Below are 144,179 nucleotides of genomic sequence, written 5' to 3'. Positions count from 1 at the left end.
TGACCATTTTTGTGTAATAAAAATAATTCAGTGTTTAACATTGTATTGGAATTGCATTCTCAATTACATAGTTCCTTGTGCCTTTCAAAAAAAAATAAATAAATCCCAAATCAAAACAACTAATATTGGACAAATCAGACGTTGGCTTAATGTGTAAGTATAATAAGTATATGGATAATAAACTGGATTGTAAACATGCTGAAATGTGTAAGGAAGTTCCTATCATTGCCATTTATACTAAATTTGTTTTTTAATGTTCTGTTTTTTCTTAGGAATCTGGTTCATCACTCATACTCAACAGAGCACTGTTTGCTGAATATTGTATGTGCACGTGCAGGTGGGTACAACTTTTAAATATTATAATGTATTTTAAATGTTCCTTCAAAAGTTTTACTAACTCCATGACCAAATGAAGAGGAGAGAGATTTTTGTATGTTTTGCAATGTTACTGCAATGAAACAATCTGCTTAATTAAATTCTGGCCATCTCTTGTGATGTTGGATGGCCTGGAGAGAGGAGGGGCCATCCTGTAACATTTCATTCAGACAGCTGTATATTTGGCTCTAGAGCCAGGAAAAAACAAACAAACAAACAAAAAAGTACAGATGTGGAACAAAGCTAACAGGAGGAAGAAGACAATCAGGTTGTCAAAGCTGAGTCCTTGATGTGTTGGCCAGTTTGTCCACAGACACTGGAGAGGAAAACGTGAAACATTTTATTGAAGAATTGGTGCAAAGAGTTCTCTGCAGGAAGCCCTCTGTGGTCTTCCTAATGGCTGTAGCCAGAGAGCTACTAGTTATGAACTACCTTCCTTATGCATGCAGACTATATGGAAAGCAGACAATTTTAGGAAATAACTTTCAGTTGCTGAACTATGATGTAGTTGCTGTGTATGTCCAATTTCTCCTCTTCCTCCAACCCTTGCCCAACCCCTCCAGATCTCTCTCAAAGAGGCTGTTTCTGTTTTACAATAGCTCTGAAAACATTGCATTTATTTCTGTGATTGGACAAAGGTAAAAATGAAGACAACTTGATAGGTATACCTTTTATTTTCTCTCATGCTCCTGTCGTGCTTTGAATATTACATTTTTGCTTAGACCACATTACTCTGCAAATTCTATATCTCTGTTATGCTTTTATTTGTTTTTAACTCAACCTATGAGTCCAGCCTAGCTGTTTTGCTTCTTTCCTTTATCAAGCATAGATTTTCTACTGTAGCTTTTTTGGCTTTAGATCAAACCTATAAAAATTCATTTTGGTACAAATAGAACATAGGTGGTTTCACTGCAAAATGAAAGCATAGATTAATTTGCTCTATAGGTAGCGTAGACAGAAACACTCATCGTATTAAAGTTTCATGACAATTCTCATTGTAAGATTGCATTTTCTGCTGCTTATAACTTCATAAAACTCTGATTTTTGGGATTTATTTCCTTTGTTGGATGTCTGCCTTAGTCTGAGATTTCATTAAAAGTACAGCCAAAATGTTTTAGACATTTCCAGGGAGCTGGAAAGATACGCTGAATTGTTTGTTTAAATAATTATTGAAGTATTGTAATGGAAATGCTCTGGTGGATTTCTTCTCCTGAGATATTACTTCAAATTTTGGATGTGTCAGGGTGGTACTTTTTATGCTGTCTTGGGAAACACTTCAAATTTACCCGACTTGTAAGTTTCTGAAGTCACATTTTGCATGTGCTCAGTACTTCCTAAAGACTGCCAGACCAAAAAGTCTGGGGAAAAAAAAAAAAGGAGAAAAGAAAAAAAAAAAAAAAAAGAAGGAAAAAGAACTATGCTTTTCGTAATTCCTTGTGCTGACCAGAGTACACAGATCTCAAAAGCCAAATCCTGTGGAAACTGAGCATGCCTCTGCCCAAGCATATGTGGGTTTTATAAGGGCTTTGCTTGTGACTGCTTCCAGCTTATGTTAGCTATGTTATAAATGTATTATTATATACTGAATTCAGGCAAACTCAGATAATTAGAGAAGGTGGATTCTTGTGAAACTTTGTTCTGTCACTGCGAATATTCATTATGATTCAGCCTTAATGATGCGACTGCATGCTCCTTTTTGCACAGGAACCAAGCCCCCAAGGAGCAAACAAGATGAATGTTGATCGTTAGTCAGCCATTTGTTATTTAATTTTATCCTCCTTTATTAATGTGTCTTCTTATTATCTTATTCATTACAGACTTTTCAAATCCTACTGTGAAAAACAAAATGACTCATTTACTGGTGACATTCATGTCTATAATAACCAAGTTCTTCACCCCCCATTAATTGGTTTATGACATGTAACCACTGAATGGTCAGAAGGTAGAATTATGTTCATACTGCAATGGGAGAGCAGAGATTTGGCAACAGGCAAACCACTGTCATTGGTATACTCGAATACAGTTTCTTTTGACTTCAGTTGCTGCTATTAGGGTACAGCATTTCAGTGGTTTGTGTCCTAGGTCTTCAATTTCAATATTTAGGACATGTCTATGTGAAATACAAAAATGTGTTTCATGTTTTAGGAAAACAGAAAATCATTTTCCTGCTGTTATAGTTTGATTCTTTAATCAAAATAGCTAGCTGAGAATAAAGCAGTGCAAACCTAGCCCTAGAAGAGAAAGAAGAATGAACATAACTAAGGTGAAGTTTAGTTTGAAGACATGCTTGGAACTCTACAGAAAAAGTCAAGGATATTTGGCAAGACAGAAATAAGAGCAAGACATGAGCTTTTGCAGCATACCTATACCTTACTATTTCCCCTTCTGGCAAAATGAGGTGGGGATTTGTAAAAGCATGATAGGCAGTCTGGATTACTTCTCAGATCATAACCACCAAATGCCATTAGATGAGGAGCAATTTCAATGAAATTAATAGCAGTGACTGTGTAAGCATGGACTACATAACATAAACATAAATATTTGCACAAAAGATGGCTGAAGTAAGGTTGTTTTGACCACTGCCATTCTCGCATTTCCTGGTTGTTTTGCTATAGCTGAAGATAATTGTCTGCATGTGATGGCAAGAGGAAAAACCTCAAGTATAATTTTCATTCTCCCTACTGTTTTCACAGAATTATAGGGGTTGGAAGGGACCTCAAAAGATCATTGTGTCCAACCCCCCTGCCAAAGCAGGTACCCTAGAGCAGGTTGCCCAGGTAGGTGTCCAGAGTTGAACTTAACTTTTTTTTATTATTATTATTTTATTATTTTTTTAATTATTTTATTTTATTTTATTTTATTTTATTTTATTTTATTTTATTTTATTTTATTTTATTTTATTTTATTTTCTAATACAGCGTTGATGAAGATAGGATATAAAAAAAAAAAAAAAAAAAAAGCAAAGAATAATAATAAAGGTTCGCATCCACTGAATAAAGTGCTGAAAACAAATCTAAGCAAATTCTAGGTGTATTTGGAAGAAATGGAAAAACCTATTGACTCTAAGTTGAAGTTTTCCCTGGGAATGAAATAGGATGGAATTTGTGATTATGTGGTAAGTGTGGATTCAGAGTGGTCTTCCAGATTTCACAGACACATTTCACATTTGACCTAAGATTAAGCAAATTAAACTTTTTTTTTTTTTCCTTTGCCACATGACACTTAAAAAACAAACAATAAAACATTGTAATTGTTATTTGTTTGGATTTTGTAAAATAAATAAATAAATAAATCTGTTCATTTTATCTTGGATTTATTAAATGGTAGGTAATTGTCAAGATATCTTGTGACCATCAGGTTACTTCATAACTGAGGTTGTACTAAGCCTAAATTTGGGGGGTTTGAAACACTTTCCTATGCTCGGTTTCCCAACACACTCTCATTCATGGTACTCAAAAGGGTAGCAGGGTATAACTCCAGTGAATGGCATGGTCTGGTCTGGGCCATGGTAAGTTGGGTAAATCTGTTAGTAACGCTGGTATAATCAGACAAACTGTGAGTGCACTGGGGCATTCCAGAATAATTACTCAGTCCCCACTGAGTTTGAAATCTCTCCACAGATATTTGCTAACACTGATGAAATTCTAGGTTTTTATTTTTTTCTTTTCATACTTCAGTGGGATTTTAGCATAGTCCATTCCAAAAGATGCCAAAGCCCAGTTTCTACTTGAGTTGATAGGTTAACAAGTGATTAATACTCCTATGTGCTTTCTTTGTAGAGTGTACAACCTGAAACTTATTATTTTTTAAAGTGTCCGTTATGATTGCACACAGTCTTCAGCCAGTTTGCAAGTGTGCTGTGCTAAAGCACCAATATTCAGTGTCTGCTACAAAGAATCATGAAATTCTTAAAGTATGTTCTAAGGCCCTTTAAAAAAGCAGTACTTTTCATATTGATTCAAAGAGAGATTGCCTGAATTATATGACCTAAAATGACTTGCAATGGCCATTAAAAAACAGATTAGTTCAATGCACTCTATTTTTCTTTCAAGATTTTAAAGTGGTAGTAAGAGCACTTGTGGAGTCTGTGGTAATCAAAAACTGTTTTAAGTTTAGGGGGTTCATATCTGCTATTCCAAGTTATATTCATCTCTCATGTATATATTGCTATGTAACATGAGCAGAACATTTCACCCTTGACTTTTTCTTTAAAAAGAAAAGTCAAAGGTGAAAAGAGTGTCTTCAAACAAAGTCTTTTCTATCTCTATCTCTTTAAAAATATTTATTTATTTATTTTAAGCAGCATATGAAATCCTATAGAGTTTTGCAGGGTGTTCTAACATTTAACTTTAACTTTTAAGAGATAATGAGAAGAAGTCTTCTGAGAGAAGTCTCCTGCTTAACTCAAGCTATGGAACATTGAGCTACTGCTGTAAAAATCAAAGAACCGAAGAAATCAAAACAGTCAGGTAAATGTTATCTTAGACTGACAAAGGTTGAATTGCAATACGTTGGTGTTTTTATCCACATTTTGTATGATTAAATTATTTGGCTGTTGTAAATCAGATAACTGCAATGGATCTGCAGTGACTCAAACCAGCTGTTTGATGATTTCCATAAATTATTCCTGGCCTTCCCAGCACTGCTTTTTAGTTCCATGAATCAAAACCCAACCAGTGAGTTTTGGCTGTTCTGGAAGATGGCATCATAAACTGTTGTCTTAACTTAAAAGCACTTTCCTTTCCAGCTTTCCTGATAACGAAATATTTGGGGTTTTGTAGTTGAAACTCAGAATTATAAGGAACATCGTGAAAAATATGTTCAAGTTCACACTGTTTAAGTAATGATTTGTGATCACAAATCACTGGATTTCTTACACTAAATGCTTTTCAGTTTGCCTCTAAAATGCCAGAACAACATGCCTCTTGTGGAGGGCAACACATCATTTACAAACTGCACAATATATTCAAGATAGTCTTTATTGAATATACCATTCTTTACATCCAGCTTGTTAGTCATTAAACATGAGAGAGAGAATGATTTCTCTGGGATGATTTTTATAATCTTCTCTACACTGGTAAACACTCACTTTAACAAATAGTTTTGTTCTTGGATTCATTAGGATTGATATTTTAAAGGATACATTTAATAAAGCGTTTTCAAAACTGAGCCATTTGGATTGCACTGTGTGTGACTCTTATCTTCCTTTTAAAGAACATTGCAGGCTTTTACTGATTTGCCGGAAAACCACTGTTCAAAAACCTAATCCATGTAATAAGTAAACAAGGAAACGTTAAGAAAACAGAATATGTTTGTAGAGCTGCCAAGTTATTTTAAGCTTTGGAAATGATCTCATAATATGGAAAATAAAAAGGAATGTAAATTACTTAGTAAAAGGTGGGAAAATGACAGAAGTTGAACTGTTGTAATTTTTCTTCCTGATATAATTCTCAATCCTTTTGATGAATGATTCAAAGGAAATTGTTGTACTTATCATTTAAAACCATGATCAATCATTAATTTTCTGATTTTTTTTTTTTTTTTGAGATGATGATAGCGGTTTTATCATTCCAGTGTATCAATGTCTGATAATGGATAATACAAGTAGAACAATATAAGAAATAAACCATTAGACATATTTTTTTATGTTTTTCAAGTACATCTTCTCTCCCCAATATCAAAGCATGAGATCAGCTTTAACTGCAATCCCTTGCTTACCATCCAGTATTATGTTCCAGCCAAAGCCCATTTTTTTTTGCCTTCCAGCATGTAAAGGCATTTTTATCAGCTACCCAGACAGTTAGATTACTCAGATGAGTTGTCTTCTCCCTGTATCTATGGTAGCTAATTGAACAGTAAATAAACACATACATTAATATATGGCATCCCTTGGTAACAGACCTCCAGGTCCTGTCGCTGGTCTTTGTATCCATTCTTCAAGTTTTGTATTTATTTTTTATTTATTAGATCACTTCTCTACTAAGATTATAGATTATAAATTTTGTTACCAGAAGGAATTGTATCTGATCTTGGGACTTTATTGTTTAACTAAAGCATGAGAACAGTCAGGCAAATCCATGAAAAGGTTATCTTTTACCTCTCTTGGTGGTATGTTAGACAATTCTGAATTTCCAAAAGCATAGTCATCCATCTGATTCCTGGAAAAAAAAAATCTTGTGTTGTTAAATTTTCTTTTTTTTTTTTTTCCTTGTGCTAATTTGAGCAAACAAAAAATGCATTTGACAAAGAGAAATCCATCCCAAAGTTAAACTGTAAAGTTTGAGAAGTACATTACTTACATAACAATTCTGCTTTTAAAGCAGATAGTCAAATAATAGTTTATAAATCATGTTTTTTTGTTTTGTTTTGTTTTGTTTTGTTTTTCCCCACAGCATTCATGATTCCTCCTGTTCTTTACAGCAGGTTTAGTATTTGACATCAAGCGCATTTCTTAATGAATTCTGATGAATGATCTGGAAGTTGCCAGATGATGGGGGATCAATATCAGATGCACTGAACAAAAGAGAAAAGCAACTTGGGTTTGCTGCTTTCTGAAGTACAGATACTAGCAAAATGTTTCAGATTTTTTTTTTTGAAAAACATAAAACGACACCACATAAAGTGATATTTTCCTCTTTAAGTAGAATAGCAAATAAAAATTCACTGCAACTTTTGTTCAGTTACATGTGTGTATTGGGAAAAGTTTACCTACAGCACTTGACATTTCAAAATCTGGACTTTAATTGCTAAAAGTACATCGAGTCAGCTCTGCTACCTTATTCTCTAAAAATGGGTTGATAGTTATAGTTTTATATGGCACATAAAGCTCTTTTTTTTTTTTTTTTTTTTTTTTTTTTACATTGGATAACTTGGTTTCCTACAATGATGCTAAGAACATGCGAATGTTCAGTAGCTCTGTCTACAGAGAGGTTGCCACAAGGGGCATAATTTTGAAAGAGATGCTCAGAATTACATGCACAGTTATCTGTCATTCTTAGGCAGAAATGTTGCATTCTTATCTAGAATATGATCATTTTTTGCTAGCTTTGGAATCATGCTAATACAACAGAGTTGATGTAAAGGCACAGATTGTGTCTTTTCACAATGTACCAGTTGATGAGATATTTTAAAGATACTTTCCTGAACATTTCAAAAACAAACTATTTGTGCGCTGACATTGTATACCAAAGAAGCTATTTTGGTGTGATTCATATCCTGATGATTATAAACACTCTGATAATTTCTGCCCCAAATGATAGATGTTTCTGACTAATTTGTAAGAAATAGATCGTATATGTTCTTAAATATCCTTATATTAGCATGTTCCATCTTGAAATTCAATAACTGAATGTTTACCATTCTGAGATCAGTCCTGCATGGCTCTCTAGTTAAAGTAACTCACTATCATACAGTGCTTTTTGTCCTGATCTGTTGGTTTCATAGGCTTTGAGCAGCAGCGGCTACACCCCCATAGACAGATTACTCTATTTACCGTAGCCACTATAAGTCAATTTGTGCAGAATATTGCTAATAAGACCATTTACTATGCCTGTCAGTCAGACAGTATCCCTCTTACAGTATCTCTCAGACAGTATCCCTCTTACTTCTGTCTTCCTAACCTCTCAATTGATAGTTTTTTCAATATATTTGGCTAAAACACCTTCAGACTTTTCTCCTAAGGCATGCTATTGACTAATTACTATAAACTTGAATGCAGTGAGAAAAATTAGTTACCTTACTAATAAGTTACCTTCCTTTATTTATTTATTTTTTTTTCTGATAAAACTGTAAACAATCCAGAGTAAAGGCAGTGTCTTTCTCCAGATTCCTACAGCATGTAGTCCTGCTGTAGTATTCAAAACTCCATGAAGTTTTGAAATATTACACAGAATACAAATAAATAGTGATAGTTAATAATAAGTTACTGATTTTAGCACTGAATATCACTATTAAGTTGGATTTAATTAGAGTTTTATGTGAGAGTTCATTCTTAGTGGAAAAAGAAACAAAAAAAAAAATCACAATAATAAAAAGTACATCATCTCTTACTGCAGCCAAATATTTGTAAACTGAAGTTGCTGAGAGCCTAAGTGGTAACAGTCATCTTGCAAACAGATGGGACAGTCCTGTGCTTGTGAACTTTTGCCCTGGGAAACAAGAGATAAAGGAAACAAGGGAGGAAAAATAAGGAGAAATGCTCATTAATTATTACTTATTAGGCAGTATTACCTTGCAATAATGGTTTCATTCAGGTATCATAAATCTCTAAAAAGAGATTTATCTAGAGATAAATCTCTAGAAATAGTCTCAGAGTAATTCAGATACACTAGCAGGTAGTTTCCATTTTGAAAAATTGTCACTGGGTGTTTGTGTAGCCATGTGTGGCTTTTCCTTAGCCACAGTAACTGGAGTCAGAGTGTTGCTTTAAGCTATTGATGCTATCACAGATTAAATTATGTTTGTAAACAGAAAATTACACTCTGCACTTTTGCAGTCTGCTATATTTTGATCTTCTTGTTAGATTTCTTGCTTTGAAATCTAAATGTATAGTGTTTGTGAAAATGTCCAATGTTGCCTAAAATTTAGGTGAGAAAATGCATATCTGAGAATGACCATTTTGCTGTTCAATGATGGTAAGTGCTCTTCTACTTGAAAGAATGAACTTACTGGCAGCATAGTTTTATGTCTGATTCTCTTGAACTCCCTATACAGCTCAGATTTCATTATTGAAGGTCTTTTATTTATTTATTTTTTTATATATATATATATATATATTTTTTACATCTGGTTTCATAATTGGCAATGCCACACTGTTTCATACAAAGTGAAATTGTTACCTGTTTTGAGTCTGGTTAGGTGGGAAATATTTTCTGAAGAGATTTGTACACAAAATCTATCAGTGCTTTTAATCATTACCTCATGCTTTCTGCTTTCTGAAAAAAGGCTTATTATTTTGCAGCATCCTAATACACTAATCATCTCACTCTTAGATTCCACTGACACTATTCTTCCAACCATTACAGATTGTCCACATGCTACCACCATAACACTGAGACACAACCAGTACAGGTCAGCTGGGATTAACCTGAAATTACTGCCAATATAGGATGTTCCTATAGCCAATGCCTCCTGCTTCCAGTTCCAGACTGGTCAGGTTCAATACACAGCCCAAGATGAATTTGAAAACACAGCCTTTTGCTGGTTTAAGGTAGTCATCAAAAGTAAGTGCTATTCTAGAGTAAGGCTTAACAAATTTGATTTTGGATACTGGTGCCTCTTTAGCAATTCGGTTGCCAGTACCAAACTCAGTGCCCATGTTTGACTTCATGCACAGTTTGTTATCAGTTCCACTATACCAAATAGCATGAATATATATATACATATATATTAAAGTAGTTTTCTACCTAAAACTTTTGATGCTAGTGAACCAGCTCTTTCATGGAGTAGGATTTTATTACATTAGGGAAACACTTGTTGCTTACAAGGGTGTGCAGATATAAGTGTGTGTATATGTGTGTGTGTGTGTGTGTATATAGATATATGAAACTGTTGCTGATTGACTGGTTGGTTGTTTTTCTGACCCATTTGCCTGGGTCTTAGCTAGCTGAGGACTTTGGTGACCATTGATCACTGTGCTTGATGCTGGGGACAGGCTCATATAAGATTTATATCTTCAGTAATATAGCGATGCCTTTATACAGTTGCCATTTCAAACATTGTAGAATGCAGCAATGAAATATTCTGAGTAGCAATATGATGTGTTATCTCTAATACGCGTCGCCTTGGAAATCTATCACTGTTGCAGCCCCTCTGTGGAGCATTCCACTTGTATGAATATTGTCTCATTACAAAATCTGGTAGCTTGTTCGTCAAAGGTAAGTTTAAATATCTTTAAACTTACTAAAGTGTTGCCTGGCTCTGACTTTGTGCCACAGTATGGCACACGGCCACAGACTGGGGTATGCATAGAAATGCCATTATGACTTTCTTCAGCGGGAACTGCTGCTTCCTGAAGAGGACAGAGAGGACTGAGATGATGTTACATTCGATAAAGAACATTTGCAAATCTTATTATTTCCACTTGAGGAGTCTATCATCTCTTTAAATACAGAAGTATTTAATCTAATTTAATGGTGTTCCCGTAAAGGACTGATAATTTCTAAGCATGAGATCAATTATCAATCCTCTTTGTGTTACTATGCACTCTAAGGATGTAATTGAAGAATATGCAGAAACAGAATGTTTTGTAGTCAGCAGAATCTTTGAGAAGTTTTTCAAGTTTATAACTTTTCTAAATTCAATGAACTTCTTTTTTAAAATGCAACCAACTGTTCTGAATTAAGGTCAAAACGTTGAAAAAGTAGTTACTATAAAAGTGAAAAGAAGAAAGCTACTTCTTCTGTCTTGGGTTTTTGTGGAAGCCAAAGCATGACTACAAAGGTTCATTGACATGATGGCAGAACATGAAAGTAGTTTATTGAAGATGGGAAATACTTCCAGTAAAACATCAGGAATAACTTTAATAGGACTTCCAAAAAGCCTTTGGAGATGCTTAGAGTTTGCATGTTCTCTTTGATTTCACATATATTAAAAAGTCCTGCATATGTGTTCACCAATAAATGGCCTCATAATCTGCACATATCATCATTTGGCCAGCTTTTTAAAGTCTGTGGGACTAGTCTTATGCTTATTCCATTGTGAATTCCACATTAAGGTTTTTGTGGGGATTTTTTTTGGCTTAGTGTTTTCTTGCCTTTTTTTTTTTTTTTTCTTTTTTTTTTTTTCCCTGAACTAGTTCCCCTTTTACAGCAGTGTTACTTCCTGCTGCTGATGTCACTTTCAGAAATTTTTAGTGTGTTTACACTGTGTATGTATAGATACCTGTATTTTAACCATTATTTCATGAAAGTACAATCTATACACTGCAAAATCTGGGCAAGACCTCACTTTGGGGAGGAAAAATCAAACAAAAAAAAATGTTGAGAATTAATCTATTGAAGTTTCAACAGTTGCTGTAAATGTTTTATCTCCTTTAATTTAGAAATCAGAATGGTACAATAAATTCATTGTGACTTTAGTTGGCTTCTATGTATTGTTCAGGTGTAAAGTAGTAACACAGAGTTTGCAGCAGTATTATTCTGCAGCAGTATATACAGTTTGCAGCAGTATATACAGCACCAACTGTGACCAGCCAAGAAGACTGGGTTATTTAAGCTCTCTCCTTTATTTATTTAAGAAAATTTGTTTGGCTGCTTATCAGGAAGTGACTTGAGGAAGGAAGCACCACTAATTTATTTATCAAACACTGCATTTTCCAACTCTTCAAACAAAATGCATATGAATTTATTGTAAGAAAAAAATATTTGTAGCATGTCTTCAGTAACTCATTTTGTTACATGCAGCATGATTCATCCCCAGGAGGGGTATCTGTCATGGGGATTGGCAGGGGGAAGAATGAAAAATTCTAAGTGCATCTAAAATATATCATTCCATGGTAGGCAGTGATACTATTTCCAGCCTCAGTAGCTCGGACATCTGTTTGGAGGAAATTCCTCCAGCCCCTGAACCTCGTAGCCTTTGTGTCTGATCCTCTTGGGATATGGAATCAGAAAATATCTAGCTTGGGGACAGCAGCCCCCGGGGCTGTCGCTTTTTGTCAGGCATCAAATTTAGATCACAGAAATTGAAATGTTAGAGATTGCTGTTTATACATTTTAAGGAACTGAAATAGTGATAACATTGGAGAATATTCAGAACGATTCTTGGTGACTGTTAAGAGTTCACACACTGCTGCTTGTCAGTAAGAAAGAAAACAGCTGTACAGGAGCAAATTCACAAAAATATATGACAAGCAGGAGAAGACCCTTTCCTCAAAGCTAGATTTTCTCTGAAGAAAGTTTCTGATGTCCATGGGTAAATTTATTTGTCTGTTTATTTATTTGCCAGTTTTCGCATTGTTTTGTTCACACGTAAATGCACAAAAATAATTATCCATAGTGGATTGAAGACAAACACTGCATCAAATTTATCTGTATTTTCATTTCAGTACAGCAATCATCTTCAGCCCACTTTCAGTATTACCATGCATGGCTTCAACACACAACAACCCGAACGCTGTGAATAATGCAATAAATAAGTTATTTGCAACTTCATCAGTATATGATGAACTCCTCATAATTTTAATAATTTAAAGTACAGGGCCCTTTTTTTTTTTTTTTTTTTTTTTTTGACTAGGAGTCTCTAGTTGCTCCAACATGCTTTTTGTGAATGTGCCAGTGAGATTTGTACTATTTTTTTTATACTCATTCTGCAAGTAACATGAAGACAGTGATAAGCAGAGCCTAGCACTCCTGTGTCCATAGTTGGGTATTTATCATTTTTGGTAGAAATACAGAGAAACAATAGTGCGTACTTTGTTGTAGGAGAGAACAAAAACATCTAAAGGGCTTTGTTGTGTGAATAGACTCAAAATATTTGAATAAATACAGGAGAAAGGGAAAAATTTTCACTTCAAAAAATATAATATGAAAGAGCTAATGTTAGATATTTTTTCAATAGTTGCTACTTTTCTGTTCCAATTTAAAAAAAACGGGCAAAATACAAACTTGTGGACCTTTGGACTCTATTGCAGCAGGCTGCAGCTTAAGTTCTTTTCATCATTTCAGATGCGTTGCAGAACACAAGGCAAATGTAGTATTGCAGAGATTTGGTTAGAAATCTAAAAGAGGGAACTGGAGATCTTCAGTTATAAGTGGTTATAATGATATCGGGAAAGAGGCGAATGTGCAAAACAAGCATCCTGCCTGCCTCAGTTGAGTGTATAGATTGCTTTGGAAGGTGGCCTGTTTGGAGACATGTTTGCCTAATCTAGCTGCATGAATCAGCAGTCTCCCACTGCTGCATTGCATTGGGCTGACAGCTGGACAGAAGTCTTAGTGACTTGTCTGAGTAGTTATGTTACTGGGTAACACAGTGTAAACTTGAGCTGTCTGGAGACTTTTCCAAGAAGAATACTGGCACAGTCCTGCTATAAGCAAAACCGGAGTTCTGCATCTTGTGCATCACAGACAACAATAAATCTTAGTGCTATTGTACTTAGATTTAAAAATATATATATTTTTTAATCGAATTGGGCTGGGCTGGAGGAAAAACAACTCTATTTCTATTTTAATAATTATCATGGCAAATTCTTTTCCTTTCCAAGAGTAAGTGATTTAAGTACAAAACCATGATTACCATATTGAATGTAAACCTGAAATGGTTTAAGGAGTTGAGAGCTCTGGCACTGGACTGAGCCCAAAACATTTGTCTGCTTTGAGTAACATCAGAAAACAAATACACAGGTGTCTGATTTTGCAATAAAATATGAGTGTTATATTCAAGATTTTTTGACAAAATATCAAACTTGCTCAAGGTGAGAAACTTCAAAATGTTATAAAAGCTGTTAGCACAATTTGTTGTTCTCTCTATAAAGGTGTTATAAGGGTATTATATATCTTATCTGTTCTTTGTTTTTGGGTACCATGTGAATTGGGGGAAGCGTTTGTTTAAAGATGGTTAAGTGGAATGTATCTTCCTTAATACCAGAAATGAGATACATTTAAATAGCTTGTTTAATTGCAAGTCTGTGTACTACATCATGCTTAAATTCATGAGAAAAATTGAAGTACACATTAATTGTTTTTTAAGCTGAAATGGGACAGGACAGGATAGAAGAGGTTAAGCAGCTTTGTACAGCTCTTCCTTGTATCCAGTGTGTAAATGGAACAGTATAGTATGGAAACACTGGCAATATGGTTTCTCCTCTGATAAGCCAGTGGTCTGGGAGGATGGTCATCTATGTCAGGGCACTGGGACTGAAGCTAATGCTATTAATATAAACTACCAAGGCATAATTCCTTAGAGTTCATTAGTTTGTTCAACACTGCTGTTACAGAGTCTTTGTGAGGATTAAATAATTAAATAAGGGAGTTTGAAGGAAAATAAATCTATCTAGAGCCTTTGAAAGATGACTTTAAAACCTGAAGAAAACAGCTGGTAGGAAAGTAGCAATTTGCATTTAGAACAGATTTCAGTGGTAGATAGGACTGTGTTATTTATAAGATAGACCTATACTGCAATCAGGATTTTAAAATGAGGGATATGCACCAGCAATCAAAGCATGTGTAATGAGTATAGTTTTTATCTACCGAGTTTGAAATGAAGTTACACACTAACTAAAGGAAAATATCAGATAAAAATAAACCCAAGATATGCTGCCTAAGGAGGCAAAATGCGAGTAAGAAGGGAATACAGGAAGTTTTAGCATTTCAGAATTTTACTTTTCAAGTTTCGTATTTCTGATTTGCGATTTTTTTTTTATGATAGTCTCTTAAAATCTATGACCTTCTCTCCCAGTAAAATATATATATATATTAGTAAATAACTTCAACTTGTTCTAAAAGGAAACAATTTTTTCCTTTGGTGTTTCTTCAATATTTGGAAACTGTCATTCTGCCAAAAAAAAAAAAAAAAAAAAAGATATATTTCTCAGAAGGAGTGTAGTTACCGTATTTCTTCTGCAATGATAGAAATGAAGTTTAATCTGTAATATTTGTATTATTGCTATTCTATTCAGAGCCTTATCTCTTTCATATACTTATAAACCACCTCTGATGTGGACCCCAGCAGCAAAATTAACACAGGAGCAATTTTACATCTCGTTCCATATGATTCCATATGAAGGACAATGATTTCCAGCAAAGAGATAAAGTCTGGCATATTTCTGTCAGATTTCTCTTTATATGATAAATTCATTTCATTTGGATTTGGACAAAGTATAATAGGCTGAAGGCTTGCACAAGGAAAGCAGTGTTGAAAAATTTCAACAGATTTGATTGCTTTTTGCTGGTTGAAAGCTTTTTTATTAACCCATTTGGTTTGGTTGCTATTATAAAAAATCACATTGAAGGTGTATGAACTAAATTGAGGAAAAAAAATGTTTTTTTTTTTTTTTTTTTTTTTTTTCCCCTCTGTCTTCAGGTAGGCTGCCTCTTGAGTTGAGATTCTGTCAGATATGGTGAAGCATATTGAGTTCAGAACTGTAGTGTGGGAATAAAGCCAAAATTACTGGGGAATTGGCCTGAGAATATAGCCTGCTTTAATGCTCTTGCAAACATTTTTGCTTCTGTGTATTTGTGAAATACAAGTATACCCCGCTGCAGGCTTCTAGTGACACTGTTCTTGAAGGCTTAAATATGTCTGTAACAATTTTTCATTGTCTTTCACCAAACCTAGATATTTTCACTTTTTTTTTTTTTTTTTTTTGCCTAAAAAAAAACACACACACAAACTAAAACAAAAACCTTAGTCAGTACAGTATGTTTTTATTATCATGACTATTTGCTGAATGTTGGGCCGTATCAGATATAGAGTCTTGTGGCAATTGTACAGGAACAGTAACTTTATAGTACAAAATTATTAAACAAAGTTTCTTCAAGAACTTAATATAGAGAATGCTGGTTGATAGATCCAAAAATATGCCCTGGAGTCTTGGAGAGCCTTATGTTTTTCTTCCCCATTAGCTACTGATGGAACAACTGTACTTGGAAATTTACCAGAGTAGACATTCCAGAAAAAAAAAAAAAAAAAAAAAAAAAAAAGTTAAAATATTTTGTTCCAACATGAATAAAGCAAATTGAGCATAAAAGCACAGAACCCTCTTTTATTCTGGAGGGATAGTGTCCACAAGGGGAGTTATGGAACAATTATCTGTATTAACTACTCTGGTAAACTTCAGTGGCTTTTTGTATTAGAAACCTTTTTAACAATGCATATGATGTTGAAAAGAACATCTTGTTTCTTCAAACAGAGCCAAGATAGACTCAAAGGAGGCAAGGAAACTAACTAAATGTTTAAACAAAAAGGATTAATGTATGTTAGACCCTGTTCAAACTCACAAGAGAGGCTGAAATCTCAAGGAGCTCTTCTCTTGCAGGTGTCTCTGTTTACAGGACAGAATATGAGAATAATCCAGCACCAGACAGTGTGGATTGAAGAGGATACCTGAACCAGTTTACTGTCAAGAAGGCTGTGTCATCACAGACCTCCACTGAACCAGCAGGTAAGAATAGGTCTCGACATAATTATGTAGCTCTGAGCATTTAGGTCCCGCCTGTGGCTTTTTGGCACTCTGGCAGGACAGGTGCAGCTTGCAGTAGGTTTGAAGCTCACATTTTCTTGGGACCAAAGACTTCAGAGGCAGTTAAACTAATCTGAAGATGAATTGACTTTGAATCTCAAAGCAAAGCTGAATAATTTTAATGACACATAGTTGGAGTAATTCCCTAACACATGGCTACACTAAGTATTTGCAGATGATGAAGAAAATTTGCAAAGAGAAAATGAAAAGTTCAAAGCAAGTGGGGAGAAGCAAGATCTTTTCTGCTGAATTGTGCTTTCTGTCATCACCAAAATGACAATGTTGCACTTGCTATCCATTTGTTACTGAGAAGGGTCTCAAGTTCTCAATTTTTAAACCTCTATTAGTACTGAAAGGCGGTGCTACACATCAGAAATAGTCTGTTCTTTTTCTGTAGTCAAAAGAACATACTGGATCATATTTCATGTATCATTAGCATATCCCTTGGGCTGCAGTGTTGGACAGCTAAAATATGAAGATGATGATACAAGATTATGGTATCTGCCAGGATCATCCTTTAAATTTAAACATCATTTTTATGTGATGAAGTGTAATCTTGCACCTGTAATGACCAACCAGCAGGGCATTATGTCTTTTGTTCAAAGTCGCATTGTGTCCAGAAAAGGAGATTCACTATCCTGAAGGTGACTGTAATGACACAGAAGTGGAAAAAAAGCTCTAATTTTAGCAACAATGAAAACCATTATTGATAGATATCCCTCTTTTCTTTTCAGTTGCACCCTGAAACCAGATGTACATATTGTAATTATAAAAATATCAGCTCTCGGTTCATTGCGGATGTGGAAACGTAATGCAGTAGGCCTGGAAAAGGTAAGAATTTGTATGTTAGCTTATGTTTTTGTTAGGTTATGTTTTTAATTTGATTGTTCATTGTTTATTTGAATGTACTTCAGAGCATATTCCTTCCTTATTTTGGTAACTCACATTCTCCAGTGAATATCTGTTATTTTCAACTTTATGACTTCCTAAGTGTATCTCTCTGAATACATAGCTTGTCATCAGTATGCACTGACCAGACAGTTAGCTGTCATACCCTCGATTAGAGAAGAGCACGCTCCTATTGTCGGTAGACCTCTTTAATCTAGCAAGTTCATTGTTTTACTGTTTGTAAAAGTGATAACAATAAACTTTCAGAGGCATCTCGAAATAAGTGCTCTGAAATAAATGTACAGTACTTCAAAGATGAAAATACAGGGAAATTACAATGAACACAGGTGCTACAAGGTCAGCTGGTCAAAAATACTCTAGTGCATTTGCTATGGTCTGGTTAAAAGCTTATGAGTGGAACAAGTCAAAAAGGTGTTCAATGGGTAGACCACATAGATGCTGTTGATTTGTGAATGTGACGACAGACAATACTAATTCGAGGATTAGGTGAAAGCAAGCAGGGAAAACCTGGTTTTCATTTTGATTTTATTTTATGATGCACATCCATATTCATTTAGTTCAAACCCACACTACTTCTGTCGAGTTTACTTACAGTTCAAAGTGAAACATTGTTAGACTAGCCATTCTCATTATACTCATAAATTATTGGTCTCAGCTGCAACCAAAGAGGGTACTATTAAAAAAAAAAAAAGTCTTTGCAAGCTTTGAAAAGATCATGCTTACTTTTAGACAGTCAGGTAGGTCTAGATGTGCTACTTAAAATGATTTATTTAAGTCTATGGGAGCTTTATTACGTAGTCCAGAAACAGGACATAATATTTAAACGTTATAGTAAATTACTTCAGCAGTAAATACTGCTTGAACAGAAATAGGAATGATTTCTTTATCTTGGCATCTATTATAGGGAACTGAACTGGATGGCTTAGAATTTCATCATGTAGATCTGTTGTAGTTAAAGCCAGATAATATTATGTTGTGAATAAAAGAAGGGCCAGGTGGAATTCAAGGAAGGAAAAGGGAAAAGTGTGTGTAAAGTTGCCACCCTATCCTTTTTCTTAAACATATGTGCAATGTTTACTAATGGAAGAAATTTCAGCCTGACTTTTAACATTTCCTCTTATAAGCATGTGTGGGCCTGGAAAGGAAATGGCGCATGTGTGCAAGTAGAGGGATATGCAATTATTCTTCATTCTTTGACATCTTCATGTCTTTGACAATTATAGAAGTGAGTGGTATTGGAGTTCTTAAATCACTGACATGCCACACATGCTTTTTGGTTTGTTTTGTTGTTAGTCTGGTTTTTATGCCATGCAGGTATGCAGTGTAACATTGCTCCATCGGCTTTGCATGCTCATATTGTCTTTGTGTATTTGGAGTACTGCCACTGGCTCTCTGTGTTCATACCATCCATGTATGTTTAGTAATTTCATGCTTCTGCGGGATTAGAAATATGACAAATTCTTAGACTTGTCTGGCTTTCAACTTGCAGCTGCCTCTGCTTGTAGAATCTGATGGGGATTCCTTCTCCCTTTAGTTGTTTCAACAGCGTTAAAAAGGCATAAACTGGGAATGATTGAGGAGAAGGCCAGAGATTCCACAGCACAATAAGGAGCGCACAGCCAGAAAACCAGCTCAGTGCATTCTTCCCTGCAGGAAGGCACAATGCCAGTTACTCCCCAGTGCCAGAACAACTTTACTGAGGAAATGGGTGTGAGTAAGATAGGCTAGCTGAGGCTAAGCTAGCTTCGTTCTTATGCCAAGTGTATCTCAACAAAAACAGAAAGTCTGTGAGTGCTCATGACTTGCCTACTGCTTGCCCCCTGTGGTCCCTGTACAGCTGCCATGGATGGGAAAAAGAAGCAGGGCAGGAACAATAATAGGTCCAGTTTCCAAGGCTTTTGAGACAGCTGTTAGAAGGAAAGAATCTTGCAAGGATGTGGATACCCACTGGTGGTGGTGTTTGGTGAAAACTAAGAAATGAGGGGAGGAAGAATGAAAAAATGACGTCAATGACAGTGAAGTGGGGAGGTCAGAGAAAGGTGGTGGGAAAGACAGTAAGGGATAGAACACAAAAAGTTTTGTTAGATCTTCAAATATTTTTTTTTTCATTGCAATTAGCTGTTCTTATTTCCATGCAAATGTTAAATGACTTGTTATTTTTTTTCTTTTTAATTATATAATGAAATAACATGCATTGTATACAGTGCTATTATTGTCTGCAAAAAACCCCACATTTCTAAAATTCTGGTACTATCATGTTTCTATTTTTGCTTTCAATATTTTTCTTATTTCTGTGAAAGCTTCCTGATTCAACTTTGTTCGTTAAGAATTTCTTGTATTTCATGTACAAGTCATTCTAATCAGCTTTTTAATTACAGTTAGAGCAGGTTATTTACAGAACCCCTTACTTCTATAAACAAGTCCCTGGAGGGAAAAATAAGAGGGAAAAAAAAAAAAAAAAAAAAGGGCGATTAGCTTTAAATAAAAATGAAAAAAAAAAAAAAAAAGCTATACCTCACAGAAAACAGAGTTGAACTGGAAAGGACTATCTGGGTCAGAGGCCAAACCTTGAAATGATCTGAAATTGAATTAGTTACACCACAGCTATTTGATTATTATTATCATTAGTAATAATAAAAATAATGAAGGAATTTATGTTCTAACTTTCTGAATTCTTGTAGTCAGTCTATTGCTTCATCTAGATCATGTTTATCACAGTTATGTTAAACTGAGATTATTTTTCCAATAGAGCTGTGAATATGAAAAATAGGGCAGTATCACTGTATCTTTTAAAAATTCCAGAATATTAATATATATTTTTTGGTAATTTTTCAAGTCATCTGTGATTGCTTTTTGTGAATTTTGTTCTTGTCTCAGATTCTGAAGTATCCACGGTGATGATCTACCCACAGAATATTGAAAGAGGTCCTTGAACAAGGAAACCTTTTTAAGTGGCATCATCTGACCAAAAATGCCCTGGAAGGAGCCTGTATCTGAAGACAGTTCTTGGCTTCCATTAGGAATCACAAGATGTGAGTCCCTTGTGAATAGTAGAAACAAATTGGACTATGGACAGTGTTCTGTGGAATATATGACCACAAAGCCTTCCGGGAAGCCTAGCCAAGTGCACTTTTGAGCTCTGTTAAATGCATATATTTGGCTCATATTCAAAGTTAACTAAATGAAATATGATTATTTGTGTTCCTAGCTTTTCACTGACATTTAAAGAATTAAGTCCGTTGGCATTTGGGGGTATTAAAATAGGCACAAAATAGATAATGCTACCTTTTTTTCCTTGAAGTCCAGTATAGCCAACAATGCTTTTAGTATCATATGCATCATAGTGGTTAAAAAGCATTTGACAGGTATTTCTGTTCGCTCTAATCTACTTTTTGTAACATTGAAAGACTGTTGCTCACTAATAATTCAATATTTTGTTTTCTTATATATTTATATGTGAAGCTATTGCATTTACAATGGACTGCTACAACACAAAGGAATAGTCTGTGACTATTCTTTGAAAGGAAGAGAGCTGATACCCACTGGTTTTACTGCACCGTGTCAAAGACATCACCAATTTAGCAGTGATCCATAGCCAATGCACCGAAGACCTTCAGAATAACTTCCTCTACTACAGTCACATGCATCAGATTTAATTTGCAAATATCAAGGTAAGGAGCTAAGCAAATATGTATTTCTATTACAGTTTATTTTCTACCTTAATAATTTGTGCAGTTGATATTTCCTTATATATATATATATTTGCTGTATATCTTCAGGTTTCACTCCTAAATCCTGCCCTGAATGTCGGCCATAGGCCTACTGAGAACTTCAAACCATTTCTCTACATACTAAACATGTTCTTTTAGGACACAGGGAAAGACAGACTATAAAGAGGAAAGAGACACTAGGCAGCAGGCAGCTTGGTCAACTCTACCTTCAGCAGAGGTAAAAAGAAAAAACTGCACTTACCCCTAATGCTAAATTTAACCAGACAATGGTTAAATCATTGTTCATAAAACATACCTTAGATGTTTGGATTTTTCTGTATTTATATTGTTAAATTTGGCTAATATATTAAGCTTTATGTAGAGCTTAGGGACATGGTTCAGTGGTAGTCTTGGCAGTGCTAGGTTAAAGGTTGGACTAGATGATCTTAGAGGTCTTTTCCAACCTAAATGATTCTATGATTCCATGTGAGTTAGCACTAATCAAAAGGTATTTTTTCCCTTTGTAATAGTTTACATTTAGAAAGTTGTGAGTTTGATGGGAAAAAAACCACTTTGGAATTATCAGTAGAAAGTGGAGTTGCAAATATCTTTACAATTTAGCGTGCACATTGTTATTTTGGAAATTGATAATTATATATTAATATATTAAATTATTAATACATTTATATTAAAATGGTTTAATATAAAAATAATCATATATGTTATTTGTCTCAAATGAAGCATGAACTTCATGTGTATCAATTTAAACTCTTCATTTAGTCAGTCTGTTTCATTAAAAATATACATCTGTGGGATGGTAGATAATCATTCTAATTATAACCAGGAGGCTGTCAGCTCTGAACTTCTAGACAGGCTCTTGTTACTGTGCAGAGCCCAGCTCCTGAAAAGAGAATGGTAGCAGTGTATAAGTATGAAGTGACAGAGGAAAAAACTTTAGCTTTTTTTCATGGATTATTATTTATAGGAGTAGAGTATGTATAACTAGAACTCTTGCTTAGGCTTTTTCATGAAACTGGAAAAAGGTAAAACAAAATTTTTTCCTTTTTTTTTTTTGTTTGTTGTGTGTCTAGACTGGTGTTTGCTTATGTGTTAAATGTATTTTGTGTGTTACTGCTACTGCAATATAAGTAATTACCCTGCTGTTCCTGAAGTGCATAACTTTCTATAGTTATTGCTGCTGGCATAGTATAATAGCTCAAATTGTAGCACTGTATAATCTGCATTGTGGCCTTTAGCAGCCAGATGCCTGCAGCCTGTGTCACTACATCCACCTGCTTTCCCACCATCCACCACTTGCTTATTCTAGGTTCTAGAATGGATTTGGACATGAAGTATTCAAAGTGTTGCACTAAGCAAAACATTTTGTAATAGAGTTTTGCATTTTGAACGTTGTAGCTGCAGTATTAAGGAGAAGCACCAATTGATAGAGATCACTAAGCCATACCCTTAGCTGGAACAAATAGATACAGAAGAGTATTAGTGAATCTGTAATAATATCTACTGGTGGACATTCAGTCCTCATCAAAAGCGTTCTACGTAATAACCTAGAATTACAGGTTCCTGCTCAAGTGTCAGGAATGGGAACTAGGAGATTGGACATGATTACCACATTGTAAAATATTGGTATCATGCACACAATAGTATTAAGACCCAGAATTAAGAGCCTTGTGTGTATAAATACACCTTGGCTTAATTGGGCAATTTTTTTACCTCAAGTTATGGCTTTTGCTCAGGTTTCCTTTTATAAAGGTGTTGAAATGAGATTTCAGAGCCAAGTTGTTTTAAAGCTGCAGGAAAACAAAAAACAATTCCTTCCTTTTCCTTAGCCCACTACCGCGCATCCTTTTTGGACAACCAACTGCAGTAAGTCTTCTGTCTCACTTGAAGCAAATAGGTGCACAGCTTTTTCTTTTTAGATTTTTTTTTTGTTTGCTTTTATATATACTGCTTTTTCTCTTACCGAGAAATAAACAGAGTGAGGTTAAACAATTGAGTGAGTCCAATACAGCCTTACCTACTTGATGTTCCACAGTGTTTAGACTTTTTTTTTTTTTTTAGCAGTAAGTCACCATTCAGCTCTAAATATGTTTACCGTTCTATTCTTTCTTTGACACTTAAAAACACCAGCCCATATATCCCTAGTCCGTTAAAATAATAATTATAATAGTCGTTTTTACTACTGTTTTAGCACTTCTTCGCTCTCACACTTTGCCCCCCCCCCCAAAAAAAAAAAAAAAAAAAAAAAGTGGAAAAAAAATATTTTTTTTCCTAGAACTGAGTAACCCAATGTGTTGCTATTTATGATAATAACACAGAAAGCTGGCTGAAAATGCCGAGCTGTTGCTGGTCTTGAACATCTTATGAAGGTGTGTAAGTACATATATATATATTCACAGGAGACAGCAGAATATAGCAGACAGGACCTTCGTAGCACATCGGAGGCTTCCAAATATTTGAGATCTTCCATCATTCGGTGTCCTAAGTACAATGTTAATCCATCAATTGGACACAACCTAAGACCTAAAATGGGCACTGGTTAAACCACTTAGCTAAGCCATCTTTCAGCTTTTCTATGTGTACAACAAAAGACTGAATTTTAACCACTATTTGTAAACAGTTTGGAGAGCTTTTCTAGCTGTTCTAGCAAACAAGATCAACAAAACAAGCAAAAAAAACAGAAACGCGTGCACACAAAAAAATTCTAAATGCTGGTATATTTAGTGGCACTTAAGAGTATATAATCTGTATATGTTCTCTCTCTATAGCACTTAATTGCAATTAGAGCATATAATATATATATAAGCTGTTTCTGCAATTTATAATTCTATCAGAATAATTGAAGTAGCTAAAACTGAAACAATGATCACAGCTCAACAGAAATGAAATTTAATTCATTTAATTTTTCATTTAATTCATTTAATTTTTCAACGATCCTGGGAATTTGGAGAGGTCCCGGTAGACTGGAAGCTGGCAAATGTTGTGCCAATTTTCAAGAAGGGTCAGAAAGAAGACCCTAGCAATTACAGGCCTGTCAGTCTCACGTCAGTGCCTGGTAAAATCATGGAGAAGTTGGTTCTCGGACTTATTGAGGCGCACCTGGGGGACAGAGCAGTCATTGGTCCCAGCCAGCATGGGTTTGTGAAGGGTAGGTCCTGCCTAACTAACCTGATTTCCTTTTATGATAAGATCACCCGTATGGTGGACCAAGGGAAACCAGCTGATGTGATTTTTTTGGACTTCAGCAAGGCTTTTGACACGGTTTCCCATAGGATCCTACTGGACAAAATGTCCACCATACAGCTAAATAAAAACATCATACGATGGGTGAGCAATTGGCTAACGGGCAGGGCCCAAAGGGTTATGGTAAATGGGGCTGCGTCAGGCTGGCGGGCGGTCACCAGTGGGGTCCCTCAAGGCTCCATTTTAGGGCCGGTACTTTTCAATATTTTTATAAACGATCTGGATGTAGGAATAGAGGGTATTTTGAGCAAGTTTGCTGATGACACCAAACTTGGAGGAGTTGTGGACTCAAATGAGGGCGTAAAGGCCTTACAGAGGGATCTGGACAGGTTGGAGAGCTGGGCGATCACCAACCGCATGAAGTTCAATAAGAGCAAGTGCCGGGTCCTGCACCTGGGACGGGGAAACCCTGGCTGCATGTACAGACTGGGCGATGAGACGCTGGAGAGCAGCCTGGAAGAGAGGGATCTGGGGGTCGTGGTAGACAGCAAGTTGAATATGAGCCAGCAGTGTGCCCTGGCAGCCAGGAGGGCCAACCGTGTCCTGGGGTGCATCAAGCATGGCATCGCTAGTAGGTCAAGGGAGGTGATTGTCCCGCTCTACTCTGCGCTGGTGCGGCCTCACCTCGAGTACTGTGTGCAGTTCTGGGCACCACAGTATAAAAAGGACATGAAACTGTTGGAAAGTGTCCAGAGGAGGGCTACGAAGATGGTGAAAGGCCTGGAGGGGAAGACGTACGAGGAACGGCTGAGGTCACTGGGCCTGTTCAGCCTGGAGAAGAGGAGACTGAGGGGAGACCTCATCACAGTCTACAACTTCCTCGTAAGGGGGTGTCGAGAGGCAGGAGACCTTTTCTCCATTAACACTAGTGACAGGACCCGCGGGAACGGGGTTAAGCTGAGGCAGGGGAAATTTAGGCTGGACGTCAGGAGGGGGTTCTTCACAGAGAGGGTGGTTGCACACTGGAACAGGCTCCCCAGGGAAGTGGTCACTGCACCGAGCCTGGCTGAATTTAAGAAGAGATTGGACTGTGCACTTAGTCACATGGTCTGAACTTTTGGGTAGACCTGTGCGGTGTCAAGAGTTGGACTTGATGATCCTTAAGGGTCCCTTCCAACTCAGGATATTCTATGATTCTATTCTATGATTCTATGATTAATTATCAAGTCAGGTAAGATTTCTAACCTTATTCCAGTTGCATTATATTACCTTCCACTTAAAAGCAAGTTAAGGGTGAGGGGGTCATTGTAACTCTTGCAGCAAAGGCCTTAATTAATCACCTATAAATTAACAAGTGTTCTTTTCTCAGTTTCTTTTTCTGCCATCTTAGCTTTTAATCTTCTAGTGTCACAAGGAAACTTTAAATAGTCATCATTAAGTGCCCAATGGTAAATAATATCTCTGAAATGAGGATGTTCAGGCTAAGGGTAATGACATTGAACTCCTTTTCCTGGCAATAGCCAAGAACCAAAATGCTTATTACCCCATATAAGACTTAAAAATTCTAGGTGAGGATTTCTTATATACCTTTTAACAGAAGTCTGCTGAAGGAGAGATGTTTCCTGGCATTTGAGCTCTAAGCCATACCTTCAGTTCACCTAGACACAAAGCTTAGGAGAAGCATTGAGAAACAAAAAAAAATGATAGAAACAGTTTGTGTTACTCTAAAGTTATTGCACAGATTTTTTTTTAAGAGCCACGGTAGAAACTCACTCAAGTAGGTATATAAATATGTACATTTTTGAAGCAGTATGTTTCACTTTAGGACCAGGTAAGTTGTCTGGCTCTAAATTTAACAGAATTTACTCAAGGAGATGCTTAAAGAACACCCACCTTCCCAGTTTCTGATGAGTGAGTTAACCAGGATTACTGTAGATTTCACTTGAAAATAGATGGCTAAATTTCACATCTTGTCACCGTAGGTAGAAGCATGGTTAACTTTTATAAAACTCAGACCTGCAGCAGTGTGTACAGAGACAGTTGGCCCAGTGTCACTGCAGTTATTTTACTTCCTCACTAGAGCTTCTATGCCCACAGTTCAGAGGCTTGTGCCTATGCTGAGGTACAACTTCAGTATATTCAAAAACCACAATGCTACAGATTTAAAACATGTATGTGCTTAATACTATTGTGCAGATTCCATCAAGCATATCTGAAGGAAATCAAGCAAACAAAAAACTAACCACAACCAGAAAATCTCACTCATTCTTTCTGTGACTGTGCTTCTTACTTGTCTTGCTCGAACGAAACAGGTTCTGCACAGCTAAGTGATTTGGAGCCGTTGTGGTTGGGGTCTGGTTGAGAGCCAAGTTGAGAGAAACTCAATCTAGGATGATGGAATGAAAAAGATGCATTTATTTTAGCCTCTGCTGTGCTGCCAGCTTATGATGGAACAGAACAGTTGGTTTCTTAACTAATTATCAATAACTTAGTAATGAAAGGCAGATTCAAAAGACAAATAAATAGGAATAAGAAGCAATTTAGTTAAAAATAAATAAATAAATGCAGTCATTTTGTAGCCATCTGTGCAAGCTTCCTCCAGAATTGCAACACTTTTCTATGCATTAAAAACTTAAATATTAAATAAACACTTAGATACTAAATAATTATTAATAACTCTGTAATGACTTTTTCCCCCTGGTTAATAACACACAGTTAAGACATTTGTGAAATCATAGGTTGGATCAGCTTTGTTATTGCCAAATTACAATACAAGAGATCTGAATAAATGTAGTAATATTTTATTGATCACAAACATAATACTTTCTGTAATTAAAATGCATGACTCATATGAACAAAGTGAAAATAAAGCACAACCAAAAAATAACTTCACATTTTTTTCCATTTCATTCTTAGTGTAAGCAATAAATACAACGCTATAGCTTCTATTAATCTTATTTACACAGTACAATACTTGAATGTTGCCTGGTTTCCAGCCCAAATGTTTCATGACATAAAAAATAGTATGTGTTGCAGCATTTCTATGGCCAAATACTCTAGTAGATCATCACAATGTGAAAAAATACAAAGCATAGTTGATAACATTAAAAAACAAAACAAAAAACTGAGGAGACTTTGCACTGGAACTTCAATCTGTGCATTTTACTAACTGAAGGCAGTAGCATTAAAAATAGGCTTTCCAGTCATACAAAACTAAGATGCTAGAATTACAGATACCTGATATAATATAAGCATTTCTGTAGCCCCCTTCAGACTGACACAATAAATCCTCACTAAATAGCAACAACAAAAAAAGAGCAAATAATAATAGATGAATGCATGTTCAATGGAATCTCACAGCCCCTCCAAACTGGAGATTGCTTTCATCCCAGAGAATACAGATAGTGACTACAATATTCCACAACATAGAAAATAAGCCATAAGAAATACCAGTATAAGGATTTGATTTTAATTTATAGTGATAAAAGACCAAAAAAAGAAAAAAAAAAAAAAAAAAAAAACAACAGACCCTGCTCTTGGCTGTCTAGGAACTGAAAAAGGTCAGATAAAAATCACCTATTTAGTCTTCCTATTTTCCAGTGCAAAACAGGACATAGGTTAGTTTAATCTCACGAGGAGCAGGGACTGTAGCTCTCCCTCCACAGACATGAACATTTTCTTGCATGTCCAGTTGAATGTATTTCTTTTGAAAAAGCATTCTTAGAAGTATGCTATGATCGTACGCAGAAGCAGGACCATTTCTGTGCAAAAAACAAACTCCTCCTCCTGCAAATTACCATTACAAGTTTCTCTGACAGGGGACAGGCAGCTATGAGCATCTAATACTTTGTATAAAATGACACAACTTCTTAGGCTATTAAATTTGAAGTGCCTAGCTGAGAGATAAAGTGAGTTATAAATCTAATACCATATCACATTCTCAGCTGTTACTTGTTTTAATTATAACAACCCACCAGGTATCATTGAAACAATTGTCTGATAATATGCCATAAAGGGTTCTGAAGCACTTTTAAATGGACAGGTATCTGTGTGGGCTTTGATTCTCAGCTGGTACCCATTGACTCTGAACGTGGAATTCATGACAGATTTGTACCAGTTGATGATCTGGTCCTCCCCGAGCTATACCAAAGACACTATATGAGACAAGGGATTTTCTGCACCACTAGTACTTTCAGAACATTGCACAGATTTTTAAGTAACACTACATAGATCAGCAAGCAGAGTAGTAATCTCTAATCACGTTATAACAGATGCCATCACTGTATTCTTATAAGAGATTGTGACATCTGATTGTGACATTTCATGCTGCTCTTTAGTATAGCATCCAACTGATTTTCACTACGAAACAGCCTTCCAGAAGAGAAATCTTGATTTTAACAGCTTAGCAAAAATTCTATGTTATGAAACTACAATATTAACAAAATGCTTTCTAAATTCAAACCCGAGACGTAACTGTAAAAAAAAAACAAAAAAAAAAACAAAACAAAAAAACAACAAAACAAAACAAAACAAAACAAAAACAAAACACAAAACAAAACAAAACACAAAACACTAGGGAAAGGTGCAAGTGGCATGAATTTACTGCATCCTCCTAGTGTTCTCCTTCTAAATATAAAACATTGAAAGCCTTATGAAGTCACAAACCAATAAACACTGTGACAGCAAATTAATTAAATGCTAATGAAGGTTACAGAAAGGCTACTGACAAAAACATTTAAATGTTAAAATCAAGTTCTTCATATACAAACCTAAGTACGTAAAACTAAAGTGGTCTCAGAAAGAACCGTCTTTAAGTTTGTTGACTTGCTTACCAGATGTGCGTCAGCATTACAATAATCTATCAACTCCAGTATCCACTTTTCCTCTTCTTCCCCTACTTTTTGAAGTAGGCTTATCTGCAAAATAAACTATTAAAACCTTTTTCTACTTCTGAGCTTTTTAGTAAGACTTTTATAAATTCACCTTTTACCATCCTCTCATTCTTTAGCAATTTTGTCATTTCTCTAAAGAAAAATGTTATTTCTTTAAAGCATAAAGATTTTCAAAAACGTAGATTGCTATAGACACATTTTCTCAAGACCTTCCCATCAACCTCCGCAGTTTTCAATGAGGCCTTTATCTACCAGTAGAACCAAAAGAAACAACTTTTAAATCCTGTTCAAGCACTCCCAAAATAATATTCTCAATCCATAATGTTTTTGAAGCTTTGTAAGAATACGCTTATATTGGATTTTTCCAAATAATGAAATATATATGTTAATAACATTAATTTGCTTGATTAATCTGAATTCTGCTACGCTGGCTTTAAAGGTAGTATACCATTTGCACTGCATTCAGTCCTTCATACTTTTCTGAGACAAAACAAGCCACACGATTAATTAAAAATGTTGCCCCCAAAACAAAGGAATAAATTGTTAAGCATATGGCCATGGAAATACCCGAAAGTAAAACAAAAGAAACAACATGACAACAACAAAATCAGTATGTGATCTCTTTCCAGCTGAGTAAATTGCTTAAGCACTCAGCGAAGTTCCATCAGCCTGCATTAGTGTCAGGATGGTATAGGTACAGGTATTCAGGTTACTACTTTTCTTTCTGGCAGTAAGGCCTCATTGATCTGTTCTGCAGTAAAGCTGCTAAGAAACTTTGTCAAACTTGAAGAGGAGGAGACACTTCTGTGTATGTGAAAGCACTTCAAATAAAATGCTTCAAAGCTAGCTGTAAATCATTACATTGCAATACAGAAGTAAGTAGAATCTAAAACTTGCACTGGCATGTCTAATGCTTCATTTAAAATAGTGTCAAAATCAAATCTAACTGGCTCAGCATCAATATCTTTGAGTCTGTTATCTTAGGCTACCCTTTTTTTTTTTTTTTTGGACAGTCAAACGCTAGACACAAAATTAAACTGGACAATCTACTGTAATTATTGCACCTATGTTAACCATTTTCCTTTTTTCAGTTTTAGGTTGAATTAAGACAGTACAGTATGTTATTTACACCCTAAGTTTCTATAGGCAAATGAAGTGGTTTCAGTACAACACAGTCTTTATACAAACTTCCAAGAAAGTAAGAAATCCTTCATTGATTCCCTTTATACAAAAAATTGCCAACTCTGTCTACACAGTAGAAACTAAAGAGGCAAAGTTTGTATCCTTACATAAATGCACATACAGATAGATAGATGTATGGATGTCCATACTATATAGATACAATGAAACACAAACATATGTATATATACATGTGAAAAATGTGTTGGTTTTGTTTGCAGGAGAAAAACATATCCCAAGTTAGGAAAAATCTTCTGGCCATGAAGTCATTAAATCAAACTTCAAGTTCACGAACTACGAGGGTGAACACTTCTGGCATCAGCCAAGTCTTTGGCAATCAACCATACAGCTTCTCAGTTTTTAAAACAACACTCTCCATGTCATGATAGCTCTTCCCATTTAAATGTTCACTGGTGCAGTCATGATTGTAGCCATAGCCTTGAACATCACTGATTGATGAAACAGTGTAGGAAGCAGTGCGCATAGCATCTGAGTGGCTGAAGCTGTGCTCAAATTGGATTTTGTACTGGTTCCAGTGTCTTCTCAAAACAGCTTGGACCTGTGATAGAAAACAAAAACAAAAGCACATAAAACACTTGGAAAGATACCATTAGGCTTCATTCTTTGATGAGTGAGTGTCATAATAAATGTCTCGGTAACTTAGGTAGTAAGGCTTAATACTCCTGGAAATTGGGGTACCTACAAGTGATAGGTCACACGAGATGTTCTGAAAGAATTTAAATTTCAATAGGCATAATTCTTTGTGCTTTTCACATCAAATTTGCCAGCTTATAGGAGGAGCAGCTGCAACAAAATTTTCTGCTTTGTCCTCTCTGGTCTAAAGTCTAATGTCAACAGATGAGATTTACAGGTAAAAAGGTCATTTCTATTCATTCTTACATTCAACAGGACACATCCTTAGCAACTCTAAATTCTTATATGATCGTCTTATACCATCTGCTATGGTTCTTCCACAAAAAACAAACAAACAAACAAAAAAAAAAAACGTTGTTGTTTTCTTACCACAATTTAATGAAATGACTAGAAAGACAATTTCCTGAACTCTGTATTTCTACCAGAGTTAAAAATAACACTGGTAAATAGCTAAAGGCCCCAGTTTGTCACTGAAAGGATGTTATGTTTATCATGGGCTTCCTCTCCTATAACATGGTTAAACACCTGCACATATTTGATTGATGAAGTGTTACATTAATGAAATTCACATGGAATTATTTTTTCAGGGAAGATGCCAAGTAAAGAACGCTAAGAATGCCAGTAACTATTGTTTTCTCAAAAGGTGTTTGTTGTTTTTAAAGAACCATCTCTTCAAAAATTGCTCAGAGATCCAGACTATTTTATTTCCTCTTCACACAAACTATTTGCCCAATAACCAGTGACTCTGGGAATCCCTTCTGCATCAACTAGCAAAGTACTGACTTTCTAGATGCCCACATTTATCCAGCAATGCACCCCAAATCACTGGTCTCATTCAAAGTCATAATCTTCCCTCACATCAATCAATCGGTGCATATCAGTAAATTTCCATTTGGTCTTTTTTGCATGGTAAATTACCTCAGTAAGACCAGTACAGAAAAGACCCTGGTCTTTCTTTTATTGCAGAAAGATGCTGGCTCTACTGGTTGGCCTTTTGGCCAGTGCCCAAGATAGCCTGCAAGCCATCACTTGAACAGAGTTTGGCTCCTGATATTTGCTATAGAAAACATCAAAAGGTATAGTAGCAGTTGGGAAAAGCTACAATTTAGTTTAAAAAGAAATGATTGCTTTTGGCATTTTTAACTGCTAATAACCCCGCTGGAACACCGTTTTCCCATTGTCACTCAAAGTGTCGATTCCAGTATCAGCATTCACCTTCACACCACAGCCTTGCTGCAGAACAGCATGTAAGTGTTAACACTGATGCCTCTCATTTTGTACAGGATATAATGAGGTGTTGCTATGATAGATGCTGATAGAGCAGCACCTTGTACACAACAGCAAAGCTACGGTATCAGGCTAAGTTAACGCATTGCTATGACAGCAACAGATTATAATGGCAACAAAATATATGCCATATGTCTTCAGGCTCACATGCCAGAAGCAGTATTATTTAATAGACCAAGGAAACCTTGTTTTTGCGCAGACAGTTTTTCCTAAGTACAGTGCCATTCTCCCCATGGATTTCCTTACTAATTGTTGGTTATGAAGTAATAGATCCCCTCTAGAACAAGGGTAATGGAGAAAAAAAAAAAAGAAAATAACCCCAAACAGGTCAGTATTGGTCACTGAAGCAACGCAACCAGAAGTAAGACTGGTTTAACCAGCATAAATTTCCCCTATATAAAGCAAGTGGACACATACACGTTTAACTGACAAAGACAAGGCCTAGAGTATAAACATTTGGTTCAAGTGTCTGAATCCACCGTTTAACATTATCCTGCCCACATTGTTCAAGCTGTGGAGGAGCTCATCTTTTACACTGATCAGCCAATGGTGAGTGTAGGATACTGAATTAGTGGAATGACTAGAGTTTGCTTTTGCAGAAGAGAACAATGTAAAAAATACCTTATGAGTTTGTAGCAGTGGAAAATTAACATATGAAGCAAATCTTTTTTACTAAACATACTGTACTTTAAAATTTAGGTTTCAACTTGTTTGAGGAGTAAAATAGCCTTAAAAGATCCAAGAGGATTAAAATGCAGAGCTGAGCAGTGGACAATATTGTTTCATAGAAACTCTAGAGATGGAGTATTTTTTCCCTATTTTGCATTGGAGCAGAAAAACTTCTGACTGATTTTTTCTAATTTTTTTTTAGAAGGAATTTGGAAGTATAGAATTTAGAAGGGAAAGAGTGTGTAAAATATTTGGGCTGAATGTGGGAAATTGGTAAAATCACATCCAGAATATCTAGTGATTTGTTCTGCTTTGATTCAAATATATAAGCTGGGACTTGAACCTGGATCAACTTTACCATAAAACCAGATCAAAAACACTGGCCCAGGTCCTATAAACTTTGAAAAAAAAAATATCTCTCTTTCTTCATCTTTTCTGCTTCCTTTGCAAAACAAATAAAATAAAATATAATATATAAGGACACTCATACGTTTATTGGAAAAAAAATAAAATCAGAAAACCACATGCAAATTTCATTGCAATTCAGTCAGCTTCAATTTGAAGAGGAAGAGTGGGAAGCATGACCTACTTGAATCAATTCTTTTATGAGCCAAATACTTAACCCGTAAGTAAATATTACTGTCCATTATATAAGCACACAACATCTGAGAAAAGAAACTAAGGGTTCAATCCTATGACAACATCTGGTTACTCCCACACATCTGCTCACAGCCATAGACTGCAACTTCACTAAATGTAGAACAAATGAACAAACAGATGTGTAGGGATAAGTGGAAGATTGTAATCATTCCTCTGCCAGAAGTGTTGGAAAAGTAAAAGTTTTTTTTTTTTTTTTTTTTTTTTTTGTGGGATGTTTTTGTTCATTTATTTTTGTTTCCTTTTGTGAGCAAGAGCTACATTAATGAGCAATTTTATCCATTTAGCCTTTCTACCACTTTTATCTCTGACAGTAAGGCCCTGTGCACTTGAGAGTATAAGGCTTGGGTGCTAGGACCTTGATCTGTTCAAGCTAACAGCAAAGCTTGTTAGCTACAAGAAGTATCAGTCCCATAAACTAATGAAATGTGATGCAGTTCTCTGACATAAGAACAAAGAAGTCTGGTTTTGGAATTGGCTGATGATGGTTCTTCAAAATTGCACTTCTTATTCAACAAAAAATTTTGATCCAAGCACAACGACATATTAAATTCTGATTTTGGAACTATATTTTTCAGCTATGCTATATCCTTAATTACTGAAACAAAAACAAAATATATAAAAATACAAAAGTATACGTATATAAAAATAAAAAAACGGTTACTCTACCTCTCCATTAAAAAAGCAGAAAATTGTAGCCACCAGTAGACCCTGTAAAATAAAAAGATTCTGTTTTATTTCACATGCACATACTTTTTTTTTTTTCCAGTTTCAGATAATTAGATGTTCCTGATAAAGTTCCAATATAGATAGCAAAGAAAGTGTAGTACGAATCTAAAATCTGTGAATCATTTTTAAAACTACCTTATTAAAAAGTAGTGGGCCTCCTGACTACCATGGTACATTTCTTTCTTTTAAAGAAAAGAAAATTCAGTGTATTGAGAAAGTTGAAGTAATTTATAGAAATATTGCATAAAGGTCTTTAAAAAATAAAATAACAGGATCATTGCTCTTTTATTTGCTTCACATGCCAACACCTTCCTAGCTCAAGTGGGCAAAAACTATTTAATATTTCCTACCTGGTAATGCATAAGGATGTGCATCACGTAGTCATAGACTTCCTCAGCGATCCGGCCTTCTGGTCGCCATGGAAACAGCACAAATTCAATGCCAAGCAGGGGGACTAGAATCAGGGTAGCTCTCACTGCTTTCATGTACAGGTTGGATTCTGCCTTGTGGGTGTCTTTCAGCTTCGTTATGAGAACGCGGACAATATTCAACAGGAAGAAGAGATTCACCTGTTGGAAAAGAAAATGACACTGAAGAGACTCTGCAAATAATCCCCCCACTATTTTGTGATACTGAAAACCAGACAACTCAAAAAGAACATACAGTGCATAGAGAGCATTCTGATTATATAGTAAGAACAAGTTAAAATTTGCTGAAAACATCTTAAGAGGATGAGATTGGGCTCTGATGTATAATGCCAAATTCCATTCCTCTAAAGTATTAAGCAAATATCCATCCAGATAGCTGTTGATCTTCCACTGTTAACAGACCCTATACCTTTCTCTTTGCTGTTACAATAACAGTAAGAAGTTGAAAGATGCTTGTAACAGATTTAAATTTAAAAAACAGAATGGCAGTAGCTGTTTTATAAAAACAACGCATAGAAATCAACTGCTGGCCATGATTTCTGCACAAGCAGCACCCTATGGAAGACCACAGGTCCAAGCCAATGTCTCTAGAGGTGTGATCTCTAGTATGTACGATATTTTTTATATTGCTTTCAGCTATTTTAATGCCCGTGTAGGAGATTTATTTATTTATTTATTTTATTTATTTATTTAGTAAAAAAATATTTATTTATTTAAATTTATTTATTTTTTAAAAGAGTTTCTGGGAGAAGGTAAGCACTGCACGTGGATATCACTACAGCATCTGTAATGGTCATAGTCTGACTGAAACTAGCCCATAAAAAATCAATGACTTTATAGTAATAATGTATCATATATGCAACTATAGCACAGGTTTCTACAATCGAGGTCCTGCAAAAATCTGACCCTCAGTGGTTTAAAATCTATTATTCTTTGCCTATTTAGATTGCAGTAACTAGTTAGATTTGTTTTACAACCTTGATTATGAAGACTAAAAAAGCTTCATCATTGCTGTGATTTTATTTAAAAAATCATTAACTTACAGTTCCTCTCATTTATTTTTACAGTTCAAAACAGAAACCTAAACCAAAAAGCAAAAGTACTACACTCTCTTATCATTTCCGTGTAAAATAACCCCCCACACACACACTACAGCCTAATGATGTGAATAACCAGAGCAACAGCAACGGTAGGGATGATTACACTGTTTTCCACTATCATGAAATAATGGCAACCCCTTAGAGAAGCTAGAGCTAGAAGAGCCCTTAAAAGCACAGCCAGCCCAAGCACCTTGCCCAGGGGCACAAGAGGCCAGGCAATGCTGTACAGGGAACCCACTATGGAAGGCAGAGAGCTAGAGTCTGGGCCTTTTCTCTCTTCTTCCAGATAACTGTCTTTCACTGTCAACAATTATCTAGAGAGAAAAGGAGAGGCAGAGTAGGGAAGAAGCCAGCAAAAAGACAGACGAGTCCCTTCTAAAATAACTAGGAGTTCATTGTCTAGGAAGAGGCCTCTGTCTCTCCATAGGACAAGTGAGAACAGGGAAGCCATTTCAGACCATGTGTGTCACCATGTCCTCCATAACCCTGGCAGAGTTCTTGGCATGTCAATTAAGGTTTTCACAATAAACAGCTGTGTATTGTTACGGCAACATGGCCCTTGACAGATATGTTATGTTATTTATATTCTACTTACTTGCTATTTAAATCATTTTAACAGGAAATTGTTTTACATAGGAAGCTACTGCACGAATTTCTTCTGGAAGCTTCCAACTACCTTTTGGCTTTGTATAAGCAACCAAGGTCTCCTGGTTCTCTGTCAAGGGATTTATTTAGATTTTATGCAGCCCATGATCCTCATCCAACTTCCTATAGCACACACAGACAATAAGTCCTTCCTCCATTTCTAAATTTAGTCCTTCTCACTTAAATTATTAACTCAGCAACTCTCTCTCTCAATTTTCACCCTTGTATGTTGGTAGCATGGTCAATTCCTATAATCCTGTCCTTGAATGTTGAGTGAAGATGAACGTTGCAGCAGCTATGAGTAAAACACCACCTGGTAAATTTACAAAATGATGAAATGCACAGAAATTTTTTCATTGGTCCACTTACTCACCGAAGCCAAAAAGCACAAAAATAAACATAGCCAGTGTTTGCAAGAAGATATTTGGACAAGCAGAAAAGATGAATGAGGCAAAGCAGAGGACAGACTTGAGAAGAGAAGCATAAGTATTAGAGTAAGTATGTAGCACTAATTTTTGATGAGTAGGTACTCATCAAAATCTGTGATGACTTTTGTGACTTCTGTCACAAAAACAGTGAGATCAGGATGAACCAAATTCTTACTGAAGTGATGAAAATGGGTCTTGATTTTAGCAAGGTAGCGAGTAGATTTTTACATTTAAGCAAACATAGGCCTGTGCAACTACTTGTGTATATATTATCATCAAATTGACTGTGATGGTTGTTTGTAAAGTCCCAAAGAAGTACTGGTGTGCCAGCTGCAGACAAACACACAGAATAATACTGGCAGCTTCATAGTGACTGGGAAATTGAACCAGGCAAAGGAACAAAAATGGAAACAAAGGCAGAGAAGGCAATCCTAGATGAAATGTTAGAACCTTCACTAGGAACTTAGCTGAATTTAGGTTTTGCCTTCAGAGCTGTGAATTTAGCTGAGCTTATAAGTCAATATGTTCTGCCACACTCAATCTACTCTTTCAGTAACACCAATGCAAACTAGAACACTAGTGCACTGGCATATCTGAAGCCTACACTGAAAACTGCCTCCACTTGGATCAACACTTGACTAGTGTAATAACCAACATCACCCTCTACTGTTTCATTCTTACACTGTTTCTTTAGTTGTGGTTGCTTAGGCAAACATTAGCAATTAAAAGCGTTAACTGAAGACAACTCCAATCAAAATGCAACTTGGGTCTGCTCCTGTTTGCAGTTTCTTTGGCAGGGATCTGGCCACAGTTATGCAAAAGCAAGGACCAGCAGAGTTGTTGCTAACATCGTGCAATGTAGTATTTTCAGTGATGTACAAAAGTTACAGGCCTAATACCCAATGGTTTCTGCCAATTCCTCCTGGCATCTCCTTGACAATCTTCTTCGTGCTCTTTGAGATCTTGCTTCTGCAAATAGAAACAGTGTCTTTTCCCTTGTTATCTAATTTGCAGTTTAATAGTGTTACTTAAATTTCTACTAAAGCAGGTCATGCTTCGTAAAGTGTGAAAATTGTATCTGGCAAGCAAGCTGCTTAAGCAAATGAGGGTTCTGTTCACCAAGTCTGAACACATGCATTTCATCTTCTGTCTTTATCCCTGGCTTGTTTTTTCTGAATTGACATATTAATTTTTGTGATCAAAAAGGAAAGGAATTCCTTTAAGGTATTTTCATTTCACACACATCACAGTCAAGACGTATAGTTGAGTCTAACCTTCATTACTCCTTCATGGTTTTTACATAAATTTACTGATTGTATTGAGGTGAGAAAAATGTAAGAGAAACACTTTCAGTCAGCTCACAAGAAATATAGGAATATCAAAGGCATACATATTTGTAAATTGCAAAGAGAATGGACACAGATTCTATCAAAACCAAGCAAGTATAGAAGATTATTATGCCTCCAATAAAATCAGAAGACATTCTTAGTGTTGCCTTGAGCGGAAAGAAGACTTAACAGTTTGGAAGTCATTCCATGGATTTGAAATCAGTGGGAGTCTTGCCACTATTTTTAGTGTGATTTTGTGGAGGCCACTGCTGGGAAGAAGAAAATGATCTTATATCCTAAAATGAGGCCACTTCATGAACAATGCTATAGTTCTCATAATACATTTTTTTTTTTCTGTTATTGTTTAAGCAAGCTCTGACTAAGATAAATTATATCTCAGCTTTAAAGAGCTTTACTTAAGTGATATATCCGTGGAGACACTTGGACAAAGGAAGTAATGTCCCACAAGGCAGTGGAGAACAGCATGTATTTGCTGAGTAAAACATGGTGCTACTGAAGTGAGCAAAAAGTCCTTTCACTTTCTGTGCAAACAAGATTTCATCTTTTGTGCAAATTAGAGAGAAGAAAAATAGAAAGGATTTATAATTGGTTTCAAGTTTATACTAGTTAACCTGTCTTTATAATAACATATGGCTGACCTGACTAACAGGACAAGGGATTATCAGTAGTTAGTAACACACCAAGGATCTCAGCCCGCTTCTGGCTTCTCATGTAGAGGACCTCATGTGTGTCATAGTATCAACACCATCCTCAAAATATATGTTCACCAGCTAATTTCACTGTAAATGAAACTGCAGGTTAAAAGAACTGCAGGATTTATAAAATGGTCTTCAGAAAGAATTCTGTATGTGCAGAATGCCCTCTACAAGTATTTATTAACAGTTTTAACAGAAAAGGAAGTTCACACAGACTGGAAACCAAATTGTTTCCTTAATCTTTTCTTTCTTACTGAATTTTCTTACATAAACTGAAAAGCATAAAGAGAGCCAGTAGACATGAATATAATACCTTTGCCAGATCTGCTTGAAGTTTCTGTTAAGATAAGTATGTCCATATTAGTGTTTTCTTTTATAATGCACCTATGTAGAAATAAACTATTGACTGTATTTCATAGGTTACATTCAGTCCTATAGTGACTGAAGTACAATATTTACTTATATACAAGTGGAGTCTTCAGTTACTTATTTAGAATGTACTGTCTTCAGTGTCAAAGATCTGTGTAATAGCTCCTTAATAAGGTCAAGATTTCCATATCTTTTGTGTCCAAGATACCTGCTGCGTTGAGTCCTGAGAATGAGTCATTGTTAGCTTTAGGCTATTACCAATTTATAAGACCACCAAGAACAATTTAAAAAAAAAAATAAAGCAAGAAAACCAAATTATCTTAAAAATGCCTACCAATAGAGCAGCACAAATAGGGCCATGGATGATGTACAGCAGATGAGTATCAGAGCTGATCCAACAGCTAGAGAAAACAAACAGGGAAAGTAAAAACATTTGGTATTTTGTTACTTGTTCTATTCCTTTTTCTTTTCCTTAAAGAAACTGTAACTGCTTTGCAAAGCTGTTTGAGATACTACTTACTTGTCATTATAATACAAAGTTCTAGCAACAGCATGTATGCAGGCAGGGATCAGTGGAAAACCTGTGAAGAGAAAACAGTATTTTCTTCATATGTAAACCTACATAATAAGTAACTAGCTAAGCAAACATGCATCTCTTGCAGCAATCTTCTATATTTTCATCTCATCCAAATTATATACAATCACAGAGTAAATAAAGTAACATCAATTCAGTCTCTGCTTTCCCAGATTTCTTCCAGAGGAGTGTATAAAACCTTATTCCCACTGTTTTATCGGGAAATCCATACCATTGTACAGATAGAAAAGGCAAATCAAATTATAACTATTCAGAATGTAACAATCAATCTTTATTAACACATTTTTTTTCAGACTGCAGTCCACAGTAATGCTAAATACTAAGTAATACTAAAAATATCAGTATATTTTTATATATAACCAGCTTTGTCTGTTGTGGGACAGCTGACAATACTGGTACCATGTCATGTTACAGATGAATGTGCCTATGCAATGAAGTGCGAGTTCTCACTTGCAATTTGTGAATATGCTGTTGTGCATTACCTGAAATCACCACATCTGGCTTGTTAGTTTTAATACTGACATTACTTGAGATCTTTAGCTACTGCTATTCTGTATTTGCTTAGTGAACAATACAGGTCAAATGGAACTGCTGGAAAAATAAATCCTTGGTGATCTCTAACTCAGTTTTGACCCTCCACCCTAGACGTGGCCAGACTTCTCTGAAAACAAACATTCGTTCCTGAATAAACATCTTCAAGATGAGGAACAATGAATAATTACTTCTTAATGTCTTTTTTATAATAGGAGACTATTTTCTCTACACAAAGGAGGAGTCGTTTCCTGACTCCAGTAATGCATAATCTCTCTTTCAGCAAAGATAGAGGTACATACAACTTCCTACGTTAATATTTCTATGCCTGTTAAAACACCACAGACAAAGAAGAGGGGTGTGTCATCATTATTCAAAGCTGCCAGTGCAGAGAAGCAACAGGACAGCTGTTCAAATTCTCATGAAAGGAGTAAAAGATAACATTGGCCTGACAATACAGAATGTGAAATTGCATACCCCAGCCAAGAAGGTAATACCACATCAAGTGCTGTTTCTCAGCAAAAACAGCCACCACAATAAGAGTATGCAGGTAAACGCCTTCACACAGCATCCAGAAGTAGTTGCACCCCATTAGGTACAGGTAGATGAACTGTGACACTTTGCAGCTAATCTGCAGAAAAAGCAGAGTACAACATAATTCATAAATTGCAGCAATCTCACAGATTTAATTTGCAAAATGGAGAAAGTACTGCTTGAGTCAAATATTCATATTTAGTTTCACTATTTTCACTTTTCACTTTTTTCACTATGCTTACATCTTTTTTTTTATTTTTATGGAATTAAATTTCCATACTTCATGGTGACCAAGTTAGTAACTGTGTCTGTATTCTTATTAAAGCTGACATGAGAACTCTGAGTTTCTCCAGCATAATGGCAGAGAGCAGTAATGATATTTCTCTTTATTGTAAATATTGGCATAACTGACCATTCCAATCAAATGGGGGTCTTTAAATTATTGAATGGTAACTACATGAGAAAATGGACTTTGTTGAAGCTAATTCCCCTTTGGTTATACCAGTCATGCCATAGCAAATGATTTACATGTTGAAAACACTTCAAAAGATCCCAATTTCAACCTAGTCATAACTGAACTTAGGGCCATGGGACAACTCATACGGTAGGTTCTAATAACAAGCTTTCTTGTTGGCATATATCTGTATTCAAAATATCCTCAGATATTCTTCAATTGAAATGGTTGTAGCTTATTGTGAAGAATAAAATGTGAGGTTGTTAAAAAGAAGTTATAACTTGCTCTTTTAGACACAGCATGCCTTCTTTTTTTCTTCTGACATTGCTCCGTTTGAGTGATTGATCTCGTTATGGCACTTAGCTTAAACCAAACACAATATTGCTTTACCACGTTCTACTACCTAATTCACTTACTGATGATTATTAGCAGCTATCTCAGGCATATTATCCAGAATTTTTATGAGCTTTTGAAAGGTTAAAGAGAATTTATCTTTTTACTTGATTCCAACAGCTTCTGGATTTTTGCCCTAACTTTCACAGAATTTAAATTTATCTTCCAGGTCCAAATAAAAATAAAGCCATAGTTAGGGATTTGTTTGTTTATGTATTTGATTTTCAGGCTCTTCCGTTGCTATAACTCCTAGCCTTTTGGGACAGGCTACTGATTCACGCTTAACCCAGTATTATCAGGAAATGAGAGAGAGACAAATCAGACCCTAAGGGTTGGATTTTTTAGTCTTCTTTAGTGTCAGTTTGATCTCCCTTCACAGAAAAATTAATTCTCATTACAACTCAAGATGGCAAAGCAAAAGCCACATGAAAGTAGCTGACTGCCAAAATACATTCTAGAGCCTTTTTTTTTTTTTTTTTTTTAAACTGCCCTTTCTTGGTGAATTCAACTGTCATAACCTCTCTTACATCATCTAGAATAGGCTGCTTCCTTGTCGTTGTTTCAGCGCAGACGTGATCTGTACAAATTCAGAAGAGCAGTTCAGTATGCTCTGTCTCTGAAGCTGTTTTATTATTTCGAAACCTCAAATGTGAAATGCCCAAATCACTGTTAGCCATCTGTTGAAATACGTAACATGGTTACACCGTTACTGAACATTTTAACCTTGCTATGTACATCATTTCATCAACTATTCATGCCTCATTTATCCCTTCTGCATTGCTGAAGTTTTTCACATACAAATCAACAAGGCTGCCAAATATACTTTCACTTACTGGATTAGTTGCAACTAACTCCTGATTGTTGGCAATTGCAGTCAGTGAAATTATTGTTACAACAGAGTTGCAAACAAAAGAGAAAAATAGATTTTTATGCAGGGTAATCCTTTGGCAACTCAAGCTCCTAGAAAAGAGAAACAAGAACAAATGAATACACGAGGGGACAGCTATGCGTAATTGGGGACAACTCTGAAATTTTGAAATACTAGAGCTCTTTATTTATTATGCAGTCTTACATCAACCCTTTCTTCAACTCCAGTCCGAATTTAATAGAATAATGTGAAAGGTAACATCTCCCCTTAATCTCCACTTATTTGACCACAGCAGGAAAGTCAGTACATTCAGTTCCAATACATTCACAACTAAAGACCTGCTTTGTAGTGGTTATCTAAAAAGGATTTTGATATGGATAATGTATAACACATTTTGTATGATTTATACATTTGTTTTTGTTAGTACCTGATTATTTCCCAATTAACCATCATACCTGAGCCTGAGGAAGCTGTTCTACCCTACGTTTTCATTTATCCAGAGCTGTCAAGATTTTTGGAGGACAGTTCTATTCTACTCACATTCTCACATTATCTCCCCTAATCCTATAGCTACAGAAATACCCAGTAAGTAAATAGTGAATAACTGATCTGAACTTGTATATAACCAAGTTATAAACAGAATATTAACAGTTAAAAATGCCATATATAAATGCATTTATGTTCATTTTCAACATTTCATTTGAACATTGCAATAAAATTAAATGTAAAAATATACTTTCAAATTTATTTTTTATTTAAAAAAAAAAAACATTCAATAATATTAAACTATAGCTAACAATGACCATACTCATAGCAAATTTCTGCTTATGTGCCATTCTATCAGGTCTAGCTTACTGCTACTGCAAGAGACAGAGTGCTGCTCATGCAAGTTTTTCGAAAAAAAAAAAAAAAAAAAAAACACAAACACAAAAACAACAATTTTACAGACACAAAAGATAGAAAGCCTACATAGAAATAAAAACAATTCAGATCATTAAGATATTAAAGCACAAAATTCCCGAAATAACATCCAAATAAATTCCAAATAACATCCATTTTTACTATAGAAGCAGATGATTGTTTTTTTTTTTTAAAATGGGTAAAAATGACTGTTTAGGTTTAGAATAGGGGCTGCACAGCACATAAGAGTAAACTGACTTATAATCATACAGCATGCCAAAGGCAGCAGATGGGTACAGAGCCCATATTGCAGCATTCGCGTTCCTTGGAGAAACCTACCCAACTGGCAGAGAGAGGTGACTAAAGGCTGGGGAACAGTGGAGATGCCTGTTGGTTATTTCCAAGAAAGAACCCAGTTACCCAAGCCTGTGCTGTATAACTGCATCTCCCTCCCTCCATGTTTTAGGCAGCAATATGATGTACAACTAATTCGCAAAACGGAACAGCTCAGCTGGGGGGTAATGTCTATCACTTTCACATGCAACTGCTTTTCACTTGTAGAAATATCAGAAATACATGGACAGGGTCAGCAAGGGACAAGACTGAATTGTCACACGGGGCGGGGGGGAGTGGAAATCAAGTTCTAAGTTTTCTAGCTTTTTCAAACAACATGCCTGAAATAAAGACAAAGTATAGACATTAGTGATTTATCTTAAATTTGGGGGGCCAGCAGGACAGGAAGGAGAAGAACTTTATATTTTGAGAGAGAAATACAGAAATGGAATAGTCACAAAAGCTAGAGGAGCATGTTGAGATCTGTTGAGAACACAATGGATGAAACATGAAAACAAATGACCCCACTAACAAAAGAGATAGTCAAAAAAAAAGACAGTCTATAGAGATTACACTCCTTGGTTGCATTCTTTGCAACTATCACAAGAAGCGTGCATGAAGCATCCCAGAGATACATGGAGGAAGCAAATAGGTTCAGATATACACAGCGTAATACCAGGAATCAGGCAGAAGAGGTTCTGCAAATCACACCATGGAGCCCTGAGGCTAAATACACTGAATTCAGGGGAAGGAAACCACTCCAGGAACCAGTGGTGCCACACAGAACACAGATCAACCCTACATAAACTCCTGGTTGCCAAGCTTTACTTGACTGAGGAAAACATGAAAAAGCGTCCAAAATACAGAACACAGCTATGGATATAAGTTAAGTGATAAAGTGTATCTCACAAGGCTTTTTTTTTTTTTTTTTTTTTTTTTTTTTATCCTTTTAATGCCCAAAAATAAAATAAAGCATTGATTATTAACATATGCATAGTGTTTATATTCTTTGAGTATGCATCCATATCTTCTTCCTATATGGCTCATATAGAAAGAAAGTAAGCAACACAAGATTCCAGCTAACAGCTCTGTGTAAACAAGTCCTGAAGAACCCTGGAAGTCTGTCTGCTTATTGTTAAGATTCAACACAGAGGCAAGGAAAAGCACGTACAGCTAATGGGGCCATCTCTCAGGGTCATCCAGCAGCTGTTCCTGTTGAATATTCAAACACACCCATCCACACCCACCTCCACCCATGCATAAAAGGATTGAAAGGATCACCGGACAAGAAACAAGAAAGCAAGACTGCTGACATTTAAAAACGAAGACTGCTTTTGGTAATAAAAGAATTTCTTCCTAAGTCTCCCCACCCTCCCTTTTCTGTTACCCTTCCTATAGACCTTCTGTTTTTCTTAGTGACATAATGCTCTTTAATCATTTAATTCTCCTAATTATGATCTAAGACCATTCAAAAAGACTTATTGCTGGATTAAACCCTGTGCAGAAAAATAAAAATAGACCTCCTGCTAAATTATATATTTCCTCTTTTCATTCGACTCCTGTATGTCTTGGGCACTGTGGAAAAAATCATTTCTCCAGTACTTCCAGAAAAGAAAAAAAAGGTAACGTTTTCAAAAACACCTAGATGTGTTTGGAGTCTTTTTTTTAAAAAAAAAAAAAAAAAGATACTAAAATGCAGCAAGATTCAACCAGTGAGACCCATATATTCACATGAGAAGAATTAGCCTTTCAGCTGAAATTAACTTCAAGTTACTTAGGAACCCCGTATCTACCAATCTATCATCCAGCTGTTTGCCCAGTCTATATTTACTGTTGCTAACCCCTGTGAGTGCTGTCCTGTGAGTTGACATGATGCTTGATTAACAGTTTGTCCTTTATTTTGTTTTTGTTGTTTTTTGTTTGTGTGTGTATCTTTGAAATTATAGCTTCCCTTTCTCTGAATGCACTGTTCTATTCTGTTTTCTGTTGCCTACTTTTCTTTATGAAAACAACCTTAGAATTATTTTAAGAAAAACTTCCTATAAGACACGTGTGATTTACAGTACATAACAGAATAGGAATGCAGAGCCACTGCAAAAAGTTACTTTTATCCGTCATAGATGAATTATCAGATAGGAAGATCAGAGTTCCAAGCTTACAGCTTGTTTTTAAATCAAGAACTCCAACCCACTTGGAGAACACAAGTCACAGACTGGCAAAGTATTTCTAACGAGGTAGTTTTCTGAAGAAAAAATTTCAATTGAAAAATAAAATGCACTAAAATCTGAAAAAAAATAAAGTCAAAATCTAAATAGTTTATACTTAAATAACTGAAGATACTTGGAAAAAAAAAAGAAAAAAAAAGTCAGTTTTCCTATGGAGAAATATCCCATCTTTCTGATCAACCCTAGAGATATTCTGATGGTCAGCAAGTCAGCAAATGTCATCTGGAAATTATCGATCTGCTAACAGGATAAATTATCTGGAAACGTGGCAAGCTCATAAGCACCCACACACAATAGCAAAAGAGAAATAAAGGAGAAAAAGAAGTCCACCTGTTAAAGCTACGAATAATTACACAACATTCAGCTGATACATAATACATCCTGGTATTAATCTAGATCCTTAAATATCCTTCTGGTACTAAAAATACTTTAGAAGAACTGCATATCCCAAGAGAACAGCTTGTAGAGAACTTTCTTTAGCTTCCTTTAAATTTTTCAATTTCTTTTTATATCTGAACATAACCACAGTCTAGAATTGTGGTTTGTGGATCTGGATTAATTCCATGTGGTTCTCTGAGGATAGAGGATCCTTCTACCAGAGGGAGAAAAAAGTCCCTGGAGGATATGACAAACATAGCATCGTTCTAATGGTAGCAAAGCAAACCACCTTCTTTTGCAGTAAGTGCCACAAGTGGAGATGAAATTGGCTTGGTTTTCATATTAGAGTACAGAAAAATTGTTCTTTACTGTCTCTGAGCTCTTAAAATCATATTCAATATCTTTTTATTTTCTCCTTAGAAGTCTATGTCAAAGCATTTTTTCTACCATGGGAGATTTTATTTTTTATTTTTATCTTGAACTTTGTCTTGTGAGGTTTACAGTAATAGCATTGCACTTTTTTTTTTTTTTTTTTTTTTTTTTTTTTTTTAAATGCAAAATCAACCTTATAAAGACTTGGGGCCATTTCATGTTTTGATTTTGTGGAGGGAAAGTGAACTTGGAAATAGTTGGGAACAAGTCAGAAAAAGCTGAGGAGTAATCTTGAATACTGTATTTCAAAGAGAAGCTACTAAGTTGAAACACTGTTAGGAATTCATTTCAAATTTAGGCAAATAATGCATATCTAAATTGGAAACGTGATAGCCAGCCAGGTGTGACTAACAACGATGATATTTAGCAGACATTTGCGACCCCTATCAAATCAAATCAAAGTCCAGAGCATGAGAAAAGCAAAATCTGACCCATCCCCACCATTACTGGTATACATGCTACTCATGTTTACATATTAGGAACAATTATGGGTGGGGTGAGATGGTAGCGGTAAGAAACACGTAAGTCTGTAGAGCAGATCTTTCTTTTCCAATGAAAATCGATGCAGATTGAACTACTGTGAGTTAACAAGGAAAGCCTGCACTGTGCAGTGCAGCATTTGGCAGAGCTAACAACTCATCTCTGACAGCACTGCACTTTGCCTCAGCTCTGCTCGTGTGGCAACACGGGTTTCAGTGATCCTGGTTTCAGCTTTCTACTAAGCCTCATCAACTTCTAAGAAAAAAAAAAAGTTTCATAGGAAAGAGCTCGCAAAATGTGAAGTACTAAGCAGACGTAATTTTAAAAGATCCCTGCAGTATGCTGCACTTCGTCATGACATTGGTAATACACGGCTCAAACTTTCTTGCCAGAAGATACTATATTAACTTGTAGTCAGTGGATAAGGCATACCATCACAGTTGTAACGTGGTGAATAATAAAAAGGGGGGTTATTTTTATTGTTCCCATTCCTAATGTTGCTCTTAGCTTTGTTTTCTTTACAATTTATCATATTTTGTGGCTACCTACTTTGGAATAGTACTTTATCCATCATATATCACCAGTATTTTGCTTTCCATTTTCTGTTTACTTTGGTCCATGCTTGACATACCCACACCTTCAGTTATTATTAAAAACAAACAAGCAAGCAAGCAAACAGCCCTCCTTCCCCTGCACTTTTAATAATTTTTATGTTTTCTAGTGCCAATTCCCTATTTCTCATTTTCAACATATGCTACACTTTTTAATTTGAAGACTTGGAATTTTAGGTATCTGAGAAAAGAAACCTAAATTTTTATTATATCATCATGTTCAATGCCAATCCAATATACTGATTTTTTTCACCTTCTTGTTCTGTCTAATATTCTGGGATATCTAGTGTTCTAAAAGTATTGAAACTATGATGCAATGACTAATTTTACTTATTTTACAAAGTTTACAAATTTTACAAAGAATTTTACTTATACTTACTTAAAATAAAAGAATATGCCAAGAGAAATCAGAAGTGATGCAATTGAGAGACCATGTCCTATAATGGCCAAATAATACAAGTTCAGAGCCGTCTGCAATACAAGAACAAAATCAAACACTTGTGATGCATATACAACTATTATTAATAAGCACAAGCACATCTCTTCTACTTACAAAATTATTATAACAGGATGAAGATAATAAAAACATTACTGATAATGATGAATCAAATCCAGAATCCTGCAAATCAACATCTTACTAAAATCTCTTTCTGTAGGGCACGTAACAGATTGAATGAAGTTGCTATGACTTAGCAGTTCAAATGTTAGTTTTTTTTAAACTATGTACAAACTATGCTTCTTCTGAGTATTTATATTAATCTGGTTATTTATGTTACTGTGCTGGGTGCTCTCCTGTCTGAGGCTTGACTCATCTATTTATGCATCTCTTAAGCAAAACATGTTAGTGTGCTTTACATATTAATTTATTTATTTTTTGCTCATAAATTTTTCTCCCATCATTTGAAAAAATACTTCCTTCCAAGAAAGCTGTGATTGTGATATTGGAACACTACTTTTCATTTCAAGAATGAAAAAAATTTACAACTCAAAAATAGTAAAGACTAAATGCTATTATTCAATAAATCTACCATCAAATTCCAGTATTATGAAAAGCTAGGTACATAGCAAAAATAAAAACGAAGAACTGGTGAAGTAAATATTTGTCATATATGCATGTTAACATCAATTCTTTCTCTAGTAACAAAACTATTTTCAGTTATGGAATCTGTTTCTCAAAATCACTTAGTTGGCATTAAATACAATATAACCATTTTGCACACAAGAAAATGAAGATCTTTGGATTTAACCTTTTCCTATCACAACAAAGTATAATTATATCTACAATCTATTAGGAAGAATCCTTGGGCTCATATACTCCGTAGTCTGTGTCTCCAATTTAAGCTCTGAATGGTTGCAGCCTGCTACATACATATGGACTTTTCAAATCACATAAGGAGATTCAAAGTAAAGCTTTAAGAAATGTTATTAGATGAGACAAGGGTACCTATTTGTAGAATAGTTAGAATTGTAGAATAGCTAGAATTTTTTAAGTTATTATATTTTTTAAAAATATATAAAAAGGGAGTTAAAGTAATGCAGTAGTTTAAGTGAAATTTTCATAAGAAATCTGGAATTGAGAAAACAAGTGCTACCCTGGAACAGTAAAGACTGTCTATGTATGTATTTCTATGGAAGGTCCATATGACATCCCACATGACAACCTCATTCAGTGACCAATTTAAGACAAAGTAGCATGTTTAAGATTTTGAACATTTCTGCACAATTTAGAACTGGCCCTAAACAGTGGTACGCTAGGGACTACAGAGGGACTGTAGTGGTATGCTAGGGACTACCATGACAATAAGAATTGAGCAATGGACAAGAGCCATGTTTATTGTGCATTATCTAACCTGCCTTGAAAGAAGGCCACAAAGAAGCTCCTCACATTATTCATACAGGAAGACCTGGAGTGATCTAATCCTCTCTGAATAAAATTCTCTCAATTTCTAGTCAAGTATTACCAAGAAACAATGAGTTGATAAATCTCTACTAGTAAAATTAAACTGCCATGGACATACTCAATTGATTTGAGAAAAAGCAATGCAGAAGTGCTTTAGCATCACCTTTTCTCAATGTTTTTTTCTTGGTAAATAACCTTAAACACTCTGACAGCAATGATGCAAGCAGTTAGGATCCCTATTAGTATCAAGAATACTGCCATCTAGTCTATCTACTGTTAATGTGCTTTTTTCCCCATGAGGCCTAAATTCACTCACAGTCTATCCTTACATGTTATATTTCTATTTTGGGGGCATTTATGGTGTCATTTTACTGCTTCTTCCCATGCCTGAATGTGTTTTATAAACATTATGAATACTACTAGTGGACACAGAGGCTTTTTGCGGGGGTGGGGGATAGGAATATGCAATTGTATCTATTGTACCCTCACATATCACAAACTGTCTCAGCAGTTGGAGCTTTACCACATTTTTTTCCCTAAGTTTGCCAATGGATGGACATCCAAGCTAAAGTCTATGGAAGTGCCATCTATATAGATACCCACACAAATTAGAGTGCACACAGTCTACCTTTGATACATAGAAAAAACAAAAACAACAAACAACTCACAAAGCATGTTTTTTCCATTTGTGTGGGCAGCTTAGTAATTCAAAAACTGAAAAAAAGAAATTGCTCTTGTGAGCCAGGACACAAGACATTCACAGGGAAAGGGCCACAGGGGAAAAAAAACCCTAGCTAACACTTCTTATCACTTACTAACCTTTGGCCTCCAAAAATCCTGTGGTCAATCCACTCAACTAAAGCTTGCCTACACTTTTGTAAAACAGAAAATATTAGCTCTGCTTTTCATATTACATTGGAAAACAAAACAAAATTAAAAAATAAAAATAAAAAATCCCAGTTCTTAATGCTGCCTGGAAGATGTAGTAAGCCCAAATAAAGCTGTGGACCTGCTGAAAATCTGTCACTATGAGTTAATTGGATAAACCCATGCACTTAGCAGGATAGCAGGGTCTTCAAGAGAAGTGCAAATGTCCTGCAGTTCTGCTGAGCTTGCACTCTACTTCAAAATTACAGAGCAAAATGTAACGGATGTTCTTTTAAGGAGTACATTTTGCTTACCAGTAGGTGAATATGGATGGCATAGACAAGTACTAGTACTAGTTCACATTTAAAATACCCACAAACAAAAATGATAACATATTAATCAAGTAGTTAAAATCAGCTGTGAAAGACTTTTTTTTTTTTTTTTTTTTTGAGTCTGCTGTTAACAATACATCCTTCTTATTCTGCACGTTTTATCTTTTTGCATTTTGATGTTACATTAACTCTGCTGCCTAATTTTTGAGATGTTAAATTGTTCAGACCAATTTCTTAACTGGTGACACGCATTTGTTCATTTCCTACCTTCACTTTTTCATGCGTATAGATATTACACTGGGTGTAGTTTGTCCACGTCCTGTTGCTTTCTGGGTGTCTAAACCAGTTCCCACTTGGATCACAGATCTTCGTCACTTTTTCTACAGCCAAAGTAGTTGGAAAGAAAAACAAAAAAAGAAAAACAAGACGAAAACACAACAGTCAGCACTGAAGCTCTACTTCCTGATGCCTAGTATTTCACGAAAAAAAGATTGGCAAACAAATGACAGCTTTATTAATATGACTAGAGAGACACTGCTTGTTACTATGAATTCTGAGAAACTAGAGGCCATTGCTTTTGCTTGGCAAGGGCAACTGATGATCTGTTCTTCTTAAGAAAATAAATAGATTTTCCTCTTCCCATCCAGTTAAGTATCAAAATATATGAAACCGTTGCAGAACTACCAGATGAAGTGACAGGAATGGCTTCTTTAATATCCAAGACATAAACTGATGTCTGACATCCTACCACTGTAAATTAGGATTGGACAGGCAGGAAAATATTAATAGAGAAACTGCTCAAGAACCAGACTGGAAAATTTCCGGGACCATATGATGATTTCTACCTAATCAAATGAAGAAAGGCATCAAAAGACCTTGGGAAATACTAAATGCAGTAGAAGCAGACATCTATGACATTTTCCACATGCTCACAAATGCGAAGTTAAGCTAACAGAAATAGGAAAAGATTCATTTGGAGAAACTCTTATTGACTTCAACAGCTAAACTGAGGTAAAATAAGTAATGTTTCTGCTTATTTCTCAGAGGGAAAATCTCATCTCTATGAAGAAAGAACTGTCATCTAAATTCTATTTGTATTTCCTCATCTACAGAATCCTACTAAGGCACATTTCAAAACAAAACAAAAACAACAAAACCACTAACTTGCCAATATTGTATGTGATAAAGGGAAAGTTAAAATAATGGATTTGGAGTTAGTTAAATTCTAGTACATTTGTGACTTGAGTGGAGCAAAGAGTAGGCTTTTTATTAAGCAACGTGTTGATGCAGAAGCCCATGCATGCTTACCTGATGGATTGAAATCCTGAAAGTAGTCAGGACAACGTTGTACTGACACAGTACCTGCAGCAACATCACTCCAGCACAACCAGCCATCCCATGTCCTGTTACAGTAAGGACCTACAAACAAGTGGACACCTGATAATAAACTCACAAACCTCCTTTCACAAGTAAGGTATCTTTTGAAAGATGATTCTTTCAAAAGTAAGATATAGCACTGCATATGTTAAGTTTCTCACTTGCAGCAATGAGTTTTCTTCATAAAGAAAAAAAGCAAACATAACATTTAGCGACAGTTAATTATAACTTCATGTAATAGAAACAGCTTCTTACATGTATATTTCTTTGAACATGTTTTAGAATATGTCATCATTTACCTTTAAACAGTCTACATCTACAGTTTACAAACCTCATCAGATTTAGAGCATGGTAGGGTAACATTCTTTGGGAAAAGCAAAATACATCAACTCAGACTGAATAATGCACATGAACAAAGAGCCTTCAATTTGCAAAGACCATTTTAGTGAATGTATTTACACTTTGGATGTACACCAAGCCTCTCTAATATGTGTTTACTAGTTCATCGAAAACACACCGGTATCCTAGAAGCCATCAGAAAGCCCACATGGGAGGCAGCCACAGTTCCTTGTCCTCAGGTAGAGCTGAGCCTGCAGATACTTCTCTAACTGCTCCGGGACAGGGATGTCACAGAGTCCTTGTTCCGGAGCCTGTTTCAATGCCTCACTGAACTAACACAGATTTTTAATATCTATATGTAGGCACACAGAATGACTGACCTACAGATTTGAAAATATTTTTGTATCTTCCTTCAGTTTCCTATTCAACACGTAATAACATCTTCTCCCTGCTCCCTAAACTATCTCAAAGGATGCGTATTTCAAACATCACATAGTTCCTCTTTGTATCTAGAGATTTTCCCATTTGTCCAGATCCTTTTAAACTCGTGGTTCCCTGGGCTGGACATAAACTTACACTGTCATACTCATATCCATTTCTGACCTCCAGACATTGCTTTTCTCCAAAGAAACATTTCAGAAGAGAATAATACTCCGTGTAATTATCTCTTTTTTTTCCCCTAAACCATTCAATGCTTTCAGAAGTTATGAAGTTGGAAATAATTTCCATTTTTTAATCTGGATATCTGTTTAAATTACCATTTTCTAATGTCATCAGAAATAAAAGCTTTGTGTTATTTACGATATAGTGGATGTAATTCAATGAGCATTACATTAACTGTAATACACAGTATTACTCTGAGTTCCAAAATGATGTTTCTAAAATATGGTATGAACAGAACCTGAAAAAATTGTTATCAATGTAAGCAATGACTAATATAACAAAAGGATCCTGGATTACTTCAGTTATATCTATCGACCACCTCCCTCTGGAAAATCTTATGAGAAAATAAACTCTACCTTCTTTCCTATGAATGGGATCTTGCATAATTTTCTGGTAGCATTCATACTGTGCTGTCATAATTTTATTCCGTGTAACACTCAGTTGAGCGTAGTCCTCTGTTATATTCTGATGCCCCTCAGCTGGTATGGCAGTGGCAAAAAACTAGGAAGAATAAGACTTATTTTTAGCAAGTCACTTTTAAATGTATTTTTAATGAATTTGGATCTACTACTCACATAAAAACTGATAAAAGTTTCTTTAACTTCATTCACTTTAAATACTATATTTCAAATATTATTTTACTGAAGGAAAGTGATCTTAAATCTTACTACTGACGATCTGATTTTGTAGTTTTCTGGCTGATATAGGCATATCAACAATTACCATAAACTTCTCTGCTAGCAAAAGATATGCTGGCTTCAACAGAGGTAATTAGTTTGTTAGCATAGGAAATAAATGGAGGATATAAGGCAGTAAAGATTCTGCTTTGTGGAAACTATATTTGAACTTGTTAGCTTTCAGAAAATAGCAATTTCTCTGGTGTTCTGTACATACTTGGATTACACACAAACTGGAATTCGTTAAAGAAAATATAAAAAAAAGATAAAACTCACCATAGTAACCAAGAGGAAGAACAGCAAAAATGTGATCCAGTTTTTTGTCATTTTTGTATCTGGTGCAGTGTATTTTATGTTGCAATCAAATGAACTCAAACTGCAATGTAAAAAACAGGAAAAAAATGGTAAACCACAAAAGCCAAAACTGATAAAAGACTTGATATTTTCTTTCTGCAATAGAACAAATCAATGGAAGTCCACTGAATTTTTAGTCTCACACGGTGCCATGTGATGCTATACATGGAGATGTATAATATGACGAGAAGAAAATGCCACCAATTCACCAGTAGCAAATTCCAGCAGCCAGATTTTTGCTGCACCAACACCTCCATCTCTCACAGGAAAGGCAGGAAGGGCCACCCACTGCTTCAGCTAACACCACTTCTCTGGAAGATTTGCCCCAGTTGGGAAACTGGTACCCACTCTGACAAATACGTGGCAAGTAACAACTTTCAAAGCTCAAGATCTGAGTTGGCTCCTTGACATCTCTGCTTTGGGCAACTAGACCATGCTGCAGTTCAGTGTACTCTAAAGTAGACTTAGATTTCTACACACACACAATTATTTCCTATTCTCTTCATACCAGCTGATTTTTAATTTTGCTATTTCTGGAAGAACAGATCTAATAAGTAGCTACTTTAACTGAAAGTCACAACCTTGTAAGGATAAAAAAGGCAACATAAGAGATAGTTGCAAGCTATAAAATAGTTTCTGTATATACAGTAGTTGTCAAATATATAGATAACAGAATGATTCAAAAAAGCTGTAATTATCTGACAGTACAGACTATTCTAGAATTTGATCCTTAAAGTGTACAATGCAACTAAGGCAAAAAATATACAAAATGATTTCTTAAGCACCTTGATCACCTGTTTTGCAATAGAATAAATCATAGAAGGACAGAATTCTGAGTAATAGGACGAACAGCATTTTGTAGGCTATACACTCTACACAATATGAGAGCACTGTTGTTTATTGTAAAACTTGATGACAATACAAGAAGCCTGTTGTAAAATCAATTACTGTTTTACCTGTTTAACTCAGAGTAATCTTTCTCTATTTTTACCACTGGCATGCAATCCTCTAACAGTGATTGCTGGAAATTGCTCAGGTAATTCAGCAAGACGCTGAAATTCAAATATGCTGTTTGGAAGGTTCTTAAAACACTAAAAGACAGACCAACTGATGTACATGAAATATATTCACAATGCACTCTATAGTATAATAGTTCTTCAGAAAATCCATATTTGATGAGAACTGCAGTGAATTGATTATTGCAAAAATCACTGTCTGACACATACAGAATGGCAACTTTATAGTGTTTATTACTGAAGACATTGTTAATAAAAACAATCTAAATATCCATGTGCAATGACTAAGGATTGACTGAATACAAAACATAAATGAAGACATTGTAATTAGTAAAGAGACAATATGATTTCAATTCTGCATGACAACAGAGGGCAGGGGTGCATACATTCAAATTTGTTACAATCCCTTAGTCTATTTTAGTTGTGCCTAATTATGTCCCCCTAATTCTAGTGGGGAAAGAAAGAAAAATAGCACTGGCCTTCTAAGGAAATCAGAATTATCTGCTTGTATATAAAGTAATGGAATAATCCTCTCTCTGTCTCTCCAATGTATGCCAAAACACATCTGTATAGGGTTAAAAGCCATACATGATGTGAACAGAACAAGGAAAGAGAGGAATCAAGTAGAACATAGCATCCTTAATTTAATATTAGTTTTTCTACTTGCATACAAAGAAGTTAGAAATAATTTTCTCCACAATAGTTCCAATAATCCTTCTGCTAAAAGGAATGTTGGATGGCAAATTTAGAATAAATGTTGGCAAATATTGCCCTCACTTAACCTTGCTTATTTTTATTTATCTAAAAGATATAATGTCACAGAAGCAATGGCAGAATTCATCTGCTTCGCTTCACAGCCCATGATCATTTCAATGTCACAGTATCAGAAGTCATCCTGTAGCCTGGTTCCTTTAAGGGTCTGAATCTTTTCTTATCTAGTGGTTTTGTAGACATTTCCTATCAAGTATTCCAGTATCCAGCATTAAATTATTAATTTTTCCCAGGAGGTAAAAGATTAAGTCAAGTCTATAATTCACTCAGTGCTTTCCACTCAGTCCACACAGTTACTAACTGCAAAGCCAAAAACTTATACATAGACAAAAAAATCCTCTTCCCGAACATCACTACTTTTGGATTTAATTACAGAATGCAGGGTGAAGGTCATTCAGATGCCTATTTGGACTTCAGCAAACCATTTATTGCATCATCAGATGAATTCATTCACTCAAAATCTATTCCAGTTGGTTTGGACAAGAATTTGTACAGGAAGATAAAACATTTTCTCAGGAATGGCCAGCAGTATGCTCAGTTCATTGACTGAGGTAGCAAGCCAGCACTCCTGAGAAAGTAAGGCTGCTTTTATTAATTGCCTGTTCAGATGAGCTGAAAACCAAACAATTCTTGGAGTGTTCTCTGCCTCTCCCAGCTGGGAAGTAGGAGATGCACAAGGCAAGGAAATTAACAGTAAATGAGAGACATCGTCAGATTTCTTTACAAAATAATGCTCCCCCAGTTGTTGCTCTGTTATTAAACATCTTTGACAACTCTACTGCAGGGATAAAAGGACATCTTTATTGGACCGAGATTAATTTGAGTGTAATGAAAGTTAACTTGAGGGAAAAGATGGTAGAGGCTTATTCAGAATCACCCAGTGCCACTCAGACAGTGGGGATCTGAACAAAAGCCATCAGGATTGTGATTTATATGATAGGTGTTGAAAGAAACTGTAAGCCAGTGGGGACACACTAGGACAGTTGTGCCTTATTGATTTTCCCAGTAAAGCACAATGTCAGTGGGAAGAGAATGGTGAATCTCAATAGCAAATCAGATCTTCAAAATCTCATTTTTGTTTTTAGTGTGTTCTGTACTGAACACCAAGACAGCTGAAAACAACGAAAAACAACCAACCAAAGACAAAAACAAAACCACAACTCAGTAACCTTGAACTGCCTGCTTTTTGTCTTGATTGCATTCTCCATTGCCCAAATTAATGATACTCCACAGGCCCATGCAATGTTTCTCACTGATAGCACTGACATCTACTGAAGAAGAATTAATTCAAAAGGAACTGCAAGCTGAACTTAGCCAAAAAAAGTCACTGGTGTAGCTTTAACAGATGTTCACATTTCTCTTCCCCTGCTTTCTGTACAGAGCCATCCATCCTGCCTCATCAGCTGTTTCTACTTTTAACCTTTTCCCATCCTCCCAAGAATAAATGTCGCCCTTGCTGAGCTCCAGACACTTCCCATTTCAATGACAAACCAAAAGGGTAAACAAAAAATAAAAATAAAAAGTGGAAAAATACTGTTTTGAACTTCAATCATTTGACCACACTTAATGCATCAAGAAAAACCTCATGCTTCTACCTAAGGCAGTTACTCTTAAACTTGACTTGAAGTCCGAGTGCAGTTGCGTATGGGTGGCATGGGAGGGAGAGCCTACTTATACTTACATCATTGCAGGTAACTCCATTCTTATGCACAAACGTATTTCACTAATCAGCTGGTCATCTTTGATTCACCCAAGGAAAGAAAACATTTTCAATATAAATCACATTAGCTCTAGCAATGTTACAATCTTGCAACACTGAAGTTGAACGTGCATATATAGATGTATATCCTTCCTCTCTGGCTTAAAGCAGGGATCAGAATGGCTGTTTTCTTAACAAAAAAAATCTCTTCCTGTTATTCTAGCACTCCCTGATTTTGTCTGGTTGGACTCCCTCTCAGATACAGGCTATTTTGATACAGGCTATTTTGTTATTTCTGATTCTTTTCAGAGAGGGGCATGTGATTCAAAGCATTTCAAACCCCGGGCAAGGTTTGGTTGTTTCAGTCCAAGGTACAGGCAAAAAAAAACAAGTTGCAAAATGCCCAACCCTTTCCAAACATCCTTGATTTGAATTGCTGCCTTGCACTGTTACAAAAATCCAGTGGTCTCCAATGGAACTAAAGAGTCATTTGCACCTCCATTCACATAAACCTTGAGAGAAAAACTGCCCGTTAAGGGACAGATTCTCTTTCAAGAATAAGGGCTTCTGCTCACCAAATTCATTTATTCCTGGAAGTGGACTAAACAGGCAGGGCAATTTGGAAATCTCCCTAACCAGGTAAAATGCTCTTCTGATTTCTGAGGGAACATCTTCTGCCAAGATTTGGACCAAACTGCTCTGATGGTATCATAAAACATCTCACAGCTGTATGTGGGAATTTCTCTATCCTCCTAATAATTATGGGGTTAATAAGGCTCAAGACTAATATTTACAGAACAAGTCTACCAAACTCTGGGTAACACGGTTTCATGACATTATAATTCCCTGCTCACCATCACTTTGAACTAAGACCCAGTATCAGCACTTGCAGACTCCTAAAACCAGTGAGACAGGAGACAAAAAGAGTGTGATCTTCCCTGACATGACTTTACAGTACAGAAGCATTAGTTCTTCACAGCTTCCAAGAAACCTCACTACACAAAAACATATAAAAAAAAAAAATTCTCCTCATACAATTTTCAGCTCCTCAGGAGTACTAGAATAGATTGCTGTGTGTACCACTGACTGGTAGCAAGCAGCAGCATGAAGACAGACCAGTGCAAAGAGCTTGCCTGAGAAATGCAAAAGGATAAACTGAGATCTCCTCCTGCACTGCAGAAGAAATATGCTTACGGTTCTCTTGAAGACCTCCACAAGTGAACCAGTAATTAAGAAAAGATGTGCAATATTCATATCAACACTGTGAAAAATACTATAGGAAATAAACCAAAAGTACCACACGCCCAGTTTCTTTCAATATTTCATTCTCCAAACCCACAGCACCGCTCACATGCAAGGAGATATTACATAAAATGCCATATCTGTTGTGCTGCACACAAACTTTCCTTCCTCCTTCTACCTTCTTTTCTAGTAGCTTTGCCCATGGAGCAGCTGTGACACAACAGTATTTACTCTCTTCTTGGGGATTATATGTTAAAATAAATGGAGAAGAAAGAGGGGAACCTCATTTTTATTGTTTTATTATCTTAGACCAACCTCATCATGCATTAAGTGGTAGTTTAGCTCAGTATGAGAAAATACTGGCTGCTTATTTCCTAGGCCACGTTATGTGTGTTTCAAGATCTCCTGGTTACTGCAAGTAGAAAATTAGGTCTAGTTCCTAAAGATGTTTCACATCATTTATTCTATTAGCATGCAGATTGTTTGTTCATTTGTTTTTCCATCACTCTAGTAGCTTGCCAGAGGCCTTGCAGAGATTGCAGAACCATCTGTAGATAAGATTACACGGATTAAATTACTTCTGTGTACTTTTTCCCATTAATAGTTTTTGGCTACCATTCAGCTAAGTTTTGTCTCCTACATCCAACAGACACTACTAGCAGTTATTGACAACACTCTTGGCCATTTCTAATAATACCTAAAGTCATACGAAACAATCATAAAGGGATGGTGGTAGTTTTTTTGTGTGGTGGAAAGACATGACTCACTATTTTGTAACACTTTTACTTCTCTGTTCAGTTCAGAGGTGACATTATAAATTATCTGGAGAAGAAACACAAGCTACAGAGGTGCAGTTAAGAAGCCAACCCAACCCAACCAGCAACCACCACGAAAAAAAGAAAAAAAAAATCCACCTCAACAAAACCCTCAGTTATTCTGGGTTTGGAGGAGAAATCCTCCACAGGGTTCTTCCCCTGGAATATTCAGCAATTTCTGCTTTTGGGCGATATTACTCCTGGCTACATAGCAGAGAAATACAAAGACATTTCCTCCTTGCTCTTACATTGACAGGTCTTCTCTTGGCCTCTGTACTTTCAATGCCTTTTCTCTAAATTACAAAGGCTCTACCTTCCCCTTTCAAATATGTTGAACTTTCTGTTGACTTAAGAACATACATAGCCAGCAGTAGGAAATGCTGCAATTGCATGTGGAAGACAGACAACAACTCAGCTGAGGATTAGCACAGCTACAATTTAGCAGTATCATTTACAAGATATTTAATTGTGTCAAATAAATGCACATATGAATGTTAGAAATACCAAAGCAAAGTAATATTATCTAAGATAAGCAAGAGACACAGAACTCCACAGTTCCAAAATCATTTCACAAAGTTTTCTTGGTTCCAATATTTTCTGCCAATAGTACTGATTATTTTATTTTCTAAATAAAAAGCTCTACCAGAGTTCAACAGCAATAAATGTTTAACAACAGACTGACATTGAAGTTCTACAGCTTATTCTCTGGGATCCAGCTCTGATTTCCAACATTTTATAGTTACTAGTGCCTTCAGATTTTTCTGTGAGTGCTATTTGTCTATCACTCTGTTGAAGAACTTGTGCTTACTTTACAAGCTTAACCCTTTTCACTCCATAGTCCGAACTCAAAATATGCTTTGATTTCTAAAGTCCTTCAACACAGCTATGTATGCTACTAGGCATAATTCACATTTTGTTCAATGTTCTCCATCCATGATGTTTAAATCCTTTAGCATTCATACAAGTGTGAAGAAACTTAGAAAGAAGGTTGCTCTGTTGAATAAAGTTATCTGTAAAATGCTAGAGTGGTCAGTATCAAATGCTGTAAAACAGATTATTGGAAATGAGGATGAAAAGAGAATAATGACAGATTTAATTCCAAGAGCTGATTGATTAGGATGATTAGTGGTGGTACATTTCCCCCCCCCTAAAGTAATTTGCTGGTATATTATTTTAAAAACTTCATTTAAAATATATTCAGCAAGCTTTAAGATTTCTCTTTCTCCAAAGCAATTGCTGTGTTGTGACAAGGATGTTCCAATTAATGTGTTAGTTTTAATAGAAGGGGATTGCTTGTGACGTTTTCTCTTCTCTGTGGACCTAATGATATTGAAGAGTTGGAGAGCTCCCACAGTCTTTTTATTAGGTATATTTGAATGACTCATTACCCTTTTGCCACTATCCAATCTGTATTTTCTCCTGTGTTCAACAACAAAAAATAAAAACCTAATTGAAACTGGAGAAAGATATTCACAGACACATGCAGCAAAACCTCATTTGTTACACCCCAAAATTCACAGGGACATGTTACTAATGTGGCCCCAAACCCAGCCAATTACACAGTATAGCCAACATCATGAGGATGTCACTGGAGTTACTGAATCTTCCTGCCCAGGCCCAAATTTTATGAAAATCAAAGAATGTCATAGGATAACTCAAACTGGAAGGGACCCACAGGGATCACTGAGTCCTGTCGCTGCACTCCAGCTGCATCTTCAAATAGAGAAGCTGTGAAGTTTTCAGCAGAGCCCTCCATTAAGAATTTTGTTCCAAAGGCTCCCTTTCTCTTCCTGTCTCCCTCTACAGCTCCTTCTGGCATGAATATGGCAAGGATTTGGACCAGGGAACACCAACACTCATACAGCTGCTACAGCGAGGCCAAGTTTCCATAGTTATTTCAGAGTGCGGGCACAGTCCTTAGCCCTTTTTTCTGTGACCATCAGAACTGTGAACCTTAACCATGTGTGTCAAACAAAAATGTTTCCCACCTCACTTTCCTCTCAGCTCGTGCCTGCCGACATGATAACAAAAGAGTAACCCACAAAATATCCCACGTGATTCATCAGCAGTGCAAGTGGGAAGGGCATACAATGGGAATTTTATCCTGGAGCACCCGCTCTGAAGCAGAGGGTCTCTCTGCTTGCTTCCTTTCTTCCTTTCCTCTCTGATCTCTCACATTCTGCTCCCTCTTTCCTCCATCTACTAACTGGGAAAGCAGTGGGATTTATTTCCAAGAAGGAACTTTTCATAAGAACATAGCTACGAGATGAAATTATGTAGATGAAAAATGTTATATTGGCCTCTCTGTTCCTAATTTTTTTCCACCTCCAAACAAAATCAGTGAATTAAAACAATGGCAGCATAAATTCATGACTTCATCTAATAGACCTTGAAACATTTGTATAAAAAACCCTTGCTCAGATGTTTGAAGTTCTTTTTTTTTCCAGACACTGCTTATTCGAGAGTGCAGAGCGAACTGCTGCTCTGTGCATGTCTTGCAGTCACTATTTTTATTTGAATGACTCTGCTCAATGCTGCTTACCAAGTAATGACCCGAAAGGGAACCAAAGGTTTCTTTGTGAAAATGATTACAGCATGAAGTCATTTTCTCAACTGGCCCCCTTTAGAAAGTTTTCTCTGTGTGCATGTGTGTATGTTACTTCTTCATTAAAACACGCTAATTTTACAGGAACAATATTTCTACAGTTCAAATAATTTTCTTAAGGTCAGAACAAGGCAATGGGAATGGGAGAATGGGTTAACCAAAGTGCATCATGACTTCTGTTTGTCCCAAGCCTACTGCTCAGGCTTTTTCTCACTGGCCCCAACCCAATTTGGCTATTAATTATGTTCATGTGAAACTCACAGGTTTTAAATCAGAGTTCTTCCTAGATTCACATTTAGAAATGTGAACGTTTACATATAATTATACACAAAAACACTCTCATTCAGTTCTAAATATACTTTGATAATGTTTTCCAATATGATTTTTTATGAAATTACTCATTTTTAGGTGGACTGTGCCACTTCAACAACTCAGAGCAGGATGGAGAAGTAGCAGGTGGCCAGGAAAGGGAACTGCTTATGCCAGCATAAACACAGTGCTGCTGCAACCACTGCATCAGGACCGGTGTCCTAACTTTGGGTTCACCTCTGGTCAGTCACTCGAACAGAAGTGACAAAGCAAACAGAGGTAAACTCTCAACAGAAATGGCTGAAGCACTATAGTCTTTCGATTTTGTGTTGAATTTCTTTTTTATTTTCTCTCTCTTTTTTTTTTTTTTTGTAAATAAAAACAGACAAAAAAAGCATAATATGAAGAACTAAAATATTCCCAAAGTATTCATCTTTTCACCAGTAATAATTCGTCTCACTGGAAATGAAATTTCAGATGGAAGTTCATACCAAATACTGGCATTTTCTCTCACAGGCTATTTCTGATGCATTTACTACACCAAAAAAAGTTCAGGCAAATTTATAGCAATTTTAGAAAAATTCAGCTTGGCATACATATTCAAAACAAAATAAACGACCAGCTACTTCAAAGCCTTTACCAGGTCAACTTAAGTCACCACAGTTCAGAACATTTCCTCTTAAATTTAAAATTTCACATGCCAGAAGTCAGAAGTGCAAGATCTGGTGTATTTCAGCCTTTGAATATTAGACATTACAAGTTATATTATGTTAAATTATCAAAACTATTAATCTGTCCTGTAACAAAAGCCAAGAACAAGCAGCAGCCAAAAACAACCTTTTGAATTCTAGTGGTCTGAAGCCTGTCTCCTTTCCTTTTTAATTACCTAGCTATTTCCTATCTTTATTATGTATTTTTTTTTCATCTGTTGTATTCCTCAAATGGCATTTGATCAACAACTAAATTGGACTCATACAGAGCGTGTAAGCCAGAAAGAAGATTGCAAGACTCAAAAACATTAAAAAACAGAAGTAGTTAATCCCAATAATATGGAAAGAAAATACCTTCCACATATTTTTTAGACCTGTATAGCACTGAATAATGATTCCTAGCTGCATATTCATATAAGCAGGGTCTTGAGACCTGCACTGACTTTAGTCTTGACTTCTAAAAACAAGGCCTATACTCTACATGGAGACGAGTCAAGGCTTGCAAATGACAGAAAAGAATGGAGGCGCATACTCAAAGGACAGATTAAGAACACAGCAGCGTCAAAGTTTTTAACTTTACATTTATAACCACAGCTTTTTTTTTTTTTTTCCCCCCTCTCTCTCCACATTCTCCTCACAGGCCAGCTGCAGAAATCACCTTAACATAGCCATAAAGCAGAAGGAGCAAAAAAGTTTTTTTTAAACCCCCTACACACAATTCCTTCAAGTTAAGGCATGTACCATGATATTGCTATAGCCAATCATAATTTACAGGCAATTTTCTGCCAATCTGAGTTACCATTAGTGTTGACAAAGAGAAGAAAACATCACCCACAAGTGATTCTAAATAGGAATTCCCTTCATCTTCATCCACACCCAAGGGAATATTCACATAAGCACAACTCTGACATGGATTCAAGCTTCTCAGAGTAAAGAAACACTCGTTTTGCTAGAGTTACTGTCAGTTTAGAATTGAATTACAGGATCATAGTAATTAACTAATCACCTTAACAACATGAGAACTGAGATTCTTTAAACTGCTACCAAGTGACTACACTAACTTCTCTTATGGTATTTACCCAATGTATTCTCCATTCCAATTTGAAAGCACACATAGAGAACATAGAACAACTGGCAGCAGTGTAAATTCGAGTCTCAAAAGTTTTCAATCCCCCACATAGCAGTGATGACCATCTGGACAGTTAGAGTCAAATTCAATCAACCAGAACATATTTACATGCTTATCTTTATCAATTCTTTGACACTGTGCACTTAGTTTTACATGAGTAATTTCTCTTTTTCATGAGGCCAGTGTATCAGTCTGAATATGGACAGTAGAAATTATCTTTACCACTGACTGAAATATTTTTTGTGTCTTTTCTGAAATACCATTTAGATTTCTTCCACCTGAAAGGTTATACAGCACTGCTTACCTGAAAGAACTAAGACACTATCCCTTTATGAATTTTCATATTTGTCCATCACTTTTCTTATACAAAGCCCTAGTTCTTCCTTTGAAATACCAGAGATTAACAACTGCTGGAATCTGAAAAAATAACTGGATGGGCCTGAGTCTAACTGGCCTTAAATTTCAGTTGACATCCTATTATGTTTTCATGCTGTTAACAGAAAGGTGATGCTGTGCCACTGGAAAATGCTACTTGCCGAGATTATGCTGCTGGGAAAGATGTTAAAAGTTGGAAATAGCAAAAGCAGTTGGCGTGTCATCTAACAATTTAGCTGGCATGCAGTCTGTAAGCCACATGCATATTTGATGGTCAAGCGCTGCACTAATTCACCTCCTCTGACTAAGAACTGCAGGGAAGGATGACCATTAACAGGAGTCCAATATCAGTTCCATGGGCATAAAGCTTTGCATATTTTTTTTTCTTTCCTGCACATTCCATCTGTTTCAGATAGCTGGATAGTAATGCTGCAGCAGCATGAAATGTATCACTGCACATTATCACATAAAATCCTCTGCTCTTTGTGAAGCACAGATTTTACAGACAGTGCCAGCTGCAATCTGTAGGAAGCAGTCTGAATGTTTCCATGAATTCAGTTAAAGATCATATGCTCAGGGTGTGGCCGTGGGAAAGACTAGTGTATCTTACACACAGTCCCTACAGTCCAATTAGTGTTCCTTTAATTACAAACAGACTTTTCCATATCCTTTTGCACTATTCCACCCTGACTTACCTGAACATGAACCAAAAAAAAATCCAAAAACCTAAGATCACTGAAATATTACATAAATTGGACACAATATCACAGTCTTGATAAATTTGAGTCTCACTCACACAAGGTATTTCTAGAGAATGAAACATTACGTTCCAATAAAACCTTACAAACACTATAGCTATTCATGCACAGCAAATTCTGGTCATAAATTATACATAACTGTTATTTATACGCCATTTACACACTTAAGCACATTGTCTCCCCTTCAAATGTAAAAATAATAATAATATAAAGGCAGAAACGCGTCATGGAAATTTCAATTAAAGCCTGTCAAAACTGCAAGCAACTGAAAATCTCCATTGCGAGCATGGAAAATATTAGGTGGCTTTAATATAGGTGTGCATATTTTCTGCAAACTCACATCCTGCATTTATTTTCCTGAAGAAGAAAAAAAAAATCTACAGAATTCTGATACTGATTTCACTGTCCCCCATTAAAAAATAATAATAATCCTGGTGCAAATAAAATGCGTGGAATTCTATGGGAAGCATCTATTAAAATTAAGACACATTCAATTGAGTAATTCTACAGGCCAGTTCTTGCCATTGCTCTGCCAGTGTCTCAGCTGCAATTGCAGGAGTAGATTTGCATTCAGTAGAGTAGGAGTAGTTGCATTCAGTAGATTTACTAACTGGCTTCATTAGCAAAGCTTGGACTTCAGACTTTAAGGCATTACTTAATATTTCCCAGACCGAGGTACCAGAAGTCATTATGAAAAAACAATCCTTGCTTACATTTTTCCATTCCTTCCCACACCTTTCAACATAATAAGCCTTAAAAGGCTTGTCCATTTCATGCACTTGCATTTTATGCAGAGGATCTGAACTTGCACCCCACAACTCATCCCTCTCAAAGCTGTATATATGTCTTTCCCTGTTCCAAAGGGCGTGCAAAACTTCTAATTCCTTTTACTGAGAAATTTTGCTCACAGCTGCTTGCTTGGCAGGGATTTGGTTGGGGGGAGGAGGGGGGAGAGGGGGAGACAATTTTCCAAGCAGTGGGGAACAACAGTACAAAACTTTCAACATCAATGGCCTTGACATTGCTGGAGCCAACGGAAACGACATCACCCAACTGATTCCATGCAAGGGAACCACTCAGAAACAAACAAACAAAAAGGCTCCTGCATTTTTTCCATTGGGGTAGCTTATACCAAGCTTCCTTTGGTGAAATGCAGATTTGTCCTGCATTGGCTTCCCCTTGCTGTTGATAGAGCAGGATATTTGCTGAAACCCAGCAGGTAATGAATATGATATTATGAATTAACCAGCAAAGAAAAAACACTGTTCTCTTCTGAAGCTCTAAGAGCAGCTATATTTTTCTTCCAAGGAAGACATCAGGTGCTTTATTGACGACACAGATGATTGGGCCAAACACAGACACAACTTTTTGTACTAATTCTTAACTAGATGCAAGTATTATTGGCCAGTGTATTCCTGAAGAGGTATATATTTTGCTGATACTGCAAGTATTTTTAGAGAAATAAAAATGCTTGACTATTGCTACACGTTTATAGCATATAAAGAACAAAACATTTCATGAGCTAACTTCTCACTTCCCTAACATCTCCAGGCTTTTCAAATGAAATCAGAACTTGCAGGAGTAACTTTCTGTTTTTTTTTTTTCCTGCTTCCTCTCTCACCCTTCCCCACCCTGCCATATCCTAGTAAATTTTATAACTGCTCCGTGATGGCCTAATACAGACAAATAAACCAGCCAACTTCTTAAAGAAGTTAAAAGCTGTTAGCAGCTGTTGTTACCCAGCTCTCACATTATGAAATGTCTCTCACATTTCATAAAGCTATATTCTTAACTTTCTTTTGCTACATCCCCAAATCTTTACTGACTGTACAGCTAAAGAGTTGCTGCACATCATTCCAATCTAGTGGCATTTTAGTGATGGCATTAATTATTCTGGATATCGTATGAATGTTTTACAGAGGAGGAAACAAACTACTTTTTGCTTTGTCTAAGCAAAGCATAAAATGGATTAGACAGACTTCGATAAAGAGTAACACTGACAAGTTTAGCTGCATTAGGTTTGTCCTGTTATGCGTATTCATTCCCTGTCTGCTCTTACCACGCAACTTCTAACTTTGAAGTCATTATTGATCTGTCTCATTACACCATTTTAGAAGGCTATGTAGAAGAGATATGAACATTTGGTATGTGATTTTAAGGAATAGAGAACTTCAAGTCTGAAGTGGCCATCACCCAGAGATCTGAACTCTGAACCCTACTTGGCTGGCCACTGTTTAGCATCAGGCATTACAAGGAGGATGGCCCCAAAACATCTGTTGAAAATCAGACTACCAAACTTATGGGAAAATTTAACTAATCCAAAAGTGGGAGCCAAAACAGCTACTGAACTATATAGTGCTACTGAATATAGAATGATTACAGTACCAAAAAAAAAAAAAAAAAAAAAAAAAAAAAAAAAGTAGATTCAGTTCTAAAAACAACAAATTAAAAACCGTAAAAACATGCAGTTTTTCCTTTAAGGTCACAGAGAGGCACCAAGAGAGAACATAAAGGGCAGATGAGAGTAAGCTAATTAAAAATACTGATCCTAAATCAGAGAACTGAGAGTCGGTTGCTAACTTCAGTAGGAGTTCTGTGAAGGAATGGCTAAGCAACATCTGGCTCGTAATGACATAACTAATGTGCGAGGTATTTTAAGCATTTAATGTCGGACAGACAGTCCTGGGAATCTCTGCATCTTTCATCTGCTAACACAGATTTAATTTTTATTCTCTGTTGGAGAGAGTAGCAGTGAGAAGTGGAGTGTTTAGAATCAGTCTACTGAAAATCTGTTCAGGCCATGCTTTGGACATTACCTCTGGTATCACTACAGACACCTCAGATGCTGCAATTAAAGGAACACCTCTCGGAAGGGATTCCCAGCATTAAGTCATTTGAGTGAGAAAATCTACCTTAAAGTTCTCTCTGCACCTAAGAGACACGAAGCAGGTTTCCTGTACAGTAAAGGTACCGTCATTACCTAAGGTGACCTTCTGTCCCAGCTCTACCTCTTTCTCATTTCTTTCAACACGTTCTAAATGCTCACCCTACAGACTGAATTGCATATGATAGCATTGTATATGAACTACCATTCTTAACTAGTTTGACCTGTTAAGCATTTGCCAGAGCAAAGGAATGTTAGGGAAGGACAAGAACTGTAAAAATTTATTCTTACTTGAAATAGAACATATTTCCTGATTCAACATGGGAAAAATAACTACAGTGTAAAATAGAATATAATTTACATTAAAATACTATGCACAATATATGTAAGAAGTAGATATCCATGCTACACCACAAAACATCCACGAGCTATTCATGAATCTGATAATTATCATTACTGAATATCAATTTAAAAAGCTGTAGACATAAGTTTCAAGACTTCATTTAGATTTTGAAGCACTCTCCCAAACTAACAGTAATTCTAAAAAACTTTACAGTCTTTGGTTGGGGAAATTTATTTGTAATTGTCCTAATACACCAAGGATTTCTCAAATCTCTGCACTTAAAACAATAGAACTGAAAGGGTGTTAACTTCAGAAGCTAATTATAACTTTTTAAATACCAACACCATTAACAATTTTACTGTCCAAACAATCCCTCTGGGACCTTCACAACACGTGCTAGTGCAGTGGAAACAAACCTATTCATGATAATCTGCCTTTTTTAATTGAACTTCTACAAAAGGAAAAAGTGAACACCATATGCAAATTCTGCAGTAAGTGCAAAAGAATTACAAATCAAACAATTGGCCTCATTTTTATTTTTCTATGAATTGCTAGTATCATAATCAGTCTCTAGTATTGACTCCACTTACATCAAGGTTGCAATCTGCAAGCACAAAGGTATGGATACACACATGCTACATCTTGCTGACCGCTACTCATCACATGTATGTGCGATGAGAGAGACCAAGCCTGGAGACCGGGCTCACTTGCCTACCCATAGGCTCCTAGGCCCCTTTGAGATGACCTGAGTGTAAAGAGACAGTTGCCAATGCTTTCCCTAGTGTCTCTGGAGTATCCTGCATGGAAGTAACCACTGCATAGTTTGCTTCCAGGCAATAGTAGATGCCTGTGTACTTGGGCAGTCACCTCCCACCCCAAACACATAATACCAGAAATCCTTCCCATATTGCCAGCTTCCCTAAGAACCGCTTAGCCGAAAGAGCAGAAGAGAAAAAAAAAAAAAAAAAAAGCGCCCCAAAACCACAATGAAATTTGGAAGAAACATAAAAAAATAAAAATACACAGCATGTTTACATTTTGGGTTTCCTAGCAGTTTTGCTAAAGTCACTATGACATGTTCGGAGCAAAATCAAAAAACCCAAAAACAAAGGTCATGTGAAAAGGCAGGGAGGGTCACACTTAAAAGCTGGATCACCTCCAGGGAGTGCAAAGAAGGGCAAATCAGTAAGCAAAATTTTCAGAGAAACCTCAACAAGGGCCAGAAAAGCCTTATGAAAATTTTGGGTGAGATTCCAACAAAAAGGTGGAATATCATCACGGCATGGTTGTAAGAAACAAGAAGACAGCTGAAGAAACATTGGAAACAACTTGTGCAGTTTTCCAGCAACTGTAATCTATCAAAACAATCACTAGGGTAGAGGAGTACTGCAGGCTGTGTTTAATTTATCCTGTTTATATACACTTTTTTAAAAAAATTATTATTTTTAAAAAACACTGTACACTAGAAACACTGACAAATGCAGAAATATGGAGACATTTTTGCAGGAAACAGCTCCTCCCAGAGTTTAAGTGACCAAATTCAAGTGGTCTTAAAGTACAGAGGAGGTGGAGGAAAGGGCGGCATCCTTTTGCAGCGATGATTAGTTTTACTGCAGTACCATTATCTGTTGAAGTTAGCAGCTTGCTTCTGGGATTGCAAATGACACTGCTGGGCTTTGCCAAACAGTCATAAAATGGCAGCTCTGAAGGTATTATCTTATAAAAGCTGTAGGCCAGCACCCTTCTCCATTTCCTAAAAGAGCTCAACAGAAACAGGTTTTTGTAGAGACAATATTTGATGAAGAAATGTATATTCAAAGGGAAGTGGCATACATTGCTGTAGTAAGGCCAGGCTGGAAACCCAGTTAGTCCCCTGAACAATTTGGAAATTCTCTCAGATAAAATATTTTCATCACAGAAAGGTTGAAGCAGATTTAGCATTAAGAGGGGAAAGAAAAATAAATAAATAAATAAATAAATAAATAAATAATAAAAAAAGAGGAAGCATTCACATTGCTGCCTAAAGTTTAAGAAGTTTTGCTCAAGGACTCTTCCATGGACCTTTGGTAACTGTTCAGCTGGAAATGAAGGACTCAAGAGATTTTTTGAAAGCAGTAAGGGATATCCTGAGTCCCAGCCAGCAGCCTAACAATGGAGCTTCCAACAGCCAAAACTGTGTGAATTGTATTACAAATATCATCCATTACTGCTCTGAGTGCTTATGGACTCTTCATATAATTGTAGTTTAATTATATAGTATTTAAGTATGAAAGATGCTAAGCTGTATGTAGTAGACCTCTATAAAATTCCTACTGTGTAGTTCTCATGTATTCCTAGGGAACAAACAAATAACCATGGCTGTAAAAAGACTATTTCATACATCACTCCCGTATCACTTGCATTTCACATCTTACTAGTATAACATGAACATTTCATTATGATAACCTGCTCTAGGCTTAAAGACAAAAATAAATCAATATATATATTTTTTAAATAACGCCTTCTGATTTATATTAAAACCTCATTGAGAAGCTATATATCTTCTATCATAAAATGGCTCAAGTGCATTTCTCTAAGCAACATCCTTTCCCTCCAACAGGACTGTGACATAGGTGGAGCTGATCACTGTGGGATTTGGATTAGTGTCTTGGCAGAAGTGGTTATGACGTATTTGCTGCTATATCCTAAGGTTTGTTAGGATTCTTCATTCTAGCTGCAGCTACCACATCCTATGGGGATAACTAAGGAATTATTGCAGAAAACTCTTATCCAAGCTATAGATTTGAGAATTTTGTTCTTTAGAGATGTGCTTTTGCTGCATTAGTTACATTTATCGCAAGGGCTGCAATGCTTCAGTAACTTAGTTTTGCACATTATTTCTTATTTCTACTAAATTTTCTACTATTGAAGTAAGAAAGACGAGCTACTTAAGTTATAAAAATCTGAGATTTCTAAAGGCAAGTGTTAACACTCAACAATTTATTCCCCCTCAACTGAGCTGAGAGCTCTTTAGAACTGTGAAAACCTGTTTATAAATCCTGTCATTTTTGGTATATCAGACAACTAATTTTGACTGGGGTCTTTTGATTTAACTGCAGGGAAAGACATGTTGAGACAACTACAAATGTGAGTCTTCACACACTTAGGATTCTCCCTGTGCTATTTCTCTCTTCCCAACTTAATTAGACATTCAGAATCTGCAGCTCAATATTGTCATTTCTTCATTGCTACTCCCCTGAAGTGCTTCTGTGGGTTGTCAGCTCTCTTGGCTCAGGAGAAACCTGGGTGCAATTATGACTCTTCCTTGCAAAGCTTCTTCACTACAGAAACTCTGACTATATTTCTTTTACTCTTCTCTATGCTCCACTAGCCCTTAATGCCATCACAAGGGAAAACAGTCTTTGAAGTGTAACTACCATGCTGAGGGTGTCAAAGATGATTAAAATGTAGAACACTAAATGATGACATAATTGGTCTAATTCTCTTCTCATCTTAGTGTAGAAAGGAGCAAGATTAGAGTAGCTGGTGAGAACTTATCCTGTCGTGAATAATGCAAGACATCCAAATGGTCACTGTACATAGGTTTTATTACCATTCTTGGAGGACAAAAGCTGTAGAGTGTTAAAAAGCTTACTGCCTAGCTGGCAAACATGCATTTTGTCACGATGACCTATGTCACTTATGATCAAGTAAACTTTAGAAATATAAAAATAAAGTTAGGGACCTGTTGTTGTTCGAGGCTTTAAACAAAACACAAACATGCTTTCCTTTCTGTGCTAATTCCAGGAGGAAAAGGAAGTCAACACAGTTAATAGCTGATAGTTATAAAAAATACTATGTTACTTTATATAGCCCAGAATATAGCTTGCACAAACACAAAAGGTCTTTCCTTCAAGTGCTTTCAGTCACTGGCTTTTTCAAATGCCTGGATAATAATATACTATCATCGTTAACTAAATCTGTAGTCAGATAAAGGTATGTGAGCTTCAGAGTAATAAGTAAGTTCCATCAAGGATAAATTGCTTTTTTTCTTTTTTAATGCAAAACATCGCAAAAATAAATTCAGTTCCCTAAAGTGAAGCAAACTTCTTTTTCCATTTCAACAAGCACTGTGTGCAGGGTACGGACAGAAGCCAAAAGAAGGACACTAAAGCTCAGTGGCCTAGATCTGATTAAAGATGAGAAATCCTCTATTTAGAGTGTAAAGGTTCTAGCTTAATTATACCTGTGAAACAGCTTTACGTATCTAAAATAAATGAAAAGCTCATGAGGCGCGTTACAAAAGTGCAACAGCCCTGTGATATTCTGATCCCTGAAAACAACATGTCACTGCTAGCAAATCAAAAACATCTGTTTCCACACAACATTAATTGGTCTTATGAGCAATTTGTTATGGAGCCAAACTTCTAAAAACATAAGAAAAAAAAACATCAGGATTGGAGGAAAGGTGAGGGTGGGAGCTCAGTCCCAGTACGTGTAAACAAACTTGCACATTTTCTTTAATCTACTGGAGACTTTGCATGTTTGGCAGTTTTACAGCATTTCTCAAGATACAGCTACAGTTGCATTGTACTAATATACATACAATATATGGTACGAATATTAAGACCATCAGCATCATGAAACTGCTTAAGCCAGTAAATTTCTAGTCCCTGTGTTATCTGACACCTAAAATTTGTGAAAACTAAGCTACTTATTCACTTTGGTGCAACAGCCAGGAACTGATTCACAAATTAAGAGCAAAGCCAAATAAAAATCAAATTTCTTGCAAATACATAAACCATGTATTGCACATACCTAAACCAGCTGATCCCTGAGAAAAAACCATTAGCAGCAGGTCTTCTCTGACATGACTTATTTTGGAGGCACAAGGTTTTCATTACGTTGTTTTTACTGTAGCAAATCTGCACATCAAGTGGACAGAAAGATTCTGTATTATGCTAGGTGGCTTGGGAGGGTGCTGAGGCTGAAGCTCAAGTATGAAGCCTGAGCCCAAGGAACTGATGAGCACATTTAGCACATCAAATTAGTAACAGCCTAGCTGGATAAGCTGTGTTGGCTTCTGTATAGTTAATGTTTTTCCAAGAGCAAGAAGGTTTCTCCCTATTCTTAACAGGGTACACACAGGCACAGTACTTTATCTAACAACTACGAATTTGAAACAAAATTTATTAATGTTTCCTGAACTGAGGATGACAAAAATGCAAAAGGCACTAGCAACCTACCCAGAGCTGGATATTCCCTTCCTTATTCACAGTGAATATAGTTTCTTAAGTCTTTCACCTGACAGAAGAATTTGGGGAACACTACTCCGATATGCAAATAGTTCCTTGGAGCAGCTGCAACAGCACATAGGTGCTACAGAAGTACACTCTGCCCACAAAAATACATATAACTAAGTGAAGATAAATTATAAAACAACACTAATACATTTTTTGTCGCAAGTCATGCTGACCATTTTTTCCCCCTCATATTCATCACACTGGGAAATAATTTTTCCTCCTAAAAAACAAATTGATCTAAGCATAAGTAATCATCAGACTATTTTAGGAGACTACGGCTGCTAACGTCATAAATAAAATTTATACCGTAGTTATCTTATTAGTTTGGCTATTATAGAATTAATGAACTATTATTAGGACTTAGCATTGCAGAACATGTATTTTGTGTGTCAAAAAAGTGTTGTTCTTTCAATGATTAAAGTTTACTGATTTTTATCAGTGAGTGATGAGAAACTGTTCCAGCAAGTTCAATCCTACTTCCTTGAAAACAAAAACAAGAAAAAGCACCAGCTGCTTGGCAGGGTTCTGCTAGAATGATAACATGGTCTCTGAGTGCTCTTGTTTAACCAATAGAGTTAATTACTGATGAATACTAACACAGCAATAACACTGACAACTGCATCACTTATACCATCTAGCAAAATAGCTGGTAGCTCATGGTGGGCACTACGTTCATACTTGGATTTTCTAACGTTATTTTGGCATGTATTATACTTCTAGAGTAATATTTGAACAAAGTAGTTGATTGTCAAAAACTATTAAACATTAAAACCTAGAAAAGACTTGTTAGTAAAGATAACTTGATATATCAATAACATGCAAATTCAGTATTAAATCTACCTGAAACTAAGCACAGAAAAAAATCTTCTCTTAAACAGTAGCTACCCACTAACTTGCATTAACCTTCAGTAGAGATTCAGAGAAAATAAATATGAAGAGAGATTTCATTCTGCAAGTGGACTGCAATGCTGCCAAACTTCACTTGAAATTAACGGTGTTACTCATAAAAATGACACCTATTTTTATTAGAACAGAGAACGATCAATTGCTTATTAAAAACATGAACTTGAGAAAGGGACAAAGGAAATTCTTGCATAGCTATTTTATTGAGCAGACAAGAGGAAAAGAATAAGAAATAGCTAAAATTATGAAAGAAAAAAGGGACAATGGAAGTACTGGGAAAAAGAAAAAAACACCACAGACACAAAACCACCAAAAACACCAAAGTCCAAACACAAGTTCTGCTGTAACTGTACAGCCGTATCCACTTTTTTGGATAACTGTTGCAGATTTGTGGGTCTGGAAATTTGGACAGGAATCTCATGAGAACATGCTTTCTCATGATATTTTAGATACTCCCAGGTTATAAGCTTGCCAGAAAAAATGCAAGAGCAGCCTTTTTCCATAATATTTTTGTTCTTTGATTCCAACACCAGCAAAAGAGTAGGAACTGAAGAGGCGTGTGAACTTCAAAGAGTGATCAGTAATACAAGTCTCTTTCCCTGTACCTCACCAATGTGCAATAGGGTACAGCTTGGGTTTTGGAGAAGGCAAGAGAAGACTGATTTCATTTGAAACACTTTCAAGTTTTGAAAACGTATTTGTTGATGTTATTTACAATAAACCACACCTGGCAGTAGTCACAGTTCTACTTGTTTTGTTATCAAGTGGTTTTCTAATAAACATCAAGGATTTTTGTCCCCTTTCTTGAGCACTGTGTTGTGATTTCACACACAGGATTTCTGCAGCTTACAGATATCACTGGTAAATAAAACAGGATGTTGTTGCAAACATTACCTTTCTTAAACAAAACAAGAAAAAAAATGTTAATTCATTGAAATGCTGTGAAAAGGGACCTTCTAACAGTAACGATAAAATGCTTGCTACATTTTGAAAGAAACAAAACAAAACCACTAAATTTTGTATTAATTATCCCTCAAGGCTGGCTAGAGAAAAAGAGGTAGTTACATCCCTGCAGTTGACCACATAACTACCATTTCCAGATGTGTATCTTGTAGTTCTTCAGAAGACATGCAACCTAGAAATAGGTCTTCTGATAACCATGCTGTCATGCAATAAAGTATAAAAGTATAAAAGTGTAAAGTATAACAGGATAAAGTAAATCAAAAAATCTACTGGAAGAAGGTGGTTTCTGGCTTAACCACCCTTTGCACTGTCCATATAGGTTTGGTGGAGAAGGGTTACTCTATGTTCTGTTTCATTACAATATATACTTTCAGGTTATGGGTGGAAAACACAGTAAGCTTTTTCAGAGAGTTGCAGAGAAGTGAAAATCCTTATTCTAAAGATTTGGGGATGCTGCCTTTGGAAAGGCAGCAGTCTAAGACTCTCAGAGCACAGAAAAAGGAAACAAAATAGAGTGAAGATGTATTTACTTGCTCCACAGAGACTATGCTAGATGAAAACAAAGCCTATGGAATCAAATAGAAAACAAAGGAAATGAGAATGAAATAAATGCGACGTTCAACTTCTCTTTTGCTGTTTTTAGCTAGAAGAAGGTCTGGATAGTAGCAAACTTACAGGGGCAGCACTGTTTTCTCTTTGAAAGCTGAGGCACCCCAACAGCAGGGCAGGAAAGGCATTTGAATCTCTTCAAACAGACAGCAGTTGCCCGATAACTTGGTGACCTTCCTGTTAAGCCCAAAGGCTGCAAACACACAGAATCTGTATGACCCGTGGCATCTTCAAACACTGGAAGTTGTTAACCAAGTTCCCAATACCAGGAAACAACTGTCCCTCTGTGACAAGCTGAGGTTCACCCCCCTCTGTGGAACTGGAAATTGTTCATACTCTACCTGAGTATGCTTACAATCTAGGCCCACTATTATTTTTATTATTATTATTTAAAATAATTGAAACAGTAAACATAATTGTATATGAAAGCCTTTTCCATGTTTTTATGTATAAACCTAATCTCCAAAAGTAGAACCAATCTGAAAATAAATTTGGTTTCAATCATTGCCAGAAATTTTCTGATGATTCTTTAAGGCTCACTTGTGGTAAGGAAGGCCAACGTTTTTTATATTTTCTTAATGTTACTCTCTGTGGAAGTATATACCTTGTATCTCCACTGAATTCATGTAACTCTGATATCTGTGACACAATGAATACTGTCCCCTTGTGCAACTTGGTATGACTCAGTGATTTCTAGATCCCAGGCTGTTACAGCACAAACTAGAAGCCTAGGAAGGTGATAGGTGTTTCCATCTCTCTGTTTTGGGGAATAAGTCAAGAGAGAGACAATGAGGAACCCCACAGGGAAAGCAAACCAACAGATTTTTTTTTTAACCACTTTTGTGGTCCCTTTCTTAGTGAGATGACATAAACCTAATTAATCTAGTGTTCTTGCAACTGGTCACTGTCTAAGAAAACCCAGTTGATTTAAAGAAAAATAACAAGCAAACAACACCATATATAATCATTTTCACATGTTCAATCCTCTAAGTGCATTTAAGCATTCCTTTCAGAATCTCCCAAACTGATTCTGGAAGTCCATGTGCATTTCTTGGAGATACTTCTATTCAAAATACTGCTTGCTTACAGGCATGTAAGATTATTTTCAGGAGGAACACATTAACTACTGTGTTGCCACCGAAATATCATTAATTAGCACTTATTGGTTGTTTCATTTTTACATTAAGTAATGCACATTCTCCTTCCTCTGCCAAGTGGTAGATTGATATTCTTTGTTAAACAGATAATAACATTGGATGTAGCAAGAAATTCCTGAGTACCCACTACGGCTCACCTTTCAAAACTAGTGGTACCATGGACCCAGAAGCCAGCAGACATTTTCTGCCACACATACTTTCTCTCTGATGCTTTCTTGCCAGTCACTGTTCCCCCCCCACACACCAACTCCCTTCAAATAGCTGATGGCTTTACAAGCCCTAGGCATTTTTTTTTTTGTGCTCTGCATCTCACCCATATAGTTCCACTAAGTACATGGAACTGTATGAGTATTCTACTTGTGACTTGAAGGATTCTGAAGGACTGAATATTCAAAATCCAAATGGAGCCAGAGAGCTGAAGGAAAACAGTTCATCTCTAAACACTTCCAGTGAGCCATTTGTCCAGCTGGAAAAAAACTGTACAGTTTGGAAAAGCTTCTGATGTGTAGCATTAATTCAAATCTCATTCACTGACACTCCACATCAGTTAATGCGTCTCTTATTCTGCAAGAACCAGACTCCTATAGATATTCATATAGTGGCTGACTCCTCCACCCCTTCCTCCTTGCATGCAGAAAGAATCTGTGCAAGAGAAGGCAGCACTGAGATTTGCTGTAGGAAATGTTGCTGCCAGACAGACTTCCCTTCACAGTTCTGCTAACCTCAAAACTTGACCTACAGTACCCTTAGTTTTCCATTCCATAGCCTCTATTACACGGCTATTCCAAATTAGGCTGTGTTTATTCCAAAAACCATTTTTACATCTAAGAAAAAGACACATCTTGATTAAAGACTAAGACATTCTCATACAATGCTGAAAACATGCAATTTTCATCAGCATCCCAAATCCCTGTGGACTGGTAACTAATCTACTCTACTAATCCCTGGATCCCAATTCCAATTTTGTGTCCTCCCAGATGTGACAGAATCTCTTGCTCGATCTCCTTATTTCACATTAGCTTGACACTTTCTTTAAATACTTGCAACTGTGACCATTTGTGGGTGTCCTTCAGCTGGAAAAGTGTGACTTTAATCACAGGACATAAACCATCCACAGTTGCTTGAAAGGCCCTATAGTTGCTACTTCTTACCTTCACCTTTTAAAACAGACTGACCCTATGGACACCAAATGTTAAAAATGACTGAAAAAAATCCTCTGGAAAACAGTACTGTAAATGAGCTGTTTTCAAACTTCAAAAGCAAAACATTTGTTTTTTAAAAGATTTTCTGGACTTTTAAATTCAACAGCCCATCATAAGCTTCTGCAACTTCATTTTGCTCAATATACTAGAACTAATTAGCCCTTTGATAGTGAAGCATTTCCTGGCTCTTCTTATTACTTTATCCACCCTTCTTGTCATTACTAATGATGACAAATAAATACTGAATACTTGCCATGTATATACACTTATTATGAATCTAGAAAAGCCACTTTCTACAGAGATATTAGATAAAGGTTTATTTCATCAAATTGAACTTAGAAAATGGGCTGTTTGTAGCCTTACCATACTAATGATACGGTGCTGACAAATGAAGCAAGCTGGTAAATACTAAGTTTGCTCATAACAGGATTGAGCAAGAAAATACACTGTAATGACCCTGTCTTGAACATCCTGTAATAGTCCATTGTTCCTCTCTATTACTCTCATTCAGCAATTTTTTTTTAATTGCGGATGCATGGCAGCAAAGGAACCAAAGAAATGTTGAATCGCACGTGCACAAATCACAGCCCATAGCCGAGGTGAGAAAAAGACCCTGGCAAACTGAGACAAGTTTTGAATGATCTGTTATCTGGATATGGAGCCTTACAAAACAACAAAACCAGCACAGTAGCAAAAATAGGAAGATTCTTTCACTTGCATAGGTGAAGAAGAGACATGATATTAAGAGTCCTCTATATGTGGCAACTGGATGTTTTACCTTCACTGTGTGAAAAACTAGGAGCTAGCTTACCACGGCGGTTACTGGCATCTTAACTCTCTCATGTACTGTACACCTGCTTTTGGTACCGAATTAAAATAATGAATAGACAATTAATTTAGCAATCCTACTGCTAATTCCTGTCATACATCTAACTGCAAACACAGATTTATTGCCATCTGAAGGAATCTTTCAGTTTTTCCAAATGACAATGTAGGTAAAGAAAAGGCTGGCTCCTGGCTCAGCTTTCTCCCTGCAGGTAGGAGGTGACACTGAAAGTAACATCATTTCATTTACCAATTTGTTTGCCATTTACTTTCCTACGGGAACCACATTCTGATTAATTCAGATATATTTCTGCGTGAGTGCAATTTTCTTTCCTTCCATCTTTTTATCTCCCTTGCTATGAGATTTTACTATTTTACTGTTACTTAGTGCTCAAGAAAGTCTGAGTGCCTTAGGCTGCAGACCTGGACAACTGTTCTGTTTCAAAGCTATGAATGTGTAAGATTATAGGAGCTTATTATAAAAGCTTGGAAATCCAGGAAACAAGCTAAAGAAATTGTAAAAAGAATAGAAAAGAAAAACTTCTGTGGGACTTCTTAAGCCAATCCTTCATGCTGTTTTTGAACATTTTGATTTGGCAAATGTACGTTCCCTGAGGAGGCTGAGTTACCACAGGTAACTGTCTGTCATACCAGAACTGTCTGTCATGTCATTTTGTCTTCAGTGGATAAAACACATTTCAAAAATATCTTTTCTCCCCTTGTCTAGTCGAGTTTAGAGAGCTTATTGCAACTGAGCCCTAAAATCAGCAATCAATATGGGTTATTCTGGTGCTGACTTCCCCCTGCCTGTGTACACTTAATCTTATAGAAGGCAGCGTACATTAACATGCTCTGGTGCCCCAGTGCCCCCACAGAGATGGTGCAAGAATTTTGCCATCCTTCCAACAAACCCTGAAATACTGCCATGTCCTTCATGGGCTGTAATGTGACTCTGAGAAAAGCTTAGCATGTCAGCAGACCATGTTATCTCCGTAGCTCTAAATAAAAAAGTGCCCAGTTAAACTACATAGGCTGCATTCTGCCCTTGGATTGCATGCATAGTTTTTAGAAGAGGGATCTGCTCTACCGAAGAAATGTGATTTTTACAATCTCTTCTGAAACATTTGGAGGGGGGGAGCAGGGAAAGGGGCAAGCCCAGCAGCTGCCACAATGGTTCACGTTAAAAGGTTAAAAACATCTGAATTACGTTTTTCTACGTAGTTTCCTAGGAACTCTGCAAATGCTGAGATAGTGCATCCAGAATGCAAGGAACGACATAAGGCTCCTGTAAGACAGGGCTGTGATCTCTGCAGTCACTTTAAGAACAACACTGTCAAGATCTGAAGACTGTTCAAACCACCTTTAGTCAGAAATTAAGCACTTCCTGTATGAGAAATTGAACATGAATTTAAATGAATATAAATGAATACCCATTAATTGTACTCCAGAGAGAATTGTTTGATCTTCCAGCTACTGCAGATTCGACAGCTCTGCAGGGCAATCAGAACACTGCAATAGCTGCGTTCAACCTGCTGGGAGTTCTTACTCTCATGTGCTCATTGGTTTCCAGTTACTCTTCTCTAAGACTACACTTTTCGTTGTTTGTTTTCAGCACAAAGATTTTTATTTCCTGATGCACAGATACGATTAATTGACTAGAAACCTTTAAAAAAAGAAAGCTTCTTTACCCAGTCTTCCAAAACAAACTAAAAAACAAACAAAAAACCAAACAACTACCAGAAGGGGGAAAAATGCAATAACCCCCCAAAACCCAACTGCACTGGCATTCAAGTAACCACAAGAAAGGCTACAATTTAGCTCAGTGTCTAAGTACCCACTTAGTGTTAAGTATGTGGTTTTTCCGATTGCTGCTAGCCACATACAAGAAAGCACAATCATGGTGGCCTTCAATGTATTATGATGCAATAAACAACACAATTTATTAAAAAAAAAAAAAAAGAGAGAATGCAGAGTAGTGTCCATGCAGAGAGCACTTGGACAGCCGTCAGGAAGGAGCCTTAATTTTGGCTTTCCTGAACTTGTTTAAACTGACTTTTTCCCAAGAGAATACTAAATCAATTTAAAAAAAAGGTTACTGATCTTGCTAGTCAGCTATAGCACACACATCTGTTGTTCTTAAGAATAACTTTTCAAGGAACAGGACTATGAATTTCAATATATAGTCATTTATGGAAAGGGTTCTCACCCCACCTTCCCCTTCCAAGAAACTAGACGCGTGAAGACAGACATTTCTCTTTGAAAGGAAGGATAAGGCAGAGGTTAATTTCATCTGCATGAGCCAGTGTAGGATAAGCTGTTGGAAATATTGTCAAGCCACATTCTTAATGCCTGGCAAAGTGACTCATTCAGAGTCATCACAGGAAAGGAAGTGGAATAGAATAAAAAACGGAACAGGATGGGTCTTAAACAGGAGAAAGAAGTGAGAGAAAGGAAACCGAGTTGTTTAAAGAGGCTTGAGGTTATAAGTCCTATAACTGATTTTTTTTTTTTTTAAGTGTAAAATATATATGTTGCACTATGCATATATATATATATACATGTATGTATGCATATATACACACATGTATTTATGAAATCCAGCTTTTTTCTAGTTGAAAAGAGACATGTGCATTGCCTTCCAAAGCTGCCGGCTGAGTATTTGTCTCAGTACAAGGCATTAACACAGTACAGGAAATAAGCAAGGATTCCCTCTAGAAACCCACAAGTTCATAACAATTATGTTCCTATTCCATAGACTACCGAGTTATACGCTTAAGTTAAAGTCCACAAAAATGCAACAAACACGTTACTCTGCTTTCTAGAGGAACACTTTGTGCAATCAACAAATAAGCCCTTATTTTCATTACAAAAAATACATCATTGGCTTTCTTATACTAGCAAGTAGGTGCACTGTGAAAGTTTCCTTTCTCCAAAGATGATTACTATGAAACTCTGTATAGTTAACTGCCCCGTAATACCATTTTTGAATATAAATAAAAACCAATACGCGGACTGCTTTAACAAATAAACATACTACTTGTGCAACTAGAATTTCCACTGACAAAAAGAATAATTTTGATTCCCAGGGAAGATGAAAAAGCATTTTTTATTATCATAAAGGCAACGTTCAACTAATTTCCCATTCATGCTTCCAGTTTGACACCTATGAGTACAACTTCTCACTGAACTAATGTTTCATTGTTCACGTTCAAACAGATACTCAGAAGGATTAATGCATATGTTAAATCAAGTAATTTAGAAAAAATATTGAAAAATGAAAATGGCATGGGCAAAAAAAAAACTACTCTGGAAAAATATACTGGAATAAATACTTATACATTCAGTATCTCCCAACCAAGTTTATATCTGCTTCTGAAATATTCCTTACTTAATCCCCAGAGTGACACCTGCTGGATTTCACTAACAGAAACAAAAGGGCAGATCTCCCCATTATACAGAACGTTTAAGAATAATCTGTGCAAAACCATGTCCTTTTGTTAAAAAAATGAAGAAAACGTATTAAGTCACTTTTTTTGCTACATTTAGGACAGTAAATAAATACATAAATGCAACAGTAGATGAAAGCAGTATGACATCTAGACGTCTTGTTCACACCTGATGCATATATATTTTTCATTTCTATTTAGGAAGGACTGTGGAGCACAACAACATGGGGAGACAAACTATATGCATTTCTCATAATATTGATAACAAAGAAAAAAAAACAAACAACTAAAGCCTAAAACACATAAGTTTGTGTAGAACAAGTATCTGCTCAGTACATCGTTTGCTTTACTTTAATGAAACTCTACCAGCATTGCCACTCTAAAACAAAACGTATTCAAATGAATTTCTAAGATTTTACCACTCTACTAGGGGAGACAAAAACCTGAGGTACAATGTAAAAAGTGACACCTTATGCTCATTGAAGCATCAAGTGTATACATTTTTCAAGTGCGGAATTATCAAAGAATATGTTGAAAGCAATACCTTTTTAGTTCCTAAAAAAATTTATCTTCCACCTAAATGCAGTTGATGGTATACCACAGCATTTGAAGTAGTAGCTTGGAAAAAAATAAAATAAAATTCACTTATCACAGTGTGCAGTTCCTTGTCTTTGGCATTACATAGGAAGCCAGAGTGACCGGTATGGGTTTCATTAAACAAAACTCTGTCACTAATTCTAATTGGGATTTTTTTTTTCTTTAAATAAGGGCTGCATGCTCCAGGCATAAATCCAGAAATATAACATTGACTTTTTTTTTTTTTTTTTAAATCCAAGTAGTATGCTAATTGTCAGCTAAAGCTTTATAGTGGCCAAAAGTGCCCAAAAGCCTTGGGTGACATTTATGCTACATTAAAAGGTAATAGCATCAGAGAAACATACAAATTTACACAAGTAAAAAATCTGTTTTCTCTTTCTTGTAGTGAATACATCGCTACTCTCATGGAAAGTCTTTTTTTAATGCATTACATTTGTTTAAATGGATTTCTAATGCATCTTTCCAAGGAAAAGCAACTCTAAATAAATCATTTCTGCTCTTTTGGACAGCATATGCTGCAGCAATGATTGAAAGTGTTTGCACAGAACTAGGGCAGAAAAAGAATGACTTTGCTGGGAAAATGTAAACAGTATAAACAAGCTTGGGAGACCAAAGCAGATATGCATGAGAGATAATAGTGAAAACATAACTGAATGAAAATGCTAAAATTTAGCCTTCCAGTTTTGTCTTAGTTCTAAAATAGAACAAAAAGAAAAAATGCTGCTGAAAGAAAATAATGGAAATAAACATATTAAGAAGACCTTGCATTGTACTGCACTGGCTGTGGAATTCTCCCTGAAACTAAGTAATAGGCTAACTTCTGCTGCTCTTTGTGCAATGCATTACACTTAATGGCTTTTAATTTTTATGCTGATATTGTCAACACACTAGCATTGTCAATGTGATTATTAAAAAAATGGAAAAAAAAAGGCTTGCTTTCTCCTTTTTCTTCTAAATATTAAAACAACATTCAAACGTGTTCAATTTAAAAAGCTGACATGATTCACAGCTTTCTAAACGAAGAATAAGGTTTAAAACTTACTTTCTAAGTCTCTTTCAAAACATGCATGTTCCCTCTTTAGCTGACATATTAAGAAAAATATCGGCACATGATAGATGTATTGCACATAATTAAATAACAAAAATAACATAAGTATATAGTGAAGTCCAGAGTTCTGACAATTTGCTATAACAGTTACATGAGCAACTAAGCGAGTGCAAAGCTCAGCTGAGGCAACTCCGACATCTGAAACCCAGTGGCAGAGCTACAGACGCCTTCGCAACAGAGGGGGCCCTAACACTGCGGTAGTGCCCGTACAGCGAACGTGCTCTGTCGGAGTGGCTGCTGATCAGAAGCACTGAAGAAGTTTTGCTAGCAGATCAAGAACACTGTAAACACGTTGGGAACAGATGGGAACAACTTCTTAAAGAGAAATTCTATTTTGTTTCCTAACTTCAGACTCAGACCTCTCACTGGAGAAATTCCACCAGTTTCCTTCATAATAGCTAATCCTATGACCAGTACTGACCAAAGGATTGATTAGATATATACTTCTAAACTACCACTGTGTACATTTTACTATTAAAAACATATCGATAGCAATAGTTTCTTCCAAATGACTGGACTGGTTTGAATCCTTTATCTGTGTGATTTCATAGACCCTTGTTGGCCCAGTCCTACCCAGCTCTTGCACATGCTACAAGTGTTGTTGGAAGCAGCCAACTTACTGAAATGCACAGAATATAGAACTAAGTAATTATAGTAGCAGCAAAAGAAGTGTATCAGTGCTTTTCTTCCTTTGTTTTTGTTCTTACCTGTATCCTTGTCTAAAGCTGGATCACAGGACTCAGTTAGCCCACAGAACGGTACTGCTCTCCCTGAGTAAACCCTGTTATTTAGCCAGGTAAGTCACTAGTCACCACGAACAAGACGTGCAGATTTGTGTTTTACAGATTGAGCATTCAAAAGTGATGGAAGTTATCAAAAACACAGCTGCCAATAGATCACAGTACGTCAGTTAATGGATGGATAATGTCTATAACCACATGAAATAAATCCTTCAATAAAAATACCCACATTGAGGAATATCATGCCCTTTTGACAGTCAGTGGAAAAATTCCCACTGGCTCTCAGCAGGTCAGGATTCCAACAGTTGTGCCTCTATCAGGAAAAGCCTATTCAAAGGGACAAACATTACATTTCTTAATGCAGAGCAAGATTCTAGCCGATCGGGAATTTGGAGTACAGCAACATTTGAACAGGACAGACATAATGCAACCCATGAACTTGCAACCCAAGCTATATATTCAGGTACTTGGTTTTGTACACTAAAACATGCAGTCAAACTGTTCTACATCATCACCCTGTCACTGTCTTTACTTTGTCTGCAAATACTGTCAGTTCTGGCATCAGAATACATAAACGTCTAACACTTCACACGTAGGCAGTGCCACCAAACCTAAACTAGTTACTTGAGAAGACCATACGGCAAGAACTTCAATCATCTAGCTGAAATACTTCTGAAGACCATTGTTCCTACTGCACTAATCATTAAAACAACATGAACATTTTTTTCAAGTGCCATCTTGTTTGGTTTAGTACCACCAAGTGCCTTTTGTGCTGAAGATCTTTGAAGCTAGGTAAAGATTTTGAGATTTGATGCAGCAAAGTCATTGACAGTATCAGTAGATTGCAGAAGTATAATGGAAATACCAATCATTACTTTTAGTTGAGCATTTCAGACAGTGTAGCAGCATGTGTATTTTGAAAGAAAACACACGGATTCAAATCAGGTCTCGTTCACGTTTATCCAGAACTAGCGTGTCTTCTTTCAACCCACTGAAAGGACCTCAGAGCACAACAATCAGGCTTTTAGCACATTACCAGTCCAAACAGCTTTAAATTGTTGTATACATTACTACTGCAAATGAATGACAAGATCCCCAGGATGCACAATATGACTGGAAAGACTTGTCATTGGCACAACTGTAGGAGCAAAATCTGGCCCCAACATATTTGGCACAACTTTTTAAGGTAGAAAGCAACAAAACAGCTATTTTTATTTCAGTCTCAGCCCCTGTAGAAATATATGGATGACTAAATGAATCACTGCAGATCAAATCCAAGTGGGATTTAACATTTACATTGTTTCTTAACTATCTTTCAGAAATAAGATTTCCTGATTCCGCAGATCCATTGCTTACACAGACAAGCAAATGACTACACGTAGCAAAAGGGATCATCACAATAACACAACCGGACTTGTAAAAACTGAGGGTACCACATCAGCTTTGGAAAGATGAAGAAGTGGCATGACCCTCTTAACCCTGTACTGGAAAGCACAGAACCACACACTTCCCCCTGGCCAATAGTTTCCCAAGGCAATGAAATAGTAGACAGCCAACTCTCAATAAATCAGTTTGGTGCGTGTGGGAAAAATCTCAGCAGTAACACCCCAGCACACGCACAAGCACTAAACTCAAGCTAACTTTTTCTCAAGCAAATAGGAAGTCCAGACAAAACAGGAGCTTCATCTTTTCAGTCATGTAATTACAACGCGAAATCTAATTATGAAATAATTCAAATACGATCTCTTTCTGGTATAATAACATCAATAAGATTAAAGGAATATTCGGTAAGAAAATTTAAACAAGTTTATCACCTAATTCGTCCTCTCTTGAAAGAGCTCCAGTTGTATTGAATTAGTCTCATGGACCCTTTTCAAACCCATATGTCTCTAATTCTCTCCAGCTGCAACGACAGAAATTTGGTTAGCTAATATTACGGTTTTAGGCAGAATCCTTTAAGTGCTGATTAGGGTATTTTTATCTCTCTTTCTCCCTATCATTGATCACTTCCTCGAGGATCTATACAGCACCACTACTTCCAAAACCAGCACAGCGCTTACAAATGAAGGTGGCTTTTCCTCCTACCCCTTTTTCCCCGCAGACCCCAGGGAAAAGCACGCAACGGCGCTAAGCCCGGATCCCTTCAGTCGGCACAGAAAAAAAAATAAAAAACGGTTTTAGGTAAAAAAAAAAAGCAGGACCGTTTGGCTGCGTACTCACCAGGCTCAACTCTGGTGGGCTCTGGCTGGCTTTGCCTCGGCTTTCCTGCTCTCCCGGCGGCTGGCAGCTCGCTGGTGCCGCTGGCTGCGGGGCAGTGGCGCCCGGCGGAGCGCGGCGCTGCTCGGGCAGCAGCGGGAGCGCCTCAGCTGGGGACGGGGAGCGGGGAGCGGCGGCAGGCAGCCAGCGGGGCTTCCTGTTACATCAGCCAGACCCCGCCCGCAGCCCGCCTTGCCTCAGATTCTCCGGCTCCGACGGCACGGCCCCGGCAAGGCGAGGAGCTCCGGGGGGATGCCGAAGCGGTGGGAAGCGGGGGGCAGAGCCAGGAGGTGGGATTCAGCCCCTCCGGGGCAGTGCGCAGGGTAAGCAGCGCCGTGCCCCTCTCCGCCACAAGGAGAGGGGCTGCTCCTGCCCAGCCGGCAGGGCGAAGCCGCACGGAGGCACGCTTCCACGGCCAGAGCTGTGCTGCGGCTCGGAACGGAGCTGAACTTAGGCACTTGCTTAAATTTGAAAGTACCGCTTCGTTTTATACTCAAGGGAAATGTTATGCTTAGGTAAATAAACCTTTGAAGTATCGGGGGTGGAGAAAAGGCGGCAGGAAGGGGAGTGCTGCACAGAAGTCCCAGCTGCGTTTTGAAATGCCCCTGATCTCAAGGCAGCAGGTACCAAATGCCTGCTTTAAAAACTGCCACGACTGAGGACAAAACAGCATTGGTGACAACCCTTACACTGGCTTCAAGAAGTTCATATCAGGACCTAAAAGTGTTTCCCTGAGGACGTTTATTACCTGCTCTTTGTACAGCTGGTACCTGTGCTACAGGCACGTGTATTGAAGGTGTGCTCTTCAATACAGTTGCTGTGCACACATGGCATGCTGTGTTGGACAAATGCAGGTTCATGGAGCAGTAAGCTCAAATACTAACTAGAAACTAGGAATCTGTATGGGACGTGTCCCCAGGTGTAATGGTTTTGTAAGTGCTCATCAAAATGATAACCGTTTAGTTTGCTCACGAAACAAGCTGAAGTATTTCTGCTTGCTTCTCACTACCTGTTGTCAATCCACTGTCTTATCAGCAGAAACATTCGTAGAATGTGAACTGGGTGAGGGAACTTGCCTTGCCATTGAAAGTCCTTTCTCCAAAGATAAAAACAGCCAAAAACCAAACCAACCAACCAAACAAACAAAAAAGCGCAGCAGGTCAGGAATGACAGAAAGAGAGGAAAGAGGGGCAGGAGTACTTTAAGTTCATACGACCACCAGATAGTATGAATGGTGAAATCACAATCTAGGATCACTGTAAGAGCAGGCACATGAGTTTAATATTCATTTGGTATATGAATGTTGGTGCTTCTAGGACCATACGTCAATGGGAGAATGTTTGAGTTTTATAATAAGTGAAGCACTAAGAGTTGGCACTCTAACTCCCTAGGCAGTGTAAACAGAAACAAGATGGGGATTAGATCTGATTCTGAACAATGATGAAATTCAGGCAGTGGAATCTCATCAGAAGTGAGCCTGGCTGTGATATTTTAGACCGATTAGGTCTGGGCAAGAGATTGCAATATACACTGTAGCCTAGAAAATGATCCATATATCCCAGCTAAGCACACATGTTCAAGACAGGCTCAACATCTGAATTAGCTGGAGAGATTTATTACATAGGCCATGTTTGATTTGGCATGTCAAATTCAGCAGTGTGGGCTTTTTTTTTTTTTTTTTTTTTAACTTCAAAATTCTTATATTCTACTTATTTAGCTATCACTGGAACTTTCTTACTCCTACTCAACAGGTATTTGAGACATCTCAGCTGGTGCAATTTGCACTTCAAAGACGCGGGAGGCCCCCACAGTGCCTCAGCTCCCCCTTTTTCTGGCTGAAAGGCATGTAAATGACACCCGTACAGGCTCCCCTGCTTATCAACAGCGTGGGCGAGAGCCGTGCGAAAAGGATCTAAATGAACACAGCAGACTGTGCCGTAACCAAAGCTTAAAACCTTGCGAAGAAAAAAGATAAAATACTAATTCCACCTCTTACCACGAGTTTTGATCTGATCGGAGAAGCTGAGGGATAAATATAGCGTTGCTTATAATGGGACAACTCCTGATGGGCTGAGAACCCCTCTCTGCAGCTCTGCGCCAGTGAGGGAGGTCCCCCTGCGGCTGACCGAGGGGCTGCGGGGCCAGGCGGTGTTTTTCCCAATTTTTTCTCCCGGCCAGGCTCCTCCGCGCCCGGGGGGCTCCGGGTCGCGCAGCCCCGCACCTGCCCCAGGGCCGGGGGGGCGGCGCCCCCTGGCGGCGCGGTGCCGCCGCCTGGAGCGCAGCGGCCGGGCTGCTCCTGCCAGCCCCTGCCTGCCGCATCGCCTCGCCTCTCCTTGCCACTTCCCTGTCCTGGACCCGCATCTAAACGCGTCCTCCGAGCATCTCCTCCGGACGCAAGGCTACCCCAGGATAGGCCATCTTGCCCCCCTCTCGCACAGGCGGTGGATGATGAGAGTCCCGTGAAAAAAACCTCGGTGAGCGAATTCCAACGTGGCAGCGCCGTGGGTTCAAAGAGACCATGGGATAAACAAAACTGGAGAAACTTCTGACCCTTGGTCATATATTGCCCATGAATAAAACACTAGAGTTCATATTTAAACACTTCATATCCATATTATACGTCCAACCAGGATTTTTTCTCAGCAGATACTGCTAAAAGAGAGCAGTGATGAAACATCACCCTTATATCCACACGAAAATGTTCCAAAGGTAGATTCTAGAAGGATGAAGACTCACAAACTCAATTTTGAAAAAGGAGTTGGATTGGAGATGTGAGGAGAAATTCTGTTTTAAATGGAAATGGAAAGAAAAGAAAAGGAAGGGATAGGACTTAGGTAACAAAGGTTTAAATAAAAAAAAAAAAAAAAAAAAGTATGCCCATAAAAAATGGGTGGAAAAAAGGATGAGTCAAAAGACTTTAGAGTATTTCTCAAAGACATATTGTTTCATCACTAGAATGGACCCAGGGCACACACCAGGTTATACATGTACATGGAAATACATCAAATCTGTAACTTCATTGGCTTGTTGGCTCCCATCATACAACATGGGAGAAATTTCATGGCAATGTGCGTATTGCCTCCAAAGCAAGGAGGGCAGAATCTGGAATGAAACGACTGGGTGAAGAGACTCTAGCTGACTGGAAATGCACATAGTCACTGCTAACTTGTTAGCATAGCTTTATATTCTAATGTCTTCACCATTCTGACATCTAATTCCCTATCTTTTCCTTTTGCCCAATTATTCCCCTACTCCATTCATCCTCGAACTATCTTTGAGAAATGCACAGATCTTTTTCATATTCTTGCATGTGGTTGTTCTGCAGATATTGAAGACACAAGAATGACAAGAACTGAATGAATGAGAAGCATACAAAAAGAATTTCTTGTGGGGTTAATAAAGATGCAAATCAGATCACACTTCAGTTTGGCCTTTTTACATGAAAAACAAATTCAATGCATTTTAGAGCTATACAAAAACAAGATAACAAAGACTGAGATGGATAACTGGTATGGTGGCCAAACCCAGTACCTCCACCAAACTTCTGATTATAGTCTAATCAGTTTGATGATGTTGTTGTTTTATTGTCTATAACGTGCCAGTTTTTTGTTGTTGTTTTTTTGTTTGTTTGTTTTATTTTGTTTTTTCCCTCACTGAACTCTACATAATAAGTCTAAAAGACAAATCTCTTTGTAATGGTTTCTTGGTTAGTAGAGTTGATTTATGCTGAGACGCCGTAACTTTGTAGCTTTTTTCTGTCTCAGCAATGACAGAATAGTTTCCCCAACTAATCATTTGTTCAATCTCTATTACTAAAAAAATAAATGCATGCAAAGTTTCTTACTACTGTGTAACTAGGGGGTAAGAGAGCATGGGGGAGTACCTGTTAGTCCTCTCCTAGCTACAGCGGTTCTGGAAGAAAAGACTGCACAGAGCAACAGAGCATGCTCAGCGAGGAGAACCTGTTAGTCTGCAGGAGAGCTCAGCAAGCAGGAGACTTAGAATTGGGAAGCAGCCACACAGCCAGGTTTCTGCAGGGACAGAAAGGATGATTTATGGACAAACAAAATGCAATATGTATAGAAACAAATGCATCCATTCTTTTATATGAACTGATATCTTAAATCATAAAATGGTTTGGGTTGGAAGGGACCATTTAGCTCAACCCCCCTGCCATGGGCAGGGACACCTTCCACTAGACCAGGTTGCTTAAAGCCCCATCCAGCCTGGCCTTGAGCACTTCCAAGGATGGAGCATATCTACTGTCTCATTCAGAATATTCTCTTTAAGAAAGATCATCGTTCTAGGTTATAATCTCATAAAACCAAACCCTAATAATCGTTAGTCTTTTTGGTGGGCTGCTTTAAGAGACACTATGGGCAACCCCCTTTCCCCTTACTCCTAACTCCCCCCCCCGCAAGGCTCAGAGTCCCATCTCATCTAAAACAATGAGATTTACAGCTGCAGTCACAGCCACTGAAGCTGGGCACAAGACAGTTCCTGAGAAAAAAAGTGCTGCCCAGCCATCTCTATTTGGGCTTGATATTGAGAAAAAACACTTTCTCTATAAAGAAGAAATGCTGCCAATAATGCAAATTCAAATAAATAGTGGAGTTATCTGAATGTTGAACTCCTGCTGCTAAAAAAAAAAAAACAAACACAAGTTTAGTTCTCTTACACATGAAAGCTCTAAAAGAGGTTTTAGTTTAATGCAAATCATGCTCAAATACCTCAAAATCATGCTGGGGAATATCACATATCTTTGTCAGAGGATTTTAATGCGGTATTTATGATAGCCCTGCCTCTCTGTCAGAGACCAGTGACAGGAGGAGGCTCTTGTAAATGTGATACTTATCCAGCAGCACTTGGCACTCTGTCTTTTGCTTTGATCTGAAACCATACACGTACAATATCCTTACTGAGTCCCTAAGCTGCTGGAGAAGCAGTCGCACCAAATTCAGCTCTGTCTCCACTCCTAAGTACATCACGCTATCCAGTGATTACTTAAATTGTAATACCAGCAGTCCACAGGAAATTTTAATGACTAAGAGCGGAAGATTAGATATATTTACTGCCTTCATCATAAAGTTCATACAAGCAAAGGTGCAGACACTTGTGAACTTACCTGCATTCTTAGCCAGGCAGACACATGCCAGAGTCAATGCAGCAACAGGGTAACTGTGGCATTAATGGGGCGTTCAGCACATTGGTAAGGCTTCCACCTCCTGTACCTAGTGTGCCTAAGCAGCTTCTGCTTTAGGAGGCAATGTGCAGTACTGTGCTAATTCAAGTGGAAAGGCCTAGGAGCAGTTTAAACCACAGGCTTTCCACTTATCTGCAATGACAAATGCTGGCTGGCCCAAGTATTTAACCTCCTGCTCTGCTACTGTGTGCTGCATCTCAGAACTACGGACTAGATTCCTAGCCTATGGAGTACAGAGGATACATGGAGAGTAAGGTCAATAAAAACAGTGAACTAGAACTGGAAGGCATCAAGCTGGAATTGAACGTAGTAGGTAGGGACACTTGCACCATATTAGTTTTGTGAAGAACTGACACTGCAAGTCTTTAGCAGTGTCTAAGTGTCTAAATGGAGTTTATAGGTTTCCTCTGTCAGAAATGCACTTGTCTGATTCTTATAGTTATTGTAGTTTAAGTCTGTGGTGCTCCTACATTTCATATGATGAGACTCTACGTAAGTATTTTTTGGTCTATACTTCAGATTCATGAGCATTTTTCAAATCAGACTTAGTAGATCATAAATTAAGAGAATCATGAAAGAATTTAGGTACCAGAAATAAGAATTTCAGCATTAAAACAAACAAACAAACAAAAATCTTTTACTTACCCCCTCAGATATTTAGAATGCATAAATGCTTTAATTTTCATCAGTAAAGATTAGCCTTTTTCTGGAGTTAGTCCAAAGTTCATTGGGTATATAAAAAACCCAGAGGCTTTCTGATACCACATGTAATTGTAGTGCTCAGGCAAAGGTAGGTTAGCCCAACAGATCATGTATTATTTTGTCATTGTTGTTGTTCCTTGCTGTAGTGTCTGAGCCCCTCACATCTATTTCAGATATGTATTTTCACATTGCCTCTCACAAACAGCAGTGTAAGTATCCTCAGTAGTCTTAAGCACAAACAGAAAACATGATACATTAAAAAAAAGATTTTCAGCATCAAAGAATATAGAAGGATATTTTTGAAAAATGTATCCTATCCTCTGTTTCATAGGCAGTAGGGCATTTCTGTGAACCTTACAAGAAACCAACTACTTTTTTCTTTTTTCTTTCCTTTAAGAAAAATATCTTGTTAGAAAAGATCTACCCAGATCAGAGAGGTGTCTGGGAGAAGGGCAAGAACTGAACCACTATTTCATGTCAGTCTTAAAGCAAACAAAACCACCCACAATGACAAGAAACCGAAAACAAACAGAAGCAAAAGACCTCCCTCTCCCCCCAGATAAACAAACTTAAAGTCAACTAGAGAAGAAATGTACTGTTACCACTAAAGAAACTATACTGATTTCTTCATCTATGAATGGGTTTTGTTCCTTTGTTTTCCCCCCAAGAATACATATTTCCAGAAATTATTAAATAGCAAGCCATGAATCTACTTCAGTAACAAGGATAAATCGATGAACCCAACAAATATATGTATATATTTTTTTGTAAATTTCTGTCACATTGTGTCACACATTTACAACTTGAACATTCTCTTTATGTTTTTGGTGGGTTAATTCTGATTCATGTTCATTTGACAAGCCTAATTCTATGCATTTCAGTGGAGTTGCATCTAGCTTGCATATCCCAAAATAAATCTGATTAATTTAAATCCATTTAAAATCCATTGCCTATTTCCTCTTTTTATCAGTAGACTCATCTTTTAATCTAAGATTGAAATAATCATGCTTGACAAGTGATTGCTCTTCAACAAGCCTTATTCTTCTTTTTTAGGACCAAAATAGATTTCAGAAAAGAATGGGGAAATAAAGTAAATTTGAATCTTGCCTGCTTTTTAATTGTTATGAGTTCTATGCCCACATAACCTGTTCTGTCCTGTTGCATCTCTAGCAATGATATAGTCAAACTGCATTTTAAGTGCTCTTTTCCGAAGTACAAAGTAATGTTTATTAATGTAAAGGAGGCATACATAACAAAAACATAAACAGTTTAATAATATGCAACCTAAATAATGAGTACAGTACATATATTTAAATTGGGTACACTAGAGGCTTTCATTCACAGGTGAAGAGCAGTTTACTTCCCATTTCCATAAAATCAAAGTTGTATTCTTTCAGGGATGCTTTCCTCTTCCAAAGCCTTTACTGACAGTTTCTTTTTCTTCCTCTTAATTTTTATTACTCTTCTTCCACCTTTATTTTTAATGAATCCTGAAGGTAAAATGAAAGAGTAATTTAAGATGCTGTATGACTAACACATCCAAGATAATCAGAAATGAGACATCTTGTTTTCAAGAAATATTATTGAAAAAAGAGAAAAAAGAACATTTTGTCTTACCTAGTCTTCATTTGCCTGACCAAGGTCAAGATGTCTGCTCTTGTACACAGTATTTTAGCGTCCATCCTTCTCTCTCTAGCTCTCTCTTCTGATTACCAGTTGCACTTTGCTAAGACTTTCAGCTATTACATTTTATCAGGCCAATACTTACTACCAAAAGTTGCAAGAACGTTTCAGCCCATAGAGTGCATAATATTTACCTCTTGTGATTCTCTGTGGCAGTATCATTTCCCATACCTTTCTTGCAGATCCTCAAACACGACTTTCTGGAGGTGAAATTATTTTCATTCCCACCACAACCACTATAGTTAAATGGGCGACATCTTCCAGTTGAGTAGTTGTAGAAAAATCTTGTCTCTTTAGCTCTACAAAGTCCTTTATCCATAGGAGTCATGCACAAAGAAGGGATAGCAGATGGTTCTAGAAATAACATGGAAAAAAAAAGGTTAGAGACAACACTGTCATTAACCAGTTTTCTGTTATGCTTATATTTTATATGAGATTTGAAGCTTTAAGAACTTACAAATTTATATGAAATTCAGTGGCAAATTTAATTCTGTTCTGAAAATCCAGGATATTTTACATAAGCATCTACCATGTTATGACTACCAAAAATACAAGCTAATGTTATTCTCTTTGAATTCCAAAAGCCAACAAAAACTTATCCTGAAAGCAAGGTTTGTTTCCTATAAATTTAGTGTTAAAATTGCTGTTTCTGTAGTAGGAGATAGCACTCAAATTCACTTAGGGGAGTTTCAAGTAAACTACCTGTAGAACATAGTGTGAAATAAATTAATCTCGGACAGCTTTAAAAATATGGTAAATATTTATGATAATGAAGTTAATTTTTCTAATTACTGCTAGACTTTTTGAAATCAAATACAAGATAAAAGTATCCAGGTAAGATTCAATACATCAATATTAGGTTTGTCACATTAATATGGAAATTTTGGCTTAAATAATAATCTTGGAATAATAATACTGGAAAACACTGAGCAATTATGAAGAAAAAGTTTGTAACTCGCAGAATAAAGAGGATCAAGGGTGAAGAGTTAAGTGCACAAAACAACTGCGATGCTGGTGTTTTAGTGCTGCTGTAAGCTTTTTACCATTCCATGGAGTAGCCTGATGTTTTGGATCTTCAGTGTTGCTGAAAGTGAGTGTGAGAACTGAAACGCTGGAAGATGAAGCTGAAGTATATGAAGTACCTGGGAACTGGAACAAGTTCAAGCTCACCCATGCTCACCCCTGGAGAAACTCCATCACCTATCACCCAGGAGTAACTCATATGCAAAATTAAAACTGACAAATAGCTGCTGTACAGGAAGAAAAAACAAGAATGGGAGCCATTAAATCATCAGTTATGAGGAACACAAAGGAATGCCATTTTCCTTCAAGAAGTAGCAGAGTAACTGAGATCTGAATGCATAAATGGACACATGAAGCTATCAGATGGCCTTCTTAAGGTTAGAAGGCCACACAGCTGGCAAAAGTGGTTCAGAGGAAAGACTCAGTTAAAATTTTAGGGAATAACTTGGGTTACAACAGAGCTGAAGGCATCCTGTTTTCAGAAAAGTGGGAAGCAGATGAGTTGCTGGAACCAAGAAATTATGAATTAACTTGGACAATTCAAGAAGCTGACAAGAAAATAGCTCAAAAGAATGCGCTACATTTTGTTTGTCTTGCACACCTTACACTTGTTGAAAAAAGCTTGTCTGCTAAGTATAATTGATAGGCCAGTGTGGTGAAAAACTGTGAAAAATTGCCCAGACAGAAATAGAAAGGTAATTTATGGAAAGCTAAGAAAGGAAAATTAAATTATTAATACATTTGAAGCCACATTACCAACAGTATACTAATATTCAAAAAAGTATCCTGTGAAAGCAAAAACTGAATCATGAGCTGGTATTTCAAGATAGATTAAATTAATTTCAGGTTATAGTATGAGTACTAATTAGTTTCTTTTGATATCTGTGACATTATTTTAAGAGTAAGGTTCAATCTTACTCAATAGACTAAGTGCCCCAAATGTTATACAATGGATATTAAATCTACTGCTTTATTCATAATGAAGATGGTAGCTAAATAAACTTGCAATATATTTGGTACTGGCTTCAAGAACTTTTGAGCCTAGAAATAATTTCATCCAGATTCTAGCTGGAGAGGAAATAAGCTTTCAAAACAAATGTTCAGCATCATTGAAGAAAAAAAAAAATAAAATATATATATACACACATTGAATAAAAAAAAATATATATATATATAATAAAACAAAAAACGTGATTACCTATTTAAACTTAAAAATTAGTGTAATTAAAAAGAACAACATAGAAAGACTTGTCAATGACAAAAGAAGCAAATGGTTCAGGGTTGTTAATTATAATGGACTTTAAATATATACTTCTGATATAAATTACTTGTCTAGTATGAATTTTCTAGAGAGACTGCAAAGTTCCATAGTGAATGGCTTCTCACAACAATTATAAGCTTTTGGAGCCAAGGAGCAAGTGATGTGGTAACTGATGAGTAAGGACTATCTGCATATGTATAAAGCAACTAGCAGAGTGGCATCCAAAAGTTATTCAGAATCTGTATTATACTGTTTCTAAAAGTTGTATCTTCATTTTCAAAATATCTGTGTGTTCTTTGCACTCACAGAAGTACACAGCTCATGAAAAAAAAAACAAAAAAAACTTCTTAATTTTGCCATACAGCAGCCATTTTTTTCCACAAAACAGTATATTAAAATAAAAATGAAATTACTTCATTCCTGGTCTGCTGAGAATCATAAAACTTGTGAATTTATTTTATTATACTGACCACTAAAAGATTTGTTAACTTCAAGTTACTGTAAGCATAAGATATATACTGTCTTATTCCCAAACCAACATCTCTGTAGGCATTTCCAAGCCTGTGAGCCAGTGTATCCCAGTGTGTCCCAGTCACTGGGAGCATTAGATCCAGGTAATTTTTCTCTGTTCAGCCCCAGCTTCTAATGTTGTGCTTATATGATATTACAGTAAGTTTTGACATTATGCCTGTTCTTGAGTATCTCTCTCAAATGTTTTAGTTTTATAACCTTTACAACCTAAGAGTTGTTGAAATGTCTTTATCTCCTGCATTTTCTATGAAGGGAAAAAAGAAAAAAAAAAAAGCAAAACCCACAACTCACAGAAATATATAGAGATGAAGGGGTACACACTAAAAACAGTAAAAACAAAGCCAAACAACAGCAAAAACAAAAGCCAAAAAATACACATTCCTCTATCAGAATTACTTTGTCCTAATCTAATCACTACAGGTCAATGAATTAATTACAGATGTCAACTCTGTAAGATTACTTCAGACAGGAACGTTGCTTTTATCTTTACTTTGTTCTCAATTTAGATTGCATTTTATCTATACCATTTTTTACAGTGCATGTTGTATTATTTGTTATATTGCATAAATCATTACATGCTAACATCCATTAGATCATATGAACCCCTGAATTAGTAAGTGTCATGGCATACTTTCTAATTTCATTATACATGGAACTACATGGTATTGACATTGACAGCAACAGGCCTTAAGACTCTGCTCAAGCTATTCTGTTTATCCAAAATAACTTGTTTAAATGGATTTTAAATATCCAATAGCAAGTTCATAACCTTGGATATGCTATGCATATTATTTGCCAAAAATACATGACATGTATGACAAAATACATGACAAGTCAGGTCATAAATGGGCACGGCAAAAAAGAATTTACAATTTGTATAGGCAAACGACAAACAATAGCTTCCAAGTTGAATTAGTCAAACATTCTCCAAGAGTAAAGCTTTCTTTTGGAAACTGCTGATACAATGAAATAAGAAGTGTTCCTCAGAAACATGACAACTCCATCAGGATAATAACTTGGAACCTATCTCAAGTGGAGTTTGGAAGCTGGAACTCTCACCACTATCTCTACAGGAGCTTTTCAAACAGGCTTCACATTTTATTATAGCAAAACACTGTAGATGCATTTGTCTCTTCTTCTGTTGATGATGCAGATGTTCGGACTGATTTTGTTTTGGTCAGAGAATGAGATCCAAAACCACAATATTTGATATTTTGTCTCTGAAAAATTAGGTAAACTAATTCCATGAAAAGGCAATAAATAAAAAAAAGGCTATTGTTCTTCCCTATAAAAAGACTAGTGTATCTTATCCTTCACTGCTACCTAGAGATCTTTTAAAGTTCATGGTTTAAGATTTAATTCTTTAAAAACAGTTGTTCCTCGAATCCCAGACAACCCCTCTCTGATGGAAACAGATGATATGGTCGTACTTTGGAATCTCTGAAACACGCACATTCAGACATGGATTCATTTATCAAAATGAATCTCAAACATGCTTTGAAACAAAAACCGTTTTCCCTCAGGCTTAGCTGGGGTTCAAATGTGTGACAATGAACTGATATTCTTAATACAAAAGAAGTTTAAAATTATCTTAATGAGTGACGCATACAATGCTTACTGCATTCTTTTCTGCTAAACACAGGTGTTTGACATTCATGAAACTTCAGGTTTACTGCCACATTATTATGCAGACTTCAGTTTCTCATTCTGGTTACAGCAGAGAGATAATAAAAGAATTCTCAAGTAGACAGGCTATTACAAAAATAATGAGTCATCTGCACTTGACACTACTCTATAGGTATAAATTGGTTCAGATCCATTATAGCAAATATAGTTGTGTCAGTTTATATCTGCAAAAGATATGGCCCTGACTCTAAGAAATAATAACAGGAGCTGCTTCTGTGTGCCATTCCAAACTCGCTGAGTGGAAAACCGACTTTTGATCTTGCATCCCACTTAGATTTCACAAGTTGAATGTAGAATATAGCACTTGCAATTTCGTACCGTAGATCACTTCATTTAATCTAAAAATGAAAGGCTTGATTCCTCGCTTCACTTTCACTTCCCCAGAAATTGTTTTAAACCTTATAGCAGAATAAGACCAGAACAATATTGGCTCTCTGCAGCAAGTTCTTTGCTGACAGAGAACACTAGAGGTCTTGTGTTTATATGCAGATAAAGTTAGTTTCTCTTGGTCACGGAAGACTTTAATCTTCTTAAGATCAAGAACTTTGTTGGAAATCTACTAATCTGGTATCATGGCAAACTTATACAAGGTAAGTTATTCTATAAGGGACAACTCCTTGGAATTTTATTATTTTTTAATATTGGTCATGTATTTGAAAAAAAAAAAAAAAAAAAAAAAAAAAAAAAAGAAAAGAAGCTACATAGCCAGGCCAATATACAAAACACATGTTACAATAGCAGATAAGCTATTTCACCTGTGCTTCAGAAGATGAGAATCAGCCATTCCATCCCAAGCAGTCCATTCTGACATTGCATGTGCTTAACTAGATTTTTCCTCCCTCCCAGAGAGTGATGAGAGTCACTTTGCACATTTGTGTGAAATAACTCCACCTTGCAACTTCAGTTAATACTCTTGCCTCTAGTAACAGCAGGAGTGGAAGCTATGCCATGTGGAGAAATTAGTGGTCTGTTTTGGTCCTACCATTTCATTGCCATGAAGTAGGATTGCACAAAACACAGGATTTTAGCCCATCCCAGCAGCCTGAAAGGTACGGGCAGATAAACAGAATGGCAGCAGACATCTGCATGAGGCAGGCTAGCGTAAGACAGACAAAGGTTATATTGTAGAGAAAGAACTGTGAGGTCTTCAGACTTTCCACTGAAACTCATCAGTCCTTCCAAGGTCATGTTTCTTACCTGACTCACCCATTTACACTGAATCTACCTTCCCTTGTTACTTCAGCCTTTTTTCCACCAACCTTCCAGTTTTCTGTCCTTCCTCTTACCCTCATCTCTTTCCTGAAATCTGCTCTACCACAAAATTCACTATTGTTGATACAACACTTCATTTTTTTTTGAGTTTCCTCTAAGAAAACACATGGAATAACGCCTCTTTGCTTGCATAGGCTAGTTGTTTTGGGAATATGGGGGATCATATTGCAAGTAGAAACCTCAGGGAACATATGCACTCATGTCCCTAGATTGACAACCAGGCTTTTTGTCATGTAACTACTTTTCAGTACAATAAGCTACCAAGAAGCTTACTGGTTTTTATTCAGTCATTTTAATGTTTTGTATGTGGTAAAAAATCCAGCTATCTCAGAAATTTACCTCAAGCCAACAGTACATGTGATCATAGTACAAGCAAAATAAATAGAATACAACATACAATCAAGCTTTATTAGACACAACTCTAAGCAAAGAGCACCGGAATGTTATCCTACATACCCATTACCTTACAGACCATATGAAACACAAAAACAATGATGAATCTGTAAACTATCACATTATCTCCAAAAGTACAAATAAGTGTAAATGCAAAAATAAAACAAATAGAAATACTTGGTAAGAATGCTCAGTCTTTTCCCAACTGTTTCTTGTTTCCTCTTGCATAACTGTGGATCATAAAAATGATATGCCTCAAATTCAATCACCCTTTACAGTGTGAGCAAGTACCAGCAATCTATAGTGGACAGTCCCCTGCTGCAGAAATTGTCAAAACCTCCACAGTAGAGGGCCTCCAGATTCTTATCTGCATTATACCACTTATTAGCGCAAAAATCCCTTTAAGTAGACATGAAATTCATTCACACTTACCTTGGCTATAATCAAACCATAAACTAAGTTTAATATGACCTTAACAATGATAAAAATGTATCATGATAAATATATTGCGCCATAATTCAAAATCCAAATATAATTCTTTCTTAATGGGTAAAAGAATCTTTAACTGCTCTGACAGTGCCCTGGAAAAGGATTTATTTTGACTAAAACAACTCTGCAACACTGCTTTTGATTTTGGTATTTAAAGGTTTGTTTTTATCAGACCTTCACAAGAACACATCTTCATAAGAGGACAAAGTATAATCAGTATTCCACTTTCTGATATCTCTAGAAGATCTGTAAGTAGAATATATTTTTTTGTTTTGACTTTCTCTGCTTATTGAAACTATTGACATAGATGGGAACCCATTCTTTAGTCTCAGATATTCCATTTCCACCCATTTTCTCTCAGTAAATCCAGGGTGCACATAAAAGACTGAGAACTAGGAAATGCAAAAACAAGTTCTTACCAAAAAACCTAGGAAACTGCTTGTGCTCTTTCTCTGGGTAACTACTGTTCATAATATTGGACTTCTCATTTGGAGCAGTTGGCAATAAATTTACTAAAAGAAAAAAAAAAAGTGGTGAAACAATAAATGATAAGCTATCTAGACACAATAAAGTTCTGAAAGTAAACTATGATTGGTACCCATTTAAGTTTAAGTTTTAAGTTTCTCCTTCAGTTTTATTTATATAATACTTAAATCAAATATGGTCTGGTAAGGTTGCTATTATATTGCTAGCAAACATTCTAACCTTTGCAATAATAACCCCTTTTCAAAATACTTATTATTACTGACAAAAAATGGCTATGAAGCTAGTTTGCATGTTACCAGCTCATTAGACTTACGTATTTCAACTGACATATCTATTCTCAAATAAACTATATGGACAAGCCAAAAGAAGTGGACAAGCCTCAGAGTGACTGCTTCATCAGAAAAAGGAAAATTATAAACAACAAAAGCAAATTCTTACCAAGTATCCTGGGAAACTGGTTGTGCTCTTCCTCTGGGGAGCTACTGTTCATAGTGTTAGGATAATCTTCAGTTGGAGCATTTGGCAATAAATTTGCTAAAAGAAAAATGAATGGAAAATAATGAGGAAAAACAAAATAATTGGTATCAAAGTTTCAGTACCACTAAGGTAAAAACTTCTGTCTGTTGAAACTGTGGCTCCCTTCTTTGATATTCACACAAATTTACAATTAGGTGTTATTTCAGATTGAAATTAAAAAAAAAAAAAAAAAAAAAAAAAGATAAAATAATTTTTAAAAAGCATTTTGCAACTTTTAGTCCAGAAGATAAAAATGGAATCAGAGCCCAGGAAGGAATGCTTCAGCAAAAGGTACGGGAAAAGCATTTGGCTCTATATGTGTATTTTTTGAAAATCCTTGAAAATCCTTTGAAAAAAAAAAAAGGAAACTTATTGGGTCTTTCCTGTTCTAAATATGAATGAGCTCAGGCTCCTCTTACTGAAAAGACACTTGAAACTGTCCTGGAAACAGACCCACTAGATTAAAAAAAAAAAAAAAAAAAGAAAGGGGGGGGGGTCCAGAAATTTATACTATGAATATAATTAAGTGCTCTGAGGAGCTAGGGAGAGTTAGGAAGGTTACTGTATTCTGATGTAGAAAAAATCATAGGAACTAGGAAGACAAGGAAGTGGAAGAAAGATCTGTGGTTAGTCTAAGTGGCTGTTCATAGCCTAAACTACAGGGCTAAATCATTCAGATGAAGGACCAGTTTTGCATGATTCTTTGGTGAGAAGGTAGCAACCCGGAGTAAGGAAACAGTAAAAGCAGAAATCCCTCTTTTCTTTACAAGACATGTTTTGAAAGGAATAGATTCAGACATATGGCTTAAGATATATAAACTTTTTATGACATTACAAGGCCAAACAGCTAACATATCTTAGATTTAAAAAGAAAAATAATGAAAAAGGTGACTTAGTGATGTGGCTGCAACCTGAATAGGTCCATTTCTTCATTCCCTGTCTTTATAATCTCTGTTACTGTTAAGTCTCTGCCTTCTTTAATATTTTCACAATATATTTCAAAAAGATATTTCCCCAGATTTCTGCCCAAGGAAATGGGCTTATAAAATCTGTTTTCTAACAGCAAGTTTAATGGAGAAATGCAGTGCTCTAATATCAAGGTACAATCAGGAGACAGCACATTTTGGACCAAGTCGCTTCTTCACTTAAAATTGATGTCACTTCAACTACTGCATCTGTCTCCATTACTTTCAATGTTCTGTTTCAAATTATATATCACTCATTATTTGTTTCAACTTAGATATATTAAAGAATATGCAATTAAAAAAATAAGATAATATCATGTTTCTTTTATACAATAGGTTCAAGAAGTTTACCATATATTTTTGCAGGGGTTTGTGGAATTAAAATGCATGTAGGTATTTGACAGGGAAAAATAAAACAGCAGGAGTCCTGCAATATTCATTTAAATTAACAGCACGTACCACTTTTAAAATATTTTTCTTTGTTACTTTATATTTCTTATTTTTGTATGTATTTTTAAGAATATATAATTGTGTTAATCTCAGGTATAAATTATTGCTGCTTTGGAGTCTCCTACATTGCCTTTTTTCCTATGCCAAATACCTTCAAAACACAATGTTGTTTATACAAGAATAAAGCTAAGAATAACAAGAACAACAACTTACAGTTGCCTTGGCAGGTAGTCTGGCATTCTTCCAAACTCTTAAAGTTGTTCTGGTTTCCTAGGCACCCACCATACTTGAATATTTCACATAGTTTTGTCTCTTTGTTATAGAAATATCTGGAAAAATAACCTCTGCAGGTTCCAGGGTCTTTCTCATGAAAACAGAAGTCAGGCTTTTCTACAAACAACGGTAAATGATGAATAGGGTGAGGGAAGAAAAAAAAAAAAAAAAAAAGCAAAACACACTGTAAGACAACAATAGAACTAGAAAAAGTTGATATAAGAAACCTGCATCTTTAGACTAAAGACCAATTGTAAAATAACTGCTGCTTTAGTGTACTGCTTTTGTTCTATATATATAACACTGCAATACTGAGCTAGAGCATTATAGGATATGGTTATTGCTTTTTTTTTTTTTTCCTTCTTTTTTTCAAATAACCATTCAATTGTACCTTGGAGAATGAGTACTGATAACTCCTTTAGCTGTCTTTCTACACTGAAGCTTTAAGACGAACATTACTTCTAATTCTGAATTAAAAAATAAAATAAAATAAAATAAAATAAATCACAGCTGGATCATTTGAACTTAAGTATACACTCTTCCCATTTATGTAGTTTTAGCCAATGTTGGTGTGAATGACTCAGAAGACATTGTTAAAATAGAAGGAAAAAAGGAAATAGTTGTTTGTTTGTTTGTTTATTAATCTATTTCTATTTTTTCTATCAGAAATCTAACAATGCATTTTGTCTGGGACAGTCTACTACTATAAAATGATACAGGAAACTAGAAGGCAGAACAATTATTCTGACTACCTCTTTTCAGTCTCAGTTGTTCCTAGTTCATGCTCTGAAATTACAATATCAAAGAAGAAAATTTTAATAAATGAATACTACATGATTTGACTGAATAACCAGGCATGATATCACAGCTTCTGGCAGTGAAGAAAAACACATCTTTGTACAGTGATCCTCAAATGTTGTTTTTCACTGTACTCATTTTAAATTTATAATTAAGGAGGAAAAAAAAAAAGAAAATAATGACAAAAATAATAAAATATATCTGGATGTATTCTCAAATTCTTGCTAGTACATAATTTGAAATATGATACTTTACTGAGCTGACTAGCAAAGTATATTTAGTCTTCATATAAAACAATTGTGTCAGATGTGACACATGAGGCAGGCCTTATAAGTGAAAGTTAAGAGAGAGGTAAGACTAAAACAGTGTGCATTTTAATAAAAATCACTACAGAACAATTAGTTTGAAGTCCCTAATGCATTTGGAGTAGATTATGGAGTAGTAAAGAAGTTTGTCCTATAACCTCTATTTTTAACTATATACTTATTCAAAAGTATTGCTCAAACAACATAACTAAGTTTGAGACAAATCAAATACTCATATCAAGCATTATAATAGCTCATAAACTGAGTTTTCCCAAGAAATAATAGTCAATATCTTGAATTTCGCTTTTTATAAAGCTTCATTAATAGGAAAATGTCATTTTCAGAGACCAAGGAAAATTCAACCATTACAATGTTCTTGCATAAATTAAAGAAATTGACTATTTGAAGTGCTTCTGGATAGCTTAATTTTGATCCTTCAGTAAAACTGATATTTTCTGCCAGTAAGTATGTGTATTCTACAGTTCAGATATTTAACACCTATCATTCAAATGCAACACCTACTGATGTTCACAGATTTACAAAACTAGTTCATGGAGACTAACAAATATGGGTTATATGGATAAAAAAACATGATATGCTTTCCATGAGAATGGAAATGAGACCATTTTGTAGACAAATAGCAGGCACAATTTCCAGAGCAGCATCTATTGGACATATGTTATCTATTAGTAACCATTACTAACCATCTATTAGTAACCAATTCTTTCACCAAATATTGCATAATATTGTCAAAAAAAGAGTAAAAAAATAAAATAAAATGTATAAATTGGATATTAACTGAGAAAAGAAGGTGGAAAATAAAGGTATGTAAATAAAAACATTTGCTCCTCATTTTGAAAATCCTTATATTAAAGTGGTTCTTGCAGAAAGAGAAAATTAAATTCAAATAAGTTGAGCTCACAACTAACATTTATAGCCAGTTTTGCAGAGAGAGGCCATGAAGACAATACAGCAGTATAATCTTAACCATACAAACTAGTATTACACTTCTAAATGACATGTCTTTCTCCACAGATTAATATTCAAGAATACATTACTAGGAACAGTAGTAAATACATAATGGTGTTTATAGTCATGAGCTAAATTTAACAAGTTAACTGTTTATTTTTTTTTGTCAATAAAAGCAGGAACTAGAGTAAGACATTAAAGGAAGCAGTACAAACTTCTGCAGCATCTATGGAAGATCAGGTTTTGTAATTTCCATAGCATAAAAATTCAATGCATTAAAAACGGGAGAGAGAGTAGAAAAAAAAAAGGAAAAGAAAACCTTAATCTCAACATAAAAATATTCCAGAATACCATTCAGTAGAGAGAGATGATTTAGTCTATTTCAAAATGTCTACGCAAATACTGGCATTTCTATGAGGAGTTAAATGCATACCAGCTCAAGAGGAAGTAAGGAGAAGGAGCAAGATCCTGGTAAGCAATGCAAGAAGAGCTGATTTCTGATGAAATCAGAGAACTCTGGCTACCAGTATTGGGCCCAATAAAGATAAACCTCAAACGTGGAATGAGGAGGTGTGCAATAAGTCCTCACAAGTTCTAAGTGTCAGACCTAAATATCCATGTTAGGATCACAGGTTACACCTCAACTGACCCCACAGTGTTCCAGGCAGGTGATTCTCAGTGCTTAAGGTAGGACCTGGCCATTTTTCATTGGCTAGCCTTTTCATTGGCTATTTCATTTTCATTACTTAGGAAGTCTGAGCATTGGGCATTTAAATTTCTGTAAAACAGTCTGCCCATTCTGTAGTTTCTGCAGAGGAAAACTTGCTCTCTTCCCTTTTTGAGTAGAGAGGTCACACTAATCCTATTATTTCTTACACAGGCAATATGTGAAACATCTCTGTTTCAGAGTGATTTTTCCTATTTTTGCTAATAGTAAAAGGAGTGTTTATATTATATTTAGATTATTATTCTCAAAACACACATTAAAAATTTCCACTTTATGGCTAACTACATTCTGCTTGATTCTCTGCATAATCACAGTTTTCTGATTATTGAAGAAAGAGAGAATATGTTTGTTTTAGGGAAAAGTGTCTGACCACAGTGACCACAATTGTCCTTGAAGTCTTAGATGAATATGGACAAAGAAGATTAGAAATAATAACTCGTTTTAGTATGACACTGCTGTTATTAGGAGGCAGCTTGGAACAAACATAAAGAATCTATCAAAAGAGGCTAAGTACCTTATTGTATAAGAGTATAAGATTAGTATGTGAACAGTTACCTTGCTTCATTTTTGCTAGCGTCATCTTCAGAGAGAATTCTACAATATAAATAAAAAGAAAAATAATTAAAAGTAGAGACATTAAGTTTCACCTGTAGTACCAGACTGCTTCACATGATTATGAGCACTGAGGAGGAAGGACACAACATCTCTTCCCCTCCTTTCTTCTCTTTATTAAAGAAGTAGCACAAAATCATGGTCTGAAGGACTGAGGTATTTCCTTTGTATGAGAAGACCTGCTATATTTGAAAGAAGAGGATATGGAAAATGCTGGGATTAAATTATGCCCATATTGAATTGAACAGGGAAATTCCTCTTTATGTTGCTGGAGCCAGAATCCTGCGTTATATAATCTTACTCCCCAAAAGAGGCTAGGTTAATTTAACCCAAGTACTTCAGCCACTCATAGTGCTAATATAGCTTTGGAGCAGATCTAGTCAACAACAAAAACCTCTCTTATGCTGTTCAGTTCCCTTTGTTATGCCACAAAGTGTCAGAGTAAAGTGTTCCTTATGATGTTTGCAATATTAAAGCACCAGGTAGAAAACAATTCCTGCTGGAAAAAGTGGAGTTGCTGCTGTGCCCTTCCTTGTTATTTAAGCAGTAACATAAGATAATTTAGTCTTCATCCTTACCCTTTCTGCTATTTGTAATTTTCTATAAGGTTTCCCCTGCCACATACACTAGCTATAACAATCTTTTCACAGACTAAAATTGAAACTAGTTTTAACAATTCATCCTTCACTTGCATTTGAGAGCAAGTGTTTGCAACTGTCATTTATATACTGTTATACCTTCCTTGACTCCTATTCTAAGAGGTGCTGATAGCTAATATGGTTTTAATGTCAGTTGTACTGCCACACTGTGTGCCACAATCTTACCAGTTTGTTATTCTAGACTTTTTTCTTTTTCTTCTGAAAATGTTGCTTGTGTTGTTTTTTCAAAGCACATATACTGGGTAAAAATTCTATTGTGCTACATTTTCCTTTTGTCTGTGGGATAATTCAACTGGCATTCTTAAAAAAATATTATTCAAAGATATAACATGCACTTGAGAGTGACAAATCATTTATTTGAACATATTTCCAGTGTTTCCTGTTAGTAGGAGGCTATGCCTTTAGCATTAAACCTATGACCTGATTTAAAACAAAACAAAACAAAAAAACCAACAACATTATTTTCAGGACAATTGTTTTGGGCTATTTTACTAATTCCACTCATCTGTCTCCTTCAGGCCAAAATCAGCAATCAGACTTTGATATGATCTCTACCCTTCTGGCACAAAACAGGAAGAATTTATTGTGAGTTTATACAGGCCTAAAGTATTTTAATCTTACCACCATGTCAACATTGTCTCTTTGCTTCTGGTTTTGCTCAAAAAGCCAAATCCACAGCTGACTTAATTTCTTCTTTGTAAACATACTATAATTCTGAGTAGATCTACTCTTTACATAACTGACCTAAAAATTGCTGTCATGTCCAGAACCTTTTACCAACAGGTATGTTCTCCATACTAGAAAGCTTAAATAGTCTTTCCAGGATAAACATTCATTGCATTGAAAATTAGGACCTTTGTGCTTGTGTTGCCATTTGCAATTTTACTCCTATTCACTCTCTGAAGTGGTGACCTTCAAGCACAAGAAACAAAAAATGCACTTGATTTCTAGGAGACGTGAATCAGAACTAGGCATCTTGAATCAAAACATTGTCTTAGAGAAGCTTGAAGTAGCCAGCTTGTAAGTTGGACTCTCCAAACCTTCTTGTGCTGACTCTAACCAGCTCTGTGAATCATCAGTTTCCATCTTTGATGGTTTATTCATCCATTAAAAAAATATATATTATTCCAGTTTAAGGAGCCCTGCAGTTCAGTAATGTTAGCTTAATTAGTTGTGCTTAATGCTGAAAAATGAGACATTTTGGCTATTCACATTATTTCTTTTGATTTTGTACATCTCAAAACTTCTCTTTAGCTTATTTTTAACAATCTTTACCTTCACATTCTTCACAGTGAAAATTCTCTGAATATCTCTTAGATTTTTCTTTATTTTTAAGAATTTAACAGTCGTTTTAGTCTGATTTCTACTCTGCTACTAAATTAGTTATCTTTCTGCAGTAATAAATAACAGAAACATTAACTAGGATGAACATAATATAGTATGAGACTGCACAGAGCCAGGCTTAACAAATAGAAGCTACTACTTTTTTTTTTTTAATTAATTAAAAAAAAAAAAAAAAAAGAATTTAATGTTTGACAGTGTACTGTGTGTGACGCCAAACCATTTTATCTGCACTTACTCATTCAGAGAATACAGAAATGTTGAGCCTCTATTGCTCCAGTTCCTCACTGCAGACTCTACATTTGCAAATTCTTGGATTATTATTAAGCATATACCAAATACTGGAACCCAGGCTGAGTACCAACATGTAGATAGACACTGTGCCAGCTCTCATTTTAAATGATATTCCCATTATATTCTACAGGATTAAGCCAATTACATGCTAGCATAGGATTTAGTTCAGAAGATCTGTTTCAGGTATTGATCCAACATATGTGTCAGAGTCAAAATAACACTATTAATCAAAATACCAACATTAGATTGAAGAAATAATTCTGTAGAACTTCACTCGTGACACCTGATCATGGCTTTTATACACTCTTCAACCCAAACTCTGCACCAATGAACCTTGCCTTCTTCAGTTTAGCCCTTTGTCTTAGCCTTTAAATTGGAATTTAGGACAAACACTCCAAATCACAAGGATAACAGATGTTTTGGATGAGATACTGGCAGCTGCAGTCCTGCAAACAATCCTGCTCTGAAAATTGCAGAAATGCTGTAGGTCCAGCTGAAAACCAAAACAAGATACCAGATGTGGAGTGCCAAAAGCCAGACTGGTGACAGAAAAAGAAGAGCTATCTTCACATCCCAAACAGTTTTTGACTATGAATGCTAATCAAGAAAAGAGCTTATCATTTTTTATCTTGAAAGACTGTATTGTTAACTTTGTGGAGCTGTAGCTAGAAACTGATTAATCACAATTTTCTAAACAAAACATGGAGTACAGCTGTAGAAGTGAGGAAAATGCATTGTAAGGAAGGTCTTTCCTCTTAGAATGACCTTGCTGACTTTTTTAAACTTATGTATATGTATTATCTGTGAAATTCAATTGCAAGTTTTATTAATTTCTGTTACAATAGTTCAATAAATACAGAAATATTTTTTGAGATGATTGTGTAGAGGAAAAAAATAAAATAAAAACAGCTAAATCCTTGATACAAACTTATGACTTGTAGAAGCCATATGACAAAAGGAAGGATGCAAGTGTAGAAAGACCACTGACAAGGAAACAGGGAATAACTATGCAAAATATTAAAGCCAGAATTGGAATAATGTTTAACTCTTTAAGGTTGGACCTGGTGCTTAGGGACATGGTTTAGTGGGTGACATTGGTAGTAGGGTGATGGCTAGACCACATGGTCTTGAAGGTCTTTTCCAACCTTAATGATTTTATGATTCCTTAAAATTAAATTAATTCTTCTTTAGTGCTCATCAAAATATCATCACCCAATTCTTACACCCAGTTTGGTGGTTGTCAGTCTTCAGCCTACTTTTGAAACAAGATCATCTCTTGCTCTCTAAGTTTCCTTTACAACCAAGCACTAAAACCGGCATATCCTAGTTGAAGAAAATGACCCAAATACAGAGACAGCAGAACTAGCATTTACAATACAAGAAAATGGAAATTTCTTACTGACTGTGAGCTGTGCTCTAACCAGCACGGGGCTATTTGATCTTCTTAAATATTGCAGGATTCTCAACAGAATGAACAGCTAGCAATTTTGACAGAACAATTTGCAGAAATGTAAGAACAAAACATTAAAGGTAAAAAAGAAGCAAATGTCATTTTAGTGCTAGATATGAATACTAATCTGCAATTCTAGCAATATCTGTGACTTCAACATGGAAAGAAATCAAATCAATGATGTGAAGCTTCTTTGCCTTCTCAGCCAGTTCAGCGAGAGCCGGGTTATGACTCCATTCAGGCCCAAGTGGAAGGACAGAATTTCATTCAATTTATGTATGCTTTCATTTATTGCAAGATGTTTGTATTCAGAAAGATGTTTTTCTTTATGCAATCTCTTTTTTTGACTTAAAATTCTAGATGATGTTACTTAGTAACAAAGGAATTATTAACCCAAAACATTATTCCTCAGTGATACGTGATTTCAATATAAATCTTATTTTAATATAATTTACATTTACCCATATATTACTCCTGAGGACAGAGTGAGACTACAATTGATACTTGCTCCTTCTTCACTGGAGTACATCTGGTCTCCAAGGCTTATCAGATCTTATCAGAAGCCATTAAAAAATAGTCTCAAATCAATCCTGAGAGTTAACTGCAGTGAAAAACTGACATTCAATTAAAGAATGTAGTGATCTGATCTTTATCACTTTGACAGGTTGTTGGTGACATTTTGTACTGTTTTTTTCCATCCTGAAAGAAATTATTCTACATGCATGGGGTTGTTTGAAAGAAAAATAACTGAAATCTGCTTTTATTATAAACTAGGGATCACATTCAAGGATTGCATAGAATGCATACAGTCTCCTTGCTAGAAAGATCAAAAGGATGAAGACCAGAGAAAACCTGTTAGGAAAAACAGGTCTTCCTTCTGTTAGCTGTTTTGATAGTTTCTCATCAATGAAACTTTGCTCAGGTACAACAACTCAGGTTAAGCTTCACTATTATTTATACATACAGTCCCACTGAGGTTTGTGCTCTATTTAATCATACTATTCTGGCTCAATTTTTACAGGTAAGAGAACAACCCCACTTTACTCTGTAAAGCCTTCACAATGCTGAAGACCTTAGTTAATTATGATAATAATTTTTAACAGCAAAAATGGCATTCACAAGGCACATTTTGTATATTTTGTTGTGTATCATGTTTTGGATCTCATTTTCCTCTTTCTAATGATTAATTGATGAAGCTGCAACAAAACAGATATTTTAAGCCAAACAGCTATAACTGACATTTTTAAAGATGACTATTTTATTACTGCAGTTCTAATTTTGTTGAATCATGGCAGATGTTCAAGATTTTGGATAGCTTGTATCAGCTTCTTGAACAAAGAGAAGCATGGAATCAGAAATTGGGCATGATATTCCAAAAGCAATGAATACGCTGGCCAACAGTTTAGCTCAGCCTCACAATCAATTTTACATTAACAACTCTTTCAAATCATGGCTTTAGCCAGAAAATAAGCTTTCTTGCATTGCTCTCTATTTTGCAGGTCCACTAAAAAAAAAAAAACAAAAAACAACACATTTTGTCTTCCCAAATCCAGAATGCTCGCCTGCAGAATCTAAAATAATCCAGATGACTACAACATAGTAGAATAATTGGCAGCATAATTGGGAGCATGACACTGCCGTATTAACAGGAACCGAAGAGGACCTCTACTTCTAAAATTCTTATGGTTTACGGATGACAATTAAAAAATGCAAATGCAGAACTGATGAGAATAGGAGAATGGGTACTGGCCTGTTACCACACACTTGTTCTGACATTCTTCCAGTGTTAGAAAGTTGTTTTCATTGCCATGGCATCCTCCATATTCAAATATTTCACACCCACGGCTTTGAATGTTAAAATAATAGCGCATGTGGATAGCTTTGCATGGACCTTCATCTGCTTTCAGGGCACAAATTGAATGTCCCAGTTTCAGCGGTGGCAAAGGAGCACCTGTGATAAAAAGAAGTAGAACAGCTGTTATCAAGTTACTTTGCTTCACTGAACAGCTTAACTTCAAAATCAAATTTCTTGCCTGTTGTGCTGGAGAGGCACTGCTAATATCTGGCTGTAAAGCTCTAAACACATTAAACATAGATGTAAAAAGACAACCATCATCTCCATTGGAACACAAGTTCATCTCAATCAAATGGAAATGTTGGTTTCAACTTTCAACCAAAAGAGCTCATATTCCAAACACCAGGTCCTCATCATAACTTTGTAAACAACTACAGATAGCAGCTTATTCATCGAACCTAGTGAAAAATTATCATCAACAAATATACTGAGAAAATTCGGGCAGCTCTGAAAGACACGGTGACTACTCCTGCATAAATAAAGGCTGAAGGAGTGTGCCTTGTGCATGAACATCTCTGAGAGTAAACATAATTCGTAAGGACATCTCAGCAGACAGCAGCATGGGGTGAACTAAGCAAGAGAGCCCTGCAGAGGGCACCATTTCCCTACCACATTACACATTACTGGTACATAAACCCATCTGGTACAATTGAAAGGTCATGATGCTTTTCTTTGATAGGTTTCATGATACGTTTCATACCTTTCTTCGATTTTACTGTTCTCATCTGAGACCTTTTAAGAGCTGAAAAGAACACAACAGAATGTCTGGGTGAAAAGGAGTTGAACCTTTTCACCTCAAGTCATTTTTATGTCTTTCAATATATATGTATATGATTAACTCTTGGAATGTTATGTAAAAATTAACATACATATTTTGAAGAAGATTACTAAGAAGATAAAGTGCTATGCTGTCGGTGTCTATAAGGAATCTCTGATGATCCCATTTATAATACTGTTCCCTTACCAATACAGGCTTTGAGATTTTTTCCTGCTTTCCTTTTCCAAGGAAGTAGAGGATTTTAAAAGCTTTGCAGAGCTTGTGTTTGCAGTTGCAGTTGGAAGAACAGAGCTGAAATCTTGACCTCATTCTCCCACAGCTAATCAGAACACTGATGTCTCTTAATATGTGTATTCAAAAGTAACTATCAGTGCTATCTGCAGTGGCTCAGGAAGGAGGAAAAAAAGATGAGGACAAGCATATACATGATCATTATATAGCTTTCTTGTGCTAACTATAGTAAATTTCCAGTTTTAATTAACAGAATCCACAAAAATCCTACTTTATGACCTGGTGATAAGGAAATTGACATTACTACCTACCCACTCTGTGGCTATTAGTTTAACATATAATATTTATCTATCTTATTATAAAATTAACTGAAATACACAGCTGAAGTAAACCCTCATAAACACTGAGGCAAATGCAAGTTTACTCTTTATTCCATTTGAGACATTGATAACTTATATATACAACAAAGAAATAAAATTCACTGCTAAAATCTTTTATCCCATATCATGTAAATCCTTGAAAAAATAAGTTTTATTACACAAGTACTATCAACACAAAAAATGTATCAGATAATTAGATCTTCCATTCTTAACATGGTCAATTTGGTGTTAAAATACAGATTGAGATGTTTAATTTCAAAATGCATAGCAAATATTCAGTCCCTAAAATTGTCTGTCTACCTTATTAGAGAAAGGATATTTACAAATTCTGAAGTTAGAAAAACAGATTTGAAAATACCATTGAAGATTGCCTAATAGATACTGTGGATGAATTAAACAACAAATTTCAAAGAGATATGAGTTTCACTAAAATTCCTATGGAGCTCAGCTTGCCAAAGATTTCTGAACTTTGTTTCTTGCCAATTTCCTTATTTGGGTCCTCTTAAGCCCATGAAGAATCAGGATTTAGACACCATACAAGATTCCAAGTTGTGCCTCAAAGGTCCAAAGTTCTCCAACAGGTTTGTAAATCCTTTGGAAGAAACTTGAAAAGGCTCAACTAGAAAAGTTGAGAGAACACTACATTGCAAAAAAAAAAAAAAAAAACCAAAACCAAAACAAAACAACAAAAAAAAAACTTTGGAATTCCCTCACTGAGTAATAGAGGGAAAAAATGCCTTGAAAACATCAAAGGTTTCAGTAACATTTGGAATAACTCCTGAAAGGCTAAAATCAAGCATTTAGCTGCACAGAAATCAATCCAGCTTAAATGGGGGTGGGTGAGAGTTAACAGCTGGTTTATAAACATTTTACTTTCTTGGCACACAAGTAAGGAGACCTCATAAGTGACCTGTGTCAATGACCCAGTTCAGTCTCAAAGAGGTTGTGAAAACTTACTAGGTTTCTTAACTACTAGAATTACAAACATGGGGTTATGTCAGATCATTTTGCTCACTGCATTATGCCACACCAATGTTGTGGGCTATCAAAACAGAAATGGTGCCTAAGCATAGTTGCAAAACTACACAATGAAGAACAACTGGCTTAGTATACTAATCTTAGAAACTTTTTGGTCTCAACCGCTGCTTGTTTCCCACCAAACCCACACAACTAAATCTTTGTTTTGCTTACCTCCTCAGACCTTTCCTTTGTAGTTAGTGACATTGTTACCACTGTCAGATGTACTGACATTTACTGCAAACATAACAACTATTTGTGTCTCACTTTTTGGCAATCTATGAAGTGGCAGAGACATTTCTTTTCTTAGGCATGCTGGTAAATTACCATACTTTGACTAAAATACGTACCCTGTGAAGCACCAGAGAGCCAAGTCCTCTCCCTTTGAACAATAACCAAGTGACTCTGAGGAAAGATGTCTCAAAGGGATTCATGGGAACTGAATCATTCCTGTGTCTGGGAACAGAGAGAGAGTTCTTCCCCCATTACTTTACACCTGGGAACACTTAACTCACCACAGACGGTATAAAATTAGCTTTCCTTCTCAGATTAAAGCAGCAGTTGAGAAGGCAAGCATGAGTGTTTGGCCAGTAGGTCTGTATAGATACAAATATGTCTGCACCAGTTTCACATGTGGAATATGCCTTGAGTAAGCTAATTCCTGTTGTATGGCCTCCTCCTCTCCTATTCAGTTCTAAAAGAGATTGTTCCTACTACGTTTTAGGCCTTGTGTGAAGAACACAGGATATGATTAGAGAAACTGTCTATCAGAAATGTCAGTGAATAACTAACAATGTAAATAGAAAGCAGTTTTAACAGTGTTTCTCAGTCAACTTTTGGCATATATCTATGGGATAAATACCTTGAGACCTTTCCTGATAGATGGCCAAATCATTCTTAAAAAACTCCAGTGAAGTAAAATTCCCAGTAACCTGAAGGAGCCAGTTCCGGTATTTTACTACCCTGCTTTCAATACAAGTATTTTTCATAATATACAGCCCAAATAGTCTTTATTACATATTAAATAATTTTGTACTTCCCTTCAGTGTGTAGGAAGAATAATTTCAAGACATCCAACTTTCCTTTATTTTTTATTTTTATTATTATTATTGGATGACTCTTCTATCCTCTTAATTATCTCTATAATAAATAAAATTCCTTCTTCAATCTCTTTTTATTGGTCTTGCTTTCTAACCCTCTTGCAACTTTCCTTTGGATCCTTTCCTATTGGTTTGGATTACTTTTAAAGTGTATGGCCCAGAGAGGAACACCATAATACCAGAGGCATTAGTGATATTACTAGCCTTGCTTACAACATTATACTATGTCTGTAATGCTCTGCAACTTCTACTTACTTTTCAGCAAATACAATCTCATTATACAAGTGCTTAAACAGTTATTTCCACCTTATATTTACAAATGCATTTATTCTTCTAAATATAGCAAGTTGCAGTCATCATTTTAAAAGAAAAATGAGTTTAAGTCTCTCCATTGGATCCTTTTGGATGCTTATTAGGCATTCCATTTAAGCACCCGGTCCAAATAAACTTTTAGAAAATCTGTAGAATTATATAAATTTACTACCCTAAATCAAGAACATGGAGAGTGTTTTGCTCGAAAAACATTGAAAAAAGAATTACAGCTGATACAGACTGTTACAAAAAAGTTCTTACTTGCCACACCAAAAATAAAATAAAGCAAAACATTTTCTCCCTACTTTTCCTCAAAAATTTTCATTTCAAACCTTTGTTTGATCAACTATGTGGTAGCTTGTCATGATTAAAGGCACTAAGTGCCTATTCCTACGCTAACAACCTTTGAACTCCATGCTTTGTTGTAAGTGCAAAGTAGTATCAACAAAATGGCTCACACTGACCATGAGTTTAGCACAGGTATTCTATGTCACTACAATCTTAGGTAGCAGGGGGAGTTGCTCCTCTCTCTGGTGACGGTGCTATGACCCAAGGGAATGGCATGGAACTGCATCACAGGAGGCTAAGGTTGGGTGAGTATCAGGAAAAGGTTCTTCACCAAGAGGGTGATGTACAACAGGCTCCCCAGGGCAGTGGTCACAATGTCGAGCCTGCCAGAGGTCAAGAAGTGTTTGGACAACACTCTCAGACATAGGGTTTGATTTTTGGGTGATCCTGTGTCAAGCCAGGAATTGGACCTAATGGTCCTTGTGGGTCCCTTCCAACTTGGAACGTTCTATGGTTCTATAATTCGTGCTCCATTCCTACAGTCTTCCTACTTTTGGCAACTGTCAAGAGCCAGGATACTGGCCAATACAGTTCCTACACAACACAGCCACTTATTGTCCTTCACGCAGCAATTTTTGCAATTTAGGACAAGACTGTTGTTTGAACAGTTACTATCAACTTACAAGTAGTACTTTCACTGTGAAAACTCTAATAACCCGCAGTTAGTCATACTGTAGCCCTGAGCACATGGAGCTTATAATACCTGTGTAAAGCCCTGTTAGTACCTTACTAGTAAGCAATGCAATATTACAAACCAGAAGTGGTGGATATTTTCTCTAATAGTTTCACACTAGTAAAAGTAAAAACAATACCATTTTCCCCAGCTGCAGACATACTCAAAGAATCTAACTTGACTTAGACTCTTGCTACCTCAATTTGCAAAACTGGTGGTTAAAAATGTATCCTTTTAATTAGCCTGTGAAATAATTTTCCTGTTATATCTATGGCACAATAAATATGAAAGACAACAGCATTTCTGTGTACTTACTTGTCAGAACAGAACTACGTAAGTTAACTGGGAAAAAAAAAACAAAGTTTGGTCTATATTATGTTAAGCTGAAATAAGAATTTCTCAGTTTTTAAGTAGAATACATTCTGTTTTGTTTCTTAGGTTACAGGTCCTCACTCATATACATTCCTGCGGTTATCCTTAATTACAAAGATATGCTGTCATCGTTCCAAGCTTTCTTGTAAATGTCTCTCTTTGATAAGTGATATCAATACTAAGCACCTTGTCGCTAATGAATAACTGTTTCTTCTTTCTCCATCTTTGCCAGTTTGACAGCTTCCCACCCACACACACTTCACTGCTTTTCCTACCCATGTGTTTCCTACCCTTTCTTAAAGCAGTCACATTTATTCTTGATAAACTTTCACATTAGAATAAAAAGCACATTCAACCAGTAAGTTATTTTCTTCAGGCTTTGGAACATCAACTAAAGTGCTCCCAAACACATAAGGTATTATGGAACAATATACATGGACTGGTTATTTTTATATCATTTACTTTTTTTATAAATCTAATTTACTCATGGAAAAATGACAGCATTTTTGCTGGAAAAGAACACACTGAGAATCCATTTTAACCTGCTGGACTTGACTTTCAACTTTAATTACTACTGCAGCTTAAATACTAATAGACAAAACAAAACAAACACACAAACAAAACAGACACACACACACACACACAAATCAAAAAGCCCAGATTCATTCAGAGATGTATCAAATGTGATCCAAGAGTACCATATTGCAAGCAATGGATGCATACAACTTATTTTATCCTTCAATACCTGGAATTGAATTGCTGGGGTGAAGTATGTCAATGTTTTATAACCACCTACCATCAGAAAATACATGCCATTAGTGAAATTGCAGCCTACAAAATTTCTGTTGTTAAATTCAGTGAAGCCAGAATTTAATATGTAAGGAATCACAAGAATAATTTTAAATAGCAACTACATAATCATTTTATAAAAACATAATCAGATTACAGCAAAAATAATGTCTTGTAAATACCACAACTGAGTCTTCACTAGCCATAACAACAGCAGGGCTCTGGTTTAGTTTCTAATCATCACATTTGACCATTTTTTACTGTGGAATACTAGTTCAGAAGTTAATAACTGTTCCTCATTCTAAATCATTTACTGGCTGTATAATTTTAAATGACAATTGTTAAATAACTGGTGATAAAATACTGCTGGATAAAAAGAGACTATTTAATTTGCTTGACGTGCTTTTCCTGTTGTCTTTTATATTTAAAAACAAATAAGTACACAGGGCCACCAAAAAAAAAAAAAAAAAAAAAAAAAAGACTAATAGACTAATCCTGAATATTTCTTGTTCTGTTGAAGAAGTGTATTATTATAACCAACAAGACAATTTGGCCTTCATGAACTGCGAGTTCAGGCTGAGGATTTTATAAAACAGAGTTGTGGGGGAGAGCAAAGACAAATACAAGTTTGCCTTCAAACAAGAAGGGTAGTTAGGTACCTCAAGGGTAAATAGAAACAATTTTTTTTTCTGCATGAAACAATCTGACGACATTGGCATGATAAGCATACGCTTAACGTGGAATGTCTAATATTTTGAATTGTGGTGACTAATTGTGATATGGTACTAAAGTGCTGGCTTATTTTGTAATACAGACATGACTGTACAGAATTAATATTTTGTCTCAAGGCTGCTGCAAAGGACTTATAGGAAGAAATAATGTCGATGGAAATTTGACAAGCCATAGGCATTTATATCAGTACCAGCAACAGCAACAAAAAGTCACCCTTAGCTGTATTCCTAGATGGCCTTCAAAATTAGACATCTCAAACGTGAGAGGTATCCACTACATTTCTCTCTACAGCGTAAGAAAGAGGTAACCATTTCAAGTCATTTTCTAAAAGGAAAGAAGCCTATTTAAATATGGTACAACAAGCACATTTTTCCCTCATCTGCTTTCTCATGATTGCTTGTGACGAAATTAAAATACTATGCACAATGATATCCAGTACAGAAATTTGACCCAACTCAGTGAATTTCAATTAATTGAAGGTACAATGAACAACAGCCTTACAGTGCTAAGAGAATCCAAGAACCTCTCCAGTCCTAAGTCACACTTCTGATATTTTTTTCAACAAAAATCTCTGACTGCCGAGTTTTTATTTATCCATCAATACCAAATCACTTGGTAGAGATGTTTTTTTTCCATACAGAAAGCATCTCTAAGGCCAAGGAAAACAACTAGGGCAATCCAAAATTTTGTAAACTTTGCAAATTAACTGTGGCTGAAGAGAGCTGTGCACAGGAGAGAGTAACATCAGCTTACAGTGCTATTCATCATGTTTCTACTCCATTTGCACAGGAAGACAAAGCCAAAGTTTACCACCTGCATGTTCTTTTCCCTCAACATTGAACTTTTCCAGAGGTCCTAAAGCAGAGCTTAAAGGGAATAATCTTGGTATCTAATACTTTGATTAAGATTAGAACTTTCAGAAAGGATGCAAAGCAGAAGCCGTTATAGAAAGTGAACAATTTTGCTAGAGCTAGATGCAAAATTCTGAGCATCCCCTGGTTCGTTAAGAACCCAGTCTGGTTTCAGCACTGTTGCATGCTTAGTTCCACTTCCAAATTTCCCTGAAAAAAAAATCAAGTACAGAAGAAGTACATATAGAGTGCATATAACATTGTGATTTTGTTATGAGAATTTTTTGTGTTGTTTCTGTGAACTCTTACCAAGAGCATCCCCTTCTTCGCCATCGTCTGAGTCATGAGTCGCATGTCCAGCAATACAGACAAACAGCATGAAAAAGGCTAAAGGTAAGAACGATCCCTTCTTTCTTCCTTTCATCTTTCCTGAATAACATATAAATGACAATATACACTTCAATCAAATTTCTTGAGTGCTCTGCAAAAGTCTTTAGCAGGGTAGAACATAGGTTTATGGGTAGATAAAGAGAGAGCATTGAAAATAATGTAAGATACTTTAGTATAATTATATTATAAGCACAATGAAGAACACAACAAGATTTTTAGTTGCTTTCAGCTGATTTCAAGTCTCCCATCCCATCTCCAGTACATACTAGAGACATTGACATTATTTTTATTTAAAGCCACAGTTTTAAATCACCTCCCAGAATACATAATGATATACAATATAATACTTTGTACTTCTAAATACATTTTTAATGTCCTTATTTCTAGTTCTTCAAAATAAGTTTTTCTCATCTGCAGACCATGGATTCATTGCCAAAAGCACAATATTATATTTTTAACAAATATTTCATCAATTTATAGCTATCAAGTTCCTGGAAGCTGCAGTTCACTGTAGCCAGCGAACTTTTTTTGCAACATGGGCTTTAATAGTATTAAATAGTATTTTGTGTCTTGCAGATCCCCTTAATATTGAATTCCTCGTTTAATAAGTGCAGAGCTATTCTTTTCCACATGGGATCAGTGCAGCCATAGTTATTCACACAAAGAAAATTATTCCACAGAAGCCAGCATGGTCAAGTTATGCTGAAAATGAGGTTGTGCACGCACATATTGGAGAGCACCTTAGGAAAACTTTTCCTTTAATTATTCAGAAATACATGTTTTCAAACTAATTAAAGGTTCACTAGGAAACCCTGAATTCTAACCAGAAAATAGGCTTAATATCTCCTTTAGCTACTGACAGATGTCCCCTTCTCTTAAAGTATGATACCAAACTTTGGCTAAGCTAATTAACATCAATTTCATAAAAATCTAAAGGACTAGGAAGTTCCTTGCCTTCAGGCACTGTTTTATCTTTATTGTTTTGTCTACTTGTCTATGAAGATAGGTGATGCAGAGGTGCTAAAACAATGAGGGCAGGAGGGTCTGCGGGAAGAGCCTGCCACCTGACTTTAGATATAGTTGTATAGTAAGAGTTATAGTAAGAGTTGTATCTTCAACATCAAACCAGAGCCAGAATTTTCACTTCTGATTTGAGAAAGTTTCGGTTTTTTCCTCCTGTTTCAATTTTTTCCTAGTGTTTTCCTAACTTACAGTAGCTGTAGGAAAAAAAATAAATAAAAAAATGTGTGTTCCCTACAGCATTGCTAAAAGACAAGAAAGAAAACATAGCACTATGCTATGGACTCAACAGTTCATTCTGACGTGTCAGACAAGATTTAATCACATTCATTAATGCTACTGTCTGCACTACCTTGTGTACCCCATCTGGCTATCTGTCTTACTACTTTGTCATTCTGTCTATAAGTCTCTTATTTAGGTGTGATAATTATGTGCATTAATTATTTCCTTTTTCTAATGCTCCCAAACAGTTGTTCTGATGTTATCTCACCAATGGGCTTTAAAAAATAATACACTGTTAGAAGAGTCTTTACTGAAATGCTCACTGCTATCCACTCAATACTTTTGAGCGCTGGGCCTAACATTAGCATTAACAAGCTATCTTTTTAAGTTATTCTCAGTATTTTATTATTTTTCAGATAATTTTCAGTTTTCCAGTAAGCCAAACAGCAGAGACTCCCTCTCCAACAGTTAGAGCAAAAGCAACTGTTCAAGACCAAGGGCAACAGCCAACCTTCACATTACTGTCGTGTTTTCAGAAAGATTGATAAGATTCTGTGTGCGTGCTGGAATTAAATGCCTGAATGTCCACAGAGATGCATCTGTTTGTATACTGCCTTGCAAAAATAATGTTTGAGACTTCAGACACTAGAAATAAGCCACATACATAATCAAAATTTTTAACATATTGAAATAATACTACATAAGATGATATCATAAATCCAAAAGAGACCAACAGAGCATCTGAAAAAAGGAGTTTTATTGACTGTATTTCTGCACAAAGTCAACAGATTTGAGAGTATTCCTTTTTAGTTTCCACAGGCCAGTATGATTTCCAGAAACAACACCTCTTGTGATACATTTGGCCTAACACTAAATTTTCATCCATGCAAAGTTTTGTAGTACAAGGTCTTAGAAGATTTTTATTTATTTTTTATCACAAGTTTAGATAAATTAGAGCAAATCTTTTTATTCACTATTTGATAAGAAGTACAGCCAAGCTTTAAAGAGAAACAAAAAAAGCTCCTTACAAGGTAATGTGAAGTTGTCTAAGATTCTCTTTATAATTTGTGAGACATCTGAGTTATGGTATTAGTTTGACACTAACAAAACTAATATAAATCCACAACTAAGAAACAACTGTATGGGGAGAAATATTAAGGAAAATTTTCAAAGAGCTGTATAAGTACTCAGCATTATAATGTAAATAAAGGTGGTGATAGTTTGATATTATTTAAAGGTGGATAAAAGCTGAAATAACCATCAGCTATTCAGATTTGATACTCAGATAGTTATAAAAGAAACTGAAGAGTCTGAAATGCTTTGCATGACTACTCTGAGTTCATAGGAATGAAAAATTACAGAACAGACTTTCAATTTTAGTTTTTAAAATGACATGGGAAAGGGGAATTTTCTAAGTACTTTCTTTTCCTTACAAGCCTTAATTGGTAATATTTGACATGGTTTTGACCCTTCATAAAGGGATTTGGAAATTACCCACAGCCTCAATTGCCCATGGATTAATTCCAAGTTTACCCCGTGGCTCTCATTTTCTGAATTTCTAATTCTCTGTATCTGAGTTTTTTCAAACATGATGGCAACATTTGCACTTATTCAGGGAGATTTACTTTCATTTACTTATAGATCATTCAGGTTTCAGCCTCGGTTCCTTCTTCCAGCAATCTGCACAGTATAGACTTTAGACTGCAAAATTTAGTAAATTCATTTTTATTGTCATCCTATATTCCCAAACCTTTGTTCCCAGTTAGAAAGAAAATATAGGAAAATCATCAAGAAATGGAAATCCACAATAAATGTTTCATTTGAAAATGAGTCTTTAAAATAAAATTTCGTACTTTTTTTTTTTTTTTCACCTTAAAATAAAATTTTGTACAGCTACCACGTGTAATTGCTACTGTGCGATTACAAGGATAAATGACTGCGTTTGTACAGAGATCAAAAATCTGACTGGGGTACAGTATTTCTGTTCTTCAACTTAACAGCTGTATTCCCTGAAAAGAGGATGTTGTGGAAAGTCAGACTCATTGATGCTTGGCCAATTTCACAAGACAAAAAATTTAGACTAACTGTATATCTACTTTATTGCAAAGTCTACTGACCAAACATAATTGCCTCTCTTCTGGCTAGCCTTCCCACAGGGTTGTGCATTCCCAGAGCACAGTATCAGGTATGGGTAGAAATGGGATGAAGGAGGTGCAGGTGTTACTACTGAAATGATTAAATCCTTAAATCCTTTAATTCCTTAAGGAAGAGTAAAATCCAAGATCAAAGTAAACTTGGCTGTGCTTTTTCAATTAAAAAAAAAAACAGCCATCTAGAAAAGTCCAAGTTCTCTGATTTAATGTTCTGTTGCTCTGTAACAGAATTTTAAGGCTGTAAGCTTTAATTGATATATTTAATTGATATTGATTTTTTGATTGTTATGATATTGGTTTTATTTCTTTTTTCTGTTTTTTTTTTTTTTTTTTTTTTTTTAAATACCTTGGGAGGGTTATTGCATTTATATGAAAGGTAAAATTCAAATTACTTTAACAATGACATTCATCTCAGTAAAGTATAAAAGAACTTGTGTGAAGCACTGCAAGTTATGGGAAATATTGGAAATGCTTTGAGCATAAATAATTTATGTTAAATGGTCTGATCATATAGACCCAAAAAATTGAAAATCTCTGGGAGTAAATATAGTCCCTTACTCCAGAAAGGGTTCTAATTTAGGACAGCAAAGGATCATTAAGGAGCATTTATAGTGGCTTTTCTATATGTCAAAATGTCATTAATGCAAATTTCATAAATTCCTAAAAAACATTTCCTTAGGAGCTGACACTCTGCTGCTCCCAAACTAACTAGCTTTTAGATCCCAAACTAATTAGCTTTTAGATAAGTTTTTTTTTTTTTTTAATAAACAGAAAATGGTTCAGTTGCCTGACAAGGGAATCAAAGGTCTATGGGTGGTAGCTGGCAATGACTCACTGATTTAATTAAATGCTTTGACTTGTGAGTAATGCCACTAGCTTCCCTAAAGCTGGAATATAGGTAGAAAAAGCAGACCAAAAGCAATCAAAGAAGTTCCCAGTACCAGACCCCTATTACCTGCTCTTATAACCAGGTCTTTTTAATCCTGACACCTAAACACAGAAATATCAGGAGGCTCCCTAGATTTTTTGCTAAAAGCAGATATTTACAGCCATTGGAGTCAGACCTTTTATCTGTATGTTTACTTAGTCTGTTCTGCAGCAATTTCTGTAGTTACCAGAATGTTTAGAAACAAGCGTTTCTTCAGCACAGTATTTATCTCTAACCAGAAAACTGGAAAAGGCAAAATAAAAGCTAGCATTTCCGCAGTAACCAGAAACAGCTTCAGAAAATGGCACAAAGTGACATTGTAATGGGTGTAAAAGTGACTCATTGACACTGACAGCCCAGGAAATGGAAGGAGAAAAAAAAAAAAAAAAAAAAGGATAAAAAGGATACAGTAAATGGAGGAATAAAAGTTTAAGTTGGCACAGCCTGAAATTAAAGAAGGTCTAATTAGACAGCATTACAGTGCCTCTGATATAAAATCAGACTTTTATTAGCTCAATGTAGTTCTCGGGTATTATATTTGCCCTGCAGTATCAAGTACGACCTACTAGGACGTATATGACAGAATTTATTGGATTCAACCTGTAGTATTGTCTCCCAGCTGGCTGAGTCAGTGAGTTGCCTGAAAGTATTTTACTACACATGCTGTGTTACAGCTTTTTGGAACATCATGTTTGCTCACTTACTCTGGAGAAGTAAGAACAATGAAGAAAGTATGAATCCTATCATATCATTTATCATTTCTAAAATTGTGTCCCTTTAAATTAAAAGGCAAGGCAAGGGCAACGCAAGATAAATGTTTATGGAACTCATGTTGATTCACTAAAGTAAGGGACAGATGACTAATATTTGACTGTTGAAGTCATGCATCCTTGACATATCTATTTTTCCCAACACTACAAGCATTACCCAAGGCACATCACGAAAAGTAGAAAAAGGTGCTACAGAAATGAGACAAATTCTACTTTTTTTTTTTTTTTTTTCATGAGACCATCAGAAATAAGAGAAAATTCTGTTTTTCCCAGATTATTTTCTGACTAAAATAAAGAGGAACATTTTTTTCCCCCAAGACAAACTAATAATCCTTTCGTGCATGTTTACTTCAGAAAACTGAGTATTGTTTGTAAGACAGCTTCTATGCCACTGTAAAATATGTGCCAATTGTTAAATGTAGCATGGATAATTTATGATCAAGTCCATCATTGCCATGTGCTAGAAAAGAAATCAACTGTACAACACCTAAAACAACAGCAGACAAAGAGAACTGCCTGGGGAGTGAAGGAACACCAGGAATGAGACTGTACTCTCTCCAGTTACCAAAGACTACTATAGCAAACTTCTCGTTGCAGCTGGGAGAAGACCTACGGTTTTGGAAGATCCTGTGGAAAATAATTACATATTTATAACTTCTGCATTTGCTTAATCATCCTTGAAGATGTAATAGAAAAATACACTGCTGTTATAATTAATTTATAAAAAAATATGATCCTCTAAAACATTGAGAGGTGGTCTCCACTGGTAGGTTCTGCCTAGAAAACTGTATTAAAAATTGGAAGTGGGAACTACAATCTCACTCCCAGTGTTGTACCAACCGCTCCTACAGCAATTCTGGTGCAACTGCAAAAGCAAAATCTCTGCACTTTCTTGAAGCAGCTATATCTTTCCATGATTCATTATTGTATACTCATGCTTGCTATGTACATGTGTGGCAACCTTCTCCTGGACCTTGTGCTTTTGCACAAATAACTCTCTGCTCCTCTGGTGATGTAAAAGCTTGATGTCACTTCTCTAACTGCTGACACTCAGCCAAATGCCATCCCTGCCTGTTCTTGAGAACCTATACACTCCTGGAGTCAGCCTAAATACTATTTTATTTTAACCTTGTACTACATTTAGTTATGCATCCAAATCAGACCTAGAATGCTTCACCCTTGTGAGAGCATGGGAGGTGACAGTGGGGTGTGGAATGCTAAGGCTCAGAAGACCTCAGAGGTTTTTGAATCTGTTTATAAAGGAATAGGCATATGGAATCAAAGTGTGGCAGCAGGTGAAGCTGTTTTTAAAATATTTAAGTGCATTACAACAGAAGAAAGACTCAAAACTTGTACTCCAGGCCACACGCAAGCAAACTGTTCTTACTAGGAACTAGACAGGACTTGGACCTCTGCCTTTAACCAGAAGGAACTGTCACTGCCAATAAAGAAACTTATAGACCTCATAAAAAAGTAAATACTGCAGAGAGTATCTACAGAATGCCAGGACATATATTTGAGATGCATCTGCATCCTAACCCAGAAAACACTTGCTTAGCTCAAGAAACATGTCAATAAGATTGACCAACATGCTACTGTCTTGGGTGGACTGGTACTAAAGGTCTTTTTGAATTTTAATATTTTCCCTCTCCTAGTTTCTGCTTTTTAGAACACTGTCCACATTGCAGTCAGCACGAGTGCAACAGCTAAGCCACCTTCCCAGTCTTCCCAAACTAGACTCCTGCTAAGACTTATTTCCTTAGCCACATGCTGATCTGGCAACAGAAAGCAGACTCATTTCAAAAACAAGACTAAAGCAACACATTTTATTTCAATTCAGCAGTGAGAGGGACTGTTTCTCCACCACTCTGGGAGTATTAGCTTGACAAAGAGTTTTCTTTGTTCAAAATTATGCCGAACCAATATGCGGTCTCAATTTAAGTAACATTTCATATGCAGAAACACTGAAAAAGCACCATGGCAGCTGTACTACACTAACATATCAAACAATCCTTGTAAAAATAAAAAATCCGCTTACTGCACAGTGTCTGGTGTGTCTTGCAAAGATATAAAATGCAACTCAAGGTAAAAACTGCCCCTATCACAGCTGTTATAGCTGTTACCAAGGCAAAGTGTCCTTTGTCAAGACAAATTCTTCTTCCCTTCCTGTTGCATGAAGCAGGCAGACGGCTCTCTCAGCAGGATATCATTAATGCATCTCCCGAGCTTATTATATAAATATATACAATTCACGTGATTTGAGATGATAACCTCTCAAGTTAGGACAATACATATACTACATATAAATACAGTCAGGGTCTGTATTTAGTCTTGACATTCCACCTGCCTGTTTCCTTCCTCTCACAGACTTGTGGCAGAGTATTCCCAGAAACTGGATGAGGGGAACTGTAAGAGGTCATCGGACACCATGTCTTTTTATGCATATATAAAAAGAGGATATTTACACTGTGGCTCAGAAACTTGTGCTATGTATCAGTCCCAGAGTCAGTACCAGTCTGACCTTCAAAGTGACATCAATGCAAAGCCTTGCAGTCTCCAGGCAACTTATCAGAAAGTAGGTAGTCTAACGTGAATCATCAGCTAGCAAACATTAGTAACTGAAAACATGAGTTATAAAAATTCCCACCCTTCAATTTACCTCCCTAATAGTCCGTATCTGTCCTAAGACCAGAGACTCCACCAGATTATTCTAAATCTTCAAATCACCTTTTTGTTATGAAAGGGGATTTTGGTTGGTTACCTTTCATCATTCAACATGAAGGTTGACTTGCTGCTGCACTATCCAGCATCTTAAATTTCCAAGTGAAAATTGGGTAGTGAAATGAAAATTGGGAAGTTAAAATTTAGAAAAAAACAAAGGACTTCATTAGCTTTTATGCTAAAAAGCTGCTTGGCCTGATATCACTGTTCCAGATTTAAACTTTCACTTTGGTTCTGTTTGCATTAAAGTTGTAAATGATGCTTTGCAAACACATTTTACAAATTAACTGAAAAGAAAACCTTGTTATGTTTTAAAAGAAAAATCAATCAATTAATTAATAAGGCTACCACCAGAATACCCTTCTTTTTTTCACATAACTATGGATCTCTCTTGACCTTTCACTTTCCTTTGTTGACTCCTTTTGCCTGTGCTTAAAAACAGTTTTTAATTTCCCCAACTTAGTGCCAGGATATATTCCCTTCTACTCATCTCACACCTGGCTCTGGGTACTGCTGCCATCATGCTTCCACTCACCTTTTCTTGTCACACAGTTCCAGACCTGACTTCATCTCCTCCCCTGAGTTCTTCCCAGGTGGTTCAGTCTGGGCCTCACATCATCTAAGAGCTGGGAACTGGGAGAATGGGCTGAGAATGCATCCTACAGAAGGCATGCCTTGGCGGAGGTAGCCTGCGAGAAACTTGCTCAACTCTATGGCAGTGTAGAGCAGACCACTTGATGCAAAGTTCAAGTTATTTACAAACCCTGAAATTAAGAGTTACTTTTTGAACAGCTGTACTTACCTCTTTCACAGGAACACAGGATTTGTCTACACCAAATTGCATAGCTACTAAAGACACCTTGAGGGAATGGCTTATGATTTTCTAGCTACATGCTCTAACCACAGAGAGAAAAAAAAAAAAAAAGAAAAAAAAAGTACATGGCACATGACCCAACTTTATGAGCTCACCATAAAGGACATACTGAGTACATTACTTGAATTTCTGTTTCCACTTCATAGAAGGCTGATTTAAACAGAAATAAATAATGAGCCAGTTCTTTATTTAGATGTGGCAATGACATCTATGTGACATGCCATATCTGAGGTAAATCTCCATTCATCATATACAGCCCTGTCCACACTGTGAGATAGTTTGCAGTAATGAAAATAAATATTAGTTTGTTCTCCCCAAAATTATTATTATTATATTAATGTGGACTAATCCAAATCACTAGTTTCCATTATTTCATAAATCTGAAAACAAAAATAACCAAAAATCTATCACTACCACATACCCAACCCTGCACTAATTCTCCCCTTTGATAACGAGGTAAGATGTACCCAAACTGGTAAGTGAAAATTAGGTTAATGTTACATTTAATGTAAAATATAGTCCAACGCCTCAGAAAACTATGCAGGAAAGATGTATACAGGCATCATAAAATGGTGCACAGTGTTTAGGTTTGGACAAAAAATAATTGGTAGTAGCAAAATCATAGGTCAAGTAATTCTATTTTCAAGTAGGGAATGCCTTCATCATTCTAACAGTACCTCACAGCTCAGAAGCAACAAACAAAACAGACAAGCAGCAATTTTAGTTATGCTTTTGGGAACTAGCATGGCAGTTCCAGCAGCAAACACCAGGATTGGAAAGCCTCCAACCTCTTCTTTCAGTAGTTTGGACTGAAAAAATACAGTGGATGTTTCCAAATCTCAGCTCTCCTCACATAGAAACAAACTGTCCTGTATTTAGCAGTTAGCTAGCCTACCCCAACCCTCTTCTCTAATGGACAGTCATTTCAGTGCTGTGTATTTGTCTTCAACTCAGTTGCGTGCATTTCCACACTGTACACACTACAGAACCATAAGCACTCTACTGCACTGAAGTAAAGCTACCACTTATTGAAAACATAACAGGCAGGCAGGCACAGGAGGAAACTATCTGCCGCAGCAGTGTCTCATGACTGATTTTGACCATACCTGACTATTAACATTGTGAAACCTCATAATTGTAAGTCACATTTTGCACACATACCAAACATCAAAATACTCGTTATCTTGCTTTGCCAAGCAAGTTTAGCTCACCCCCTGTTTCCCGTGTCGATACATCAAATAGATTTCAACTGCAATGGCTGTGCATGCTCTGGACCATTGCACTTGTAATGCTGCAATTACCACCAATGGGAATACCCGCAGACTGAAACAGCCTCAGATTATCACTCTGCACATACTTAAAACCAACACAAAATAACACTGCCACAGAGAGGAAAGGGACACAATCCCTTGTGAATCTTCCAACACCTAACTGGGGGGAGAGGAGATGGGGAGATGAAGATGGAAACATGATTAAAAACAACAAAACAAAACAAAAACAAAAAACAGAAACAACAACAACAAAAAAAAAACAACCCAAACCAAACCAAACCACCACCACCACCACCAACAACAACAAAAACGGCAGTAAGAGTCAATCAATGGAAAAGTAGAAAATGTTTACAGAAAAACACTAATAAGTTTATACGGACCTTCCTGTCAAGTTCATAAAAAACTGTACCAGCACCAGCTAAATATTTCCTTCATATACTTGTATGCCTAATTTGCTTGCTGCAGTTGCTACCTTTAATATTATTGTTTTAAAATCGCTTCTTTTGAAATGCTCTGTTTTCTGGAAGAAGGTTGGCGTCCTTTCTCTGTCCAGCACTCATCCTGGTTCACCATGTTCAAATGTCTACTTTTTTTTTTTTTCTTTCTCTCTAAATAGTAGATCAAATTAACTAGGTAACTTCAGTTATGCATGCCATGTATCAGGGAAAGTGACAACAATACTAAGGAAGTAAAATGAACAGCTGAATGACTAAAAGTTAATGTTTTTTTGCTGTGCAGTAACTATAATAGGAATGGAATCGTATGACTCCCCATATGGCTTTGCTCGATTCTATCCCCGGGACAGTCTGTTCCATACTCTAAGTTTCATAAGAGAAACACATAGAAGTCAGTAGTTTGTCTTTTTTATTTTTTTAAAGAGCAATTTTACCGGGTTCAAGCATGACGACCTTTAAAATTTAGATCCCATTTTCAATCCTCACCAAAACCCTCTGTCCAGTTTTGGTTTCTGTAGGAACTGTTAGTATCTCCCAGTTTTCAAAAAGATAATGTGACTATTCAAAATTTAGCCCAAACAAAGAGCATTGGAATTAGACAAAATCTAAACAGTGTGCTCCAAAATTGTAATGTGCATGATTCGTGCTGTTCTTGAGGCCCATAAGCTCTACCAATGTTTTTTTTTTGTTTGTTTGTTTGTTTTTTTAAATATATTTTCTTTTGTTTTTAATTTTAAAATTTCTCTTCTTGTTTCTGCACCCATGCTCTGACTTCCTCTGGCAGACGTTCTCAGCACATGCTGAATGCACACCAAAAACCATAAACCAAAACCACAATACTTGCAAAGCACTTCAAGAAGCTACCACTTTCTTTTAAAACACAGAAGAGAGTTACTGCCAGGATCATCTTCTTAAAGTAAATGTAGGTGCTAGAACAGCTTCCCAGAATGGAAGAGACAACAGCAGTTCCTCTTTTTGTCCAAAGGAGATTTGATATCCACGTTTCCAGAAACTACTCTCATTCCATTGCTATATGTTGATATCTCTGAGAACAGTCTGTGCTCTCTCCACTAGGATAATTTAAGGTCCACAGAGTCACAAGAGTAATATAAAAGCCATTGGTAACCCTGTGAACAGAGAACAAACTGGGTGCTAATATTTGTGCCTGTTTATGCATTTAAAGTGGAAGGGTTATTGCAGAAATGTCCTTGAAGCTAGATCTAGAATCCACTAGTTCTTCTCTGACTGTGGGTCTGGTCTAGCTAGAGGTGAGATATCCAGCTCTCTAGAGACTCTGTGTATGTTTTCTAAAAGCCTATTTAGAAGCTTTTTCTTCTACACCTTTGCTTTGTTTCCTAGCCACATTATATCCTGGACAACTTTTCCTCCAGTCTCTTAAAATTTCCTCTCTGACAGAAATTTGTTTTTGGTACGTTCTGTGTCATGGCCCTTCACACCTGACATCCAGCTCTTAAATAGTTAACATCAATTCAGAAGTTTTGACCATTAGACTTCCAACATTAACTCTGCAATGAGATTAAGGAGGATAAATTCAGTGCCATTAATTGTTCAAACTCTCCTGCGACAAGAAGACCATAAAACTTCAGTTTAAAGTTATTCTGCATTTAGCTAAATGAGTTAAAATTCAGTTTTCATTAACAATATTAGTTAGTGTGGGCATTGCACTGCAAGGCTAAATGCACTTTGAAGATGAAATAACTTACACTGACAGCTGAAATTCATTTTATCTCCAAATTGCAAACTGTACAGTTCACAAAGTAAAGATAAACAAAGATTACTGAAATTCAATTTCAAGTACAGTTAGTGATTCCTTACCATAGAAGTTATATATATATTTTAAAAGATATAGATTTACCAAGCAATGGTGTATATGATTACTTTTTAAATTAATCCTTTTAAGTGGGACGTTTGACAGGAAAAAAGACTATAGCAGCATATGTTTTAATCATCTTCAGCTCCTTAATACTATTCTAACTGCATACATTTCATCCAAAGTAAGCTGGTTAATGATTACAGTTTTCAAATGCAGCTCAAACAACAGGCCAAAAAAATTTATTGTGGACATAGATGCTTGCTACCTTCACATCTGATCACAAACTCTGTCTCGATAGAATTAAAGAATGAGCAAAGATGAGTAAAGATGGCAAAGGGAAAAGGCCAACAATTTTCCCCAAGTAGGTTCCCAGCAATTATGAAAACATGCCTTTGCTGTTCATATCTATACTGGCAGCTTGGATTTCCTGTCTTTGCATCTGTCTATAAGGCATTCAGGAAGGAAGGTTTATATCTTTACATGTTTTCCATGAAGTACTTTGATGACTAATTTCTAGAGTACTGAGTCACACTGACCTTTCACATACTCCCCCCATCTAAATTGTTTGAGTTTTCCCTACTCCACTTTTCCCATTGTTACATGCCTTTTCCTCATTTAAGATGTATTTAAATCTTCTAGAACAGCTATTTATATTTTCCTTTTTTTTTTTTTTTTTTTTTTTTTTAATGCAGAGTGGTATCATTGTTTTTCATTGAAGAGTTACAGAAAATGAAGCTCATGCAGATTCTTACAAGTAAAATATTACATAAGTCACTGACATTTTTCTGCTTTTTTTTTTTTTTAATTGGCACCAAGGTCTGCAAGCCCCATTCACTACCTTCTTTATTGCTCAGATGTTTTAGTACTATGAACTTCCATGTATATTATGAGTGAAATTGATTTGTATTAACATCAGCTTAATTTGACTCTTAAAATATTCTTGTACTTCTCCAAGTATTAATTGCTTCCAATGTTACATACCTTAGAAGGATTTGAAATAGCCTGGCAGCCCACTCTGCCTGAATCCAGCCTCCCTTGAAGTTACTGTAGTAGAGGAATTGTTTGAATAAACAGAAGCTTCAGTTCCCGCCCACCCCCCAAACTCCAGCTAATGATCAAAATGAATATATTCGCTTTTGAATGGCTTTCTTTCAAAGATATTGAACTGCCTTGGTGCTAACAATACCTTAGTCTCACATTCTGACAACCAAAGATTAGTTGTATTAGTATTTGTAAAGTTACATTTACTGCTGTACTGGTTCAGATTTATACAGAAGTCTCCCTTTTTTGCAGCTGGACTTTGATTCTAAACATTTGACTACTGCATCTACCACATTTTAAAGAAAACATAACAGTGGACATTCTTTTCTGCCAGCTGAAGAAAAAAAGATCTCCTGTAAAACAAAGTCTGTTACAAAGTACTCACCAAACTCCTAGAAACAGTTGTTATACACACAGAGGATTCCTGAATCCGTGCTGAATGCAGTCCTCCCCTACCAAGTCACATTGAAGATAATACGTGGGGGTGTGGTGTAAAGCTACAAAGGCAGGATTGCAACCTGATCTTCCTAGAGCAGGATCCTGCCTGTTGATTAATCAGCTAGTCCTCGTTCTTGCTTTTGTAGAGCACATGGGTTTACTCTATGTACAAGTCAGAGCTCTGCAGCAGCGGCAGGGAAGCTTCCTGTTTCAAGTTTTCATATCTGCTCCCAGTTTAAAGCAACTGTGTTCTAAATGGCACTAGCTAAACTGAAACACAGTTTTAAAGAACAAGAGACAGCCTGTAGAATATTCGCTTCTTTTTACATGGCAGACTTTAATTCAAAAGGATGCCATAAGCATTACTTATTTAAGACAGAGATGTAGATTACAGTTCTGTTCTTTTTGTCAGTTTTTAAATGAAGCCATTCACTCTAGATCTAGGCTGCTTTCATTACAGTACCTGCACCTTGACTACGAAGGCTATTCTGCCTTGAACAAAATACATACACACAACCTAATTATGAATTGTATTAGTATGTGCTAAAACTAACAGTAAGCATCATCACAGTAGCCATCCCTTTCCTCAGCTACTGTATTCTTATAAGACAGAGACATTGTAATTTATGCACATAAAGACAGTAGACCAGAATCCTAGTCCTGGACACCACTTGAAGAGAATTACCCGGGTAATGAATTAAATAGCAACAGAGACAGAAGGAACAGATGGAGAACAGCAACTTATACAATTAGTAGCTGTAACCAATTGCAATTGTTTCCAAGCAAAGACAAACAGATGAATTAAAGGGAAGATTTATATTCATATGTTCATCAACATCCCGAAAAAAACCTGGAAATTTCTCAAAGTCTGTTAACAGGTTTACTTGCTCTGAAACAACCAGAAGTGTTCCTGGTAGCTTCTGAGATCTGTCATTCTAGGATTGTAGGAATGTCTGTAATCCACTTCAAGGCAAAGCCAGTAATTATTTGAGTCCGACTATTAACTGGGTCAATAATCAAATGGATTAACTCTCCCGAAATGGACTAGAAGCACTCAAAATGTAAAGAGGCAGCTTAAATACTGGGGGTTGGGTTCTGTCATACAGTTCCTAATTACCAACTCTGAGCTCAGATAAAGGAAGGAGCAAACCATCTCAGGAGACACTAGGTAAGCAAGTGGTCAGTCTCTGTGACACCCAAGCCTTTGAAAAACATTTTGGGAGCCCCTGTGTTAGAAATTGGTTTCTGGTAGAACTATCCACCAATCTCTAAGGTAAGATGGACCAAAACAGATGTACTAAGGTTACATCATGATTTAAAGAAATCTGTCTATACACTTGCAATAGGAACAAAACCAATTGGGTGTCCAATAAATGACAGGTATCTTCCTTTTGCTTTTCTTAAAATGTGGATTAACAGAGATTCAAAGTTGCCCCACTATACTAGGCATTTACAGCAGAACTGCATTATTTTCTGTCATATTGGATACTCAGTGGGCTGAATTTACCAGTCAGTACAAACATATTTCTAATGTAGGGACCTGACATGGTCAAAACTTCAATCTCTCTCTCTTTATTTTATTATTATTATTTTTTTTTTAATGGGAAATGTGTTTTTGTTCTATTTTTTTTTTTTTTTTATTTAATGAATGTGTAAAAAGTTTTTGAAGGTTTATATCAGAATGTATCAGCCTTGTTCCTTATTTTTTCTCCAAATCCTTCCTCAAGTCACGCATATTTGGTGTGCAAAACAGTGAATAAATTCTGAAAGACGTAGTACACAGACATAAAAAACAAGACATAAGAAAATTCTGCAGTACTTAAAGATATTTTGTCTTCTTATGGTCAAATAAGTGGAAAATCGTATATAAAGAAATCTATATGGGGGGACATTTATGTGAGTGAACCCCCTATTTTGATACAAATTATACTAAGAAATCTTTGGAATCCTTTTCATTGCAATTTTAACTAAAACATAAAAAAACTGAGATGCAACCAGAAACAGACTTTGAAGATAGAAAAACAAACAAACAAACAAACAACAACAACAAAGAAAATAAAAAACACACACACACACAAAAAAAAAAACTCTTTTGAACCTGAAGTGGGATCAAAGAATTCTGTTCCTCTCTGACCTGGTGAGGACAATCACACCGACCTCTGTCTTGCTCTGAAGCTTACTGACAGCTTGAGAAAGTTGTCAATAGCTAAAGATCCACACCACAGGAAAAAGTCCCTACAATTCTAACAAAGTTTTTTGGTTCCTTTTTAGGAGTTACTTTCAAGATCAGCAAGTTGAAATTTCTGCAAAACATAAAAAGTTACTAAAACACTTTTCTAATGTCCTGTGGGAAGTTGACAACCTTTGGAAATGCAGAACTTGCAAATCATAGAGAAATTCACTGACCTAGCTTCTCCTTAAGACATCTCCCAACTGCTGTTTTTATTAAGTTGCTGTTCTGAAGAACCCAGAAATCCTTACTCAAGTAATTTCTAATCTCTGATGACATTATCATTACATTCTCTCTTCACATTTATTTACAGCATGTGCCACATGAAACAACTGTCACTATAAAGACTACAATTAATAAGATCACTCTTTCACATGACTTCTGAGGTCTACCCACAGAGTCAGGCTCTGGCCAGTAATGTAACAATAGGAACTGCACAAATTGTTGAATCAGTGTGGATAAAGACCATCTAGAGTACACACAAACAACGGGTTAGCTACCAAATCCTGCTTTTTTTGCACAGTTTGCACTGGCATGCAGCAAGGGCAATATAAGCCTAATATTCCAGTCCACTTTACATGCCACTTTGTGCTGACATATTTGGAAATGACTCAGGTTTCAAAGTTAAATGAAAGGCCAGAGAGTATTTATATGACTCTTCTCCTATAGTCAGGAAAGCTTTTACTCAGGGATTACAACCCCAGAACATCACAGATCAGAGCAGAAAAGGACCAGTAGAAAGGCCTGAAGGACAGCAGACAAGCTCAGTGTTATTGAATGTGTTCAAAATCATTCATATCTCCAACAAATTCTGTTAAGAAATCTAACACAGGCACACTTTATACTGCATTTCTGCCCAGCAAAAATTCTTACACGTCCACTGTTTTATGGCCTCTGTACCTCTCTTCAAATCAGTAAACAGATATATAGTGCCAGCAAGACATGGGGAAAATTAGAGACAATGGTTGATAACTAACTTCATAGCTTAAGAGGACTGAGGCAGCACTCTTCTGGAAAGTCTGTTCTCACTTTGAGCTGGTGGTCACACTGAGAGACTGAGAGGGACAGAGGGAAAGACAGTGATTGAGCTTCAGATTCAATTTTTTTTGATACTCTGCATCTTTGATTTATTTGTACAGAATAGATGGGCTTTAGCAAAATATGTTATACCTAACCACAGTGCTAAATATGTGGTGCTCAGAAACAAAAATGATGTTCAAATGGCTAATCTTGCTATTGGTTTACTGTGATAAAATTGAGATAAAACAGCACAAAACTATATGAGAAGTTTTTTTTGTCTGCTTATATAAATGTATTTATTTATTGAAAACTCTATCATCTTTGAGGCAAGACTGACTACAAAACACAGTCAGAAAAACACAGAAGCATTTGCAAGCTGTTCTTTAGGTCATAACACAAGTGCCTCCCTCAGTGAGGGAGTGACATTGCTTACACTCTTGGTTAACAGTATAGATGTCTGTGATGTTTTATTGCCCCCTAGTGATAACAATTCATTTTTCCACTGCTTAGTGCTTTACAGATGTCCATAGAAGCAAGAGTTTCCTGTCTCCTGCCTTCAACAAACTAAATCATAACTTAATACTTAGTGCTTGTATCGGATGAAGTTCTCAACCTCATAAAGAACCAGACAACAGCATGCTTACAGGAAACGTACCACCAGCATGGTTGGCTTGTCCCAGTGATCTTAAAGGAAAAGCTAAGAGGGAGGGAGCAATTGCTACTGGATACAGGGCAAAAGCTTCAAAGGTCCTTTTCCTCAGCACAGAAGCAACTCAGTGCAAAGTTGTTGCTCTTGCAGAGTTTCTGGAAGGAGAGACTGTTGCCATTGCCCATGTGGCATGCCACAGCAAAGAATACAAGCTGAGACCATCTACCTAGCATGGACTCCACATTTGCAGTATTAGTAGTTGTTACTTTTGTAATTAAGCATTACAGTATCTTACAACTAGTTCATCTGTTTCTCCACCGAAGTGAATGAAGGATATGCCTGCTTTTGCAGCTGAGGTCACCTACATGAAATGGCATGCAGCTGCAAGGACGCATCCAGGTTAAACAAACAAAAAACTTTAGCTATATTCCTTCTAATAAAACTGAGTTTTGCATGTGTCTCAATTATCTGCTTTATTATTTGTATTGTGGTCTTCATAGCATTTAATATTTTAAAGCCACATAAAAATACCCAAACCAAAATATAAGGAAGACCAGAACCCAGCAGCTGACCCTTAAAAACCTGCCTCTGTAACACATTCATCCTCTTTTTCCCTCTTCTTCTTTCCTGTGAGTGACTTCACATTATTATAAGGAAACTACAGATCTCTTGAGCGCTTTCTAAAGACTGAAATCAGAATGCAGAGAAAGGATGACTGCTGATGCTGATAGCAGAACATAGCACTATGAGGAAACTGAAAATGCAGGCTATTGTCTCTGTCCTCGCTTCTGTACTCATCTTCAAAGGTAGGCTCTTCAAATGCTACTTGCTGCATTCTGAGATGCCTGAGAGAGAGCACTCTTAACAGGCTAAGGAACATGTATATTTGGGAGGTATGGATACAGTGAGGCTTAATATTACTGAAGTTGACTGATGGAAAGGTAACAACATTTTTAAAGGGGAGAGAGTCTTCAAGTTTCTCAGCTCCCTGGGTTCTTTACATCCAAATTTAGGTTATCAAAGATGTCTTACATGTTTTGTTTTCTTTTCTTTAAAAATCAAACATGTAGCAAGGCTAACAAGGGTAAGTTGGATAAACAGTTGTGTTTGTTTGTTTTAGGGGTTGGAAGAGGAAAGGAAGTGAGTGACAGATGAGAGGAAACTGATAATCAGATCCATTCCTTACTGGTTGAAAAGTTTCCCTGCTGAACTACTAAAACTGTTTGAGAAGGAGCGAGGAGTACATTCAGTATCTGCTTTTTCATTTTTTATTATTTTCCTGGTATTGCTAGTCAAAAGCATTGCCTCTTGCCAAAGGGTAGATGTGACAAACTTTCAAATTTCTTCGTATAGCTGGGCAATTTTTTTTTTTTTCTGATCCTTATAAATATAATACTAACACAAAGTTGTTTTCCAGGAAGCAAACAAACAAAGAACATTTTTTTTTTTTTTTGAAATAAACAAAAAAAGATTTCCTTTGGAAAACTCTGAGCTGAATCATAGTTCTTGTTTAATGAGTACTTCAACAGAATCAGTTTTATGATTAACTACATGAAATGAACTGCCTCATCATGGGCTTCAGTCCCTCAGTATCTTTAGCAAGCTTGGTGGACCAGATTTCTGATGAATGCAGTACATATCTTTTTTTTTTTTTTTTTTTTGAGCCGAAAGGTGCATCATGGTAAATTTACTTTTGCAGTACTCTGGAAATGACTGTAATAATTTTTAATATTTTTCTTTTTAATATTTCTCCAATTTTCCTATTATTTTAGTCCATACTGCTTTAAACACAGAATGAGAGTAGGCTACACTTCTGAATCTGAGGTTGTATTTCACTTCCAGTAATTTGAGGCAGAGGCCAAGAAGGAATATTAAGTCTTGAGCAAGTAAACACATAAGTACTATTTCACAAACTTTAAGCTCATTCTTAGAATTCTGCTTTCAGTTCTTAGTTTTCCTGTGTATTTCTCCTTACTTATGAGCTTACATAACTCATACTCTCATTTATTCATTCATTGATTTCCAACAGTAAAATAGTTTGCAACTTGGAGTATTCCTTAAAGCTGAAACCCTTAAAGAATTAGTTTCTATTACTACCTTTTCAAAAACCCCAGGAACAAGGTACTTCTATAGTACAATTACAATAAACAGAACGTATAAGATAACATTTCAAATAATACAGATATTTCAAGAGTCTGTTCCAACCAAGAACATTTGGAAAGCTGAGGTAGTAGGGGGTCAGGTCAGTACCAGATGCCACTCATTTTCAGAGCCAGAAGTTTACATGAAGCTTGAATTTCATTACAAACACACATTGACTTTAATTAAAACCGAATCAGGTATGAAAGGGCGGTACTCATTTTATCAACTTCCTTATACAAGGAAGGTTTCTTAATTCTTTTTGGTCTTTTAATTTCGTTCTATTGTTTAATTATCAAAACTTGTATGAAATGTTGTATAATCTCAATAAACAAACTGCCTCACTGGACAAAACAATTGCTTAAAAATAATTTATTCCTCCCTCGGCTCATTAAATATCTAACTCTGAAACAGATATGGGATAACTAAACATTTACATAAAATTTTCATATTACTTATTTATCATGTTTTGCATTCTCATGGAGTATCTATTTATCCTCAATCAGTCCAGTATTTCACTAAGGATCTCAGTAAATATACCTCCCTTTCCGTCCATGCCTTTCAGCATGCAGTCCAAATGCAGACCAAGTCTAGAACTACCTGGCTTAGTCACTGGATGTCACTGTTGCAGCGCTAAGAGCTTAGGTATTTTATCGGTAAACAGGAGGCAAATATACTTCTACCTTTTTTTACCTCTCCATTTTTATTTATTTTTAAATGTCATTTTAAAGGGTCTTATTCATACTCTGGTTGAAATCAGTATTAGTTTTACTATGGATAGAGTATTTAGATTTATTATATGGCCTGAACACTTCTGTGCTGTGAGTTGAAGAAAAGAGACTACTAGTTGGGATTTCATTTAATTTCAAATCTACTTCTATTTTAGTTAAAAAACACGGGCTGTTTCCATCTCTCATTTAAATGAAACAAAGTGAAACAAAACACGGAACCTGGGTTTAGGTAGATGACCAAGAACAAGCATTATTCCCTGTTCCTTGGATTTTTTTTTTATTCCCCCTGTAAAGTTATGAGCATGCCTGTACACTCTTTATCTTATGAACAGAAATGAACATTATTTTCTCTATGATGAATTTGACCAGAAGCCACTACAGATGGTCCTATGAACATAAGCTAAGTCTTCTTCTATGGCATTTTACTTTTCTTTTTTTAAACACCGGCCTCTCACAGCCTGAGAGGTTGAATTCTCCTGTACATGATGGCTGGGAAATAAATAAAGAAGGTACAAGAGATGCTCAGACCATGACATAAGGAGCAACAACAGGAGTTTCACAATATGCTTTCAGAAAAGTATTTTGGGAGGATGAGTAATTGAAGGAGATGGCAACTGAGGACATGGTGAGCTGCTGCCAGCTCTGGGAAGTCTGAGCAGCTAGTAACAATGCATCCACTAAACAGGCCTGCCAAGCCTGTATCCACCCCTCAGCCCTTGCTGCTGCAGTGTCAAACTTGCTTCCTTCTGTTTGCCCCACCTCAAACATGGGGCCATTGCTCTCTTGCCAAGACTGGCTCTTAGCATACCTGCCCTGGTTGTTATTTCTGTGTTCTACCACCTGCTCACTCCTAATGCCTGCACCAGCTATAGAAAGACAATTCAAGCAACTGAGCAGGAAACTGGTTTCTGAACCCTATTGGGCTGCTAAAAAGTAAACAAAGCACTGCCAACAACTGCTATGATAAAGTCTTGCACTCCCTAGGCCAGGCCACTTCCTCCCCACCTCACTGCCTTGCAGACAGCCAAGTGTGTATTTGAAGAGGAAAAGGTTTCTTTGGGAGACAGAGAAAGGACAAAAGATGTTTGGCAAATGCTGCATATGCCTTGGCGGCTGTCTTCAGCTGCTATCCAGTATCTAAGACAACAACTTTGAGCTCAACAAGCTCCTGAAGTGTTCTCATGAGAAGTCAACAGAACACAGAAAACAACCAGTTGTTCCTGTGTGACAGTCTTATTGGAGTGCACTCACTTTCCAGAGGATGGAGGACAATTATTTACACAGCAATCGTAACTCCTAGGAGGCATAGAACAATTGCCTGCCC

General features: G+C 36.2%; 2 protein-coding genes across 4 annotated transcripts; both read right to left on the bottom strand.

Moving 5' to 3' along the window:
* Positions 1-27,160: 27,160 nt before the first annotated feature.
* CALCRL (calcitonin receptor like receptor) lies at positions 27,161-88,522 on the bottom strand. Of its 2 annotated transcripts, XM_084289062.1 has the most exons (14): positions 88,408-88,422; positions 88,002-88,090; positions 54,622-54,721; positions 54,025-54,169; positions 52,598-52,708; positions 51,557-51,669; positions 48,570-48,661; positions 42,797-42,923; positions 41,060-41,213; positions 39,977-40,037; positions 39,791-39,857; positions 34,793-35,011; positions 34,383-34,424; positions 27,161-31,005 (listed from the first exon to the last, which is right to left on the bottom strand). In XM_084289062.1, exons 2-14 carry the CDS (start codon positions 88,049-88,051, stop codon positions 30,784-30,786), a joined length of 1,503 nt encoding a protein of 500 aa, XP_084145188.1. In that variant the 5' UTR covers positions 88,052-88,090; positions 88,408-88,422; the 3' UTR covers positions 27,161-30,783. The 2 variants fall into 2 exon arrangements, with proteins under 2 accessions (XP_084145188.1, XP_084145189.1); XM_084289063.1 differs by lacking the exon at positions 88,002-88,090 and having other exon boundaries at positions 88,408-88,522.
* Positions 88,523-95,670: 7,148 nt separating this feature from the next.
* On the bottom strand, positions 95,671-136,152 carry TFPI (tissue factor pathway inhibitor). 2 transcript variants are annotated; one of them, XM_084288633.1, is made up of 11 exons: positions 136,034-136,152; positions 122,279-122,398; positions 114,282-114,482; positions 108,731-108,769; positions 105,317-105,493; positions 103,611-103,706; positions 103,106-103,198; positions 102,375-102,427; positions 97,075-97,180; positions 96,203-96,385; positions 95,671-95,838 (listed from the first exon to the last, which is right to left on the bottom strand). In XM_084288633.1, exons 2-11 carry the CDS (start codon positions 122,391-122,393, stop codon positions 95,726-95,728), a joined length of 1,176 nt encoding a protein of 391 aa, XP_084144759.1. In that variant the 5' UTR covers positions 122,394-122,398; positions 136,034-136,152; the 3' UTR covers positions 95,671-95,725. The 2 variants fall into 2 exon arrangements, with proteins under 2 accessions (XP_084144759.1, XP_084144760.1); XM_084288634.1 differs by lacking the exons at positions 97,075-97,180; positions 102,375-102,427.
* Positions 136,153-144,179: the final 8,027 nt, after the last annotated feature.

Source organism: Netta rufina (genome assembly GCF_964035555.1).
Source record: "Netta rufina genome assembly, chromosome: 6".
Taxonomy (NCBI): Eukaryota; Metazoa; Chordata; class Aves; order Anseriformes; family Anatidae; genus Netta; species Netta rufina.
The sequence above is the reverse complement of the archived record's forward strand: the minus strand, read 5'-3'. Positions and strand labels throughout refer to the sequence as shown.

Excerpts from the sequence above, each read along its gene's own strand:
- CALCRL (XM_084289062.1), bottom strand. The coding sequence starts at position 88,051 with ATGAGACTAATTCAATACAACTGGAGCTCTTTCAAGAGAGGACGAATT. Across the intron at positions 42,924-48,569 it reads GGCATATTCTTTTATTTTAA|GAGCTTGAGTTGCCAAAGGA; the intron begins GTAAGTATAAGT and ends TCTCTTTTCTAG. Across the intron at positions 40,038-41,059 it reads GTATTACCTTCTTGGCTGGG|GTTTTCCACTGATCCCTGCC; the intron begins GTATGCAATTTC and ends TTCTCTTCACAG.
- TFPI (XM_084288633.1), bottom strand. The coding sequence starts at position 122,393 with ATGAAAGGAAGAAAGAAGGGATCGTTCTTACCTTTAGCCTTTTTCATG. Across the intron at positions 114,483-122,278 it reads CGAAGAAGGGGATGCTCTTG|GTGCTCCTTTGCCACCGCTG; the intron begins GTAAGAGTTCAC and ends TTTTTATCACAG. Across the intron at positions 103,707-105,316 it reads GACTACCTGCCAAGGCAACT|CAAATTTATTGCCAAATGCT; the intron begins GTAAGTTGTTGT and ends TTTTTCTTTTAG.